The sequence below is a fragment of the Adiantum capillus-veneris genome, chromosome 2, assembly GCF_014529385.1.
Source record: "Adiantum capillus-veneris isolate H3 chromosome 2, ASM1452938v2, whole genome shotgun sequence".
Lineage (NCBI taxonomy): Eukaryota > Viridiplantae > Streptophyta > Polypodiopsida > Polypodiales > Pteridaceae > Adiantum > Adiantum capillus-veneris.
In genome coordinates, this window is record NC_140932.1 from 126,453,019 (window position 1) to 126,597,197 (window position 144,179).

A 144,179-nucleotide genomic window follows, 5' to 3' on the forward strand; every position below is an offset into this window, starting at 1 on the left:
GGAGCAGTTGGATGACCCATCCAATGTTAGTGTGGTTAGATTTTTGCGCCACAAGTTTTTCTCTAAATGGAATGACATTGTGTTGCCTCAAGAAAATAGACCCTATTGTTCCAAAAGCTCCCTTTTCACGAATACTGTGAAATCATGGATGAGTATAACAACTCAGTGACAAGAACCCAAATCACTACACTAATGGCCTTGCAGGATGCAACAAAGGATATCTTGGTCATGGAGTCTTGTATGGCCCACACTAAGGGGGTCACGGTAAAAGGCCACTGGTATAAGAATAGCCATGAGTTTGTGGAATTATAGTTGTCTCCATAAGCTTTAGGTTTTGTGAAACTCTTTCGAGAGCCTTGTCATTTCTTCACATATAATTAATCAATCTTTGTGTCTACATGTCTCAATTGTACTTCTTAATTGGTTTAATTTGTAATTTTAAATGATAAAGTGTTGATTAATATACCATTTGATGGTATGTGAACACATTGGGTTTTTGAAATACTGCTAGCCGTTATGGCCGAATCTGAGCGTTGAGAGCAACCGGTGGGTAAGTTTTTATCAAAAGTGATCCGCAAGAGGGCCATGCAATGGGGACAAGGCGCTAGGGAGGCAGCACAATGCGATGACTGACGAGGTCTGACAGGCCGGAAAAAGACCGTGTGCACCACAAAACTAGGAGCCATTTTGGTTGTGGCACACAAAGCCTTTTTTCAGCTCACTAGGCGCCGCGTAATCTCCCCAGTCCCCCTCCTTGCTACAAGGCCTCCATGTGGGTCACTTTCGATGAAAAATTACTTAAGTGTCCCTGACACTCGAATTTGGCCATATTGAGCGAGAGCCGTCTAACACGCCGCATCTCACCCGCTAAAAGCTTGTGAGTATCTATACATACCACTCTATTGAGTTGATAAACTTATCATGCAATTTAATGAAAAATTCAGACACAATGGAACACATTAGAATTTATTATTTCTTGTCTACGTAATACATCAGGGATTGTGTCTCACTCGATGAATTACATCTGTTAACAGCAGAGAAATTGCAAGGCTCTTGCCAAGGGTTTTGAAAATTTATGTAGGGTTGTTCACCCCTTGACTTAAGCTTGGGGCATAGTGGGATGAGGGTGGGATAGGACGGAACTAGGGTGCTTGCCTGCAAATGCATAAAGGGTGGCTTCACAATCCATGAAAGTGAGCCAATCTTTGGTAAGCACGTCACTCAATCCCTTGCACTTCAGGAACTTGGCATAACCATGCTCTAAGCATTCTTTGTGAACTATTTTGAGAATTGAGGAACCTAGGTGAGTCAAAAAGTGCCATAGAGAGCTCTCCCAACCAATATACACACTATGAGAGCCTGCACTTTGCATAGCAAATTTGTGAATGTGAAGCACACTCTACAAAATATCTTAAAGAGCATATACTTTTATTCTTATGAAAAGCAAGTGAAAAGCTAAAACAATATTTTAGGTCAAGACAACTTTTACATCGGTTTCCGCATCTACTTGTTTGAGAACTTTCTTTGTTAGGTTGATGTTTGAACACCAGGGTGCTTGCCATCATTTGCATCAAAGTACGCTCATCTCCCTTGGGAAAATAAGAGTTTTTTTAGGGAGAGATTGATCTTCAAAATCAATTTCAAATTGTGGGGGGGGGGGCTTCATTTTCACTTGGATAATTCATGCTCACATAGATAGCGAGCATCGAGAGTGGCTCGTCCTCTCTGAGTCCGAGCATCTTTGCAATGTTGTTTAGGAAAAGAAATTGATGACCCCACCCACCATTGCATGCAAAGTGAGTAATTGGAAGTTCAAGACTTCATCACATCATCTCCCTCTACCATCTAATCTTCCTCCTTGATGGAGCCAATTTATTTTATGAGAACAAGTGCCATGGATGCCTCCTTCTAGTGGCTTAGCTTTTCAACCTCTTCATTTGCCTCCTCCACAAGGGTTGCAAGGACCTTGTTGCTTGCCTTTTCTTCTTTTTTTTTCCCTCCCTTCTCCATACCCTCAAGCACTAGCAACGCTAGAATCATGTCCTAATTGAGGAATTGGATGCCTATACATTATATGCCCAAGTCTATGAGGTCATCCTCTGTCCTGTACTCCCTCTCGATGAGCCCTTTTAAAAACCTCAAAAGATGAAAGCTAAAGTTCTTGTAGGCTCAATACAAGTATTTTAGAAAATATATCAACTTGTTGGATCCCTAAAAAACAATTGCATATTTTGACATGTGCTCCTCCATGTACTCTAATTTTTTTTTGAATGCGGCATGAAAGTTTATTGTTGCGTCCATTTTGATAGAGTCCTCAAACACAAGCACTAACACATATGCTCAATCTGCAATTTCCACCTTACCTAGTTGCACAAAGAGAGCATCACACAATGTCTCCATAGGTGTGTGTGTGAGAAAGTAACAGAAAAGCTTAGAGTTAGAGTTTGGTGAGAGTGAGAAATGAATTTTAAAAACTATGAAATGAATTTACCCACAGTCACTTTAGAAACTTTGTAAAAAAACCCTTTAAAAAAGCTAAAACTTCAAATTAAAATAATTTTTTGCGATAAAACAGTGCAAGATACCATCTCAATCAATTGAAAATCACAATTGCGCAACTTGGACACTTTCACATCATTACAAGGCTCCATCATGATATTTCTTTCTTTGTCATGATCACAATTGTGAGTGGAGAAATAATCGTCCATCATGATAGTCCTAAACTAGCTACTCTTAAAAGTTAAGTAACACGTTCACAACCAAAATACCTGAAAACCTTCACTTAAAAGTCTATTAAAACTTCAATACTCCACAAAAACTTCCAAACAAACAAATATACATAGAGATGAGATACAAAACACCATCTTCATTAAGTAAGCATAGAATTCACATCACTTACAAACTTTTACATCGCATTTCCACCCAAAAAAACCCTTTTCTTTTATATACCAATCAGCTTTGTCATCGGCAAATAAAGAGATATTGTTTTGGCAATACATATCTAACGTTGTGATCCTTGCGAAGGTGGCAAGGGTGCCAATCATCATTGACAAAGATGTCGTGCACCGCATCATTGCAGAAGCATATTTGATGGTCTACAGTCTCTTGATCTACAACATGAGATTCAAGTGCCTCCCATACCCCCATCATTCGCTTTCAACTTCTGTAGGGAAACACCATTGATAAGCTTCTCTTTGCAATATGTTATTTGAATACCAATTTATTGCCAATCACACAACATTTTAGGGTATCTCCTTCGTGATTGGCTACATTGGTTTCCCATCCAGCTGCAAGGAGTGTCATTGATTGCATCATCGCCTTTACAAATCCACATTGTTGATGTCCTATGGACACTCTACAATTGAGAGATATATACAAACGCATGCAAAAACATAAATCAGGTTATCGTTGCTTTGAGTGACCCATAAGGACACTTCATGGCTGCATGCATATCCACCTCCATTCTCCTTTTGGTTGCTGCTATCATTGTGTTGTCTTGTGTAGAGTATTTCCGATTGGTGAGTAAATGGGAGATAGATTGCCATACCCATTTTACCTAAGTGACATAAGTATGGATAAAAAAAGGATGTCCCAAAAGGCAAGCTCTAAGGATACACAACTAGCATATAGCAACTTGCAAAGGTCCACATGGATGGCTTTGAAGGTGTCTTTGAAAGATTATAATGGCTCCCACTCCATAAAATCGGATGAAAAACTATCTACAAGAATTAACAAACACAATATTTCATGCGCACTTTCAAAGCATCCAGTGAGGTCAAAGCATAAATGTGACAATCCTAAGTATGTAAATAGACGGGCACCCACAACTTGCTAGCCACTTACCCCTCACTAGAGCCGATACATTTTGTATGTAGGTTGAGTGAGGGAGACAGTGGCCATAGGTCAAGAGATTCTCTCGCCTATATCTTGTATATACTAGTAGGTGGCTATATAATACTAGGACCCACTTATTTGCACATTTACCTTTAAGTGAGAGTATGTTGGGTCGGATGTGCCTTTCCCAAGGGCTGAATGCATGGGATCTAGCCGCCCATTGATGACTCATTGACCTTATTCTTTCTACGTAAAAGAATAAGGGGTATTACTCATTTAGTAGTGTAGACTCCACCCGCATAGTGTCTCCTTCTCTACACACACCCTCATTGCACGTGCACCCACACATGCATGCTTTTGCACATGCATCCCTTGAGTTCCAATGGAATACTTAGTCCCCAATTTGTGGATTTTGGCACAATGTTAAATTTCATTAAAGGAATTGGTGGAGCATCAACGAAATCAATTTGTGCAGTTGGAGGAGGACATAATTCTTATTGCATACATTGCAAAAGTGATGTAAAATTGTACTCAAGTTCTTGGCAAATCAAGTACTAATTTTAAAGAAGGGGATTGGGTGTTGCTTTACCATTCAAAGCAACATCATCATCTGGGAAAGCTCAAGCTCAGATACAATGGCCCATATAAGATAGTTGAAGATTTGAGCAAGGCACATTCCAGTTGCACGATTTGTTTGGGATGGATGTCTCACCTAGCCTATAAATGGATTCCAACTTAAGTCTTGTGTGGTAAGTGTTATGTTGATAGCCAATAGATCTTCATAAAAATGGGGTGCAAAATTTAACCCACACCCATGGCGATAGAAATTCATAAAAAATGGGTTGATTCCTTGAAGTGGGTGGAGTCAAATCACACAGAGTATGCAGGAGCACAATATTTGCACAATATGTCCCTTTTAGTGCTAGTACATGACGATGGATTTGAACTACTTGATGGGCCACACATGAAAAACCTCAACTCTTGGATTTAGGAGTTAGCATGCAGTCGACTGCTAGCTTAGAGCACAAAATTGATGGTGACTAACGCTTGCTTTCTATGGTAAATACGCATGTGCCTAGAGCACAATCTTCATAAGACAATGTGTAGAGGAAGAGTAGGAAAACTTCCATGACAAAGATAAAGGATACATTGATGCATTCAAGGGAGAATCTCCAACATAGACCCACGTAGGATGCAGAAGATGATGCCACTAGCGAGTCTTCAGAGCAAGCATTGGAGTTATCTAATCCAAACTCAAGATCTTGGCTTCTAAAAATTACTTTGTGGGATTTTTCTAATCTTCCTTAGCAAAGCTGGAAGGATAACACAAAGGCAACAATGCAATATGACCAATTGTGCAAATCAAATAATTTTGTGGCCTCGAGATAAGGGTCACACCAAAGTAAGTAAGGAAGCATTTAAAGAATGACATTTTTGGGTGAGCAATTTCTAAGGAGCACTTTTTGGCTGGTAGGCAAGCTTTTCAAAAAATATTTATTGAGAGCAAGATGTTAGAGATAGAGAGAAACGTTAGAGAGAGTGAGTCATGCAATAAAGACAATTTATTTTTAGTTAACAAAACAATATTACAATCCAAGAATTCTTTCATGTTCTACATGTTCTCTACCTCTACATCTACATGAGTCTCTACTTCTATATATCTACTCCTTTGTGTCATAGATGTCTTTCAAATTGGTTGCCTCCTCTAAGAGGCTTCAAGAGTAACCACAAATAATGTCGTCTCAATTGGTGACAAAAAATTCTTCCATTGTTGAGCCCAATCGTCAAAATTTCTTCCCAAAGATGCCATGCGGTGGGGCTCTATATACCCCATTCTCTCCTACAGACTAAATATTGAGGTCATGAGCACCACCACATTGTCTATGTTTGAAGCTTTACCCAATCAAGTCCATGCCATCTTGCCCTCCAATGTGCAATTCTTCTTTTCATGCCTAAAAAGATCTACATTATGCATGTTCCTAGCTTGGTAGGGATAAACCAAGCACCTTATTAAGTTTATTTTTTGTATTTCCTTTTTGGTTAAAACATTAATTGGAATGTGGTAAGTCATGGGATTTCAAGGGAAATGTCTATTTTAAATTCACTCTAGGGAACTATTTAGTTGCCAACTCTTTATTTAAGGTGATGGGATTGTACTTAGTCAATACAAATAATGACAATTCACTGTTTGTTGTTGTCTCTATTCTCAATGCAAAATTATTTCTTACCCTTCTAATGTCCTCCATTCCTCTCTAAATAATTATACATCCAATAAGAATTGTGATTTAGGGTAACTAGTGAAGGTGTAAATAGGAACCCCATGATACCTAGTCATTAGTAGAACCTCACAAGAATGGGCATAGCCACAAAGAATCCCTTGCTCACTAGATCTAAATAAGAGACCTAGGAGATGAATTCCAAAACTTCAATAATTTATAGCTTTTTTTTTGTTTTTTGGCTCCTATCTTATAGCTCTACATAGTTAGATCATTGTGTTTCTCACTAAGATTTAGTGAGTTCAGAGGCATACATGATGGTAATGATCAAGTTGGTGTTGATCACAGACCACTACACCACCAAACTAAGATATGAGTCATTGTTGCCTACAGCCAAAATGTTGATAGAGATATGGTAGTCTTTACGAGAGAATTTTAAAAACCAGCATGTTAATCCACATCATGTTTGAGAAGGTGAAAAGTATTAGAATCAAGACTCTCAAATCACATAATGGAGGGGATTTCTTGCAAAAGAAACGCCTCCTTTGACAAGGCATAAGGAAGCAACTTCTTTGCAACTATACTCCTCAACAAAATGGAATGGCAAGATGGTTGTTAATACTTGTGGTTAAGATGTCTTCAAGTGTTTCTTGAATGATATTTTTGGGGATAAAGAAAAGTGACATGACATCCACCAATGTATATTTATTTACAATCCAAAACTTGTAAAAATAATTAAATCTAGTCCATCAAAATCTTTTTTTTTCAGACAATTCAATGAAATTGCTTTTGTGTACATCATCTACATTCCACATGAATGTTCTGGGTATGTGGTATCAAAGTTATTTATTGTTCTGTATTTCTTGTTTCCCTTTTAGTTTCTTGTTAGCAAAGAATATGTGATGACATGAGTAGTGCACAATATTAGCATGATGAAAATCATGAGAGATGTGTCTTGATGCCATGAAGCCGCATGTGTTTGTGATGCATATGCGAGTAGAGCTCAGAGCTCTCTTTTGTTTACATTTGTAGCTAGAAAGCTCGAGAATTCCTTTCATGATGTATGAAAAAAAATGTTGTTGATCCACTTGGTGTGAGTAGGAGTTTCATTGTGTATGATTTATATGGTTTTGAGTTCCTCCTTCAAAGGCAAAAACAAAAACCTAAATATTAGAGCTAAAGTTCTCTTTCTTTTTCATCCTCTCTCAATTTAGCTACGCAATGCAAAAAAATAGATCCAACAAAACGCGATATTGTGGACACAAAGTTTTAGATTAAGCATTTCTTTTTGAAGTAAATAAATATTAAATGTCATCATGCACCTACATAGATAGGAATGTGTTTTTTTGGGAAGTATTTCATGCTGAACACTTTTTGGGAATTCGACAAGCAGATTCCAAAAATATCCTCTATATCTACTTAATGCAAGGAAGAGAGAGAGAGAGAGAGAGAGAGAGAGAGAGAGAGAGAGAGAGAGAGAGAGAGAGAGAGAGAGAGAGAGAGAGAGAGATTTCATTATCATACTCAAAGGTCAAAAATGACCTATGGGACCAAAAGAAACTTGTCACCAAATTTAATTTTGGTATACTTAAACGATGTTCTCTCTCTAGAATTGGCCATTTCAAAAAGAGAAAATAAATAGAGTGGAACAACCAAGATTGTGAAGATGGATGTAATGTGCCTTTCAGGCCTTAGGGTGCCAAAAGGGTGAAGCAACCTTCAAAAGTATCAATGCAATTAGTCTAAGGTGCATCTCAAGTCCTTAGGGTGCCAAAAGGAGGATGCAACTTTTAAAAGTGCGAATGGACTTTTTTTGAAATAAGATGTTCTTTTAATGGACCAAAATCAATTAAAAATGGGTCTTAAATGCTCATAATAGTGTGCAAGAATGCTAACTAAAAGAGAGATGTGGGCTAGCTTCAACATGGCAAGAGGACTCCTGATTATCCATGCACACACACCTCTTAAGGAGGACTGGTGGATACTTCTAAAGTAGTAGGTAAAGAACTAAGGGAAAGGTCTGGAAGTGGCTAAACTATCAAAAGGAGACCTAGTGAGACTATTTTCAAAAATCTCACGATAGAGAGCTTATCTTCAAGACTAGCCCTTGCGATAGACTAGAAATGGTAAGATCTACAACTTTTGTGTTGAACACTTTTTGAATGAAGGAGTGGAAGAGAGTGCAAAACATAAATTATAGCTGCATAGGAGGCTAATTGCAGGCAACAAAGCAAGGCTTCTTCCTCTCAAAAAGGATCACTCTTCTCTCTCCCCCCACAAGATTTCCATATTGATTGTGCTTTGATATGGCTCTCTTTGAGCTCTACTCATCTATGGTATCAGTTTCATGTTTTAATAATGTCTATTAGTTTTTACAACATCATCTTTGTAACATTCAATGGCCTAATAACTTATGTGTAGTGGAAATTAGCATGAACATAGTGGGCATTTCATTAGAGTAGATTCCTAATGAGAATTACAAGAGTGCTTGGGTGGAGAGAGCAACAAAAAGCATAACACCTAGTTAGATAGCATCGACAATACTTTCAAAAGAGAGAGCAATTAAGCTATTGACAACAGTTGAGGACCGGATTTTCATGGAGCCGGTCCCCCCTCCAAAAGGCTTTGTATTATGGTTTCTCCCATCAAGAGAGACATTGTACAATACAATTCTTTGTGTTCCTTCAAGACTAGCTAGTGCAATGAAGATGGAAACTTCATGCACTAAGCAAAACACTTAACAAACACAACTTGAATTATCCCCGTTCTCAGACCCAAGACCTCACACACCTTCGAAGATGGTGAGAGCTAGCAGGGTATGAGAGTAGATTGAGAGGAAGAAGGAGTATCTTACGAGAAAGATGTACATCTCCTCACATAATCACTCATATTAGCATAGCTTAGCTTAGTAATTAGCTTGGTAGAGAAGATGAGCATGCATTGAAGCTTGGCTCTTGGTTGGATTTGCATCCACATGCCAAGAGAGTGTTGATGTAGGCTTCTATCTCACAAGCTTGGAGTAGGTGATGAGCTCTCCATTAAAGCTTGGGAGGAGATAGAGTATTCTTTCTTTACACATGGTCAAGTGTGAGTGTGTGTGTGTCAATGCCAAGCAAAAATCAGCCCCCTCTCTCTCTTGGGCGAGCCCTTCCTGCTAAATTGGTCTGGCTTTTGCCTCATTGGACCTCCCCAAGTCAAGCCAATGGGTGTTAAGCAGCATAAGTGATAGCCTTCTGACATGTGTCCCCCTTTCCCCTTTTGTGAGAGCTTTAGGTAATTAAATAATTAAACTAAACTCTCATTGAACCCCTTTGCCTCCTGGCCAATAGGAATCAGGCAAGCCATTGGGCTCCTGAATGCTCATTGGACCCCTTGGGAGACTGCCCAATAGTCTTCTAGGAGACTTAATTCTCATTGGTTTCTTTTATTAAATGTTTTTAAATTAATTACACTAGATTTACTCTAGCTTAATTCTCATTGGTCCACTTCAAGGGTCATCCAATAGAAATTGGGCACACCTTGTGGGCATCTGGCCTAGGGAGCTGACATGTGTCCTTCATTCCCTTTATGTAAAGGGAGCCTGTGTGTGTGTGTGTGGCTTTCTCTCTCATCCCCTACCTTTAGGGCTCGCCCCCTCCCAAGTAGGGATGTGCAAAGACTTTTAGGGCACACACAAAGCATCCAATTTTCCCTAGGGTTGACCTTTGGACACAACCTTTGAATTTTGGAACCTTAGCATTTTGGAAGTCTTAATGGGCTGAACCTTAGGGTCTTTTTAGCCCATTGTTGCACATGGCTCTTTTGCAGATGGCCCCCCCTTTGGATCCCTATTTTCCCTCCTTTGGATCCCTACTGTGGCCGGTCTGCTAGCTTAACCAATATTCTAGCTTTTTCTCCCCTGGCCTTCCCCACATTAAATGATCAGTTTAATATGAGAAAATCATTTAGGAGAATTAGATATTGATTATTATGACAATCTTTGCTCGCCAATCTTGGAGAATACAATGGAGAAGTTATTTGTCATGGATGAACCATTCATGGAACTTTGTTAGTAAAACTCTTCAAAGAAAAGCATACACATGTTTTTGAAGGGTTTTGTGCGTTTTTGTGATGCTTTTGCAAGAGGAAGAAGAGATGTCAAAAAGGAAGACGTTGATGCTTCTTCAAAGAGAGGACTCTATGAGTCTATTGTTTTTGGCAAAATTAAACCTTTTTTTTATCAAGCCATTAATTTTGCAAGAAACAACAAACTCATAGAGTCCTCTCTTTGAAGAAGCATCAACTTCTTCCTTTTTGACATCTCTTTGAAGGTTATTTGGGGTGCTCTACCGACGGGGGTGAAGATTAAGGAGAGAGGGATTGGGTCAGATCGATGCTTGGGGTGCAGGTTAGCTAGTGAAGATTTGGCCCACCTATTCATGGATTGCCCAACTATTAAAGGCCTAGCAGGGAAAGTATGCAATATTAGTTTTGTCAAGACTGACCTATGCCTTGGAAGTAAAAATTCAGGTAGTCCTGCACTCCTCGTCAGCACTCAGATCGTCAAATACTTCTTCTTTCATAATGTATGGCAGACAAGGAACCGCCGTGTTTTTGAAGGAGGATTTGAGGTGGCAAGCTTCGCATAAATTATACAAGAAAGCAAAGTGCTAATATGGGCACTCGGGCGCAAGCATCACTCGGAGGATTGGTCTAGGACTAATTGTGCCTTGTTGTTAGCAGATGGAATGCCTAGGATGGCGGCAAATCTTGGCCATCGGTAAATAAAAGATCTCAGAATGACAAGATCATGGGCTTTGTGTATCAAGGATGTGGAAGCAGGGTGGTAGGGGTGGCTGCCTTGATAGCCGTTGTAATTTTGATCCCTGGATGTTGTCATGGCTTAACATGAGCATGACATAACCTTGTAGTTTTTTGGGCTGCTCAATATAATCCACTCACAATTGTGAGTTTTGCTATATTAAAAAAAAAGGCCATTAGGTTGAAAAGATGGCCATTATGCTCACAAGATGAAAATGCCACCTTATGGGTAAGTTGATGTATCATGATTGTATTTAGCTTTGTTGAAAACTTCTACAACACAACAAGCCCTATTGGGGGGGGGGGGGGGGGGGTAGGCCATTGTGACTCTTAATATTGTGTTGTCTCTCTTCTCTTTAAGTTTCTAATTTATGGTATGTAATTATGTTATGAATATCTTATTTTGCTTATTTTCACATGATGGTGGCAATTGACTACTCAAATTTCATTACAAAACATATCATTGGGTGAGCGGAGCTAATGACTGATTCTTGATAACAATTGTGGAAATAAGCCTACAACCTGCTCTCTCTCTCTCTCTCTCTCTGTGATTGGCACTCTCTCACATACACAAACACACACTCTCTCTTTTGGCATTAGGCATCCCCCCTCCCTCTCTCTTGCACCTCTCTCTCTCTCTCTCTCTCTCACACACACACACACACACACACACACACACACACACACACACACAATCTTTCCCTCTCTCCCCCTCTCTTTGTCTCTCACACACAAACACAAAACTCTCTCTCCTAACTTTACAATAAATGCAAGAGCAATGTCATCGGCCCAAGTAGCCTCAAAGAAGAAGTCCATGCTCAAGAAAAATTGATAGACTTATCGCCCTATCAACTCGATAAGCAATCACTAAAGGAAGTCAATATCACATGGATGCGCAATGAGATATTAGAGGACCAACAAGTGAATGTTTACCATGACATCTTCAAGGGAGCATATGAATTCTCTATCTCTCTACAACTAATGTTGCCACATATAATCTCCTCGGGAATGATCATTTGACGGGATAACACAACTTGGCCATTGCTTTAGTTTAGTTGTGTGCTCACACAACTCTCTTATCGTCCCTTCTTTGCAAACTTGGCCATCAATGTAGAGCACCTATGGTTGGTGCAACTTACATGGAAGCAATGCCTCATCTTCAATCTTCAACACCGACAAGCCCAACACTTCCTTGGCCACTGCTTTAGGTGCCCTAATTGTTATGAGGTACCTCTCTGGGTATATGCATCTTGTTCTTAGTGCTTCCTTCCGACTTAATTATCGTCGTTGTTGCTTTCAATAGCCTGATTACTGTCAAACATAATAGTTATCAAAGTATCAATGGCTCTTTGCATATATTTTCATATAGCTTATAATGTAGATTCCTTGTTGCTACCATGGATGGTGGCCTCACTTTTGTACCCTCGCATTGTCTCTACTTGTTGTGCATGTCCTAAAGAGTTACAAAGCAGATGCACAATTCCTTAGATAGTGGAATAGAGCGAAGGAGATGCAACTTTCTCATCGTTATCATCTACTTCATAGAAAATAGGGAGCAGCTCGTGGCAAGGAGCCCATTATAAGAGACATTTCTGAGCATATCAATAACCACAATGAGCTCCAAGCATAACCCATGCTTTGAACAAGCAACAACCCACATCCCAAAGGAGATCAAAGTTTTTGCAGAATTAGTCGCAACACTTATGTTGTCCTATCCTACAATTTAAGTGTAGCAACCCATGTGTATTAAGGACAAGAAGAGAACGCCTCTACGACTACACCGTGGCCGCACCAACCATTCATTTTACCTATAAGATAGACAACAAAGGAGAAGAACAAGAAGAGAACATTAGTTTTAACGAACAAGAAGGAAGGAGAGTGTGTGTGTGAAAGAGAGAACGTCTTTTGAGAGGTGAAGGGAGAGGAAGACTATATGTATTGTACAACTACTTGTGGAGCTCATATCGACGTAACAAATTACAATGAGGAACCATCATTTTTCTTACACACTTCCACATGATGAGGGTATGCCCAGATATCTCTATCAAATCCAAACATTTCATCAAGGTAACAAATTACATTGGGGGACCATCATTTTTCTTACACACTTCCACATGATGTATCTCTATCAAATTTAAACATTTCATCAACGTGAAATAAATATTAGCAATTCAAACAACTCACTCATCTATATCTATCTATACTATTATAAAAGGGGGAGGGCTTCCGTCCCCACCCCCCCAACACGTGTTGCGAGCTCCTTGAACCGGCCACCTCCCGCAGCGTCACCTGCAGTTGAGTGCGCTCAAAGAGAGAGAGAGCCGGAGGCTGCTGGAGATATAGTGCTCTTTTTAAACCACTAAAAAAAATGGGTCAAAATTTCCTTTCTTGCTTTTAACCAACCAGGAAAAAAAGAGAAGTGGACTCTATCGCCTTTGCCTTTGGGTAAGCCAAAAAAAGAATAAAATATGTTGTGTACGCCTACTGCACTTCTAAGGTGTTCGCAAAACCTGGAAGCCTAAATGGCAAATGACTAGAGTTCAGCTCATGAATCCAAATTTATATTCAACAGTATCTACGCAGGCGGCTTGCTAGCTCCCCGACTTGCGTCTCGCCTTTCGCGTCAGGTTCGAGAGAGCAGCAGCGATGGCTTTTCCTTACCTTGAGGCTGTTGTTGGTGCGTACTTCCATTTTGTTCTCTTTCGATGGTTCGTTTCACGTGCGCGCGCGAGCGCGCGCGCGCACACACATATCACCCTTAAGCGAGCCTATACGATGGTAGTCATCACCTATGGTAAGTCTTGGGATGACACAAGAGAGGCTGCACCTAATGATCAGAGTCGTGTAAACTTGCCATAGGATGCGTATGTGACCATTCAAAATTGATATAGCATTCATGTAATTTCTTGTACAGTCTAGCACGGTACCTGGCATATTCTCATGATTAATCCAAAGGCCTGTTAACGGACTGCAAACATTTGTTCGTGTTTTTGGCAAAATCATACAAGTATTGGCTCGAGGAAGCCCTCAGCCCTTCGCTTACATGCGTCTGCGTGCATGCGCGTGCACACCCACACACCAAGGTTGATGCTAGCGCTTATGTTGATTTTTTAAAGCAAATTAAATATGAAGGAGTAGCTGATCTTCGTATGCACTGAAGTAAACAAGTGCTACTTTAATTTATAAGATGAAAGTCTTGATGTAACACCAGAGAGGATTGATGCGCTAAGTGCTCCATCTAGCTGCAGCCTGCTAAGCCTCATCTTGTGGTGCGTCGTGATATAACCATGTAATGTTTTCTTATGCGTATTTTGTTATGCGATATAGAGCCATTTACACTTCTGATGGGTGCCATAGATTAAAAATTTACCTCAATTTACCTCATGAATTTTGCATAGTTGGTGCTAAGTTTATTTGTTAATTCATCATACGTGAAAGAGCTATCTAAAAGTGCTTTGCAACTGCTTAAGGCTTTATTGTTGACTGCTTGCTGCAGACACCTAGATTCTTTAGTCTAATGAGACTCGGCCATGTCAATGATGTGAGGAGGGATGGGGAAATGGGTTCATTTACTGACTTAAAAGAGAGTGAGTTGGCATTGAGCTTAAGAGAGATCTTTTTAATCTGTTGTAGTAATTATGATGACCGTTATCATTTTCCCGTGTTGTAGCCTGAGCCATTTGTCAGTTTAGTGGCATGGGTGTGGAAATGAGTTTCGGCTCGGTAGCTCCAATACACCATCTTACAAGCCTCAAGGAATGATGGTTAGATCTTGATATGGACCATGGTTCTTGTATCTAATACCTGAGAAGGTTTTAAACATTTATGGAGTTCTGTCACAAGGCATAAGCATGTTTTTGGTTGTCAGGAAATCTGAAATTAAGTTTAGAGCAGCAACAAACATTTTCGACACGAGTCTTCCATTCATAGTCACATGGAAGTGGGAGTTGGTGATGGAACATGCAAGAATTGTCATCCTTTTGACAACGTACTTTCTACTTTGACATGGAGGAGGGATCGGAATGGTATATGTGTCAAAGTTGATGATGTGGAAGCGCTGAACCAAGGAGAGAGAGAGAGAGAGAGAGAGAGAGAGAGAGAGAGAGAGAGAGAGAGAGAGAGAGAGAGAGAGAGAGAGAGAGAGAGAGAGAGAGAGAGAGAGAGAGGATTTTGCGGTGACGTGGTATCTGTACGGACGCTCTACGTTTCACGATGACAGTCGTACGGAATTCCTTGATTTACGTTGGCAGCCATTAGCGCTAGCTTTTGGATCTTGAAGCTTTTGAGTTTAAAGCTTTTCATGTACTGCCTTTTGAGAAGCCCCTAGGGGCCTTCAAATTGAAACCCAAGGCCACTCTCTGGCTCACTCTGCTGACGAGCAGCAAAGCAGAGAGGACCCTAGGGCCTTGTAACTTTGCTCAAGTTTTAGTATAAGATAAATACCGAAAGGGGTGCAGCTTTGGGGCCAACCTCTCTGGACACGGAACTACGCCGGGCTGTGTCGACTCAAGTAATCTGTGATTAAAGTTTTGAAGTGTTTTTAAGTGATTCTCTTGTGCGTCGTTCCAAATTCTCGACTTGGGGTGTCCAAGTGTGTTACAGATTCCTGGCAACGTGTTTAGCAATCACATCTAGATCCACATCGGACCTCACTTATATCGGATTAACTAATTCTTATTATGATCATGTCCATAGAATTTCAAGACCGAAATGTTGCAGTCATTTCATCCTTCAAACCTGCACTCAAACACAGTCACATAAGTGAGCACAAAAATCATATTCATTTTGGGAATTCTAGTTTCAAAGTTCTTCATTCGGTATGAACATGCAATTCACAAATCACACACTTAGTTCATATTGAACACAGTGTTCCAATCATTCAGTCTAGTCATCTCATCCGTCCAAAAGTCTTGATGCATGTGGATCCGTGTGTAGCCATCTCATCCTCGATTTCACCTGTAATCTGTCTTCCAAAAAACATTAATTTCACACATAAATCGGAGTCATCTTGGTGAATTCCCATTTCAAAGTTCTTCATTCATAAAGTCATAAAGCAGAATATTGTCAGTAAATCAGTATTCCTTCTAGTTTCCCTTCAAGTATTTGTTCTTGTAAGGTGCAGCGGAAGTGAATGTTGAACTTTGCTCAAGGTTCCCTTTACTTACGGAAGGGAGAGCCTTCCGTTCCTTTAGTGAGAGAGTGCAAATGATCACAAACAAAGTGGCAAACAATGTGAATGAAGGTGTTGAGACTGAGAGATAGAGAGAGAAGAATACGACACCAGAATGTTATCAAACCCTCCTTCGAAGGCCCCACTCTCTATGGCGAGAGCGGTCCACTATTGATTGCACAAATCTGTTCGATGCTTTGGACTTGCCGACGATGTCGACGACGATGCGGATGACGACGAGATGGGCTGCAATCTAAAAACGCTAATGGCTGAAATCTGCAAATCTTTATTTGCTGAATTCTGACTCTATATCGGTGACGACGGCGATGACGACGAGGTGACGTCGACACGCCGAAAATGCAGATGCTGAAATCTGCGTTTTCCGGGCTGAATGTGCAAATTGTGGCCGATCTGACCGTGCGGTGAGGATCTGTTGCTGGAAGGTGAGATCTGTGAGGTTTGAGACTTTTACAGCGATGTCTATGTGCTGAAAACTGAAGACGATGATGCTTCTGAGGTCCTGTCGCGACGAATCTGCAAAACGCCGAGGGGTTAGGCTGATCCAAAAACGCTAGGGGCTGATCTGGGTCCTTGTTGCAAAAACATTATGCATTCTGCTGTTCTGCTACTGTCGGATTGATGCAAGTGCAAAATGCTGGGCTGGTTTTGCTCTTGAAGAAAACGCTAGGTAGGTTCTGCTCTTGAAGAAAACGCTAGGCTTGTGCTTGGGGGGGGGGGGTTTCTTGCTTGAGAAGGTGCATTGTCGATGTCAGGTCCCTGCTGCCGCTCCTGCCAGAAAGTGCTAGCGCTAGGTTTCTTATGTACTTGGCTTGCTAAATTGCCCTACCAAGTTTCCCAACAAAGTCACTTATTAATAATAAGTGAAAAATGGCTAAAATAGGGAAAATAGGTCTGTGCACTGTAAAAATGCTCCTGATGGGTCCTAATGGTAATTTGATGATCATGCTGTGTGCAACCAAAGGATATGCATCTAATCTAAGTGTCTGGACATGCACAGTCTGCGAACAGACTCACAAAAGTGCCAGAACACTTCCTAAGCTAGGCTAACTGAACCCCTGTCATGAAGTAGCTGTCATGAAGTAGCTTGTCCACGTACACATAGGGTTAGATGCACGTGACACCCCTCCTTTTCAAAGTGAGGTACTGGTACCGAACTATATGGCGTCGAGGGAGATCGCCAACAGGGTCCGGAATCTTGGAAAGGACTCTTCGCCGGCCCACTGTGATGTAGCCATAAAGGTCATGCGATACTTGAACTTCATAAAGGTCTGCAATGCTTGCTTCTTTGGGTCGCGTCGGAAGCGACACAAAGTTATGTGTGGCTCCTTCAATGCTTCAACTTCGGCTATAGTCGTGGATCTTTCTTATTCAAGAATCTCTGAGGATGAAAATTCTTGAAACCACCTCCAACACAAAAAACATGAACATACCCATTCCATGTAAAGTGACTGGAAAAATTGTAGTCTTCTCTAAAGACTGTGCATGCAATGTAGATGAACAAATAGACTGAGTTCCACACCGTTCATCAAACACATGCAAACAATGGATTCGAAACTTGTCTTTCTGATCTAAATCTATCAACTGTGGCAAATCACAATGGAAATGCCGATGCTTGATGTTCAATCCTTCTTGTGCTCTTTCGGATACTGTGTCGTGCCAAGGAAGAGACATGGAATGTGAATTCCTTGGGTGCAAACATTTCATCTTTTCATGAGTAATCCGTATACATCCGTGCTCATTCATGAGTGAATCGTGTTCATCGTGCAATATGGCATGCCTATGAAAAGGGATCACATAAGGACGATGACTAAAATACAGGAAAGCATCACGAATGAAACATTTGAACAATGCGTGCTGACTAATCATTCGAACACAGAATACTTCCCGTGGGGGTTCTTGGGAACTCGACTCGAGAGCTAAGATCGGTTCTTTGTGATCTATCGAATCTGCAATGAGGTTAGCTTCACTAGACAAAGTATCCACTAAACCATCATCCTTGTGAACAATCACATCTTTATCTTGCAAATCATCATGCTCGTGAATAATCACATCTTGTTCATGCAAATCATCATGCTTATAATCTCGCTTATCATTATCATGCAAATCATGTGTGTTATGCTTTGGAAAAGAAGAGACTGAGAGAGGCTCCTTTTCCGGATTCTTTTCAATCTTCGCCTGCACATTAGAAATGAGAGATGAAGAATGAACAACTTGCTCTCCACGAATGACAATGGGAGAGTCACTTTTGGCATTGAAAGTGAACGTATTGTCCGCCCAATCAAGAGAGGGTTATGCTCACGAAACCATCGAATGCCCAAAAGTATATCACATCTTGAAAGAGGAGAGACTACAAATTTTCTGCGAAAGGACGCTTGTTGAACAGTGAACAAAACATCAAGGCACTAGTGCGTGATGAGAGAGTCCATACTGGGAGAGAAGCTTGACACCTCGAAAGGAGATGCCTTGTGAACCTCCAAGCGGGCTTTCGACAAGAGAGTCACTAATCAAATCATGCATACTGCCTGGGCAACAATATGACAAAACGCTGATCTTTCACATGACCATAACACTTAATGAGAGACTCATCAATGGGAGGATCATGAGAGACTTGGGTCACACTCGTGTTCTCATTTATTGCATTGACAGAGGAAGTGGGTTCTGCGGGTTCTTAGAGTCATTAGATTCAAGTTTAGGACATGTTCTTTTTATGTGACCCTTGATGTGACAATGAAAACAATGACCTTCCTTAGAATAAGTGCTTTGTTCTTCCAACGTGATGTATCCTCCTAAATTGCCTTGTTCTGCCTTTTCATCTAGAGTGAGCTTAGGTTTAGCAATTGTGATAGCTTTACCCTTAGGTTCATTTGGAGAGTTCTTTCTTGAGAGACTATTGGAAAGATTGTTAGAAGAGTTACTGTTCTTACCATTCTTACCGTTCTGAGAAGTCTGAGAGGTACTTGGGGAAGTCTTTTTTCCTTAGGCTTTCCCTTGTTGTGCTTCATCTCCTGTGCGAGAGCAATCGCTACCGCCTTGTTGAGATTGAGTGGGTCGAGGACTTCGACATCAAACTTGATATAGTCGTCCAACCCAAAAATGAAAGCCTCCTTGCGCTCGTCATCTGATTTGCGTAATTGGGTGCCGAGCTGCAAAACACGATTAGAGAAAAACATAACTGGCATACCATTTTGCTTGAGATTGTGCCAATCGTCTTTCAACCGTGCTAGGTACTGCGGTGGCATAAACCGCGCCTTGAGCTTGTCTTGGAAGTGGACCCAATTGAAGGAAAGGGGCGTGCCTTCCTTGGCCTCCTCTAGGTGGTTAAGTGTGCTTCTTGCCATGCGTGGTACCAATTAATGGCATCACCGGCAAGGTACATAGCTGCCGTCAACCTTGCTATTTCCTGTCTTCTTAGTTGTCGGAAAATAAGCATTAAATTGATGCAACCAAGAATGAATAATCGTAGCATCCATCTTACCATCATACTTACTGAACGTGATCTTCTCTGTGACGGGGTTGTTGGAGTCCAAATTTCCGCTTGCGCCACGTGATGAACTACCAACATCTTTGGCCGGCTCGGGTTTCGAAGTGAGAGCCTGTCGGACCAACTCTTGCATGCGTAGGTCTCTATGTACCTCACGCTCTGCCTCCAAGGCCGCTCGTCTGTCTTCGACCGCCAAGCGCGCTTGCTCACGCTCACGCTCCAAGGAAACCTTTCTTTCTTTGCGCGCTTCGCGCTCGCGTTCCAAGGCAACGCGATTCGCTTCTTGTTGTGCCATCATCATGTCCATCATCGACTTGACCAACGCCTCCATAGGATTTGATGCAAACCGTGGCGTAGATGGGGAAGGGGGAGGGTCGGAAAAACCTCCTGGTGGGAAAAATTCTTCTCCACCTTCTTCGTGCTCGTCACCTTCATGCAAAGTATCCATTCTGCTTCGGGTGATGACCATACACTGAGATCTTTGGTTCTTAAGTTCACGAGGAACTTGAGTTCTTGGGTTCTTGAGGTTCTTGAGTTCTTGAGGTTCTTGAGGTTCTTCTTTAGCTTGCAATCTGTGTTAGAAAAGGATCTTCTCTTTACTCGAGCTCTTCTCTTTCCCGCGGGCGCACCCCTTGGCGGCCTTGCGCTCACACCAAGGTTGCTTTTTCCCACCTCACGTCGATTGGCCGGCCGTGAAGTGCACGGTCCGCTCTCAATGAGTGAAAAGAGAAACAAGGGGAGGTTGGACAAGCCCTTCTTTCTTGGGTTTCTTGTTACTCTTCAAAAACACGATTAGGAATCGACACGCCCAAGAGGACTTGGGTTACGTGCGCCACAACAAGCAAAAAAAATTCTGTGGTTCTTGTGGTTTTTTCCTTGAGTGATACAGAACACTACCAAAGCTTTGATACCAATGTAAGGTGCAGCGGAAGTGAATGTTGAACTTTGCTCAAGATGAGTGCTCCGAACTGTGCTCAAGGGTTCCTTTTACTTACGGAAGGGAGAGCCTTCCGTTCCTTTAGTGAGAGAGTGCAAATGATCACAAACAAAGTGGCAAACAGTGTGAATGAAGGTGCTAAGACTGAGAGAGAGAGAGAGAAGAATACGACACCAGAATGTTGTCAAACCCTCCTCCAAAGGCCCCACTCTCTATAACGAAAGCGGTCTACTATTGATTGCACAAATCTCTACAATGCTTTGGACTTGCCGATGATGTCGACGACGATGAGACAGGCTGAAATCTGAAAACGCTAATGGCTGAATCTGCAAATTTTTATTTGCTGAATTCTGACTCTATGTCATTGAAGACGGCGATGACGACGGCACACTAAAAACGCAGATGCTGAAATCTGCGTTTTCCAGGCTGAATTTGCAAAACTATGGTCGATCTGACCTTACGGCGAGGATCTGTTGCGGGAAGGTGAGATCTACGAGGTTTGGGACTTTTACAGCGATGTCTATGTGCTGAAAACTGAAAATGTTGATGCTTCTGAGGCCCTGTCGCGACAAATCTGCAAAACACTGAGGGGTTAGGCTGATCCAAAAACTCTAGGGGCTGATCTGGGTCCTCGTTGCACAAACGTTAGGCATTCTGCTGTTCTGCTATTGCCGGGTTGTTGCAAGTGCAAAACACTGGGCTGGTTCTGCTCTTGAAGAAAACGCTAGGCTTCTGCGGGGGGGGGGGGGGGGGTTTCTTGCTTGACAAGGTGCACTGTGGATGTTAGGTCTTTGCTGCCTCTTCTGCCAGAAAGTGCTAGCGCTAGGTTTCTTATGTACTTGGCTTGCTAATTGCCCTACCCAGTTTCCCAACAGTCACTTATTAATAATAAGTGAAAAATGGCTAAAATAGGGAAAATAGGTTTGTGCACTGTAAAAATGCTCTTGATGGGTCCTAATGGTAATCTGATGATCATGTTGTGTGCAACCAGAGGATATGCATCTAATCTAAGTGTCTGAACATGCACGGTCTACGAACAGACTCACAAAAGTGCCAAAACACTTCCTAAGCTAGGCTAACTGAACCCTTGTCATGAAGTAGCTTGTCCACGTACACATGGGGTTAGATGTGCACGTGACTGTTCTGGAGCGAGTATCTCGTTCCCCTATTCTATTTCAGTCTGTCCGTCGTTCTCATTCTTGTGCCTTTTTGGGGCACCACGCAGATATATGTTCTTGTTCCCCACAGTCGAAGCACTTCCCCGTTTTGAGATATTCGGCTTTCTGTTCCTTTGTCAGTTGGGGACGTGTATCTTTCTTTCCTCTTCTTCTGTCATCATTTATCGAATCTTGTTCAGTCTTGCTAGTGCTCTCTCTCCGCTGTGTACACACCGTCTACGGTGTGACATTGCCTACAGGTTGTTCTTGTGCCCGTACGGTGGACGGTTCGCGCTAGGAGCTTGAGCACGAGGAGATCTATCGCGATAGGATCTAAGATCCATTGGCTGCTCGGTCCTGAGAGGAGGTTTGCTCATGGTTGCAGACAAGTTTATCACGCGATTCACCCTTTTTCGTTGCATCTTTGAGAGACGTGTGTGAAACGATTGATGAAGTACCTGAAATATGTGAATCACCTGAAGAATTACCCGATTCATGAGATTCACTCGAGATGGCGAGAGGCCGTCGACTCTCCTCTCAAGACGGTAAGGAAGTCAAAAGAAAAGCCAAGGACAGAACAATGGAAACTGTACTGGTAGATTGAGTTGGACAAAGCTCTTGAAAAGAAGATGAACTAGTTAAGGAAAGGCTTAAAGCACTCTTCGAAGAAGAGGAAATTAGCAGATTTCTCCGATTATTTGGGCTAGAGACTGACTTTCGAGGTGGTACGTTGTAATCACTTCTGACGAGGGATTGGACGGAAACATAGAGATAACTGCAATCCACACACTTGGTAACAAATTTAGCACTTCAAAACACTTGACTAAAAGAGAGTAGATGACACGACACGGTGGAGTTCCGAGCCAAGACGCACTGGCCCCAAAGACTGGCGCCCCTTTTTGTATTTCTTGGGCTCTTATAAAGAGTACAAGGCAAAGTTACACGGAACAGGAACAGGAACGGGAACGGGGAACGTGAACGTTTCCGGAACGGGCCCCCCAAGAAAAGCGGAACGGGAACGGGGGCCAAAACAGTAAGCTTAAAATATACTTAAATTAGGTTGGATTTAACCTATATGTTAGTAGAGAGCCATACACACCCATTAGACCAAGTAGAATCCTATTTAGGCATGCTTTGCAATGATTCTTCAGTCTTAAGGCTTACACACTATTGCGCATTACACACATCCTTACAAAAGCATCTTGATTCTTCATAGAAAGAACATTAACTCAAAGTTGAATAGAGTCTATACTCCACACAAAAGCTTGGAGCAAAAAGATGATAGATTATAAAGATGGCTTACAAGGCCAGCCAAGGCGCTACAAAAAGACATGTAGAGGCTAGGGTGCTAAATAACACCTGTAAGAGTCACTAGGTGACATGTCAAGACTCAATCACTCATGTGGTAGTGCAATACAAAAAGGGGGCAAAGCCGACGGCCACAAAGGAAACAAATATCAAAAACCAATGAGCAATGAGTCACGACTCATGCTTGATCCTTCTGCGTAGGCTCATCCTCATGCGTAGATCCTCTTGCCTCTCCAAGCACCTCTGCCTCTGCCTCCATCTCCCACTGTAGAAAAGGATCTGTCACTTTGGATGCTGACTTGCAAAGCATTCTTAAGTTTGCACTGAACAAAAACTAGGTCATTTGCTTTCTCCACTCCAAGTCGGTTTCTCCTTCTAGATGCAATGTGGCTATATACACTCCACAATTGCTCTAAACAAGAGAAGCTAACCACTTGGCTGAGAATGCAGACGACAAGTTGCTGAAGATCGGGACCATCTGAACCATTTTCTTGCCACCACAAGACGAAGGAAATCTTGGTGCAATTAATTTTGGGCATCGGTTGTCCCAAATGATCCTCGCAAATCCGTGCAAAATGCAAGTTGATCCTTGATTTTGCGCTGCATGTCATGATCATGGTGAAGCTTCTTTAAGATGGTGTTCCAATGTGTGTTCACCTCCGAATCATGCTCTTGTCCTGCACCTTGGAACTTTGGGTCCAACACAAAAGCTGCACCATGAAGAGGTGAACTATAGGCATTCCACTTGCTATTGCAAAGGTCTTTGATTTCTTCGAGTCTATTTGGGTCCTTCTCAAGATCTTCAAGCGCCTCGACCATGCGGTCCATTGCTTCATAGACCTTGCCAATGCAAGGTTGCATACCATCCATCACTCTTAAGCAAGTGGATCATTGGTTTCACCATTTTGTCAATAGTCTTTAAAGACTCCTAGAACTCAAGATCCTCTAACTTCTCTGTACAAATGATCCCTGCGACTGTACTTGCATGGGAAGTCTCAAGAAACTCTGTACTGAAGAAGAGCTGCCGCACTGCACTTTGATACTCTGCAAAGCGGCTTACCATAAGATAGTTGTAGGCGGGGACAACAGAATCAGCCCCCAGCAGATAGTGTTTCCAACTAGTGAGAGCGTGACTTCAAAACAACTGAACTAATAGAGAAATAAGGCTTGACCCTGCTTGCTGCTCTCTAGCTCGCTACTATTGCCCACCTGCGCACGCCTAGCTTCACCCCCCCCCCCCCCTTCCTCAGCCCGCTGCCTCTCCCCCCCCCCCCCCCCCCTCCACTGCCCCGCTGCCTCTCATCCTACGCCGCCCCCTGCCTGCCCGCGCTGCCTCCAGCCTGCCTGCTGCCGCCCGTTGCCTGCCGCCCCCCCCCCCCCCCCCCCCCCCCCCCCCCCCCCCCCCCCCCCCCCCCGTCACCCCCTCCTGCTGCTGCTGCCAGCCTTCCCCTAAACCCCCCCCCCCCCCCCCCGGGCCTCAGTTTCTCCTCGTCATCTGTTGCAGTTCGGCCTCCTCGGCATTGCTTCGTTTTTGGGGCAGTGTCTCCTGCACTTGATTGCAGCGTCCGCCCGTCGACCTCTTCTTACGACACAGTAGTAGACACAGATGGAGGCTCCAGCTTCACCACAGAGGGACTCGCCAGAAGCCCCCCTCGCCCGACCCCGCTGAGCCCACCATTCGACTTGCTCTATCGCCGACAGAGCAAGCGAGCCTAGCCGCTGAGGTAGAGCGTTTGCAGGCGACTTCGGTCATCTGCAAAATTCTCAGCACCCGTCCTAGCAGAAGAGAGCTGCGAGACCTTCTCCAGGCCCGCCTTCTCGCAGAGGTGGGCAAGATCTTGGATGTCCAGATTCTCGGACGAGGGTACTACCAGATCGAGTTCGAGACCTCTGAGATGGCTTCCAAGGTCATTGCTATGAGTCCACTGGCCATCCGAGCATCACGCGCCCACTTTCGACAGTGGCGACATGGTTTTGACCCGACTTCGGATGTGCTAGTAGAGGAGGCAGACATCCCCATCTCAGTCTGCTTTCCGGGTTTATGGAGGGAGTACCTACCTCTTCTTTCCAGGATTGGCTCCGCCATCGGGACTGTCCTGGAGACACCTCGTACGGCAGCATCAGTAGCTGCCAAGGCGGCTGGCATCCCCTCATTTCGAGTTTTGGTCAGAGATACCCACACGCTCCCGAAGGTGATCCTTCTGTCTCGGGTGAGTGGGGGTTGGTTTAGACAGAGTGTGGAGTACTCGGGCCTCCCGAACCAGTGCTTCATTCGCAGACAGATGGGCCACCTAGCGAAGGCCTGTCCACGGAGGAGGCCACGACCTGCACCTCAGCCTCAGCCCCAGCCTGCCAAGGCTGGGCCGCAGCCACAGCCAGCGGCACAGCGCACAGATTCAGAGCCACCCTCCGAGCCTGGGGCTCCAGTGGAGGAGGGGTGGCAGCAGGCCCGTGGCCGTCGACGCCAGGGGCCCCAGCGACAGCCTGGCACTCAGAGTGGCCCTTAGGTGCCTACTCAGCAGCAGTGGGTTCCCATGGGGAACCGCTTTGGTCCTCTTGAGCAGGAGGAGCCCCCTACGCCAGCCTCCACCTCCGCTTCACCCTCGCCAGCCGCCCCCCCTTCAGAGTTCCCCTCCTCCTCCTCATCCTCCCTCGTCCACTCCCCACCTCGCCCCTCTACCTCTGTCGCCCCACCCCGCTCCTCTTCCCCTCCGCCCCCCCGAGCTCCTTCTCCCCCCCCTCCTACTCCAGTTCCACAGTTGACTCAGGAGACTGGTCCCTCACCGGCGGCTAGGAGATCTCTTGGCAGCGCCTTTGCCACGAGTCGCCTAGCGAGAGAGGATTAGGCCTTCTTGCGGCCCCCTCTGCAGATTCAGACATCTTCCCTTGCAGCTATCCCTCGTGGTCTAACGAGCATTGACCTCCGACGCCGCTGGGATTTCTTCGACTACGAGTTCACTCGCTTTCTCGGCGATTCCGCAGCAGACCACGAGGCAGCCTGCTTCAGGGTCCATGCTTTGTTCCTCGCCGCTAGGGGGACAGAGGCCTTGGTCTCAGCAGTTGGTTTCTCCTTCCCCCTCTGTGGTAGGGCCGAGACAGAGTGGTCCCTCGACTCAGTGGTGGGATGGTTGCATACACAGGTTCTCGAGTTCTCTCACCACATGGGAGAACTTGGAGTTACTGATTTGCTGCAGACTTTGTGGCCACTGGCCAAGTTTGCGGTGACACCCCCTGACTCAGCAGGATGTAGGCACATTGTGGTGTACTTTTTTGCTGATACCTAGTGTTTGCCTTGCTATGTATACATTCATGAGGACTCCTGGACAGAGGAGGTTGCTTTACGCACTGCTTGGGCTTGGGCTAGGCACTCACTGCAGTCTCGCCTATCTAGAGGACGCTCGGATGCGGATTACTCTCCATCCAAGCCAGCCTCGAAGATAGCCCGTCTTGCTGCTGCGGCAGCATCTGTTCTCTCTTGCTCCCCATGAGGATCGTCTCGTGGAACTTGCAGGGACTAGGTGGGCCCCAGTTTCAGCGACAGCGGGACCGATTGCGTCAGGAGCTTCAGCGTTGCCTTGCGGGAGGAGAGATTGATCTCCTTATGCTTCAGGAGCACCATCTGTCTGAGAGCCGCATTCGGCGATGTGGTCAGATTTTACGTGGACGATATGATACCTTTTGGTCAGCTGCTTTTGGACCTGGAGGCATCCAAGGTGGGGTATGTATGACTATTGCGGACTCATTGCAGCAGGCCATTGTGGGCAAAGGGATTATTGTGCCAGGCAGGGCTCAGTGGATTACTATGCAGGTTCAGGGTGGCCTTGTGGGCTTTCTGAACATCTATGCGCCCAATGTGGCGAGTGCTCGTGCAGAGTTTTGGTCACAGATTGTTGAGTCTTTGCCACAGGCTGACCATTGGTGTGTAGGAGGGGACTTCAACATGTTGGAGGATCCTTCTGACAGGATTGGAGGCAGCCATGCTACTGTGCATGGAGTCGAGTTAGCAGCTTGGGAGAGGTTGTGTATGACTTTGAGGGTCTCGGATACATGGCAGCACTCTGGCTTTGTGAGGCCTCCAGCGAGTCTTGCCTTCTCTAGATCGGACCACAGAGTGGGAGGAGTGAATCTATCGTGGATAGATCGCTTCTACACTGACTTGGGGGGATCAGTGGGCATCTTGGCAAGGACATCCTTCTCGGACCATGCACCAGTGATCCTCATAGTGGCAGATAGGCAGAGGAGTGGGAGCACGATGCTTCGCATCCCAGAGCGGGTCTTGTTGGACTCAGCACTCAGAGAGAGGATAGAGGCTCTCTGGACAGAGGGCATGGACAGCCAGGCTCTACCTGCAGACAGAGTGGCCTTAGGCCTAGCTCAGCTTAGCCACTTTTTTCTCCAGGAGTCTCTGGCTCGACGGGCTGCAGCGAGAGAGGAGGAGCAGCGTCTTGGACGAGGCATTGCTTCACTACAGAGGATGCAGGAGCAACATCCAGACAGTCCATGGTTGGAGGAGCAGTTACAGTAGGCTCGACAGGAGCTTGCTTGCACAGAGGAGAGGTGTCATGAGTTTGCCTTTCACCGACAGGCATCTCAGTGGACTCAGGTGGGTGACAGAGTGACAGGTGCTTTTTTTGAGACAGTGGGACCTCGGCACTCGCATACCAAGGTCAATCAGTTGAGGAGACTTGATGGGTCGTTTGTTTGTGAGCGCGAGGATATGCATGCAGTTGCTACTGACTTTTACCGTGAGTTACTGTCGGTTGAGCCCAAGTCAGAGTGGCAGGATGCATGTAGGGAGGAGGTTTGGGCACAGATGCCTTGTCTTGTGACTGAGGAGATGCGCCAGAGGCTAGAGATACCTCTTCAGCTTGAGGAGCTGCACACGGCTCTTAGGGCCCTCCCTCGTGGTAGCTGTCGAGGTGAGGATGGGCTGACTCCTAGCTTCTTCTTGGAGTACTGGGACCTGCTTAGCCCAGATCTTTGTAGTGCCTTTCAGTACATTCTGCACACAGGAGTGATGCCGGATAGCATGAGTGAGGGCTTGATTTACCTCATTCCAAAGGAGGGTGGCTCCTTGGATGAGATTCAACAGTGGCGCCCATCACCATCCTCAACTCAGCCTACAAAATTCTTGCCAAGGCTCTGAGTTTGAGGATTCAGCCACTTTTGGAGAGCCTTATACATGGGACTCAAACAGGTTTTGTCAAGGAACGCAGTATCCTTGACAACATCTTCACTTTCTGGGAGGCTTTTGCCTTGGCACGGCTCCGTGGGGAGGACCTCGTGATTCTTCTTCTCGATTTTGAGAAGGCATACGACAGAGTTGACTGGGACTTTCTAGAGGGCACTCTACGTAGGATGGGCTTCTCAGATGCTTGGATCAGAGGGGTGTCAGCTTTGTACAGACAGGCTCACAGTCAGGTGCTTTTGGCAGGAGGTAGAGGTGAGCGCTTCATGCTCACACGATCGGTCAGACAGGTTGTCCTCTTGCCTCCTTTCTCTTTCTGTTCTATGCGGAGGCGATGAGCAGATTTTTGGTGTCATAGCAGGTTGGTCTGAGGGGCTTAGCACTCCCTATTCGGGGAGATGAGCTTCTGGACGCTGAGTTTGCCGATGACTCAGCCTTGTACTTGGAGGGCCAGGAGGCCAATCTACACAGATTTGAGCAGGCTTTGGAGACCTTCTGTTGTGCATCGGATGCACTGATCAACTCGAGAAAGACAGTGGCTTTCTCGGTTGGCAGTGCTCCTATGCCAGATTGGATGCCAGGAGAGGGTTTTAGGTGGATTCCCCCAGGGACTGCAGTTCGGTACTTGGGTTGTCAGGTTGGTTTGGACTTGTCCCCCGAGCAGCAGATTGCTCCTTTTCTCCTGTCCATCAGGAGAAAGCTGTTACATTGGAGCTCAGCACAACTTTCGTTGGCTGGTAGAGTAGTAGTTGCCAACTAGGTGTTGTTGGCGACTATGTGGTACATCACTTCTTGCTGGATCTTCTCGAGTTCTTGTATCAGCCAGGTAGAGAGGCTGATCAGGAACTTCCTTTGGTCAGGTCTTGACACTCAGATTGCCCGAGCCAAGGTGGCTTGGTCAGTCATCACACTTCCTTGTTCTCAGGGAGGGCTTGGGATCATTGATCCAGCACAGTAGAGCAGAGCCCTTCTTGGGAAGTTCATCGTCAGAGGACTTCTTCCAGGCGAGGAGCCTTGGAAGGAGTTCTTGCTGCAGAGGCTTCGTGCCCTCACTCAGGAGGCCCTCGGCAACCTTCGACCAGATGGATCTTTACAGAGTTGCGCCGAGTTGGTTTGAGCAAGAGACTGGAGGACCGCTTCGCTGTGAGTTTGCTTCGATCTTGGGAGCTCTTACGGCGTGGCCTCGAGCAGAGACAGCCGACGTGCACGGAGGAGCGCCTACGGCAGTCCCTCGTCTGGAACCCCATGGTTAGCACTCAGAGAGGCCACTTGGTTGTGAGTCGGCCTCATGTTTCTTGGGGTCCCATGGCAGCAGGTCCAACGCGCTCTCTAGGTGACTGGCTAGAGTTCACAGGTTTGTCAAAGGAGGTGCAGGGTTTCCAGCTACAGGGGATGAGAGGGGTGCAGAGCATGTGTCAGGACATCTCAGAGTCAGTTCCAGCTGAGTGGCTCACGCCTCTCGAGCCAGTAGCACCCCGGTGGATGGGAGCCTTCACACGATTGGAGGTTCTCATTTCAGTCAGGGCCTGCTCAGAGATTGTCCCAGCCCTGTTCTTCGAGCTTCAGGGTGGGGGACGATTACAGCGAGTTGCAGTAGAGGCCCCGCAGGTAGCAGAGTGCTGTTTCCAGAGGATCCGAATTGTGGGCGTCTGTGGGAGGGCTTGCGTCATAGACCCTGACCCAGCAGCTCTTGAGAGTGGACACTGGAGGCTATGGGCTTGGGAGTGTTGTCCACTGGCATGAGTACAGTGGGATCCTGGTGAGTGGCTATGGAGGGACCCCTTCTCTTCTGCAGACCGTCCAGGAGTCCCCTTCTTTCAGTACACTGTTCGGCTTGGACGTCATATACTTGCAGCACAGAGAGAGGCCCGCCCCGCTGCAGCACGTCATTGGAAGGAGGAGGGCCTCACAATCGAGTTCTTGGTAGCCTTTTGGCAGAGGCTGTGGGACTCCAGACAGCCGAGGCGCGTCACTTTGCTTCAGTGGCTGGTTGCACACAGAGCCACAGCAGTAGGGAGTTGGCTTGTGCATTGTGGTCTCTCGGCCGCATGTGCAGCCTGTGACTAGCTGGTGGAGAGTCAACGTCATTGTCTTTGGGACTGTCCCTCGGCCCAGCAGGTGTGGCTACGAGTTCTTCGGCTGATGCTTGCTCTCTCCACGGCTCGACAGTACACTTGGGGGGCAGCGGCCTGGTCCACACTCACGGGCCCGGCACTTCAGTTTGAGCTATCTTCCACCAGCAGGATGATAGTGATGCAGGGGGGGCGACCTACACTCCAACCTGCTACAAAGCTTACTCCACAGGAGTGGTGCAGTGAGAGAGAGGAGTGTTGGGAGCTCATCAGTGGCCTGACACTTTGGTTCATCTGGCGGGCCCGCTGTTTCCGCATCTATGAGGCTCGCCCTGTGCCACCAGCAGAGACTGTTCGTGACTTTTGGCTAGAGCTGATCCATACTCTCAGAGGACAGCTTGAGGGACTACAGGGTAGCTCCGACCGCATGCGGGAGCGCCGCGAGGCTTTCCTTCCACTCTGGCGCCCTGGGCCTTTCTTCACCATAGTCCAGGGGGTGCTCAGATGGCACTACTGTCCAGCTGTGTGGCTCTTCCCTCCTCTTATCTTGATTTAGCATCATTGTATATATGCTGTTTTTTCATTGGGAGAGTCTCCCCATCATGCTTGTTGTAGCCCTCTCTTGCAGAGGTGGATGTAGCCCTATGGGCATTTTTCATTAACTAATAGAAGGATCTTTTTCTCGGAAAAAAAAAGATAGCTGTAGGCGAAGCGGGTCTCACAATACTTTAGAGGTACTTTGTCCCCCAAATGCTTCAAGAACTCGGCTCGAAGTATGTTGTGGTTGTTGCGCTTAGGCCTTGCCGCATCTTTCTCTTCTTTGTTGGCTTTGATGGCGGCATCCTTGGCTTCAAATACCTTCAACAATTGCTCGTTGACCGCCTTGCATATTGCTACTTGTTGTCCCTCTAGCTTGCGGAGGTGAGCATGGACTTTGGTTATGTTGGATTACCACATAATTTGCACTTCCATGCACATGCACCACGGGACTTTCCCAACACTTGGGAATGACTTCGTTCCTCCATAAAGCTTCATCCTTCTTCTTCTTCGCACCCAAGGGCACACGTTCACTTGATGCGGAAGCTTGGGTCATTAGTGATGAGACTCGAGAGAGGGAGGGAGCTTGGAGAGAGAGAGAGAGAGAGGTGGTCAAACCGTCAATGGAGCCTTGAGCGAAAGAGGGGGAGAGGGAGAGAAAGGGAGAAATGAAGCTTGAGCCTTGAGGCTTAAAGCCTTGAGCACTTATTCCTAAAAGCAATTGCTCTCAAGAGCTAGCGCCAAAACTTGCCAAAATTTGCCAATGCAAAAAGCGGAATTTTGTATAGTAGTGCCACGTCATCAACCAACAATGGAAAACGCGGAAATCTCTACAACAGTGCCACATGGCATGTCAACACGATTTACGAAAATCAGCTCTAGAGTCTAAGCTTTTGACTTTTGGGTTTTAGGCCCCTCGGCTAGTACTCCATAAGTTGGTAGGGGTTAGGATTATTAATCCTAATGACGTGGCACTGGTTTATGGAATTATGATTTTTGTGATTTTAGATTTTGGCAAGTTTTGGTGCTAGCTTTGAGAGCAATTTCTTTTCGGATGAAGTGCTTTTTGACGTGATGCTTTTGGGGGTCTGCTTTTGGCATCCCTTGTACTCCCACGTGCGCGCTTCACTTGTGCCACGTGGACAAGCTTCTTCTACATTCTAGCGTTAGTCATAGTTAGCATAGGACCTAGCCTAGCAATTTGTGAGCCTCTAGCAGGACGTGCATGCCCAGGCAGGTCATAGTTGCATACCCTCTCTTGCACAACACAATAATCGTATAGGCATATAGGCATTTTACTGCATGTGAACCGCCTCTTAAGCCATTTATTATATGACCCTTCAACTTTTATTTTGTCAAGGTCGTGGGGCTGATTTGGCCACTGCTCGACCCAGCATGAAATGCCTATATAGGCAGCCCTAGAGGAGCGCTTGAAGAGCAGAAGAGGCAGGAGGAGGCGAAGTGTCTGCAACACCTCTTCTCAGTAGTACCCAGCAGCCATCAACGTTTTCAGCAAGCCTTGGCGTTTCCCTCAACCTCTTCCACCAGCATTTTTCAGCCCTAAAAGCACCCTGAATTCAGTATCAGCCATTGCAGATCAGCAACATTTTCAGATCAGCCAGCAGCACCAGCGTTTTCAGTTTTTTAGCCATCGCCGTCCTCGGTGGTAGCAGATCAGCCCACAGTTGCCGTCGTCGTCGTCTCAGTACCAAGCATCTCTGGCAGTAGCCATTAGCACCTCAGCAGCACCGTAGCACAAGTACCCCTCATCCTCGTCGTCGCCATCGTCATCGTCGTCGCAATACCCCAACATCTAGCACCCCTTGCATTTTGGCTTTGCTCTTGCCTAGCTCAATGTAGGGATCATTAGGACCTCCGTGTCCTTAGCACACAAGTACCTTCAGGACCCAAAGTACCCTGTAGTACCAAGTACTAGAGTACCCCACGTTACCAAGCGCCAAGTACCCGCAGTACCCAGCACTTAGCCTCTCGAGTCTCAAGTACCAAGCACCCACGGCAGTACCCCGCAACATCTACCGCAGTACCCTTCAATACCTCAGGAGTGCCAAGCATTTACATCAAGTACCCATTAGCATTTCAGTATTTAGCATCATTGTATCAGCATTGTGCAAGAAATAAAGCAAGTACTTGCTCTGGCAACTTGAGGGTGGTTGGGACTTGACATGCCGTGTCGTCTCTCTTTTCTCTCTCTTTGCCTCACTGTCTCCTTCATCGTCTTTAATTTAAATTCTTCTTTCAAGTGAAGTTACGTAACCTTGTGCTTGTGCGAAGTACTAGATGTGTTTGTGTGAAGTACTAGATCCGAGCTAAATCCTTAAACACTTCTTGTACCTGACAATAAGAGCCCAAGGAGAGTCTTGGAGAGAGTTGGACCCTCGGGAGTTGTACTTTTGTGACATAATAATAAAGAAATATCGCAAAGGGCATTGGTCTTTGGGGCCAGTGAGTCTTGGCTTGGAACTCCGCCGTGTCGTGTCGTTTACTCTCTTTTATTCAAGTGTTTTGAAGTGCTAAAGTGTTACCAAGTGTGTAGATTGTAGTTATCTCTGTGTTTCTGTCTGATCCCTCGCCGGAAAGTTTTACAGTGGTATCAGAGCACAGCTTGCTCCCTTGCCCTCTGCAAACCGGAGCATGATCTTATTGACATGGACAGAGCACTAGGAGATCACACTGCCGAGGGAGAAAATCCATCGAGCCTGTCCACTCATGACGACACATGCCCAGTACGTGGTATGACAATTGGTATATCTAGCTAAAAATCAAAAGCAGAGATCGATGGATGACAGGATTGACTTGGAAACTTTGCACAGCTATTTGAGCACAACCTTCTTAGAATTACTCTTCTCTTCCGCATGACCCTTCTCGAATTAACCCAATTATCTCTTCACGACACAACTTTGGAGATGTCTCTCAGTTTCTGGGAGGCATTTTCAAGAATATGGCTTTAGGAGAACGACGGGTATGTGGCTTCTGGAGCACCACTACCACTACCATTGCCACCAACACCTCCACCCTATGTCCCACCACCGCCAACTACAACCTCCTATCAAAGGGGCACCATCACTACTATTATTACTTAGCACCTCCAATGGCAGATTGGGGCCCAAAACCCTTCAAGGATGGTGGTGTTGTAGTTAAATTTTTCACCTTCTTAGGCATCCAAGATTCTCACAGTGCTCTCAAGTTCTTACAACAATTTGACGTCCGTTGCAGTACTGGAAATTGTATAGAAGAATTCAAGTTGCTACGAGTCACCTCTTTTCTCAAAGATAGTGCTTTGACATGGTGGGCTCCGTTAACCAAGAAACCTGACAGTCCGAAGACGTAGCATGATTTCAAACTTGCTTTAGCTCCTTGATAAGACCTTTGAGGTAAATATATTTGCAGCATGGTTTGGCCTCAGAATGTATCCCTCGGACACGCCTCCAACTTACAACCCAAGATTTTGGGAGGCCTCTTTATCAATTTCCACCTTTTGAGACCTCGGGAGGTCGGTTCTCAGAACGCTCCAAGGTGCGAAGGGCGGCATCTTATTTGAGAGGAAATGCACAGACATGGTGGTCTACTTTGTTGTTACGTGGGTAAAATTCAAGAGAATTTTCATTCTACTTGGATAACGGAAGAATATGAAGAAGATGTTACATGGCTTGGCATCATTTGAGAATGACTAAGAAAGACATGTTGGATGATTACTGCCAGAGGTTTTGGAATACCTATGTTAGGTGCAACGGAATGAATGTTTGCGCTTTGCTCAAGATGAGTGCTCCGAACTGTGCTCAAGGTTCCTTTTGTTCTTATGGAGGGTAGAGCCTTCCGTTCTTAATGAGAGAATGCTATGATCACAAACAAAGTGAATGGACATTGTGCGTGCGAGTGTATGAGACTGAGAGATAGAGAGAGAAGAGAGATACGACATCAGAGACGTTGTAAAACTCTCCTCCGAAGGCCCCACTCTCGTCGGCGAGAGTGGTCTACTTATGATTGCACAATCTGGTACAAACTGAATGCATGTGAATGATGCAAGTCTAGGCTATGTCGGCGATGACGACGATGATGATTAGACCGACCTAAGGGCTGAAATCTGCAATCTTTCTACTGCTGTCCAAAAATGCTATGGGCTGAAATCTGCAAATCTTGTATCTGCTGAATTCCGACTCTATGCCGATGACGATGTCGATGACGACGATGCGACGACAACGCGCTGAAAACGCAGATGCTGAAATCTGCGTTTTCCGGGCTGAAATTGTAAACCTGGCGGAAACTGACCGTGCGGCGAGGAACTGCTGCGGGAAGGTGAGATCTGCGAGGTTCGGGACTTGATCTGCGGGTACTAACTGCTGAAAACTGAAAACACTGATGTTCCTTGACTTTCCGTCGTGGTGAATCTGCAAAATGCTAGGGTGTGTAGCAGATGCAAAAACGCTAGGGGCTGAAATTGGTCTTTCTGTCGCCGTGGTTCTGCAAATGCAAAAACGCTAGGCTGATCTGCTGTGTAGCGATGGCGTCGGGGCTGATCTGCTGTGCACCAACACGCCAGGGCTGATCTGATCCCAAAACACTAGCTTTAGGCTTCTGCTCCAGAAACCCTAGGTCTCTTGGGGGGTTCTGTTGAGAAGTTGCTTGTTGAGCGTGGAGCTCCTGTTGCCTCTTTTGCCAATTAGTGCTAGTCTAGGTTTGCTTATATACAAACTTACTCAATTTGCCCTACCTACTTTCCAACAAAAGTCACTTAAAAATAATAAGTGAAAAATGTCAAAAATAGAGAAAATAGGCTAAATGCACTGGAAAATTCCTCTGAAGGATTCTGATCGTAATGCTTATGATCATGCTGTGTGCAACGAGAGGATATGCATCTACACTAAGTGACTGGGCATGCACGGTCTATGAATAGATTCACAAAAGTGCCAGATCACTTCTAAATCTAGATTGACAGGACTGACTGAACCCTTGTCGTGTTGTAGCTTGTCCACGGACACATAGGGTTGGATGTGTCATGTGACAACCTATTTGCCAGTGTCCTCTTTTCGGAGGGTCACTTTGAGCAACCAGATTGAGTGGTTTTATTGTGGATTGCCAAAAGAGATTTGACGGTATTGTCTACAGTTGACATCTGAGTCTATTCAGAGGCTAATGCCAAGCAAGGTTTACAAGTGCATTGACGTGTCCTACCGACAAGCCAGTGTCCACCTCAACATCTAGTGAAGTGAAAGAAATAAGGGAACCGGATGAAAGTTCATCAGAGGGTTCCGGAGAAGTAAGGGAATCATATGATAGTGCATCGGAGGATTCGGACGAGAAAGAGAATCAGTTGATGCTTCATCAGAGAAATCTCACGATTCAGATTGAGGTGCCAATGGACAAGGGAGGCAAACAAGGTCACCAACTGGTATGAGGGCACAAGAAAGGAATAGAAAGGTAAGCTAGGTCCTCCGGATAATTTTGGTCAAGGATACTTTTTGGCCCTCGATGCAAAGTGGATGGAGGGAGAGAACATCGCAAATTCTTCTTAGAGAGCTGTACCTTGAATGAATATTAGCAATGTCTATGCGAAAAGTTACCGATCTGTAGGCTGAATTTGGTGCGGTGGGGATTACACGAGGGGAGCCACTTCACTCCTTGTGACAGATTGCCTAGATTGAATAAAGTCATTAATTTCTCTTTGAGATTTTAGGGATATTTATAGTCATTTTATGAACAATTGTACATTGAATTGGAAATTTTCTTGATTGAATTGAACACACTATTTTGATGTTTTGATCTCTGGTGCTTCTAATATTTTTGCTCTAGCTTGACAAATGCTAACCTTTATCATTGCTGAGTATGCCCATGATCTCCGGAGGGTGATAGAAACTCAGCTCGTTGGTTTTATAGAGTACGTTCAAAGCATAAATGATCTCTATACAAACCTGCACCTACTCTTGGGCACTGACGACATGAGCAGGCATGTCATAGTTGTTGTCCAAGCTATGCATGATAAAGGTGATAAAATCTTACTCTTCCTGCTTGGACAAGCAACGAAGTTGAGGTCACATATTGTCAAGTTTGGATCTTTGTTACTTCTTTGGTTATTTTCAACCTCTTCTTCGTAGGTTTGTAGTAGTATTCATTTCTAGTATTTAGCTTACTTTAGGACTGTAAGAATTTGTTGTGTTTGTGAGCCTGTACACAGGACCAACATGTCTAGGCCCTTTAGATTAGTTGCATACCCTCTAATTGCACATTAGCATAGCCAATGTCTGCTAGGCGTAGGCACTAGGGAGTGTTCCTATATAGTTGCATTAGTACCCAAGAGTCTAATTTCTAGAATTAAGTCTTTAAGATGTCTTATCCTTTTTTAGTTTAAAGTTGAGTACTTGTTTCAAGTTTTAGCCAAGTTGCTTTAACTTATTTTGGGTATGCCTTTTCTAAAAACATTTTTAAGCGAATAATGGTTTGTTTTATCTAGTCTTGTTTAGTGGCAAATAAAGTGATTTAGTTTTTTTTCCCCTTGTTTTCTTGTCTCCCTTGCTTTTGTAGTTTTGTGAGTGTTTTATCTTCTCTTATAAGTTGTAATTTCAGACTATTCTCAACTTATGAAGGTTTATCTTTTATGTGGTGTTGTTAGAGACATGTAGAGAAAGATAAAGTGTCTGTAGTATTTGGTCCGATGAATGATTTGAACCCAGTGCATCTAGATATCTGTTAGAGATCGGCGAGATCTGGATGTGATGGCTAAGTGAATGAGATTCTAGTGCATCAGGATGTCTGTTTGGATGAGATCACTGGATATTGGTGTGAGTGTATCAAGAGTTCGGGAAGGATGCGATGGCTGCAGAGTGATCTAGGGGCATCAAGAGTTTGGGACGGAATGAGATGGCTAGATTGAAAGATTGAAACAAGGTGTTCAATGTGAACTAAGTATGTGATTTGTGAACTGCATGCTATGTGGCTGTCTTGTGGGGATACAAGCACGGTTTCCTTGATTGAAATGTAAAAAGAAAGGATACGAATAGTAACTAGATTTACTAGATCAAGACATCCGTAAAAAGATCAGCGCGGTCTGGTGTGATTGCTAAAAGGTTACAATGATCATGCTTTGTATCTGAGACCCTCGACAGAAATGTGATTGATCAGTGACCGATGTCTTTGTAGATGTGTTGGATTGGTGGAGTCTGGTGCACGGGTACATAGAGTCAATGGTGTGCTCAACCGAATGAAAAATGGCCGAGTGTTACAACTCAATAAAGAAAGATCTTGTGTCCTTTTTCTAATATTGCTCATTTTTTAACACTTGAAAATTGTTTTCCTCTTTGAAGGATAATGACAATAGTGCATTTGAGTAGGCCTTTGATGAGTGGTCACCAGTTATGGTGGACCCACATAGTGGGTTAGATAATGCACACTCCCACCTAGTTAGCCAAAATGGGGTACCTATTGCTTGCAACTCTTGCATATTAGGGTCATCCTCGCACATAGAAAGGATTAATGCCTTGGGAGTGTCGGCTAGATCCATCGGAACGACAATTACAATCAACAACATGGCATGATCATGAAAGATTGCTCATTGTGCATATGTGGGCTGTAGAATCTTCATTCACAGTATCATTCTCTCTTCTCTCTCTAGTCTTTGCACATCTTCATGAAGTAAAAGGAACCCTGAGTACGCATTGGCTAGATCCATCGGAACGACAATTACAATCAACAACATGGCATGATCATGAAAGGTTGCTCATTGTGCATATGTGGGCTATAGAATCTTCATTCATAGTATCATTCTCTCTTCTCTCTCTAGTCTTTGCACATCTTCATGAAGTAAAAGGAACCCCCTGAGTACGCATTGAGCACTCACTCTTGAGAATTCACCATCAATCACTTCCATTGCACACTACATCAAAGATCTACAACATACGTGAGAAAACTGCAAACAATTGAATAAACTTGAATAGAGGGAGAGAGAGAGAGAAGAGGAGAGTTGACACGGCATGAAGGAGTTCCGAGCCAATATGGATTGGCCCTAAAGATCGGCACCCCTTCCGGTATTTCTTTATTATTACTTTGCAAGAGTACAATGTCCAAGGATCCTCTCTCGCTGTGCTCCCAAGCTAATTTGCTCAAAAGACGGGCCCTGCCACATTTAAAATGTCACAAAGTGATGACGTGACGTGCACAATTGGAAGGAAAGTGGATGAGCGGACAAGGAGAAACTGACCCCGAAAGAACTTGGAGAAGTTTTGGGTGTAGGGCCTAAAAAGAGGGTTAGGATTAAAAATCCTAACATGGACAACTTACAGAACTTAGGAAGCACTAACCGAGGGGCGTAACCCTAAAAACTCGAAAGCTTGAACTCTTAGGTAGAATTTCGTAAAATGCGCTGACATGCTGACGTGGTAGATAGTATAGATTGCTGATGTGGCAAGATTGTACGGAATTACGTGTTTTATATTGATGTGTTGATGTGGTAGGACTACATGGATTCTTGAAATTTGCGTTGACAGATTTTTGTAGTTTTACGTTGGGCTTTTTGGGTGCAGATGCCTATGGGGATTATGTGCTTTTAGAACTGAAGCTTTTTGGGCCTCTTCAACCCTTGTTTTGTTTATAAGAGCCCCTAGGGCCTCACTCTGCAGAGCATTTGGATGTAGAGTCTGAGAGCAGAGGACCCTCGGGAGTTTACTGTTGCGGCGAGCAATAATAAAGAAATACCAAAAGGGGCGCTAGTCTTTGGGTCCAGTGCATCTGGGCGCGGAACTCTGTTGTTCCGTGTCGACTTTCTCTCTCTCTCTCTCGTTCATTGATTTTGCAGTTTTTGTTCTTGTGTTGCTATTGATTTCTCGCTTGGAGTGTCCAAGCCTTTAATAGGCTCTGACAGTTGCTCGGTACAACTGTCACGTCATCATCTTTTATGCATAAGATTGTGTGTGTGTGTGTGTGGGTCTTGCTTGATTATTTTAATGCCCTTAGGCCCTTGAGCCCCATTGGACGGGGTCTTATAAGTTGGTGGGAACTCGTCTTTAAAATTAGGCCACTCGGCAAGACTTCTCAAGTTGGTAGAACTTCTTTTGTTGCTTCTGTTGTTCCTTCTCTCAGGGTTTTGGGCCCCTCCGTGTAACAGTCTTGGACACTCCAAGTCAAGAATCAACCGCGACAGCACCAAATAACCACTTCAAAACAATTCACAGATCACAATAGATTTGCACTGGCCCGGCGGAGTTCCGTGCCTAAAGATATTGGCTCCAAAGACTGGCGCTCCTTTCGGTATTTCTTTTTGTATTAATCAATCATCAAAGTACAAGAGAGCGGTTAGGGTTTCACTCTCAGACTCTGCGTCCAGATGCTCTCAGAAGTGAGACCCTCACCACTTATTTAAAGGTTACAAGGGATGCCCAAAAGCAGAGCTCCAAAAGCTTTTAAAATCAAAAGCAGGAGTCCTCTCTCTCTCTTTAGAGAGTCTTTTCTTTTTTTTATATAAAAAAAAGCAAAATTCGCGTCGCTCATCATATCAAATTTTTTAAATTTTTTTTTCTAGCCTCCGCGATTTTCGGAAATTAGGGTTTCTGGCAGAAATTAGGGTTTCTGTTGTCCGCCACGTCATCACTTTGTGACATACCCCCCTCTTGAAAGCATTGTAATCGACCGCGATTACGCCTGCAAAACCGACAAAAGCCATAAACCGTCTTAGCTGACACTGACTGTTAGTACCTACGTACTAGGAACACACATCTAGCACATGTACAAAATCGACAGTCACATCACACGACATCACAGGACATCACGAGACATCACAGGACATCACATGACATTCAACATTCATTCGGATCTTAGACCATGATTTATCGGCAATGTAGCTAGCAATCACATCTAGGTCCAATCGGGACCTCATCGATGTCCGATTGACTAACCCCTATTGCAACCATGTCTATTCGAGATCAATCAGACCAAAATGCTGCAGTCATTTCGGCTATCTGTTCCTGCACTCACAAGAAGTCAAGAACAAATCAGTATCATTATCAGGAATTCCATTTCATAAAGTCATCCAGCAGAATACTGTCAGCTCTCAGTATCCCTGAAGCTCAAAGAGACATCAGTGACTTTAGTATCAAAATCAAGGCATCTCTTGACAAGGGAGCGGAGTAACTCCCCTCTTGTGCATCCCACTGCACCAGATCTTCGGCCAAGCTGAGTTTTTGGGTTCCGTTTGGAGTAGACTATGCTAAACCAAAACATCGAGGTAAAGTGTCACAATTCGAGGAGTATCTGCTAGGTCCTCCTCCTCCATCCACTTTGCATCAAATGCAAGAAAGTTCTTGAACTAAGAACCGCCTTCGGACTTTACTTTTCTTCGTATCATTATGTGCCAAAATCTGTTCAGGAACAAGGATCTCCTCGTTTTCTTCCACTGCGGGTTGCTCATCAGGCTCCCCATCATTAGGCACATCACCCTTAACAGGGTTCAAGAGACTCACATGCAATGCATTATGAATCCTCCAAGTATCTGGCAGTTCCAATCGGAAGGAGACATCATTTATCTTGTCAGTGATCTGGAAAGGTCCGTAGTATCACATACTAAGCTTTGGAAAAAGCCTCTCCTTTCCCTTTTTCTTTCGTAGGCGTGCCTTCTCAAAAGTAAGAGCACCCAATCATCCTCCTTCAATTTCAAGTCGCGATGATGGCAATCCGCTGCCTTTTCCTGTCGTTCTTGAGACTCCTGCAAAGTCTCGCGAACCTTGGCAAAAGCCGTATCCAAATCTCGCGAATATTCATCCGCTTCAAATATCTAATCTGTCGTGCTCAGGAAGGATGGAACCTTCGCAGCACTTTCAACAATCTCACATGGCGTCTTCCCCGTCGAAGAGTGTATCGTGTTATTGTAGGCAAATTCCACCAAAGGTAAGTTCTTTTCCCATTGAGTCTTCTGATCCGAGATACAAGACTTCAATAAATCTAAAATCACTGAATTGGCAATCTCAAATTGCCCGTCAGTCTGCAAGCGGAACGATGACGGGAACTGCAACTACGTGCCAATGTTCTCCCAAATTGCCTTCCAAAACCAACTCATAAATCTGGGGTCTCTGTCGGAGAGAATCGTCTTAGACGTGCCATGTAATCGGAATATCATCGTGATCGTTCTGTGTTCTCGGGAGATTAAAAAAAAATGAAATCCATTTCAATATTTTCCCAGGGGTGGGTGGGTATGGGTAAAGGCTGTAACAATCCCTGTGCCTTATGCCTGTCAAACTTGACCTTCTGGCATACCAAGCAACTGCGCACAAACTCTTCCACATCCTTCTTGAGTCACGGCCAAAAGAAGTATCTCTCTACCCTTTCATGGTGGTAGCAATGCCGCGGTGACCCGTAAAAGGTGGACAGTGGCATTCAATCATAACCTTATCCCTCAACGGCTGTGTAACACACAACATAGTCTTTCTCATCAAGTAGCCTTCCCGAAGGGAGTATCCCGCTACTGTCTCCTCATCCCGTATTTGTGTGAAAATATTTGCAAAATCTATATCTGTGGCATACTGATCGACCATATCCTCGAAGCTCCTATGATGTATCGCGGAAATAGCCAGAACCAACGGTTTCTGAGACAAAGCATCTGCCACCACATTCTTTTGTCCCTGCACATGGACAATCTGGAAGTGGAACTATGACAAGATGTTCGCCCACCGCATCTGCTTTTCCGAAAGCTGCTTCTGTGACAAGAAGTAGCGCAAACTCTGATGGTCTGTAAAGACAGTAAAATCCGCTCCGAGTAGGTAATGCCGCCACTGAGTAAGAGCATGGATAACCGCCAAAAGCTCTTTCTCATAGATCTGTGCTGTCATCTCCGCCCTAGAGAACAAACGGCTCTAGTAAGCTATGACATGGCCTTCTTGCATCAAGACCGCACCCAGACTACGACCACAAGCATCACAAAATACTTCAAATGACTTCTACAAGTCCGGCAAAGTCAAATCTGGTCCTGTAGTCAATTTCTCTTTCAATGTCCGAAAGGAAGTCACCTCTGTGGGTCCCCACGAAAAAGGTACTCCTTTCTGTGTCAAGGTATGCAAAGGGGAAGCAACCTCTGCAAACTTTCATATGAACCGCCTGTAGTACGAACACAGTCCCAAGAAGCTTCTAACTTCATGGACATTCCTCAAATCGGGCCAATCACGGATAGTCTCTATCTTGGCCGAGTCCATTTGCACTCCTGCTGTTGCTGACACAATGTGTCCCAAAAAATGCATCTCTAGTAGGAAAAATTCACGTTTCTTTGCATTAATCACTAACGTGTGATCTCGTAATGCCTGAAAGATTTGAAGCAGATGATCTCTGTGTTCTGCCTCATTCTTGGAGAAAACAATGATGTCGTCAAAGAAAGTGCCAACAAATAGCGTGTACTCTCGAAAAATCCTGTCCATCATCCGGTTAAATGTCGCACGAGCATTGGTTAAGCCAAAAGGCTTACCAAAAACTCAAATAACCCAAAAGTTGTCCGAAAAGCTGTCTTGTAGACGTCTCCCGGCACTATCCTGATCTGATGATATCCACTCTTCAAGTCAATCCTGCTAAAGCACGAGGATCCCTGTAACCTGTCGAGTATATCATCGACCCTAGGAATCGGAAATTTGTTCTTGATGGTGATTTCGTTGAGAGTGCTATAATCGATGCACATTCTCCAAGATCCGTCTTTCTTCAAAACCAACAACACTGGAGAGCAATACGGTGAAGTACTAGGTTGGACAAGACCCTTTTCCAAGAGGTGTTTCACTGGGTTCATAATCTCTTCATTCTGTACTCGGCTCACACGGTAAGGTGGCCGATTCGGTGGCGTGCTTCTAGGTATCAGATCAATGGTTTGATCTTCAGGCCCTCTGAAAAGCAATCGGCATGGATGTGGAGAAAAATCTTGGCGTTCTTTTGATCAGGTCAAAACATATTCAACCTTTATCCAGCGTTCAGTTCTCTACCAAAGAATGAGTAAGAAATTGAAGTTCATCAAGTACAATCTCTAAGCCCTTCATTTATCAAAGTCGCTTTCTCGGCCCGGTAGTCAACCATGGCGTAGTTCTTGTGGTACCAAGGGATCTTGAGTAGAATGTCACTCGCGTGCCCTGAACACCCCTGTCATTGCAAACAAAGTTTGCCAATGCTCGGTGTAATGGCAACATCCCATCCGGGTGCCAGTCGAACTACCTCTGCCTGTGGCGTCAGTCTGTCGGGCGTAATTCCAAATCGAGCTGCCAATTCCAAGTGAAAAGAAGTTGGCCTTTGCTCCTTCAAAAGAGCTTCTTGATCCTTCACTTTGCCCCAAAAGCAGCAAAGTTTGTACTTTCATTCATTAGATTCGGTACAGGTCCCACGCCATGTGGTACCAGTTCTGCTTTTCTATCTGCCTTTTCTGCCACATTCCTCAGCTGCTCTTGAACTCTCAGGCCTGTCGTCGTCCCTGTTCCCTGCATCCAAAGCACTTCCCCTCTCTGATGAAGCGAGCTCTCTCCTCAGGAGTAAGCTTTGGTCGTGCATCATTTTTCTCTTGGTTGCTCTTTTTTCTTTCTACTTTCATTCCCAGAAGTCTGTTCGGCTCGTTGTGTCATAGCCTCATCTGTGGGGTAGGTCAGACTGCCAGAGTGAATAGCAAAGCTCTGCGTCGCATGACTCATCAACTCCTGAATAGAAGCTGACTCCTATTCCAAGCAGTGATCTCGGATCTCTGTAGGTAGACCCAAGGTAAACCGCTCAATCTGTTCTCTGAACGAGATCTTCTTGAATGAAGAGGCGGGTAGAAAAGAGCTCCAGAATCTTTTCACAATAAGCATTGATTGTATCTTTCTTGGTCATCCGAAGATGGTTCCAAGCAGCTCGTATATCTCGCTCAAACTCTTGAGTCAACCAAGAAGAAATAAAAAGCTGTTAGGAAATAAGACGTAGCTAAATAGATTTTTTAGTAGATTACTTAATGGAGAGAGATAGATTTCACACACAAGAGATTATAGTGTAGAGAGAGAGAGAGAGTACACACAATATACGTGGTTCACCCAATGTGGGCTACGTCCACGGGAAAGCAGCCACTCAATGGCTTTAGCACTTCAAAAGAAGAAGTAGTTTACAAAGGGATTAAACCCTTGATAGAGCTCCCGCCTTGCTTCACTCTCACCACCTCACACTCACCTTGTTGCATCAACTTCACACTATGAAATGTGTGTAGAAATGGCCTCCTTTTATAGGCCAAAAGGGCTACCCTCTCTTATGAGAGACAGCCATGTGTAGCCGCCCTTGTGCGAATAAGTCCAAATCGGACCCTCCAATCCGCCCATGTGTGGCCGCCCTTGAGAAGACAAGTCCGCTTTTGAATTCGGCCACTGGCCACCGGCCATTGACTTCCGGCCACTGGCCACCGGCCATTGACTTCCGACCACCGGCCACTGGCCATTGACTTCCGACCACCGGCCATCGGCCATTGACTACCGGCCACCGGCCAACCGACTGGTTGTTTTCCGACCACTTTCCGGCCGCCGTCCGGCCATAATATTCCGGCGAAAAAAAAAGTCTCGAGGACCTCCGCCCCTGAGGCCTTTAAAGTTGCCCCTGATTCTTGTCCGTGAAAATTTTGGTTTCCGGTGAGTGATTTTCCTTCACGCACGATGGCTTCTCTTCATAATGGGGGCCTTACAAATGTGCGCTTTTACCACAGAAAATTACGAGGGTAAATCAGGCTCCATACTTAACAATCTCCCACTTGGAGACTGATCTCCAAACCAAACCTGTGACTGCTTTCCATTCTGGCTTCTTATCCTTGAATGCCGATTGAAGATGAGCAAAAGCTCAACTTCTCCTTGTTGACCACCTTTGTAAACATATCTGCAGGATTTTCACTTGTATGCACCTTTCCTAGCTTTAGTTGTCCCTCTTCCAAAAGAGTGCGTATGAAGTGATATCTCACCTCAATGTGCTTTGTCCTTGAATGAAAGGCTGAGTTCTTCGCAAGATGGATAGCGCTTTGGCTATCACTGTACAAGACACAATTGTCTTGTTTGAATCCAAGCTCTTCTAAGAATCTGTGAAGCCACAGAATTTCTTTGCTTGCCTCCGTCATTGCTACATACTCTGCTTCCGTGGTAGAAAGTGAAACCACTTTTTGCAGCTTTGAAGCTCAGCTTACTGCTGTGCCTCCAACCGTGAACACATAGCCAGTAGTGCTCCTTCGAGTATCTTTGTCACCTGCCATATCTGCATCAGCATACCCTTCTAGAAAAATATCAGTTCCTCCAAAATACAAAGCATTTGTTGTTGTCCCTTTTAGATACCTAAGTATCCACTTCACAGCTTGCCAATGCTCTTTACCTGGGTTGTCCATGAACCTACTCACAACTCCCACTGCATGTGCAATGTCTGGCCTTGTCCAGACCATAGCATACATTAGAGAACCTACCGCTGCAGCATATGGAACTTTAGACATATAGGCTATCTCCTCTTGTGTCTTTGGACACATATCCTTCGTTAGTTTAAAATGACCAGCCAAAGGTGTAGAAATTGGTTTTGCATTTTGCATTGCAAACCTTTCTAGTACCTTCTTGATGTAATCTTCTTGAGATAGCTTTATTGTTTTCTTCGTCCTGTCCCTTGATATTTTTATACCAAGTATCCTCTTTGCAGCACCTAAATCTTTCATTGAAAAAGCTTTGGACAGCTCCTCTTTTAGGTCTTTGATGTCCTGCATGTTAGCACTTGCAATCAACATGTCATCAACATACAACATTAGGATGATGAATTTCCCATCTCCCAAATTCTCCGTGTAGACGCAGTGATCCGAGTTGCATCTTGTGAATCCATGATCCAACATCCATCGATCAAACTTCAAGTACCATTGTCTTGATGCTTGCTTTAAACCATACAAGCTCTTCTTTAATCTGCAAACCATTTTCTCCTTACCTTTTACTTCATACCCCTTTGGTTGAAGCATGTAGATTTCCTCCTCTAAGTCACCGTGAGGGAATGCCGTATTTACATCCATTTGCTCGAGATTTAGATCATGAGCAGCCACAAGGCTTAAGATAAGCCTAATTGAGTTCATTTTTACAACAGGAGAAAATATTTCATTGAAGTCTTTCTTTTGAGAAAACCCTTTTACCACAAGCTTAGACTTGTACCTTTTCTTCCCATCTTCTTCTTCCTTCAGCTTGTACACCCATTTGTTTTGAAGTGCCCGCTTACCTTTAGGCAACTCAACCAACTCCCATGTTTGGTTGCGATGTAGTGAGTCCATCTCCACTTGCATGCTCTTCGTCCATTCTTCTTTGGATTCATGTTGCATAGCTTCTTTGTATGATTCCGGCTCTCCAGAATCTGAGATCAAGAGATGGTTGAAGGAAGGAACAAACCTTTCCGGAGGTCTACTTGCTCTTGTAGATCTTCGGGGAATAGGTTGAGGCTCCTCATTTGGTTGACATTGTTGCACATTGTCACCGTTTGCAGTCCTTGAGTCTTCACCGTCCTCAAGCTCCATGTACTCATCACCTGTTTCTTTTGTTTGTTTTCTTTCCAAGTAATCTTTGTACATACTTTGTTCGTTAAAAATTACATCCCTACTCCTTCAGATTTTACCATCTTCAGGATTCCATAGGCGATACCCAAAGTCTCCTTCTCCATAGCCAATGAAGAAACACTTTTTGGACTTTGCATCTAGCTTTGATCTTAGGCTTCTATCTATGTGCATGAAAGCCTCACACCCAAACACTTTGAGAAATGCATAATTCACCGGTTTACCTGTCCATGCCTCTTCTGGAACTCCCCCATCCAATGCCGTTGAGGGTGACCGATTGATTAAGTGCACAGACGTACTTACAGCTTCCGCCCAAAGCTCAAGCGGTAGGCCTGCATGTAGCCGCATGCTTCGTGCTCGTTCCATGATTGTCCTGTTCATCCTTTCCGAAATCCCATTTTGTTGAGGTGTCCTTGGGTTGTCCTTTGCCTCCGAATGCCATTGCTAGCACAAAAGCTTTCAAAAGCTTGGCTGCAATATTCGCCTCCATTGTCGGATCTGAGGCATTTAATATTGGTACCTGTTTCATTCTCCACAAAGGCTTTCCACCTTTGAAATATGGAAAATACATCGGATTTATTCTTCATGACATAAACCCATGTTTTTCTAGTCGCATCGTCTATGAATGTTACATAGTACAATGAGCCACCAAGTGATGGTGTACTTGCAAGACCCCAAACATCAGAATGAACCAACTCAAGTTTTTTATTTTTTCTTTCATTTCCTGATTTTTGAAATTTTACCCTCTTTTGTTTACCATAAACACAATCTTCACAGAACTCTAAGTCCACTTCTTTCAAACCTGGTAGAAGCTTCTTTGTTTGAAGGATTTGCATTCCTTTGGCACTCATATTCCCAAGTCGGTAGTGCCACACCGCACTGCCAACTTCTGTAGTTGCTGCACAAGCTGAAGGTTGCGTGCTAACAGTACACAAGTAAAGTGTACCGACCTTTTCTCCTTTGGCAACCACCAAAGATCCCTTTGAGATCTTCCACCGTTTGTTTCCGAATGCAATGTTGTGACCTTCATCGTCCAATTGTCCTGTAGAGATTAAATTTTTGCGAAGAGAAGGAACATGCCTAACATCTTTAAGCTTCTATTCATTTCCGTTGGCAGTTTTGACAGAAACTGTACCTTTGCCGACAATCTCACAAGCTTTATCATCTCCCAAGTATACATACCCAAAATTACCTTTGGTGTAGTCTTGGAAATGTTGCTTGTGTGGTGTCGCATGGAATGAAGCCCCGGAATCTACTATCCAGGAATCAGACACATTGTCTAATGAGAGAATTAGAGCATCTTGCTCTAATTTACCTGCCACATTGGCCTCCGATGTTGGCTTGTTGTCATGAGACTCTGTCTCCTTCTTCTTCTTGGACCAGCAATCCTTCTTGACGTGGCCCTTCTTGCCGTAGTTCCAACATTCAAGAACTGACTTTGTGCGTGACTTGCTCCGCCTTGAGCGATCACGACCCTTTTGGTTTTTGAACCTCTCCTTAAGCCTTCCTCTTGTTTCCATTGATAGGGCAGCACTTGATGATTCTCCTGTGCTTCTCCTTCGCATTTCCTCGCTTAGGAGAACACCCACAACATCATCAAACTTAAGAGTATTTGTGCCAGAGATAGAATTACTTACAGCCATCACAAGGCTGTCTCAACTATCCGGTAGAGATGATAGTATAAGGAGAGCTCGCACTTCGTCATCGAAATTGATTTTCACTGATCGAAGTTGACTTATGTTTGTGTTAAAGTCATTTAGGTGTTCTGCAACTGAACCATTCTCTGTCATCTTTAGATTGAACAAGCGCTTCATAAGAAATACCTTATTGGATGCCGATGGTTTCTCGTAGAAGTCGTCAAGTGACTTCATCAAGTCCTCCATGGTCTTCATCTCCGAAACATTGAAGGCCACCGTTGACGCCAAGCTTAACCGGATTGTTCCCAGTGCCTTTCGATCAAGGACAATCCATGCTTCATCTGCCATTGTTGCGGGCTTCTTCGTAAGACCTCCTAGTGGCAAATAGAGGTCCTTCTGGTAGAGATAGTCTTCAATCTGCATCTTCCAATGTTGGTAGTTTTTGCCGTTGAACTTCTCAATATTGAGCTTCCCTTCCTCCGCCATAACTCCCACTCAATTCAAGGAATCCTTTCCTTGAGATAATTTAGCTACGAGCAAACCTTGCTCTGGTATCAGTTGTTAGGAAATAAGACGTAGCTAAATAGATTTTTGAGTAGATTACTTAATGGAGAGAGATAGATTTCACACACAAGAGATTATAGTGTAGAGAGAGAGAGAGAGTACACACAATATACGTGGTTCATCCAATGTGGGCTACGTCCACGGGAAAGCAGCCACTCAATGGCTTTAGCACTTCAAAAGAAGAAGTAGTTTACGAAGGGATTAAACCCTTGATAGAGCTCCTGCCTTGCTTCACTCTCACCACCTCACACTCACCTTGTTGCATCAACTTCACACTATGAAATGTGTGTAGAAATGGCCTCCTTTTATAGGCCAAAAGGGCTGCCCTCTCTTATGAGAGACAGCCATGTGTAGCCGCCCTTGTGCGAATAAGTCCAAATCGGACCCTCCAATCCGCCCATGTGTGGCCGCCCTTGAGAAGACAAGTCCGCTTTTGAATTCGGCCACCGGCCACCAGCCATTGACTTCCGACCACCGGCCACTGGCCATTGACTTCCGACCACCGGCCATCGGCCATTGACCACCGGCCAACCGACCGGTTGTTTTCCGACCACTTTCCGGCCGCCGTCCGGCCATAATATTCCGGCGAAAAAAAAAGTCTCGGGGACCTCCGCCCCTGAGGTCTTTAAAGTTGCCCCTGATTCTTGTTCGTGAAAATTTTGGTTTCCGGTGAGTGATTTTCCTTCACGCACGATGGCTTCTCCTCATAATGGAGGCCTTACAAATGTGCGCTTTTACCATAGAAAATTACAAGGGTAAATCAGGCTCCATACTTAACAAAAGCCTCTTAAATTTCAGTCATTTAACTGGCGCAGTCTTGTTTAAAAGAAGCGTGGACCACCAAGTACGAGCATTCCCCTTAAAGTAAGAGGCAGCTCTCCGAATCTTGGAGTGTTCTGAATAGCGTCCTCTCGCGAAAGCGATGTCAAACTGCTGTATAAAAGACAAAGCCTTCGAATTATCTGAGTATCCTGAAAAAGTATCAAACTTGATCGAGTGGCCACCTTCCTTAAACTCTCGGACTTTCTTGCTTTTATCTTCGAGAAAGTCATACTGGTTGACTTAGTAAAAATTCTTCTTGTTCGCATAAAACTTTCCGTCATCGGAATCTGAGCTGTCTGTAGACGAGTCCTCGGTAGAACTGTCAGTCTCTGGGCGAGATGTAGCCTTCTTTGCCTTTTTCTTGCCCTTTCCGAAGCTTTGTGTCTTGCTTCGCTTTTTGCTTTTTCTGTCTTCTTCGCTCTAATCCGAGGAGCTAGAAGAACTGTCAGAAGAAGAAGAAGAAGAACTGGGTACTCCTTCAAATCGAACACGCTTCTTCCGTTTCTTTGCCTTGTCAAATGTCAACCGACGACCCAAATATCCCGAGAAGTCAGTGCCTTTCTTCTACTTTTTGCCGTGCTTTTTGCCTTTCTTTTGTACGTCGAAAAGCTGAGCAATCCGTGCATCAACCACGGTCTCTAGTTCTTTCTCCGTATATTTCTTGGAGGCAGAAGGTTTCTTGAGAGCGGGTTTCGGGAGTGGTTGTGGTTCTCTGCCACTCCATTTGTACCTTCCAAGGAGGCATATATTTTACCATCTTTGAGTCCTTGGCAAAATTGAGCATCATCTTTGTTGCATCGCCAATCAATTGACGACGCTCCATCTCTCTTTGCTCCGCCTGAGTAGGCCGAGGCGGGCCATACTCTCTGTCTGAATCTTCGTTGTGATCCCAGCCCGCATCTCCAGATGCAGAGGGAGTCGACTGATCATTGCCTGAAGCCATAGGTGCCGCGGAAAAAAAATTCGGGGATCGGATTTCCCGTAGAAGAGAAATCGGCCGTGCTCTGATACTACTGTAACAGACTTGGACACTCCAAGTCAAGAATCAACCGCGACAGCACCAAATAACCACTTCAAAACAATTCACAGATCACAATAGATTTGCACTGGCCCGACGGAGTTCCGTGCCTAGAGATATTGGCCCCAAAGACTGGCGCCCCTTTCGGTATTTCTTTTTGTATTAATCAATCATCAAAGTACAAGAGAGCAGTTAGGGTTTCACTCTCAGACTCTTCGTCCAGATGCTCTCAGAAGTGAGACTCTCACCACTTATTTAAAGGTTACAAGGGATGCCCAAAAGCAGAGCCCCAAAAGCTTTTAAAATCAAAAGCAGTAGTCCTCTCTCTCTCTTTAGAGAGTCTTTTCTTTTTTTTATATGAAAAAAAGCAAAATTCGCGTCGCTCATCATTTCAAAAAAAAATAAAAAAAATTTTTCGATTTTTTTCTAGCCTCCGCGATTTCGGGATATTAGGGTTTCTGGTAGAAATTAGGGTTTGCAGGAATTTTAGGGTTTCTGCTGTCCGCCACGTCATCACTTTGTGACACTCCGTCGGAATCTCCGGGTCGGCTAGGGTTAGCCCTAACTTGTCGGGTTTTTAGTGGCTTAACATGTCAGTAGTTTGTGATAGCTTGCAAATATCGAATGGCCTTCAGAGAATGTAGTTGTGGAGCGAAAGAATAGGATAGTGGTAGAAATGGCACAGACCATGCTTGAGCATAGAGACTTGCCAAAGTCTTTATGGATGGAGGCAGTTGCGGCGACAATAATAAAGAAGCTTTTTGGGGCTCTGCAACCCTTGTTTTGTTTATAAGAGCCCCTGGGGCCTCACTCTGCAGAGCATTTGGATGTAGAGTCTGAGAGCAGAGGACCCTCCAGAGTTTACTGTTGCGGCGAGCAATAATAAAGAAATACCAAAAGGGGCGCTAGTCTTTGGGGCCAGTGCATCTGGGCGCGGAACTCCGTCGTCTCGTGTCGACTCTCTCTCTCTCTCTCTCTCTCTCTCTTTCATTCATTGATTTTGCAGATTTTGTTCGTGTGTTGCTATTGATTTCTTGCTTGGAGTGTCCAAGTCCTTTAACAGGCTCTGACAGTTGCTACGTACAACTGTCATGTCATCATCTTTTATGCATAAGATTGTGTGTGTGTGTGGGCCTTGCTTGATTATTTTAATGCCCTTAGTCCCTTGAGCCCCATTGGACGGGGTCTTATAAGTTGGTGGGAACTCGTCTTTAAAATTAAGCCACTCGGCAAGACTTTGCAAGTTGGTAGAACTTCTTTTGTTGCTTCTACTGTTCCTTCTCTTAGGGTTTTGGGCCCCTCGGCCGGAATCTGCAGGTCGGCTAGGGTTAGGCTCGGAGAGCCCTAACTTGTTGGGTCTTTAGTGGCTTAACATGTCAGTAGTTTGTGATAGCTTGCAAATACCGAATGGCCTTCACAGAATGTAGTTGTGGAGCGAAAGAATAGGATAGTGGTAGAAATGGCCCAGACCATGCTTGAGCATAGAGACTTGCCAAAGTCTTTATGGATGGAGGCAGTTGCGGCGACAATTCATACCATAAACCGATCTCCAACCTCTTCAGTTCCAGGCAGACCCCGTTCGAAGCTTATTTTGGTAAGAAGCCCTACGTCTCTCATTTTTGGATCTTTGGGAGCGATGCACATGTCCATGTGCCGAAGGAGCAGAGGGGGAAGTTTGACCCTAAGTCCAGGAGAATGTTTTTTGTCAGCTACAACTCTGTTTTCGAGGGATATCGGCTTTATGATCGAGAGAAAAAAGGATGTTGTACTCAGTCGTGATTGCAGCCCAAAGTACCTTATAGTTTCAGTGAATTTGGAAGCATTTAAGATAGTTCAAACTCTGGACGCTGTGCTTTTTTTTTTCTTTTCATAATCTACCAATCTATGTTACCTGTGATTTTGTGAGTGAAGAACAAGGTATCTTGTATGGAAAGATTTTGTTTACATATGGACTAACTTCTGTGATAATACTCTAGGATTTCTTATACATCAAAGTGATGCAGTACGATCATTTAGAATGGTGCAGTGCAGTCTGTGATTTTAGAATGGATAGATTTTTTTTACATATGGACTAACTTCTTAGAATGCTCTAGGATTTCCTATACATCCAAAATGATTGTACAATCATTTAATGCAACCAATTTTGTGATTCTAGCCTTGGAATTATCTAATCCATCTATAATTTGTTGATCGGAAAGTCTGAAAAATCAAATGAGTGAGAAGTTAGTAGTTGTGAACAGCAATAGGGCGATTCACAACTTGTCTACCTTTGGATTTTTGGTCCTTTTGATCTTTAGTTTCATGGTATGAGATCAGCTTGGGTGCTTTATGATGGTCTCACGGATTGCAAATGTTGTCAGGATTCATGATATTCATGTACTTGTTTGAGACATTTTTGGACGTGCGACAACATTCTGCGCTCAAACTTCCAAGACTTCCTCAGCCATTGGTTGGAGTTGTGAGCCAAGAAAAATTTGAAAAAGCCCGTGCGTATAGTCTGGATAAAAGGTAGGAGCGCTTTAGTTTCTGCAAACTTTAGAGGATGATTATGAAGCATAATGACACTTCTTTATGTGGCAGCCATTTCCATTTTCTCCATGCGCTAGTGACTATAATTGAAGATACAACTATTATATTGGTTGGAGCATTGCCATGGCTTTGGGAGGTACTTCAAGTTTCATTCTGCTGGTTTGAGTGATATCCTCTGTTTTTTGCAAACACAATTGGATGGGTGAGACAGGCACATAACTGTATGCATTTCAATTTTCAGAAAACAGGTGGAGTAGTTGAGAAACTGGGACTGGATCCAAATAATGAAATCTATCGAACACTTGCCTTTTTAGCTCTTACAACCATCTGGTCACAGGTGGAAATTGTTCAAGTTTCTGGTTAAACAAATATCTGTGGGCTTTGACTGAGGTGAACAGCTCCTTCCATGTTCTGTTGACAGGTTACAGAGCTTCCGTTTTCTCTATATTCGACTTTTGTCATTGAGGCACGCCATGGGTTCAATAAGGTAGGTTGATCCACCAGGCCAAGTATTGAAAGTTTTGCCCATCATTTACAACTATTTGCCTTTGTGACAAATCACTTTTCTAACATGTTTTGTTGCAAAATTTCACAGCAAACTTTATGGCTATTTATCAAAGACTTTTTTGTCAGTATGGGTCTTATGGTAGTGCTTGGACCCCCTGTTGTTGCAGCTTTGATAATCATTGTCCAGGTGAAGAACTGGATCCTCTCAATTGTGCCTATGCTCAAGTTCGATTTTCTTTCCAAGTTCAGTTTGATATGAAAATAAGATGTCTACGTCTTATTTGAATCTGTTCCTTACAATGATGGACTATGTTCAGAGAGCGGGACCTTATCTGGCAATCTATCTCTGGGGTTTTATATTGATGCTTTCATTGCTGCTTATGGCAATCTATCCAGTCCTAATAGCGCCACTGTTCAACAAGTTCACACCTGTAAGATTTGATGATTAATTTTTTTTCAAAGAATATTCTGTGGGTATAAACCTAAAGCTGTGCTTACCGTTCGGCTGTGGCACAGTTACCCAGTGGTCCATTGCGCGAGAAGATTGAAAAGTTAGCTGCCTCGCTCAAGTTCCCATTGAAGAAGCTTTTTGTCATTGATGGATCAACAAGGTCTAGCCACAGCAATGTGAGTATTATAAGAGTTATGCGTTCTTATGAGTTTTTGCTTCTTTCGCAGCATTCATATTAAGTTCTAGTATTTAAATTGGTTTTTATCTCCCTTTACATAGCAACTTTGGACTTGAAATTGTATATATGCTAACTTTGTTATACAAGTCAAAAAGTGGGCTTTTAATTTGAATTCACAGAGCTTTTTACCCAAAGCTGTTGGGTGAGCAAGTTGTTTTGATTCTCAACTGATCAGGAGTCTTAATGCTCACAGAGCTTTTTACCCAAAGCTGTAGGGTGAGCAAGTTGTTTTGATTCTCAATTGATCAGGAGTCGTAATGCACTTCAAGTTGCCACGAATCTCTTCCTGATTTGAATTCACAGAGCGTTTTACCCAAAGCTGTAGGGTGAGCAAGTTGTTTTGATTCTCAATTGATTAGGAGTATTAATGCTCACAACTATTGCACTTCAAGTTGCCACGAATCTCTTCATGATTAAAAGGAGAGATTGGGTCACTACCTTTGATACCAGTCTCAATGTTCACTCTTCTTGCACTTCAAATTGCCATGAAGCTCTTCATGACGAAAAGGAGAGAAAATGGTCACGAAACGAGCTTGTTTGTTGAAGTAATTTACTATGATTCTATCACTTATCGTATTATTTGCTGAGTCAAAGTGACTGGCATTATTTGTCCTAAGGTTTTTTGTTGGTTAGAATGCTGTAGTGCTTTCTGACATTTCACTTTGCTTTTTAACAAGAAACATAGTATCTTACGATTTTCTTCATGCTATTGAATAATAATAAGTAATTAAGGAGGTGTTCCCACGTTTTAACATGGTTTCTGTCTTAGAAATGTAAGTTGCGAGGTAATTTTGATGCTGGAAAAGCTTACTGGAACAAATTGAAATTCCTAGTGGGTTGTGAATTATGGAGTGCTTCTAGCATTTTCCAAAGCTTGTGATGAATACATTGCTCATTTAGTAGCTCTATAACCGGCAAGTCACTGACAAGGCGGTGAAATAGACAAACAAACACACCACGAATTGAATTGAAACAGCAAGTACAGGAACTGAAAGGGGATTGAAAAACTGGAGACGAGACATAGAGGGAGGGAGTTCTCCACTCAAATGGAGCGGCCACTAATGCAGGCGCCCCTTGCGGTACTCTATTAATTGATCTTGAACAGATACATTTGCCAGAGAGAGCCAACTATGCAACCAATGAGTTGTCTTGGAGTGGAATTCCGCCACTACGTGTGTCTCGTGTGGATTCTCTCTCTCTCTCTCTCTCTCTCTCTCTCTCTCTCTCTCTCTCTCTCAGTTTAATTGTTTTGAAGTGGTAAATGTCTGTTCCAATCTGTTCTTGTCAGTTGGCACGTGGGGCACTACGTGCCAATGGAAAAGAACAGATTGAACGGACTCTAGACGCTTCAAAACGACTGAATGGAAAGAGAAACACGGCACACGAGACATGGAGTGACGGAGTTCTATGTCAAGAGAGCACTGGCCCCAAACCTTGGTGCCCCTTTCGGTGTTTCTTTATATTGCTTCAACATGTTACAACTCTGGCTGCACTCCTCTGCACCTTCCACACTGTAGGATGCTAGAGAGTGAGCCTTCATCTCATATTTAAGGGTCCTTGGCCCTCAAAAGTAGTTTACATAAAAAGCTAATAGTCTAAAAGCATCTGGTCTTCCAAAAGCTGGCATTAATGGGATGTCCATACAATGTGCTACGTCATCACGTGTGAGAGCAATTTGCGGAAGTCCGTACAGCCTGCCAACCATGTCAGCAATGTAAAATGCGGGCATCCGTACAACTGCCACATCATCAGTTTTTTTACGCAAGTCTTGAGTATGTGTGGGTGTTGGCTTTACTTTATTAACTTGGGCCCCATCAGACGCGGTCCCATAGGTTGGTGGGGATCAGTATTTTAATCCTAACCCCTTCTTTAATACTTAGCCACTCGGCGAGGAACTATAAGTTGGTGAGAATGTCACAAATTGGTGACGTGGCCTGCCCACTAGACACACACACACACACGTTGGAATTGCTGACGTGGCTGCAGCCTGCGGAAAAAAACTGACGTGGCTCTGCTGTGTACGGATAGCCCGCAAAATGCGGCGCAAAACGCGGGATTCCGTACGGCTGGTGGCAGTGCTTTTGCGTGGAGCTTTTACGGCAGCCTTACCTGCTTTTTTGGCTACGCAAGAGATAGAGAGAGACCTTTGCTTTATTTTACGTAAGCTGGAGAGAGAGAAAGAGCTTTAAATTTTAAAGATGCTTTGAAAATTGTAAGCCTATTTTTGGGGCAGCTTTTTATGGGAAGCTTTTGGGGCTCTGCTTTTGGCATCCCTTGTACTCTTTAAATAAGCAGGTAGGGCCTCATAACTCAGAGCATCTGGACGCACAATCTGAGTGTGAGCGCCTGCCCGCACTCTTGTACTTTGAGCACAGATTAATACAAAAAGAAATACCGAAAGTTGCGCCAGTCTTTGGGCCCAATATCTCTAGGCACGAAACTCCACCGGGCCAGTGTCGAATCAATTGTAAACTGTGAACTGTTTTGAAGTGGTTATTTTGTGCCGTCGCGGTAGATTCTCGACGTGGAGTGTCCAAGTCTGTTACAGTGGTATCAGAGCACGACCGATTTCTCTTCTACGAAAAATCCGATCCCTAATTTTTTTTCCGCGGCACCTATGGCTTCAGGCAAAGATCAGTCGACTCCCTTTGCACCCGGAGATACAACAAGGGATCACAAGGAAGATTTAGGCAAGGAGTATGGCCCATCTCAGCCTACTCAGGCAGAGCGTCGAGAAATGGAGCGTCAACGATTGATCGGCGATGCAACAAAGATGATGCTCAATTTTGCGAAGGATCCAAAATTTGCAAAAATATGAACGAAACTTCTTTTGAGGAGGTGCACACACAGTGGTGGCAGAAGACCACAAAACCACCCCGAAAACCCGCTCTCAAGAAACCTCCTACCCCCAAGAAGTATACAGAGAAGGAATTAGAAGAGGTGGTTGATGCACGAATTGTTCAGCTTTTTGACGCACAGAGAGCTGTCTCTTATTTTAAGGGGAATGCTCGAACTTGGTGGTCCACGCTTCTATTAAACAAGACTGCGCCAGTTAAATCGCTGAAATTCAAGAGGCTTTTTATTTCTTCTTGGCTGACTTGAGAGTATAAACGTGATATACGAACTGCTTGGAACCATCTTTGAATGACCAAGAAGGATACAGTGGACGCTTATTGCGAGAGATTCTGGAGCTCTTTTCTACCCGCCTCTTCATTTAAGAAGATCTCGTTTTCAAGGAATAGATTGAGCGGTTTACCTTGGGTCTATCTACAGAGATCCGAGATCACTGCTTGGAACAAAAGTCAGCTTCCGTTAAGGAGTTGATGAGTCATGCGAAACGGGGTTTTGCCATTCACTTTGGCAGTTTGACCTACCCCACCGATGAGATCATGGCACAAAGAGCCGAACAGTCTTCGACAAATGAAAGTAGAAAGAGGAAGAGCAACCCACAAAAGAAAGATGCACGACCCAAACTCACTCCACGGGAGAGCTCTCGCTACATCAGGAAGGGAAATGCTTTGGATGCGGGGAAACTGGACATATCTCCGCGAAGTGCCCTAAAAAGGCACAGAAGAACAGAACGACAAGGACGACGAGAGGCCTGAGAGTTCGAGAGCAGCTGAGGTACGTGGAAGAAAAGGCAAGATGAAAACAGGACTGGTTCGAGATTGCGTGGATACCGATCCCAGCACGTTGGACGAGAGTACAGAACTTTGCCGAGCTTGGGGCAGAGTGAAAGACCAAGAAGCCCTGATCTTCTTTGATGGAGGAGCCAAGGCCAACTTCATTTCACCAGAATTGGGGGCGCGGCTTGAGATCACTTGAAACCGGCCCGTTGGGCGGTAGGTGTTGGCTTTCACCCGAAATTCTTTACTTTAGACACACACACAGAGCACTTTGCAAAGAGAACCTGCGACGGGAATTAACACTTGAATACACACACGGCTCGGAGCTAGAATGCCCCGAGCAGACACCGACAACCTGTAGGCCCCAAAATTGGCGCCCCTTTCGGTATTTCTTTATTCTTTAGGAGGGTAAATTACAAGGTAAGGTCCTGGGAATCCTTCACGTGTATCCACCTAGATACCATTTGATTTGGCCAAATTTCGGCAGCATAACAGCCCCAAAACTTGCGCGAAACCAATTCCCCTGCTGGAACTCGCTTGCACTGTCGTATACCCTCTGATTCTTGTCCAAAAACAGTAAATTCAGCACGCTGTATTTACTGGTTTTTGCCTTGTTTTCAGCCCCAAACAGTCCCCTAACTGTCCTTTGCCAGTGGGGCACGATTCCCAATGATATTGGCGTCCGTATGGCTGAAAAACAGTAAATATACAGCGCATACACAGCGCTGATTTTGCACCTGTATGGTGAGGTTATGACCCTCACCAGTGCCTGCTTTGGAGCAGCAGCTAGCTACCCCTGTTCCTGCTCAAGGAGGCTCTTGCCTCAACACAAAAGCATGAACCCACACAACTGTACATCAGTCAAATGAGTAGCCCTCTTGTGGGGCATCACATAACTGCACGTAGGGGAGAGAGAGAGCAGTGTGTAGTGTGCAGGGCATCACTCCTAGCACCACACTGTACATGAGAGGGAAAGGAAGCACTCCATAGCTCTTAACCTGTGACCTGTAATGCATCTATGAACAAATAGATGCAAAAAGGGGAAGATTTCCATGGCTGCCAAAACCTGCGTATCGCTGAAAACGCAGCGAAACAGCCCTGTAAACACGCATCTGATGCCTTCCAATGCTGAAAATGAGCTCCTTGGACCTAGGCAAAGTCATGGGAAGCTCAAAAATGGAGAGAAATGGCTGAAAATCAGCGTTAACAGCCTCCAAAACTGCTCCTGAAAGTCAGTTACGAGTTCTCTTCTCCCAAACTTGGTAAATTGACCAAAAAGTGCCACTTGGCACTCATGCATGCAATTTTCCCACATTGGGTTTCCTGCTTAAAAATCTCTCAACTGGTGCATCAGTTGACTTTGCAACAGAGTACTAAAATGTTCCCTTGGTCATACCGAAGGTAATGACGCGAACACATTTCACGGCCCAAAATAGCAGTTCCCTAATTTTTAGGAGATGCTTCCGTCGGGCTCCCGCTGGTCTTCTGACCATCTATCCTCATTGGGACCGCATCCAAAAGTGCAATGTTGCCCAACTGTCGGATACTTTCTGTTGGTTATCCCACCTTGACTTTATGCCTTTATTGAGTTCACTTCCTAGTATCCACCAACTTGCTAAGTGCGACGGGGGGGACCTGTATGATCTTGCTCTGAGCCTAGACATCCTCTTACTGTACGAATTCCAGTGCCTACCAACTTCCCGTCTGCGGGTGAAACTACTGTTCACATTGGCCATACAATGTCCGACCATTTGCAACTTCAAAAAGAGGGTCTCAAAAATAAAACAAAAATCATTGGAAAGAAACCAACAACTAAGGTTAGCAATTGCCACGTCCTCGTGACATCACTCCCGATCGGCTGGGACCACTTGCGGAGGCAATTCTAGCGGCACCCGGCAGGGACACAGCCATTACACCTATCATTGGCAAACTTCGGTTGCATTGTCAGGGGTATTTGGGGCATGAGGACTTTTACATAATGGCTTTGGAAGGTTGTGATGTCCTCTTGGGAATTCCTTGGTACCACAACAACAACGTCGTGGTCAACTATCGGGCGAGGAAAGCAACATTGACCACAGAGAAGGGCAAAACCATTGTACTCGATATAAAACTGAAGGGCGAGTATGTCCCTATTGTATCGGCTTCAGCCATTTCTAAATTAATGAAATCCAATCTATTTGTTTACTCAATCTTTTTGAAAGAGTTGAGTGATGAGGATAGGACAAATATGTCTGAACTTGATAAAGAACGCCAAGATTTTCTCCACTCTCTTGCCGATTGCTTCTCAGAGGGCCTGCCAGGCGAGTTACCACCCGCTCGTCCTGAAGATCATACCATTTGATCTGATACATGGAAGCACACCACCGAACCGGCCACCTCACCGTGTGAGCCGAGCCCAGAACGAAGAGATTATGAACCAAGTGAAAGACGTCTTGGAAAAGGGTCTTGTCTAGCCTAGGACTTCACCGTATTGCTCTCCAGTGTTGTTGGTTTTGAAGAAAGACGGATCTTGGAGAATGTGCATCGATTATAGAGCTCTCAACAAAATCACCATCAAGAACAAATTTCCGATTCCTAGGATCGATGATATACTCGACAGATTACAGGGATCCTCGTGTATTAGCAGGATTGATTTGAAGAGTGGATATAATCAAATTCGAATCACGCTGGGAGACGTCTACAAGACAGCCTTTCGGACAACTTTTGGGTTATTTGAGTTTTTGGTGATGCCTTTTGGCTTAACCAATGCTCCTGCGACATTTAACCGGATGATGGACAGGATTTTTCGAGAGTATAGGCTATTTGTTGGCACTTTCTTTGATGATATCATTGTTTTCTCCAAGAATGAGGCAGAACATAGAGATCATCTGCTTCAGGTCTTTGAAGCATTACGAGATCACAAGTTAGTGATTAATGGGACGAAAAGTGAATTTTTCCTACTAGAGATACACTTTTTGGGACACATTGTGTCAGCAGCAGGAGTGCAAATGGATCCGGCCAAGATAGAGACTATCCGTGATTGGCCCGATTTGAAGAATGTCCATGAAGTTAGAAGCTTCTTGGGATTGTGTTCGTATTATAGGCGGTTCATTCGAAAGTTTGTAGAGGTTGCTTCCTCTTTGCATATCTTGACACAGAAAGGAGTCCCTTTCTCATGGGGAACCACAGAGGTGACTGCCTTTCAGACTTTGAAAGAGAAACTGACTACGGGACCAGTTTTGACTTTGCCGGACTTGCAGAAGTCATTTGAAGTATATTGTGATACTTGTGGTCGTAGTCTGGGTGCGGTCTTAATGCAAGAAGGCCATGTCATTGCTTACGAGAGCCGATTGTTCTCAAGGCCGGAATTGACAGCATAGATTTATGAGAGAGCTTTTGGCAGTTATCCATGCTCTTACTCAGTGGCGACACTACCTACTCGGAGCGGATTTTACTGTCTTTACAGACCATCAGAGTTTACGCTACTTCTTGTCACAGAAGCAGCTATCGGAAAAGCAGATGCGATGGGCGAACATCTTGTCACAATGTCACTTCTGGATTGTCCATGTGCAGGACAAAAGAATTTGGTGGTAGATGCTTTGTCTCGGAAGCCGTTGGTTCTGGCTATTTCTGTGATACATCATAGGAGCTTTCAGGATATGGTTGACCAGTATGCCACATATCTGGATTTTGCAGACGTTTTCACACGGATACGGGATGGGGAGACAGTAGTGGGATATTCCATTCGGGATGGCTACTTGATGAGGAAAACCATGTTGTGCGTTACACAACCGTTGAGGGAAAAGGTTATGACTGAATGCCACTTTTCGCCTTTTACGGGTCACCGCGGCATTGCTACCACCATGAAAGCGGTATAGAGATACTTGTTTTGGCCGAGACTCAAGAAGGGTGTGGACGAGTTTGTGCGTAGGTGCTTGGTATGCTAGAAGGTCAAGTTTGACAGGCATAAAGCACAGGGATTGTTATAGCCTTTGCCGATCCCCACCCGTCCCTGGGAAAGTATTGCAATGGATTTCAGTTTTGATCTCCCGAGAACACAGAGTGGTCACGATGGTATTTGGATTATTATTGACAGATTTAGCAAGCAGGCTCATTTCATTCCAATGAAGAAAACAATCAAGCTGGATCATTTAGCGAGACTGTTTGTGGCCTAGAATTTCAGATTACAATGCCTGAGACGATTGTCTCTGACAGGGACCCCAGATTTACGAGTTTGTTTTGGAAGGCAATTTGGGAGAACATTGGCACGCGGTTGCAGTTCTCGTCCTCTTTCCACCCGCAGGTTGACGGGCAATCTGAGATTGTCAATTTAGTGGTTTTAGATTTATTGAAGTCTTATATCTCCGATCAGAAGACTCCATGGGAAAAGTATCTACCTTTGGTGGAATTTTCCTACAACAACACGATACACTCTTCGACGGGGAAGGCGCCATTTGAGATTATTGAAGGTGCTGTGAAGGTTCCACCCTTCTTCAGCACGAAAGATAAGATTTTTGAAGCTGAGGAGTATACGCGCGACTTAGACACGGCTTTTGCCAAGGTCCGCGAGGCTTTGCAGAAATCTCAAGAAAGACAGAAAAAGGCTGATGAGCAACCCGAAGTGGAGGAAAACGAGGAGATCCTTGTTCTTGAACAGATTTTGGCACATAAGAACACAAAGAATAAGGGCAAAGTAAGAAGGCGGTTCTGGGTTAAATTCAAGAACTATCCTGCATTGGATGCGAAGTGGATGGAGGAGGACCTAGCAAATACTCCTCAGATCGTGAACCTTTACCTTGAAGCTTTTGGTTTAGCATAGTCTATTCCAAATGGAACCCAGAATTTAGCTTGGCCACAGATCTGGTGCAGTGGGTTGCACAAGAGGGGAGTTACTCCGCTCCTTTGTCAACAAATGCCTCGAATTTTTAGAATACTAGAGTCACTGATGTCTCTTTGAGCTTCAGGGATACTGAGAGCGGATAGTATTCTGCTGTATGACTTTATGAAATGGAATTCCTGAATATGAAATTAATTTGTTCTTGACTTGTTTTTAAGTGCAGGAACTGATAGACGAAATGAGTGCAACATTTTGGTATGAATGATCTCGAATAGACATGGTTGCAATAGGGGTTAGTCAATCGGGCATATATGAGGTCCTGAGTGGATCTAGATGCGATTTCTAACTGCATTGCCGATAAATCACGGTCTAAGATCCGAATGAATGTTGAATGTGATTGGTCATGTGATGTCCTGTGTTGTCGAGTGATGTCCTGTGATGTGACTGTCGATTGGTACATGTGCTAGATGCGTGTTCCTAGTGCGATGGTACTAATAGTCAATGTCTGCTAAGGCAGTTTATGGCTTCTTTTTGTTTTGCAGGCGTAATCGAGGGCGATTACAATGCTTTCAAGACGGGGGTATGTCACAAATTGGTGACGTGGCCTGCCCACTAGACACACACACACTCTTGAATTGCTGACGTGGCTACAGCCTATGGAAAAAAACTGACGTGGCCCTGCTATGTACGGATTGCCCACAAAATGCGGCACATAACGTGGGATTCCGTACGGCTGGTGGCAGTGCTTTTGCGTGGAGCTTTTACGGCAGCCTTACTTGCTTTTTGGCTACGCAAGAGATAGAGAGAGACCTTTGCTTTATTTTACGTAAGCTGGAGAGAGAGAGAGAGAACTTTAAATTAAAGATGCTTTAAAATTGTAAGCCTATTTTTGGGGCAGCTTTTTATGAAAGCTTTTGGGGCTCTGCTTTTGGCATCCCTTGTACTCTTTAAATAAGCAGGCAAGGCCTCATAACTCAGAGCATCTGGACGTAGAGTCTGAGTGTGAGCGCCTGCCGGCACTCTTGTACTTTGAACACAGATTAATACAAAAAGAAATACCGAAAGGGGCGCCAGTCTTTGGGGCCAATATCTCTAGGCACGGAACTCCGTTGGGCCAGTGTCGAATCAATTGTGAAATGTGAACGTTTTTGAAGTGGTTATTTTGTGTTGTCGTGGTAGATTCTCGACTTGGAGTGTCCAAGTCTGTTACAGTGGCAAAGTTCCACCCCAATAGAGCACTGGCCCCAAATGTTGGCACCCCTTTCGGTATTTGTTTATTATTGCTGATTCGCAAAATACAACAGCCGGGGAGCACCTCCTCTGCAATCTGCGCGTTGAAGAGTGCCAGAGAGGGGCCCCAAGGCTCATATTTAAAGGTTCAAAGCCTAAAAGCATCAAATATGAAAAGCTAACCCCAAAAAAACACTTTCCTAAAATTTCGGGATTTTCTTAAAAATCCGCCGCGAACTGCGGAACGTCTGTACATGTGCCATGCCATCATATTTTACTTTGCAAAGTCTTCTCAGTGTGTTTTGCTTTATTTTTTATACCTTTATGTCACTTGGGCACCATCGGACGGGGTCCTGTAAGTTGGTGGGAACTCTTCCTTAAAAATAGGCCTCTCGTCAAGACTTCGTAAGTCTGTAAAACTTCTTCTTCTTCTTCTTCTGCTACTTCTTCTTAGGGTTTTGGCTCCTTGGCCGAGATATGAAGGTTGGCTCTGTTCTTCAGTGGCTTGACACGTCAGCAGTTTGTGACACTCGTCAAGATTTTTTATGAGAATCATGATCATCATAACGTATTTAGCAATCACATGCAGATCTCACCAATCTCCAAGGAATGTCGGTATTGACTAAATCTTGTTACTATCATATCCACAACACCTTTCAGGTGAACAAGACAAAAATGTTGCACTCATTTCGTCTTTCAAACATGCAGTCAAACATCACACACATGAGAGCACATATATCAAATTGATTTGAGGAATTCCCATTGCAAAGTACTTCTTTTCTTAAAGTCATACGATAGAATACTGCCAGCCCATCAATACCATGAAATATAAAAAAAAATAGTAACTCGAATCCATCTCGACAATCTGTGACAAAGGAGGAGAGTAGCTCCCCTCTTGTGCAGTCCGCATTGCACCAGATTCAACCCGCTCATCATCGGTAACTCTTGGAATAGTCGAAGCTAGACCAAAAGCCTCAAGGTAAAGCTGTAAAATGCGAGGAGCATCTGCTAGGTCCTCCTTCTCCATCCATTTCGCATCCAATGTTGGATAGTTCTTGAACTTGACTAAATACCGGCGTATTAGCTTACCTATCACTTTCCTTTCCTTGTGAGCTAGTGTCTGTTTTGGAACGAGAATCTCCTCTGTCTCTTCCACTTTAGGTTGCTCCTTAGGTTCCTTGTCCACTGACACCTCACCTTTGAAAGGTTTCAATAGACTCACATAAAATGCATTGTGAATCTTCCAAGTATCTAGTAACTTTAGTGTGAAGGATACATCATTTATCTTTTCCTGAATCTAGAAAGGGCCATAGTAGCTTATGCTCAACTTTGGAAAAGGTCGCTCCTTACCCTTTCGTTTCCATAGGCGTGCCTTCTCAAATAGTAGGACCCAATCATCTTCCTTCTACTGCAAGTGACGTTGATGCTTGTCTGCTACCTTCTTATGCCTTGCTTGAGACTTCTCAAGAGCCTCGTGCACCTTTGCAAAAGCAGTCTCCAGATCCTGAACATACCGATCTGCTTCAAAATCTTATCCTTGTTGCTTAGAATAGGTGGAACTTCTTAGCACCCTCGATGATCTCAAATGGCGCCTTCCCCGTAGACGTATGCACCATGTTGTTGTAGGCAAACTCCACCAAGGCCAGATACTTCTCCCACTATGTAATAAACTTGGACACCCCAAGTCTAGATTCTGTCGCGACACAACAGAGATTCACTTCAAAACAATTCATAGCTTTAAAATCAGAGTTCAATTCGAGTCGACACGGCCCGACGTAGTTCCGTGCCAAGAGAGATTGGCCCCAAAGACTAGTGCCCCTCTCGGTATTTCTTTTATATTAATCTTTGAGCAAAGTACAACTTCTCGCGGGTGCTCGCTCTCAGACTCTGCGTCCAGATGCTCTGAGAAGTGAGCCCCCTTGGGTCACTTATAAACATTACAAGGGATGCCAAAAGCAGAGCCCCAAAAGCATGAAACTCAAAAGCAATTGAGTCCCAAAAGCAATTGAGTCCCAAAAGCAGCTGTTTCCAAAATCTGCTACGTCAGCCTGTTCGTATAGTTCTGTCCACATCACCAAAGGCTGCCACGTCATTAGTTTGTGACACACTGAGCTTTCCAATTAGAGATCTACACTCCAACAAGTCTAGAACCACTGAATTCGCAATCTCCGATTGCCCATGTGTCTGCGGGTGGAAAGAGGACAAGAATTGTAACTGAGTACCAATATTCTTCCAAATTTCCCTCCGAAACAAACTAGTAAAAAGGGGATCTCTATCTGAAAGTATAGACTGAGGCATGCCATGTAGTTAAAATATTTGTGGGACAAACAATTTAGGTAAATAATCTGACTTAACCATCTTCTTGACCGGAATAAAATGAGCTTGCTTGATTGTGCCCACTTGGAGTCTTGGGAAGATGAAAAATAAAATCCATTGATATACTTTCCTAAGGTTTGCTATGTATAGGTAAAGGTTTCAAAAGACCTGGTGCCGAAAATGAATCTGATTTTTATGTGATTGTGTTTGAGTGCAGGTTTGAAAGACAAAATGATTGCAGCATTTCGGGCTTGAGAATCTATAGACATGATCGCAATAAGAATTAGCTAATCTGACATTAGTGAGGTCCGGGATGGATCTAGATGCGATTGCTAAATACATTGCCAAGAATCACGGTCTTAGATATGGCGTCAATTTCTATGTGATTGATATGATGTGAATGTGCACTGACTGAGTTGTCTTTGTGAAAGTGCTAGATTTGTGTTTGTCTAGTGCGTCGGTACTTAGAGTCAGTGTCTACTGAATTGGTTTATGGCCTCTGTCTGTTTTGCAGGCGTAATCAAGGGCGTTTACAACTCTTTCAAGAGGGGGGTATGTCACAAAATGATAATGTGGCAGTACTGCCCGGGACAGAGGAAAGCTGGTGTGGCAGTAGGCTGTACGGACAGGCTCTGGATTTGCGTTGATTGGCTGACGTGGCAAACAGTACGGATTTCCGTGTTATGCGCTGACAGCTGATGACGTGGCAGGCTGTACATGATTTTGTAATTTGCGCTGGCTGCTTTTTATGGCAGATTTTGGGACCAGATGCTTTTGGGACAATTTACTTTTGAGTTTACTGCTTTTGGGGCATCCCTTGTAAGTTCATAAAAGCCCTTGGGGCCTCACTCTGCAAGGCATCTGGACGCAGAGTCTGAGAGCAGAGGTCCCCTCGGGAGTTTTACTTTGCAATGATTAATGATAAAGAAATACTTAAAGGGGTGCCAGACTTTAGGGCCAATACCTCTGGGCACGGAACTCCGTCGGGCCGTCTCTCTCTCTCTCTCTCTCTCTCTCTCTCTCTTAAAATTTAGCGATTTTGAAGTTTCCGTTCGTGTGTTGCCATTGATTTCACACTTGGGAGTGCCCAAGCCTGTTACACTCTCTTTCAGTTCAATTGTTTCGAAGTGCTAAAAGTCCGTTCAAATCTGTTCTTTTCAGTTGGCACATGCTGCCCTCCCGTTACACCTTCTCTTCAAGTTTGGTCTAGGGTCATGCCACATCATCGAGTTGTGACCTCCCCGCCCCTCCCCTCGTTCCTCGAAAAAGAAAAAAGAAAAGAGGAAAATAATAAAAGGAAGAATAATTGCCTTTGCTTACACATGCAAAAAAGCAGCAATTCTGGGTTCAGTTGACACTCACTCCATAGAGACATACATTGGACCGTCGGTCACAAGACATCACAAAGTCAGATATACACTCGCACAAAAAACACATAACAAAGCACAATCACATTCACGTGGTAGTCCCCTTTTAGATCTCAGATACAAGCTGTGATTCCAATGAATTATTATTCAACCATTACATCCAGGCCTCACCAACCTCTAATAGATGTCGAGATGCACTAGATTCCTTCAATCATTAGTATCAACACTACAGGTGATAAAGACAAAATGCGGTAGCCGTTTGCCATGTCATCACTTTGTGAAAGAACAAAAGGTGCAATTAGAGCAAAGGATGCAGTGTAGAGAAAAAGTTACATGAAAGAATCATATAACATGTATAAAAAATGTGTAGGCCTTAAGCAGATCTTTTCGACAAATCTTCGGTTGCGTGATTTTGACAATTGCAGTTCAAATTATGATCATTTTTACCAAAGACTATCTATTACTCGAGGCTGCCTCGTGCAAAGAGAGTGGTTTGGATATAGCACATTCTTTCTTGTCTTCGCTTTTTGGCATTTAGCTTCTCCTATGATCTTGCCATCATCCATTAAGCTTAGTTGCTTTCATCTACTAGATCCACTCAGGACCTCATAGATGCCCGATTAACTAACCCCTATTGCAACCATGTCTATTCGAGATCATTCAGAACGAAATGCGACAGTCATTTCATCTATCAGTTCCTGCACTTAAAAACAAGTCGAGAACAAATCAGTTTCATATTTTTCCGGAATTCCATTTCATGAAGTCATACAGCAGAATACTGTCAGCTCTCAGTATCCCTGAAGCTCAAAGAGATATCAATGACTCTAGTATTCTAAAATCAAGGCATCTGTTGACAAAGGAGCGGAGAACTCCCCTCTTGTGCAAACCCACTGCACCAGATCTCCGGCCAAGCTGAATTATGGGTTCCATTTGGAGTAACTATGCTAAACGAAAAGCTTCAAAGTAAAGTTTCACAATCTGAGGAGTATCTGCTAGGTTCTCCTCCTCCATCCACTTCGCATCCAATGTAGGATAGTTCTTGAATTTAACCAAGAACCGCCTTCGTACTTTACCCTTAATCTTTCTGTCCTTATGTGCCAAAATCTGTTTAGGAACAAGGATCTCCTCGTTTTCTTCCACTTCGGGTTGCTCATGAGGCTCCCCATCTTCGGGTACATCACCTTTAAAAGATTTCAAGAGACTCACATGAAATGCATTGTGAATATTCCAAGTGTGAGGCAGTTTCAGTCGGAAGGAGACATCATTGATCTTTTCGAAGATCTGGAAAGGTCTGTAGTATCGCATACTAAGCTTTGGAAAAAGTCTCTCCTTTCCCTTATTCTTTCTCAGGCGTGCCTTCTCAAAACGTAAGAGCACCCAATGATCCTCCTTCAATTTCAAATCGGCGATCCGCTACCTTTTTTTGTCTTTCCTGAGATTTCTACAAAGCCTCGCGGACCTTGACAAAAGTTGCACGTGTACTCATCAGCTTCAAAAATCTTATCTTTCGTGCTTCGGAAGGGTGGAACCTTCACAGCACCTTCAATAATCTCAAATGGTGCCTTCCCCGTCGAAGAGTGTATTGTGTTGTTGTAGGCAAATTCCACCAAAGGTAGATACTTTTCCCATTGAGTCTTCTGATCCGAGATATAAGACTTCAATAAATCTAAAACCACTGAATTGGCAATCTCAGATTGCTCGTTAGTCTACGGGTGGAAATCTGACGAGAACTGCAACCGCGTGCCAATGTTCTCCCAAATTGCCTTCCAAAACAAACTTGTAAATTTGGGGTCCTTGTCGGAGACAATTGTCTTGGGCATGCCATGTAATCTGAAAATCTGGGCAAACAGTCTCGCTAAGTGATTCGGCTTGACCGTTTTCTTCATTGGAGTGAAATGAGCCTGCTTGCTAAATCTGTCAATAACAGTCCAGATACCATCGTGACCACTCTGTGTTCTCGGGATATCAAAAAATGAAATCCATTGCAATACTTTCCCAGGGGCGGGTGGGTATGGGCAAAGGCTGTAACAATCCCTGTGCTTTATGCCTGTTAAGCTTGCGCACAAACTCGTCCACATCCTTCTTGAGTCTCGGCCAAAAGAAGTATCTCTCTACCCCTTTCAAGGTGGTAGCAATGCCGCGGTGACCCGTAAAAGGCGGACAATTGTATTCGGTTAGAACCTTTTTCCCTCAACGGCTGTGTAACGCACAACATGGTTTTCTTCATCAAGTAGCCATCCCGAATGGAATAGTCCGCTACTATCTCCCCTTTCTGTATTCAACTGAATACATCTGCAAAATCTGTAGCTGTGGCGTACTGACCGACCATATCCTCGAAGTTTCTATGATGTGTCGCGGAAATAGCCAGAACCAACGGCTTTCGGGACAAAGTATTTGCCACCAATTTCTTCTGTCCTTGCATATGGACAATCCGGAAGTAAACTGTGACAAGATGTTTGCCCATCGCAGCTGCTTTTCCGATAGCTGCTTCTGTGACAAGTAGCGTAAACTCCCATCATCTGTGAAAACCGTAAAATCGGCTCCGAGTAGGTAATGTCGCCACTGAATAAGAGCATGGATAGCCGCCAAAAGCTCTTTCTCACATATGTGTACTGTCAATTCCGGCCTTGAAAACAATCGGCTCTCATAGGCAATGACATTGGCCTTCTTGCATCAAGGCCGCATCCAGACTACGACCACAAGTATCACAATATACTTCAAACGACTTCTGCAAGTCCGGCAAAGTCAAAACTGGTCCCGTAGTCAATTTCTCTTTCAAAGTTTGAAAGGCAGTCACCTCTGTGGGTCCCCACGAGAAAGGGACTCCTTTTTGTCTCAAAATATGCAAAGGGGAAGCAACCTCTGCAAACTTTTGAATGAACCGCCTGTAGTACGAACACAATCCCAAGAAGCTTCTAACTTCATGGACATTCTTCAAATCGGGCCAATAAGGGATAGTCTCTATCTTGGCCGGATCCATCTGCACTCCTGCTGCTGACACAATGTGTCCCAAAAAGTGTCTCTGGGCTCGGCTCACACGGTAAGGTGGCCGGTTCGGTGATGCCATTCCAAGTATCAGATCAATGGTATGATCTTCAGGACGAGCGGGTGGTAACTCGCCTGGCAGGCCCTCTGAAAAGCAATTGTGGAGAAAAATCATGGCGTTCTTTGTTCAGGTCAAAACATATTCGACCTTCATTCATCGTCCAGTTCTCTCGCCAAAAAGTGAAGAAATTGAAGTTCATCAAGTACAATCTCTGAGCCCTTCTTTTATCAGTGTCGTTTTTCTCGGCCCGGTAGTCAACCACGGCGTTGTTCTTGTGGTACCAAGGAATTTCGAGTAGGACGTCACAATCTCCCTACAAATCCTCGTGCCCTAAACACCACTGTCATTGCAAACGAAGTTTGCCAATGATCGGTGTAATGGCAACATCCCGTCTGGGTGCCACTGAAACTACCTCCGCCTGTAGCCTCAGCCTGTCGAGCGTAATTCCAAATCGAGCCGCCAATTCCAAGTGAAAAGAAGTTGGCCTTGGCTTGTTCATCAAAGAAGAAGAGGGCTTCCCGATCCTTCACTTTGCCCTAAAAGCGGCAAAGTTTGTATTTTCATTCATTTCATTCGGTTCAGGGGTACCAATTTTGATTTTTATTTGCCTTTTCTGCCACGTCCCTCAGCTGCTTTGGAACTTTCTGGCCTTTCTTCATCCTTGTCGTTCTATTCTCTCTGTGCATTTGTAGGGCACTTCGCGGAGATATGTCCAGTTTCCCCGCATCCAAAGTACTTCCCCTCCTTGATGTAGTGAGCCCGCTCTTGAAGAGTAAGCGTAGGTCATGCATCCTTTTCTTTCTGTTTTGGGTTGCTCTTTCTCTTTCTATTTTCATTTTTCGAAGTCTGTTAGGCTCTTTGCGTCATGATCTCATCTGTGGGGTAGGTGAGATTGCCAGAGTGAATGGCAAAACCCCATTTCGGCTGACTCATCAACTCCTGAATGGAAGCTGACTTTTGTTCCAAGCAGTGAACTTGGATCTCTGTAGGTAGACCCAAGGTAAACCGCTCAATCTATTCCTTGAACGAGATCTTCTTAAATGAAGAGGCGGGTAGAAAAGAGCTCCAGAATCTCTCGCAATAAGCGTCCACTGTATCCTTCTTGGTCATTTCGTATATCGCGTTCATACTCTCGAGTGAGTCAAGAAGAAATAAAAAGCCTCTTGAATTTCAGCCATTTAACTGGCGCAGTCTTGTTTAATAGAAGCGTGGACCACCAAATTCGAGCATTCCCCTTAAAGTAAGAGGCAGCTCTTCGAATCTTAGAGTGGTCTAAGTAAGGCCCTCCAGAGAAAGCGATGTCAAACTGCTGTATAAAAGACAAAGCCTTTGAAGCATCTCTATAACCAGAAAAAATGTCAAATTTTATTGATTGTCCACCTTCCTTAAACTCTCGGACTTTCTTGCTTTTGTCTTCTAGAAAGTCATACTGGTTGGCTTTATAAGAATTCTTCTTCTTTGCATAAAAGCTGCTGTCATCAGAGTCGGAACTATTTGAAGACGAGTACTCTGTATTGTCAACCACGGGGCGAGATTTAGGCTTCTTTGCCTTTTTCTTGCCCTTTCCGAAGCTTTGCTTCTTGCTTCGCTTTTTACCTTTTCTGTCTTCTTTGCTCGAGTCAGATGAGCTAGAAGAACTGTCAGAAGAAGAAGAAGAAGAACTGGGTACTCCTTCAAATCGAACACGCTTCTTCTACTTTCTTGCCTTTTCAAATGTTGACTAACGACCCAAATAACACGGGGAGTCAGTGTCTTTCTTCTGCTTTTTGTCGTGCTTTTTATCTTTGTTTTGCGTGTCAAAAAGCTGAGCAATTTGTGCATCAACCACCTCTTCTAATTCTTGCTCTGTGTACATCCTGGGCGTAGGAGGTTTCTTGAGAGCCGGTTTGAGGGGTGGCTATGTGGTCTTCGTCCACTGCGTATGCACCTCATCGAAAGAGGTCTCGCTCATATATTTTGCAAATTTTGGGTCCTTCGCAAAATTGGGCATCATCTTTGTTGTGTCGCCGATTAATCGTTGATGTTTCATCTCTTTGAGCTCCGCCTGAGTAGGCCAAGGCGGGCCATACTCCTCGCGTGAATCTTTGTTGTGATCTCTTCCTACATCGCCGGATGCAAAGGAAGTCGACTTATCTTTGCCTGAAGCCATAGGTGCCGTGAAAAAGGGATCGGATTTCCCGTAGAAGAGAAATTGGTTGTGCTCTGATACCACTGTAACAAACTTGGACACTCCAAGTCGAGAATCTACCACGACACCACAAATAATCACTTCAACAGTTCACAGTTCACAATTGATTCGACACTGGCCCGACGGAGTTCCGTGCCTAGAGATGTTGGCCTTAAAGACTGGCGCCCCTTTCGGTATTTCTTTTTGTATTAATCTGCAACTCAAAGTACAAGTAAGTCGCCGGGACTCACTCTCAGACTCTGCGTCCAGATGCTCTGAGAAGTGAGAGCCCAAAGACTCTTTTAAAGATTTACAAGGGATGCCAAAAGCAGAGCCCCAAAAGCTGTCCCAAAAGCTTCAAGTTAAAAGCACTTGCAAAATAAAGCAAAAGAGGCTTCTCTCTCTCTGAACCTCTTGCATAAAATAAAGCAAAAGAGGCTTCTCTCTCTCTGAACCTCTTGCATAAAATAAAGCAAAAAGGTTCTCTCTCTCTCTCTCTCTCTCTCTCTCTCTCTCTCTCTCTCTCTCTCTCTCTCTCAGGAAAAGCAGCCATAAAGCAATCCCAAAAAGCTCCTGCAAATTGCGTAGCCAAAATCAGCCAGCAAAAAGCAAACTGCCGCTGCTGCTGCCACGTCAGCATCTCCGCAAATTCTGGGCGTTCATTCGGCTGCCACGTGTTTGTCCCACCGGAATTTCCACAGCCACGTCAGCTTTTTAGATCATTTCCATTTCCCCAGGGTGTGTATATACACATGGGCAGCCAGTCACGTCACCAGTTTGTGACAAAGAAAACACCACACAGCAATGGAACAACTCAATGCACAACAGACTCGGATCTCATTGGAACTCGACAAACTCATAGAACCATACAGACTCTGGCTAGCAACACACTCAGCTCCAAGCCCAGGACACACAGGTACAATGTGAGTGTAGAGGCTCCATTGTGCAGGGAAGGTGCAAATGTGCAGTGCTGGACTCAAGACTCAAGACGCTAGATTATATGAAAGGCGAGAGTCCGTCTAGTGTGAACTCTAGACCAAACTGCCTGCCGTGTGCCGGTGACACAATAGCCTTGCTACAGGTTGCCCACCACGAGACCACTCACCGTCTCTGTGAGAGTAAACACTGAAAACTACTAAAAGTTGCCAACATCTCGAGTCCATAGCCACTCCTATGTACACCAAGACAACTAAAAGGAACTTCCTGTTTATAACTCAATGCTGAGCCTAGTGGGCAGTGATTTGGGGTATGTATGTGGGGAGAAAGCCATGATGTATTATGTCTTTCTTCAATTCCGCTGCCATCGTGTGCATTGTGCATCTACAAAGCTCACCACCTGAGAACGCAGACTCTCCTTCCTTGGACATGTCATCTGACGAAACTCCTCATATGGTAGAGATTAGGCAGACCTCTCAGTGTCTCCAGGATATACCAACAACATCGAGTAGAGTGGGTGGGGTCTACGAGATACCAACATCATCAATCATCAAAGCAAGGAGGGTAGGGCGAGGTCAGAGGATAGAAGTTAGGTAACGGGGAGGAGGGGTGGTCGGGGCGAGATGGAGAGAGAGAGGTAGGTAGGGGTGAAGGGGTGGGTAGGGACAAGAGGAGAGAGGGTAGAGGGTGGATAGGGATGAGGGGGAGATGATAGGGGGTGGGTAGGGGTGAGAGATGGAGAGGGGTGGGTAGGTGCGAAGGGGAGAGAATAGGGTGTAACGGGACGGTCACCACGTGGTAATGGAAAAGAACAGATTGAACAACTTCTAGCAGTTCAAATAGCAGTGAACTGAAAGAGATGCACGACACACGAGACGGGGAGTGGCGGAGTTCCACCTAAAGAGAGCATTGGCCCCAAACGTTGGTGCCCCTTTCGGTATTTCTTTATATTGCTTCAACTCAGTACAACTCCCATGGCTATGCTCTGCATCTCCCGTGGGTAGACTGCTAGAGTGAGAGCCCATGGGTCATATTTAAAGGCCCTTGGCCTCTAAAAGTAGTTTACATGAAAAGCTTCAAGTTATATAAGCATATGGTTCCAAAAGTTGACGCCAACGCGTTTCATGGAAATCCATACAATTGCTACGTCGTCAACGTAAAATGCGGGCGTCTGTACAATGCCACGTCATCAACAATTTACGAAAGGAAAATTGTGTGTGAGAGTTCGTGCTTTATTTTAATGTCTTTAGGTCGCTTGGGCCCCATCGAACAGGGTCCCATAAGTCGATGGGAACTCCTCTTTATAAATAAGCCATTCGACAAGTCTTTATAAGTTGGTTAAACTTTTTCTATTGCTTCTGCTTCTTCTCTTAGGGTTTAGGTCCCTCGGCCGGGATATGCAGGTTGGCTCCATTGGCTCACCAAGCCTAAAGGCTTGTACTAAAGTAGCATCTAAGTTTTCCGTCTCGATGACCACGATGCTTGTTTCCTGGCGAGGCGGCACACTACGGCCAACGATTGTAAGGATATTGGAAGATGGGTTATACTCAGACAAAGATTGAATAGAGACCCCATAACAAGGCGTAGACTTGGTGGCTTCTAACCACTCAACAGGTCTTCGTCTGGCCCATCAGGCGGAGTAGCTTGTACTAGCTCAGGGCTGGACTCCATTGACAAATAATAATGTGGCACCATTGGATTTATCCCTCCTTCAAGGAGAATGGGTTTCATTGGGGAGCTAGGAGTATGTATCCACATGGCGTCATTGCCCAAGTCATGTAGCGCTTTAGTATGCCGCAACCATGGGCTACCAATGAGCGAAGGAAATCCTTCCTCAATGTGGGGAAGACGAACTACAACAAAATGCAAGTTAAAGGTGAACTCTTGCACATGTAGAGGCACCTTGTCCACTATGCCCAATGGGTTGAGTGTCCTCTGGTCGGCCAATGTAGCTGTGAAGGGGCGGGTCGGGTAGGCTGCAGACCTAATGCCAACATTGTGAACTCACGCATCATGTTGATGCCAGATCCACCGTCCGCTATCACACCTGAGAATTGCCGCCCCAAGACATATACAGTGAGACGAAGGCTTCTATAATCAGTGAGGGGAGCAGCGGGGTAGGATATCATATAGGACTCTGATGGTTGCACTGGGAGGTGCCCGCCACTAGGACCTGCTCCGGCATAAAGTGTGTAAGGTGCAGCGGAAGTGAATGTTGAACTTTGCTCAAGATGAGTGCTCCGAACTGTGCTCAAGGGTTCCTTTTACTTACGGAAGGGAGAGCCTTCTGTTCCTTTAGTGAGAGAGTGCAATGGACACAAACAAAGTGGTGAACACTGTGAATGAAGGTGCATGAGACTGAGAGAGAAGAATACGACACCAGAATATTGTCAAACCCTCCTCCGAAGGCCCCACTCTCTATGGCGAGAGCGGTCTACTTATGATTGCACAAGTCTCTACAATGCTTGGACTTGTCGACGGGGACGACGACGATGAGGACGACGACGAGACGGCTGAAATCTGCAAATCTTTATTTGCTGAATTCTGACTCTATGTCGGTGACGATGTCTATGTCGATGACGACGGCACGACGACGCGCTGAAAACGCAGATGCTGAAATTTGCGTTTTCCGGGCTGAATCTGTGAACTGTGCAGGATCTGACCATGCGGCGAGGATCTGTTGTGGGAAGGTGAGATCTGCGAGGTTCAGGACTTGTACTGCAGGTGCTAACTGCTGAAAACTGAAAACGCTGGTCTTCTTGTGGCCTTGTCGCGACGGAACTGCAAAAAAGCTGAGGTCCAAGCTGATCCAAAAACGCTAGGGGCTGAATTGGTGCTTGGGGGAATCCACTAACACTAGGGCTGATCTGCTGTCGTGAAGGGGTTCTGCTGTGTATGCTAATGCCGAAGTTGCTCTGCAATGCAAAAACGCCAAGGCTTTGTGCTGCTGTTCTTCTATATCCAAAAACGTTAGGTCTTGCAATCTGCAAAAGGCTAGGCCTTCTGATGGGGTTCTACTGAGAAGTTGCCTGTTGAGCAACGTGCTCCTGCTGCCTCTTCTGCCAGAAAGTGCTAGCACTAGGTTTCTACTTATACAAACTTAGTAAATTTGCCCTACCTACTTTCCAACAAAAGTCACTTAATAAATAAGTGAAAAATGTCAAAAATAGGGAAAATAGGTTTTAATGCATTGGAAAATTCCCCTGGTGGATTCTGATGAATTCTGATGGGAATGCTGATGATTACGCAGTGTGCAACTAGAGGATATGCATCTAATCTAAGTGACTGGTCATGCACGATCTGCGAACAGACTCACAAAAGTGCCAGATCACTTCCTATTCTAGACTGACTTGATTGAACTGAACCTTGGTCATGCTGTAGCTTGTCCACGGATAGATAGGGTTGGATGTGTCACGTGACAAAGTGACTGAATAATGGTAAAGGCATCACTTCGAAAACCCGCATCTAGCCGAAGCATGTCATAGAGCGACACTTGCTGAAAAGTATTCTTCAGGAAAGTTTCCGCTGTAGTTTTTTGTCTTTTGGTCAGTGTCTTCTCTGTTTCTTTGATTTGTTGTAGGTCAACAATTGCTTTTAAGAAAGCCCCATCAATATCGGAGAGCAAAGATGAAGATCCTCTCTTGGCACTAGGGGATGGCTTGTCAACCTATGGACGAGGGGTATTCAGTGGTGAGAGAATGTGGGGAATTTGAACTTACTAGAATGCTAAGACCAAGGGTTGCCCTCTGGGCTCGAGTGAGGACACCGGCAGGCTTCTCTACCAACTGCAGCTTGTCTCTAGGGGCAATGCTAAATTGGCTTTATGTGTCAGAAAAATAATTTTAAATGAATTATTGGATTTATAAGTGAGGGTTTTTCCGCTTGGAACACCAAGACAAAAATAATTCTAAATGAATTATTGGAATTTAAAGTAAGAGGGTTTTTCTCACTGGAGACATCCGAGTACAGAGTATTTCTAGTGTGTCATTTAGAGTAATGACGAGAGCACTGTGAAAGGGATATCTGTAAGGCCACCAGGAACGGGTACTTCTAATGTGTCACATCGGATGGGTGACAGGGAGCATCGAGAAGAAGTATCCGACCATCCGGGAAGGAACATCTCTAATGCGTCACAGGATGGGTGACAGAGCATCTTGAAGGAGATTGTACCGTAAGTTCGGTAGGAAAGGACTAGGTGATGGGTATTCTTGATGCATCACAAGGGGTGGGTGACGGGTGCATCGGAAAGGGGATATCCATAGTCAAGAGGAAATTTTGAACTGTCTTAGAACTGTGCACAAGGAAGAACAAGCACTTGAATGAAGATGGGTTCAGAGGAAACTTTGAGGAAAAACAAATGCTTTTCGGGAAAGCAGATGCTTTCCTGCGAGGAAGTTTATGTCTTGCATCCAGGGTAGTCTCGTACGGTCACGTACGTTTTGTCCACGTACGAAGACGTACGGTACTCATCGAACTAGAAAATTTTATGTCGTACGACATGGTTACGTACATTCAAAAATAAAAACACGCAATTCTTAACCCTAGATTTTACACTTAGGACAAATAGACAATTGATTATCACATTGGACAAGAATGCAACTTGCAAGTGCCAAGTGCCGACACTCAAGAGTTGAGAATTAAGACAATAAGACACAATGGGCATGAACTGCGATTCGCATTACATATGTCATAAATCAAAAAGCTAAGTTGAGATTTGATAATCGAGATGATACAAAAAAGTAGGCCTTTTAAGCCTCAATCGTGCAAAAAGTGGAAGTAGGGTCAAAAAAGATATGAGAGACACTAAAGTCTAAGAGCTTCCTCCGCTCTCATCATCATCATCATCTTCCTCTTGTGAGCTATGCTCATCGATGTCATCTTCATCCTCACATGAATCGGATTGTGGTGTGTCATAATCTCCCTCACTAAGTAGATTTCCCTCCTCGTCATACTCCGGCTCTCTAGGGTCCATAGTGTTGGATCTACGAATAGGCACATCCTCCAAAACAGAGGCCGCCGCAATGGAGCCGCTTCCCGAGCCTCGCCGCACATAGGTTGTAGGAGTAGTAGCCTCCATCTCACGCCCAAGGCCACGAGCATGGGAAGCTCTTGCACCTCTACCTTTGGTAGCCGAAGGGACTCCACGCACAATGACCCTCTTGCGTGATTGTGTGCGAGAAACCCATCGGTCAATCTCCTCTAGCTCCAAGTAGAGCTCGCGGAAAATTTGCTCCTCCGTCATATCACGCTCTTTGTTGACACTTTTGAGAGTATCAATTGAGAGCTTGCAATCATCAACATTGACCTATTTGACAAGTTATACAAAAGTTCAAAAGAGTCAAGACTCAAGATAAAGTTAGCACATGTGAATTGGAATGCAAAGCCATAGCCCATATGAGTCAAGAAGCAAGTGTGTAGAAAGAGGGTTTACTTGTCTAGCCATAGGCATCTCATGCATGGAGTGCAACATTCGGAGATTGGAGCGACAATAGATGAGCCGCTCCAATTGCTTTGTTGACAGTTTGTTGCGAATTTTGGTGTGGATAAGCGAGTATGCGGACCAATTTCGCTCGCATGCCTTCAAACTGGATGAGCAATCCTATATTATATTCAAAAGATAGTGAGTATCATGTATGTAATATAATTCATGTGAGAGAGAGAGAGAGAGAGAGAGAGAGAGAGAGAGAGAGAGAGAGAGAGAGAGAGAGCCTAGGCCCGAGGCTTAAGAGGGTTTACTTGTCCAAGAATCCTTAATGCAACTCTTTGAAGGTGAGGTAATTGGTACCCGAAGCTCTCCCACCAAAAAAGAGGCTTCACCAAGGACTCCCTCTTCCAATATATGGTGGAAGTAAAAGCCGTGCCTCTTTGGTCTCCATAGTTGATTAGCGCCGTGATGATCTTCCGAGAGGGCCTTCGGAAGGAAGTTGCGGCTCTCTTCTTGTAGCATTTGGTTTGTGAAAAGATCCGGCTTCTTGTAGGCCGGATGCAAGAGAGCCGCAAAGTGATGAATGGACCTCTTCATAAAATCCCATCTCTTTTGGAAAAGAAAGAGGATATCATCTTTCTTGGGGGAATCTTCAAAGACATCACTACAAAAAGAGAGAGAGAGAGAGAGAGGTGAGGCATAGTGCAAATTAGCAAAAAACATATTGTCGACTTGAGAATGGAGAGCAAAGGAGATACATCATACCGTGTCCCATCGGGTGGACCATCAAGAATGGTTGATGCCTCTATTTCCTTGTATGCCTCATCCATGAAGTGGTGAAGAAGGCCTATGGTAGATCCCTCCATGTCGGTCATTCGGAGCACTTTCTAGATGGGCAAGATGGCTACCACAAGACCCTTCACCTCTTCCCAAAATTCTTCTTTGAGGGAAAGCCGTTGGATGGCCTTTGCCTCTTGTGAGGTTGCCGAGTTCTCTCCTTCACACCATTGCTTGAACTCATCGGACACCATGGTTTTTTGCACTTTGTTTTGGACATCGTAGAGGCGCTCAAGAAGAAGCCACATAGAGGCAAATCGTGTTGCCGAGGGTTTCTTCAACTCCTTGTCGGAGTACATGCGAAAAATTGCAAGTACTCTCACCTTAGCATTGATGAAGTTGACGATAGTGAGGGCTTGGGTGAGAATGGCCTTCACCCATTCTAGTTCTCTTATGTCTTCCATGAGAAGATCGAGGCAATGGGAGGCACAAGGGGTCCATATAATTTTCTTGTATTCGGCCTCAAGTAGTCGGCTCATGCTAGTGCAATTGGATGCATTATCGGTGATCACTTGCACCACATTTTCGGGCCCGACCTACATTAAAGAGAGAAAAATTTAGAACACTTATCAAGAGGGCAAAAAGTAGTAAGTACATACTACACATTGCACATTGCACAATGCACAAGAAGAGGGGACAACTTAAACTCTCACCTCTTCTATTGCCGCCTTGATGTGCTTGTAGATGAATTTTCCCGTGACCTTCTTGCCTCTTGCTCCCGCATCAACCGCTCTCAAGAAGTAGGTGCCAAGAGGGCATGATACGAGTATGTTAATGATGCCCCTCTTCTTACGATCACTCCACCCATCGGAGAGAATGGAGCACCCATATTTCGTCCATCCGGCTTGCACGAGCTCAAGGGATTTGTCGATTCTCGTCCGCTCTTCGTCAAGCTTCTTGGTGCGCATGTCCGCATAGGATGGACCCGTCCACCCCTCACATGGACCGACGGCCGCAATAGCTTTCACCATCCTCTTCCACCGCTCTAGTCGAAGGATGTTGAAAGCAAGATTACACTCAATGATGGTGCGTGCAATCTCAATGTCCGCAAGCCTTTGTCTCTCTTTGAGGAAAGACAATGGACTGGAGCTCAAACCCACCGATTGCGAGAGAGGCTTGCATTGCTTGCTTTGGAGGACGGCCACTAGCACTTGCCAATGCCTTCTTCTTATTGGTAGCCATTGAGCTTGCCGTCGCGTCACCGCTTGCAATGGAGGTAGAGGGAGAAGGGCCGCTTGTAGTTGTATCCTCCTCCGAGTCGGTGACATCAATGTCGGGTGCCACTATCTCCTCTTGGGCTCTCTTCATCCCCACCTTGCGCGTTTTCAAAGGGAGATACTTCTTCTTGCACTCTTCCAAAATGTCGTCGGGTATATTGGGACATGGACCGGCTTCACCTCCCATCTTCGTCAAGTGGATGATGAGTCGAGTGGAGGAGGAGGTCATGATATTGGGACAATACTTGCATGTCCACCTACAAACGTTTCGTTTGTCCCTCACTCTTTCATAGGAACGGCAATGCTTTTCAAAAGCTTCATGAAGAGGGGGAGGCATGTTAGAACACTTGAAAGTTGAGAGATTTAGAGCTTGAAAGTTGAAACTTGAGAGGGTTACGCAATGGAGAGGTTGAGATTTTTTGATAATGGAGAGAGGAGGTGTGAGAGAGGAAGACTCAAGAGGAAAGCTTCATGGAGGAATGGAGAGCTATGAGGGAGGAATGGAGAGCTTGAGAGCTATGGAGGAATGCTTCATGGAGGAATGGAGAGCTTGAGAGCTTGAGAATGACTCATGAGCTTGAGCCTTGAGTTGGAACATAATGGAGAAGAAGAGAAAGAGGGCATCCTTATATAGATTTAGAGTGTAGACACTTGCCCTTGAACATAAGAGAGTTAGATAAGAGAGAGAGAGAGAGAGAGAGAGAGAGAGAGAGAGAGAGAGAGAGAGAGAGAGAGAGAGAGGAGCCTAGGCCCTAATGGAATCCAAGGTAAAGGACCAAAGCAATGAGAGAGAGGGAGAGGGAGAGAGAGGAGCTAATGGAATCCAAAGCAATGTGAGAGGGAGAGAGAGAGAGAGGAGGCTCAAGGCATGTGGGAGGTGAGGGAGGGGGGATCCTAGGAGGGATCCTATGCCAAAAAGTCACGAAAAATCCTCACAAACAAAAGCGCATTCAACGGTTTTAAAACCGGTCAAACGGACTAAAAAGGGGCCGAACGGAACGGACGCCACTGTCGGACGGGACGAAACCGGACGTGACCGGACGGGACGTTACGTTCGACGGACGAGAACAATCGTGCTTACATCCAGGGATGCCTAGGAAGTGCTGTGAAAGCATTGTTTTTAACTATAAGGTTTTATTGAGTTTTTGGCAGGTTCAGACCATTTTTAAAAGGTGACCGGCCGTCCACTTAATAAGTGGGCAGCCTATGATTAAATAAAGCAGCAAAAACCATCCAGCGATCTCTCTCTCTCTCTGGCAAAAGACCCAAAAAAAAAAAAAAGCCTGGCTGCGATCTCTACGCGGGCCAACGCTTAGCTATCTTTTCCGTGGGCAAGGCGCTATAAAAGCATCACACGCCCTCTCCCAGAGGGGAGACCAGTTTTTGCAAGGAGAAGATGCTGTTGCAGATTGAAGCCGCAAAGAAGACGTTACCGGTAAGGCCCATGGCTGCCCCAAGTGTACTAGATGTCGCCAGGACCTAGTGCGCGAGTTCCCTCGCGAAGAAGTGCCTACGGAACGTGTTTCCATCGCAACAAGTTGCTGTTTTTCTCTGTTTTCAGCCCATAAATGTCGTAGACGGGGTGATTTATGAGAAGGAAGCCGAGAACACACCTCTTGTGAGTAGGATTGGAAGAGAGGATTTTCTATGTAGAGATCTCTTCTGGGGAATTTCTTTTCGAGAACCGAGTTGCGTTTTCGAGCGTCGAGACTTTCAAGGTAGCGATTTTCATGTTTTGAACTCAAAAGTATTTGTTTGTAGGTGTACTTCCTCTTAGTGAGGGAGTTGGAGCAAAGGAAGGCATGAACCTCTGCAGGAGAAAAGCGCTGTGAGGAATTAGAGCCGGATCAGCTCAAGGGTTTTGTACGCGAGTTTGGGAAGTAGATCCACGGATCAGAGAGAGGTAGTCTCTCGAGTTGTGATCCAGAAGTGGGGATTCCCAAGTAAGGACTCTGTGTCAGGAAAAGCAGAGTTGTTTTGCAAGAAGAGGACTCTGGAAAGAGAGTCGGAAAAGAGTTGCAAGGATGCCATGCCCCGAGTCTGGAAGGTGAGATCCAGAGGCGAGAACCTTGGTTCTCGAGGATTTGGAATAAGGAACGGAAGTTCCTAGGAATAGGGCTTTGCCCTGAGGATGGAAGCTGAGGCTTCCAGGAACTACCGAGTCTTATTCTAGAACGAACGTGGTAATATCATTCAAGTGCTTGTATAGACTTCTCCTCAATAATAAAGATACTATTACGGGGGGAGGACCAACCCATCTTCGTGTCCCCAGTACTGTGTCGATTTTCTCACTCTCTATCTCTCTATCTATTTCTCTCTATATCCTCTGGCTTCAGTATTAAGTGATGAATTCTATTTATTCGAGTATATTTTATATTGCTATGCACTCCCGTTTGTGACACACAAGGTGGCGGCTGAGGGATGATGCTAATTGCTATCAAATTGATCTTGGGAAAGGCGAATTTAGGTGGGCCATGACTTGGGCTCGAAGACGTGGATGCGCTTTGTTTGAGGCAATCCAAACTGTAGTGATCCTTAGCCTCAGGGCAATGACGACAAGGAGGAGACCCTCCTAGCAAGGGGCATTTGCTTTGGTAGTGCCCATATTCCCCGCATAGAATGGGCCGATTGGATGGGCGAGTCGAAGGGCAAGGTGGTCCTTGCTCCTGCTGCACGGAGGTGGAGGTTGAGGTGTAGAAGCTCTCATGAGCTGAGGGAGCATTAGCATGATAAAAGCTTTGAGATGGAAAAGTGCTCTGCATACCTTGCATAGGAGGGGGTGTTAGCAAAGGTGGCATGTGGTTTGAATGGCCATAGGGGGAAACCATATTGGATGCAGGTGCCGATCCTGGTTGAATAGCTGCCAAACCTTGTTGAAGCGTAGGGGCGAGGCTCTGTTGTAATTGCCGCAATCCCTTCAGATAGTAGCAATCTTTGTCGTCATGTCTGGGCGTCTCACAGAAGTGGCAATAAGCTCTAAGCGGGCATTCCTGCGGAGGATGCTTTGGAGAGCGACATGAGCTACACCAGACCACAACCTTAGACTCTTGCTAAGCCCTGAGCTCTTCTAGCTCTCGCTTGATGTGGTCCAAAGCGCTTGATGTGGAGGCTTCTCCTATCGAAGAGAGAAGAATCTCTCCTCTTGAAGAGCTCATTGCAACTTTAGTGCTTCTAGTTCCTTGCGTAGAGAAGTCAAGGGGTCAGATGGACTTTCCAAGAGTACTGAGGTAGTCTCTACCTGAGGAGAGTCGTTGAATAATTCCCTTGTCCCTTTTATCCTAGTAGCAACAGCAACAAACTCCTTCAGAGTGGCTTCAAGTCGGAGACTCTCTCGGAGTTTTTTCTGAGAAGTCTTGAGAAGAGCCTTTTCCACCCACTTCTTGACCATGAATGCTCCTTGTTGCTAGGAAAGCTTGGCGACCAATGTCAGGGGATATGTGTTCGTGAGGTGAGTCGGGAAGGCGCGGGGCTCTGGCTGTGAGAGATGGAAGAGAGAGAAAACAACACATATATAGATGAATGCCAATAGGAACCCCAAATCAGTACTATATCATTAAGCTGGAATAAATTGTACAAGATGTGGTCGATTAACAATCATCATGATGGTAATAAAGACTCTGAGTAAAGCTTAATCAATAGCTCTAGCTGTGATTGACCGTCACTTGGCTCCCAATTGATCATGATATCGGAGTCTTCTTGATGCGTGTCCAAGCCCTCATAGCCGCATGCACTCGAACCCCTCAATGAACATAGACTGGCCTTGCTCTAGACTTCGGTAATTGCCCATGTAACAAACTTTGACACCCCAAGTCAAGATTCTACCGCGACACAGCAGAGACTCACTGCAAAACAGTTCACAATTCACAATTAAGTCGACACGACCCGGCGTAGTTCCGTGCCTAGAGATATTGGCCCCAAAGATTGGCGCTCCTTTCGATATTTCTTTTTGTATTAATCTGTGCTCAAAGTACAAGAGAGTGGGTAGGTGCTCACTCCTAGACTCTGCGTACAGATGCTCTGAGAAGTGAGGCCCTGCCTACTATTTTATAGATACAAGGGATGCCCAAAAGCAGAGCCCCAAAAGCAGTAAGTGAAAAGCTTTTAATATTCAAAAGCAAATGGGCCCAAAAGCTGCCATAAAAACAGCCATCGTAATTTCAGGGGATCCGTACGCTGCCACGTCATCAACACAAAGCGGATTTCCGTACAATTTGCCACGTCAGCCTGCTAGCGTGTTCTGCGCCGCATTTTCCAGGCTGCCACGTGTCTGCTGTCAACGCATTTTCCGGCAGATCTCAGCAGTGTGTCTGGGGTTAGCCACGTCACCCATTTGTGACATACCCCCCTCTTGAAAGTATTGTAATCGCCCTCGATTACGCCTGCAAAACAGACAGAGGCCATAAACTGTCTAAGCAGACACTGACTGTTAGTATCGACGCACTAGGCACAACACATCTAGCACATGTACCAATCGACAGTCACATCACAGGACATCACATGACAAATCACATTCCAAATCTCAAACCATGATTAATCGGCAATGTATTTAGCAATCGCATCTAGATCCAATCGGGACCTCACAGATGCCCGATCAACTAATCCATATTGCAATCATGTCTATAGAGATTTATGAGACCGAAATGCTGCAGTCATTTCGTCTATCAGTTTCTGCACTCAAACAAGTCAAGTACAAATCAATCAATATCATTTTCATTTTCGGGAATTCCAGTTCATAAAGTCAAACAGCATAATACTGTCAGCCTAGTAGTATCCCTGAAACCGAAAGAGACATCAGTGACTATATCAAAAATCGGGTAATCCGTTGACAAAGGAGCGGAGTGACTCCCTTCTTGTGTATGCCCACTGCACTAGATTCACCCATGCTGAAATTGGGGTTCTATCGGAGTTGACTATACTAAATTGAATGCTTCAAGGTAAAGGTTCACAATCTGAGGAGTATCTGCTAGGTCCTCCTCCTCCATCCCCTACGCATCCAATGCAAGATAGTTCTTGAATTTAACCAAGAACCGCGTAATCACTTTACCTTTAATCTTTTTATCTTTATGTGCCAGTATCTGTTCTGGAACGAGTATCTCCTCGCTTTCCTCCACTTCGGGTTGCTCATTTGGCTCCCCATCATCGGGCACATCACCTTTAAAAGGCTTCAAGAGACTCACATGAAAAGCATTGTGAATTCTCCAAAGCATTGTGAATTCTCCAAGTATCGGGTAGCTTCAGTCTAAAGGAGACATCATTTATCTTTTCTTTTATCTGGAAAGGTCCATAGTATCTCATGCTAAGCTTTGGCAAAAGCCACTCCTTTCTCTTTTTCTTTCTCAGGCGTGCCTTCTCAAATAGTAAGAGCACCCAATCGTCTTCCTTTAATTTCAAATCGCGACGGTGTCCACCTGTTGCCTTCTTGTGTCTTTCCTGAGATTTTGCTAAAGCCTTCCGGACCTTGGCAAAAGCAGTGCCCAAGTCCCTTGTTCACTGGTCGGCTTCAAAAATCTTATCTTTCATGCTTAGGAAGGGTGGAACCTTCGTAGCACCTTCAATAATCTCAAATGGTGCCTTCCCCATCGAAGAGTGGATCGTGTTGTTGTAGGCAAATTCACCGAGAGCAAAAACTTTTCCCATTGAGTCTTCTGATAAGAAATGTAAGACTTCAATAAATCCAATAGGACTGAATTTGCAATCTCAGATTGCCCATCTGTCTACGGGTGGAAAGATGACGAGAACTGCAACCGTGTGCCAATGTTCTCCCAAATAGCCTTCCAAAACAAACTCGTGAATCGGTGATCTCTGTCAGAGACTATGGTCTCAGGCATGCCATGTAATTTGAATATGTGGGCAATGAAGAATCTCGCCAAATGATCCGGCTTGACTATTTTCTTCATTGGAATGAAATGAGCCTGCTTGCTAAATCTGTCAATAACAATCCAGATACCATCGTGCCCACTCTGTGTCTGCAGGAGATCAAAAATGAAATCTATAGCAATACTTTCCTAGGGGCGGGTGGGAATGGGTAAAGGCTGTAACAATCCCTATGCTTTATGCCTGTCAAACTTGACCTTCTAGCATACCAAGAAACTGCGCACAAAATTGTTCACATCCTTCTCGAGTCCCGGCCATAAGAAGTATCGCTCCACACCTTTCAAGGTGGTGTCAATGCCGCGGTGACCCGTAAATGGTGGACAGTGGCATTTGGTTAGAACCTTTTCCCTCAGCGGCTGTGTAACGCACAACATCGTTTTCTTCATCAAGTAGCCATCCCGAATGGAATATCCTGCTACTACCTCCCCATTCTGTATTTGATTGAATACATCTGAAAAATGTGGATCTTTGTTGTACTGATCAACCATGTCCTCGAAGCTTCTATGATGAATCGCGGAAATAGCCAAGACTAACGGCTTTCGGGACAAAGCATCTGCCACCAAGTTCTTCTGTCCATGGACAATCTGGAAGTGAAATTGTGACAAGATGTTAGCCCACCGCATCTGCTTCTGCGAAAGCTGCTTCTGTGACAAGAAGTAACGTAAACTCTGATGATCAGTGAAGATCGTAAAATCGGCTCCGAGTAGGTAATGTCGCCACTGAGTAAGAGCATGGATAACCATCAAAAGCTCTTTCTCATAAATCTGTGGTGTCAATTCCGGCCTTGAAAACAATCGGCTCTCATAGGCAATGACATGGTCTTCTTGCATTAAGACCGCACCCAGACTACGATCACAAGCGTCACAATATACTTTGAATGACTTTTGCAAATCCGGCAAAGTCAAAACTGGTCCTGTAGTCAATTTCTCTTTCAAAGTCTGAAAGGCAGTCACCTCTGTGGGTCCCCACCAGAAAGGGACTCCTTTCTGTGTCAAGATATGCAAAGGGGAAGCAACCTTTGCAAACTTTCTAATGAACCGCCGGTAGTAAGAACATAAGCCCAAGAAGCTTCTAACTTCATGGACGTTCTTCAAATCGAGCCAATCACGTGTAGTCTCGATCTTGGCCGGCTCCATCTGCACTCCTGCTGCTGAGACGATGTGTCCCAAAAAGTGTATCTCTGGTAGGAAAAATTCACCCTTCTTTGCATTGATTACTAACTTGTGATTCCACAATGCTTGAAAGACCTGTAGTAGATGTCGTCTATGTTCTGTCTCATCCTTGGAGAAGACTATAATGTCATCAAAGAAAGTGCCAACTAAAGACCTGTACTCTCTGAAAATCCTGTCCATCATTCGGTTAAAAGTCGCTGGAGCATTGTTAAGGCCAAAAGGCATGACCAAAAATTTATACAAACCGCCTGGATAAGACCCTTTTCCAAGAGGTCTTTCACTTGGTTCATAATCTCCTCGGCTCACACGGTAAGGTGGCCGGTTCGATGGTGTGCTTCCAGGTATCAGATCAATAGTATGATCCTCAGGATGAGCTGGTGGTAACTCGTCTGGCAGGCCCTCAGAAAAGCAATCGGCATGAGTGTGGAGAAAATCTTGGCGTTCTTTATCAAGTTCAGACATATTCGTCCTGTGTTCATTATTTAACTCTTTCAAAAAGATTGAGTAAACAAACAGACTCTGGATTTTATTAATTTCGAAACGGCCGAAGCGGATACAATAGGGATAGACTCGCCCTTTAATTTCACATAAAGTTCATTGGCCCTTTTCATTTGTCAATGTCGCTTTCTTCGCCCGATAATCGACCACTTGTTCTTATGGTACCAAGGGACTCCAAGGAGGACATCACAACCTCCCAAGGGCATTATGTAAAAGGCCTCGTGCCCCAAATACCCCTGACAATGCAACCGAAGGTTGCCAATGACAGGTGTAATGTCTACGTCCTATCCGGGTGCCGCTAGAACTGCCTCTGCTTGTGGTCCCATCCGATCGGGTGTAATCTTGAGCCGCGCCGCCAATTCAGGTGAAATGAAGTTGGCCTTGGCTCCTCCATCAAAGAAAATCAGGGCTTCTTTATCTTTCACTTTGCCCCAAGCTCGGCAAAGTTCTGTACTTTCATCAATCGTGCTTGGGTCAGTACCCATGCAATCTGGAACTAGTCCTGCTTTCATCTTGCTTTTTCTGCCACGTTCCTCAGCTGCTCTCAAACTCTCTGGCCTATCTTCATTCTGTTCTTGTTGTGTCTTTTTAGGGCACTTCGCGGAGACGTACCCATGTTCCCCGCATCCGAAACACTTCCCCTCTTTGATGTAGTTGGCCCTCTCTCGAAGAGTGAGCCAGGGTTGTGAGTCCTTGTTTTTCTTTTCTTGGGAACTCTTTCTTTTTCTACTTTCATTATTAGAAGTCTGTTGGGTTCTCTGAGTCAAGATCTCATATGTGGGGTAAGTTAGGTTGCCTGAATGTATGGCAAAACCCCGTTTCGCATGACCCATCAATTCTTGAATAGAATTTGACTTTTGTTCCAAGTAGTAGTCTCGGACCTGTGTAGGAAGTCCGCAGCGCATCTCAAAATCCAGAAAAAGAGTCAAACTTAATTGAGTGTCACCTTCTTTGAATTCTCTTACTTACTTTCTTGTTTTATCTTCGAGGAAGTCGTATTGGTTGGCTTTATAAAAATGCTTCTTCTTTGCATAAAACATGTGATCGTCGGAGTCCGAACTGTCTGAGAATGAGTTTTCCGTAGAACTGTCAGAAACTTGGCAAAATTTAGGCTTCTTTGCCTTTTTCTTGCCCTTTTCGAAGCTTTGCTTTTTGCTTCGCTTTTTTCCTTTCCGGTCTTCCTCGCTCAAATCAAAAGAGCTAGAAGAACTGTCAGAAGAAGAAGAAGAAGAAGAAAAAGAACTGGGTAATCCTCCAAATCGTACATGCTTTCTTGTTGATGCAAAAGTGGATTGAGGACCCAAATAACCCGGGAAGTCAGTTCCTTTCTAAATTCTTATGCTTTTTGTCGTGCTTTTTGGCTTTATTGTTTGTGTCCAAAAGCCGGCTGATCTGTGTCTGAACCACCTCTTGTAATTCTTATTCTGCAAACATCCTCGGAGAAGGAGGTTTCTTGAGTGCCGGTTTGATGGGTGGCTTTGTGGCCTTCTGCCACTGGGTGTGCACTTCTGCGAGGGATTGCTGAGTCAAAAATTGTGCAAGTTTTGGATCCTTCGCAATTTTAATCATCATCTTTGTTGCTTCGTCAACCAATTGTCGACGTTCCATCTCTTCAACCTCATACCAAGTAGGCCGAGGTGGGCTGTACTCTTCTAACTGCTCATGAGAATCTTCTCCGCGATCTCCTCCCGCATTCGTAGTGCAGAAGAAGTCGACTAATTTCTGTTGGAATCCATAAGTGTCGCGAGAAAAGGATCAGATTTCTCGGCAGAAGAGAAATCGGCCGAGCTCTGATACCACTGTATAACAAACTTGGACACCCCAAGTTAAGATTCTACCCCGACATAGCAGAGATTCACTTCAAAACAGTTCACAATTCACAATTAAATCGACACGGCCCGGCGTAGTTCCGTGCCTAGAGATATTGGCCCCAAAGACTGGCGCCCCTTTCGGTATTTCTTTTTTGTATTAACGCTGCCATGTCATCAGCCATCAGTGCAAAAAGCGGATTTCGGTACAATTTGCCACGTCAGCCTGCCAGCGTGTTTTGCGCCTGATTTTTCGGGCTGCCACGTGTCTGCTGTCAGTGCATTTTCCGTGCAAATCTCAGCAGTGTGTGTGCGTCCGGGGTTAGCCACATCACCCATTTGTGACAACCCAAGCTCACCCTTACTTTCCAAAGCCTCACTTTCTTCTCTGTCTTTAGCACTCTTGCACCCTTGATCATAAAACCTGCCCGTCAATCCTTTTGTTTCTTGAACATGCAAACCTAGGTTCAATTCCCTGCAACCTTATATCCTTGTATCTCCCAAGTATGGTAAGATAGAGAGATCGAGAGTTCTAAATCTTGAATCCCTGCTGTTTACTCCTGTGCCTGCTTCTTCAAGTCAAGAGAGAGAACATGATCTCGAAGTCGAGCTCTCCTTGGTATCCCTTGTTTCTTCAAATCGAGAGGAAGAGAACACTCTTATCTCCCCCTTCATATCATGCTTCTTTCTTCGTATCCTTCGCCACACCCTATGCTATCTCCCTTGCTTCATGCCATCCGTTGAGAGAGAGAGAGAGAGAGAGAGAGAGAGAGAGAGAGAGAGAGAGATTCCCCCATGCATCTCTTCGTCCTGTTTTTTTTTCTTTTTTTCTTTGCCTCACGAAACCCCTATTCTATATATAGCAGCCCCCCCCCTCCCCCCCCCCCTTTACGAAGACTGCGTCGTCGTCATGGGAATGGCTGCTGTTGACGTGGCACTTGGGACGGTCGAGGTTCACCGCGACCTGCTCTACAGTTCTCGTTTTATGCTCGCCAGCGTTCGGGCATCATACAAGCTGCTACGAGCTCTTTCTCTTCTCCCCTGCGCCCTCCTCGTTGCCTGCGCCCCATCTTCCCCCCCAACCCCTCTTTTCACCACACCCTCCTTACACAATCAGGTGGCCCTTGACTTTGGGCTTGGGTGGCCTCCCTTTTCTTTGTAGTGGGTGGCCGGCACCATTTTGGACACCACATTGGACATACACATCGACCAAAGCATCGCCTGGCACAACATCCTAACCACCTTTCCACTGCCATGTTGGGCATTCCCCGCAATCAATGCTCTCCAAGAGTCGACCTTTTGAACGGAAAGCTCATCAAGAACTTTGTGTTTTCGTAAGGGCACCACAGTTAACATACATAATGACCAAGGCAATGCTTAGCACAACATTCGACTTCGACGACTTCTAGCATTAGTGTAAAACGGCTGGACTTTGGGACGCTGGCTCGCTGCTGCTGCTGCCGCTCCCCCCCTCGCACCTGCACTCCCTAGCGCTACCCCCCCACTTGCGCCCACCCTCAGCCCCTGCTCCCGCTGCCCACTGCGCTGCCCTGCCCCTCCCCCTGCCCGCCCGCCCTCAGCCCCCGCTGCTCACTGCGTTGCCCTTGCCCCTGCCCGCCCCGCCCTCAGCCCCCGCTGCCCACTGCGTTGCCCCTGCCCCTGCCCGCCAGCCCTCAGCCCCCGCTGCTCGCTGCCCCCTCCCCCCCCTTTTTTTCATTGCCCTCACCCTCGCCTCGCTACGCTCCCTGTCCTGCCCTCCCCCACCCCTCTTCATTCACTGAAACCCCCCCCCCCCCCCCCCCGGCGGCGCGTGGCTCATTTTGTACTGTTTTTTCTTCTCACGCCGTGGTTCTTTTGTTGATTGGCTTTGGCAGTGCTGGTTCTTCGACAGTGCTTGCTGGGGCCCCTTTGCAGAAAAACTGCTTTTCCCACTCTTTCTCCGCCACAGCAGTAGACACAGATGGAGGCTCCAGCTTTGCCATAGAGGGACTCGCCCGAAGCCCCTTCGCCCGACCCCGCTGAGCCCACCATTCGACTTGCTCTCTCGCCGACAGAGCAAGCGAGCCTTGTCGCAGAGGTAGAGTGATTGCAGGCGACTTCGGTCATCTGCAAGATTCTCGGCACCCGACCTAGCAGAGGAGAGTTGCGAGACCTTCTCCAGGCTCGCCTTCTCGCAGAGGTGGGCAAGATCTTGGATGTACAGATTCTCGGACGGGGCTACTATCAGATCGAGTTTGAGACCTCCGAGATGGCGTCCAAGGTCATAGCTATGTGTCCACTGGCCATCCGAGCATCACGTGCGCACTTTCGACAGTGGAGACATGGTTTCGACCCGGCTGCGGATGTTCTAGTAGAGGAGGCAGACATCCCCATCTCGGTCTGCTTTCCGGGTTTACAGAGGGAGTACTTACCACTTCTATCCAGGATTGCCACAGCCATTGGGACTGTCCTGGAGACACCTCGTACGGCAGCATCAGTAGCTGCCAAGGCGGATGGCATTTCCTCAGTTCAAGTTTTGGTCAGAGACACCCACACGCTTCTGAAGGTTATCCTTTTGCCTCGGGTGAGTGGGGGGTGGTTTAGACAGAGTGTGGAGTACTCTGGCCTCCCGAACCAGTGCTTCATTTGTCGGATAGATAGGCCATCTAGCGAAGGCCTGTCCACGGAGGAGATCGCGACCTGCACCACAACCTCAGCCCTAGCCTGCCAGGGCTGGCCCGTAGCCCGCGGCCACAATCAGCGACACAGCGTCCACATGCAGAGCCACCCTCCGAGCTTGGGGCTCCAGCGGAGGAGGGGTGGCAGCAGGCCCGTGGTAGACGACGACAAGGGCCACAGTGTCAGCCTGGCACTTAGAGTGGCCCTTAGGCGCCTACTCAACAACAGTGGGTTCCCACGGGGAACCGCTTTGGTCCTCTTGAGCAGGAGGAGATCCCTGCTCCAGCCCCCACCTCTGCTCCACCCTCGACAGCCTCTCCCCCCCCCCGAGTTCCCCCCCTCTTACTCATCCTCCCCCCCGCCTTCTGCTCCCGTTGCCTCTCCACCTCGCCCCTCTACCTCTGTTGCCCCATCCCGCCCCTCTTCTCCCCCGCTCCCCCCAGCTCCTTCTCCCCCCCCCTCCTACTCCAGTTCCACAGTCGACCCAGGGGGCAGGGCCTTCTCCGGCGGCTAGGAGATCTCTTGGCAATGCCTTTGCCACGAGTCGCCTAGCGAGAGAGGGTCAGCCTTTCTTATGGCCCCCTCTGCAGATACAATCTTCCCTTGCAGCTATCCCTCGTGGTCTGACGAGCATTGACATCCGACGCTCTTTGATTACGGCTTTACTCGTTTTCTCGGCGATCCCTCAGCAGACCATGAGGCGGCCTGCTTTGGGGTCCATGCTTTTTTCCTAGCCGCTAGGGGGACAGAGGCCTTGGATTCAGCAGTTGGTTTCCCTCTCCCCCTCTGTGGCAGGGCCGAGACAGAGTGGACCCTCGACTCAGTGTTGGAATGGTTGCATACACAGGTCGTAGAGTTCTCTCACCACATGGGAGAACTTGGAGTTACAGACATGCTGCAGACTTTGTGGCTATTGGCCAAGTTTGCGGTGACGTCCCCATACTCAGCAGGATGTAGGCACATTGTGGTGTACTTCTTTGCAGATACGCAGTGTTTGCCATGCTATGTATACATTCATGAGGACTCTTGGATAGAGGAGGTTGCTTTACGCACGGCTCGCTCTACTTGGGCTTGGGCTAGGCACTCACTGCAGTCACGCCTATCTAGAGGACGCTCGGATGCGTATTAATCTCCATCCAAGCCTGCCTCGAAGATAGCCCGTCTAGCTGTTGCGGCAGCATCTGTTCTCTCTCGCTCCCCATGAGGATCGTCTCATGGAACGTGCAGGGACTAGGTGGGCCCCAGTTTCAGCGTCTGCGGGGCCGATTGCGTCAGGAGCTTCAACGTTGCCTTGTGGGAGGAGAGATTGATCTCCTTATGCTTCAGGAGCACCATTTGTGTGAGAGCCGCATTCGGCGATGTGGTCAGATTTTGCGTGGACGGTATGATACCTTTTGGTCAGTTGCTTTTGGACCTGGAGGCATCCAGGGTGGGGTATGTATGACTATTGCGGACTCATTGCAGCAGGCCATTGTGGGTAGAGGGATTATTGTCGCGGGCAGGGCTCAGTGGATTACTATGCAGGTTCAGGGTGGCCTTGTGGGTTTCCTGAACATCTATGCGCCCAATGTGGCGAGTGCTCGTGCAGAGTTTTGGTCACAGATTGTTGAGTCTTTGTCGCAGGCAAATCATTGGTGCATAGGAGGGGACTTCAACATGTTGGAGGACCCTTGTGACAGGATTGGTGGCAGCCATGTTACTGTGCATGGAGTCGAGTTGGCAGCTTGGGAGAGGTTGTGTATGACTTTGAGGGTCTCGGATACAGGCAGCAGTCTGGTTTCGTGAGGCCCCCAGACAGTCTTGCCTTCTCTAGATCGGACCGCAGAGTGGGAGGAGTGAATCTATCGCGGATAGATCGCTTCTACACTAGTGACCACCTCAGTGACTTGGGAGGATCAGTGGGCATCCTGGCAGGGACCTCCTTCTCGCACCATGCACCAGTGATGCTCACAGTGGTAGACAGGCAGAGGAGTGGGAGCACGATGCTCCACATCCCAGAGAGGGTCTTGTTGGACTCGGCACTTAGAGAGAGGGTAGAGGCTCTCTGGACAGAGGGCATGGACAGACAGGATTCTCCTGCAGAGAGAGTGGCCTCAGGCTTAGCTCAAATTAGCCATTTTTTTCTTCAGGAGTCTCTGGCTCGCCGGGCTGCAGCAAGAGAGGCGGAGCAGCGTCTCAAACAAGGCATTGCTTCACTACAGAGGATGTAGGAGCAGCATCCAGATAGTCCATGGTTGGAGGAGCAGTTACAGCAGGCTCGATAGAAGCATGCTAGCACAGAGGAGAGGCGTCATGAGTTTGCCTTCCACCGACAGGCATCTCAGTGGACTCAGGTGGGTGACAGAGTGACTGGTGTTTTTTTTGAGACAGTGGGACCTCGGCACTCGCATGCCAAGGTCAGTCAGTTGAGGATGCCCGATGGGTCAGTTGCTTGTGAGCCCGAGGATATGCGTGTAGTTGCTACTGACTTCTACCGTGAGTTACTATTTGCTGAGCCCCAGTCAGAGCGGCAGGATTCATGTAGGGAGCTGTAGACGGCTGGATAATCACCATGTGGGAACGTGTTCTTAGAAGATGGGCAGCGAATCACTTAGTAATTACTAGAGTAATTACTACAGTAAACCCGAAGTGTATAAATAGGGCCCATTACATCATTATCGGGGGGGGGGGGGGGGGGGGGGGGGGCAATTGTTATCACTTGTATTAGCGCTTTGGGCTATAATTGTAATTGAGCATCAGTGGCAGTGTTGTCGGCTATACTTTCTCTCTGTAATCATATTCGCTGTAATCTTGATCTGTAATCTCAATCATGGTATATATTTCAGTGATACTTACTTCTCGACCAGTCTTCTGAATCTGAATCTGAATCTGAATCTTATTCCAGTCTATAAATCTGATTCTTGTTTTAGTATCCACATTTCAATCTAGTCTCTGATTTCTGTCTAGTCTGTTGTTTGAAATCTTCCCACACTAGTAGCTGAAATCCTTCAACACTGGAATTAGCTGTCTCAAGAGATCAGCTCCAATTCCAGGAGCAGGTTTGGGCACAGATGCCATGTCTTGTGACCAAGGAGATGCGTCAGAGGTTAGAGATGCCACTTCAGCTTGCGGAGCTGCACACGGCTCTTAGGGCCCTCCCCCGTGGTAGCTGTCCAGGTGAGGATGGGTTGACTCCCAGCTTTTTCTTGGAGTATTGGGACCTACTTGGCCCAGATCTCTGTAGTGCTTTTTAGTACATTTTGCACACAGGAGTGATGCCTAAGAGCATGAGTGAGGGCCTGATCTACCTCATTCCCAAGGAGGGTGGCTCCTTGGATGAGATTCGACAGTGGCGCCCCATCACCATCCTCAACTCAGTCTACAAAGTTCTTGCCAAGGCTCTGATTTTGAGGATTCAGCCACTTTTGGAGAGCCTTATACATGGGACTCAGACAAGTTTTGTCAAGGAACGCAGTATCCTTGACAACATCTTTACTTTCTGGGAGGCTTCTGCCCTGGCACGGCTCCGTGGTGAGGACCTCGTGATTCTTCTTCTTGATTTTGAGAAGGCATACGACAGAGTTGACTGGGACTTTCTAGAGGGCACTTTATGCAAGATGGGCTTCTCAGATGCTTGGATCAGAGGGGTGTCAGCCTTGTACAGACAGGCTCATAGTCAGGTGCTTTTCGCAAGAGGTAGAGGTGGTCGCTTCATGCTTACACGCTCGGTCAGGCAGGGTTGTCCTCTTGTCCCCTTTCTCTTTCTGTTCTATGCGGAGGCGACGAGCAGATTTTTGGTGTCACAGCAGGTTGGTCTACGGGGCTTAGCACTCCCTATTCGGGGAGATGAGCTACTGGGCGTTGAGTTTGCTGATGACTCAGCCTTGTACTTAGATGGCTAGGAGGCCAATCTTCACCGATGTGAGCAGGCTTTGGAGACCTTTTGTTGTTCATCGGGCGCACTGATCAACTAGAGAAAGACAGCGGCTTTCTCGGTTGGTAGTGCTCCTGTGCCAGATTGGATGCCAGGAGAGGGTTTCAAGTGGATTCCCCCAGGGACTGCAGTTCGGTACTTGGGTTGTCAGGTTGGTTTGGACTTGTCTCCCGAGCAGCAGATTGCTCCCCTTCTCCTGTCTCTCCGGAGAAAGTTGGTACATTGGAGCTCAGCACGACTTTCTCTGGCTGGCAGAGTAGTAGTTGCCAACCAGGTGTTGTTGGCGACTATGTGGTACATCACTTCCTCTCGAGTTCTTGTATCAGCTAGGTAGAGAGGCTGATCAGGAACTTCCTTTGGTCAGGACGTGACACTCAAATAGCTCGAGCCAAGGTGGCTTGACAGGTCATCACGCTCCCTTGTTCTCAGGGAGGGCTTGGGATCATTGATCCAGACAGCAGAGCAGAGCCCTTCTTGGGAAGTTCATAGTCAGAGGACTTCTTCCAGGTGAGGAGCCTTGGAAGGAGTTCTTGCTGCAGAGGCTTCGTGCCAGGGTGCCGCCCTTGGCAACCTTCGACCAAATGGATCTTTACAGAGATGCGCAGAGTTGGTTTGAGCAGGAGACTGGAGGACCGCTTCGCTATGAGTTTGCTTCGATCTTGGGAGCTCTTACGGCGTGGCCTGGAGCAGAGACAGCCGACGTGCACGGTGGAGCGCCTACGGCAGCCCCTCGTCTGGAACCCCATGGTTAGCACTCAGAGAGGCCACTTGGTTGGTAGTCGGCCTCATGTTTCTTGGGGTCCCATGGCAGCAGGTCCAGTGCGCTCTCTAGGTGACTGGCTAGAGTTCACAGGTTTGTCAGAGGAGGTGCAGGGTTTCCAGCTACAGGGCATGAGAGGGGTGCAGAGCATATGTCAGGACATCTCAGAGTCAGTTCCAGTTGAGTGGCTCACGCCTCTCGAGCCAGTAGCACCCCGGTGGATGGGAGCCTTCATAAGACTGCAGGTTCTCATCTTAGTCAGGGCCTGCTCAGAGACTATCCCAGTCCTGTTCTTCGAGCTTCAGGGTGGGGGACGACTACGGCGAGTTGCAGTAGAGGCCCCGCAGGTAGCAGAGTGCTGTTTCCAGAGGATCCGAGTAGTGGGCATCTGTGGGAGGACTTGCGTCATAGACCCTGACCCAGCAGCTCTTGAGACTGGACACTGGAGGCTATGAGCTTGGGAGTGTTCTCCACTGGCACGAGTACAGTGGGACCCTGGTGAGTGGCTATGGAGGGATCCTTTCTCTTCTGCAGACCACCTAGGAGTCCCTATCTTTCAGTACACTGTTCGGCTTGGACGTCATATACTTTCAGCACAGAGAGAGGCCCACCCCGCTTCAACACGTCATTGGCAGGAGGAGGGTCTCACAGTCGAGTTCTTGGCAGCCTTTTGGGAGAGGTTGTGGGACTCCAGACAGCCGAGGCGCGTCACCTTGTTTCAGTGGCTGGTCGCACATAGAGCTACAGCAGTAGGGAGCTGGCTAGTGCATAGTGGTCTCTCGGCCGCATGTGCAGCGTGTGACCATTTGGTGGAGAGTCAGCGTCACTGTCTTTGGGATTGTCCCTCGGCCCAGCAGGTGTGGCTACGAGTTCTTCGGTTGATGCCTACTCTCTCCACGGCTCAACAGTACACTTGGGGGCAGCGGCTTGGTCCACTCTCACGGGCCCGGCACTTCAGTTTGAGCTATCTTCCAGCAGCAGGATGATAGTGATACAGGGGGGGCGACCTACACTCCAACCTGCTACAGAGCTTACTCCACAGGAGTGGTGCAGTGAGAGAGAGGAGTGTTAGGAGCTCATCAGTGGCCTGACACTTTGGTTCATCTGGCGGGCCCGCTGTTTTTGCATCTTTGAGGCTCGCCTGGTGCCACCAGCAGAGACTGTTCGTGACTTTTGGCTAGAGCTGATCCATACTCTCAGAGGACAGCTTGAGGGACTACAGGGCAGCTCCAACCGCATGCGGGAGCGCCGCGAGGCTTTCCTTCGACTATGGCGCCCTGGGCCTTTCTACACCATTGTCCAGGGTCACAGTGTGCTCAGATGGCACTACCGTCCACCTGTGTGGCTCTTTCCTCCTCCCATCTCTTGATTTAGCCTCATTGTATATATGCTGTTTTTTCATTGGGAGAGTCTCCCCATCATGTTTGTTTTAGCCCTCTCTTGCAGAGGTGGTTGTAGCCCTATGGGCAGTTTTCATTAACTAATAGAAGGATCTTTTTCACGGAAAAAAAAAGCATTAGTGTAAAACAATCCGAATTTCCCTTGACATTGCCCTATTTGGCATAATCTCGCAATCAATAGCTCCTCAAGCACGTTTGTGCTTTCCGAAGCACACCGCATTTGACATACTTATCTATCAAACATTGCCAAATTCACAACACATTTGGCATATATCTTGGCCAAAGCTTTGATGATCATCACATTAGGCTTACATATCAACCACGGTAGTGTTGGGCACAACTCTAGCAGCATACCCCGCTGTCAATGCACTGAAAGAGATGACATTCCCGGACTAGATGCTCCTCAAGTACTTATTGCTCTTATAAGTGCACCATATCTGGCATACATATTAACTAGGGCATTGCCAAAACTCCTGAACCACTTTTGCCCTCCAAAGTTCATCACATTTGGCATATTTACCAACCAAGGAATTACCAAGCACTCCAATATTGTAGAGAACAATGTGTATCCCATTTAACTTGGTGCAAATCTTTCCTCTGAACACATGCTTTTAGTCCAGTCAAGAAAGAGAATCTTGCTGCCTTTGACTCCTCATGATGCTTTTCTTATCTACCCTTGACTTGAAGAAAAATCTCATCAGTCGTTGCTTTTTCCTCTTGTGGAAGCGGAGCGACACGACACCAGAGACTTTGTCCTTGTCATGAGTTCTACAAAAGTCTCATTTGGCTGCAGCACTAGGTTTGCCAACTCGTCCAAAACCTTATCTTGAAAGTCAGCTGGCCTGAAAGCTTCACAAAAGTGCCGTCGTAGTGCTGTCCAAGTGGTGAAGTGGTTCTCTGCAAACTGATTGCACCAGCCATCCAAGGTTGACGGGAAGAGCACAAGGTAGGCGTTTTCTCTATTGAGGCCATGACCCCTGCAGAGGGAGACAAATCTTCTAGCATGGTTGTCTACATCCTCTGTCGAGAGTCCTTAGAAAGTTGGAAACTTTATGTTCACCTTAGCCAGACCGCTTGTCAGCTCCTCCATGGCTGCCTGCTCGAGAGCCTGTTGCTCGAGAGCTTGCTGTAACACAGTTGGTGAGAAGGGTACGAGGGAAGGTGACCTGGGAGGGGAAGAGCTGGTTGAGGGAGTGGAGATAGATGCGTGGGAGGGTAGGGGTAGCGGGGCTGGTAGAATTTCTACTTTACAGAAAAGGTTGGCGCTTTCGATGGTAGTACTTCAGAGGGCTCAATAGTGGGCTTTGTTGATCTCTAGACTGCCTTGTATGTGTCAGCAGTAGCAACCCACCCACCCAAGCTTTGGCCGCGGAGACCCTTGAACTTGTTGGATGGTCTAGATCCACTGGTCTAGACCCGACTAAACCAGGCTAGACTCGGCTAGACCACTCCTGCTAGATAAGTGCGAGTGACTAGACCACTCAGCTAGACCAGGGCGAGTCAGTAGACCACTCGATTAGACTAAGACGAGAGACTAGACCACCTGGTCGAGGCAAAGCTGGACTGGACCACGCTGGACCAGACCAGTCTAGACCAGCAGACTGGCACAAGCGAGGGCTTAAACCAGCCAGCTCCTTGACGTGTATGCTCAATGGAGTGAGACTTCAGTTGAGGTCCCACAGGGCGTGCCAAAAATGAGAGCACCTGTCTAGACCAGCAGACTGGCACAAGCGAGGGCTTAAACCAGCCAGCTCCTTGACGTGTATGCTCAATGGAGTGAGATTTCAGTTGAGGTCCCACAGGCGTGCCAAAAATGAGAGCACCTGTAGCAGGAAAAGTGTGTCGTGCTCTCTATGGTGGGTGTTCCTCAGTGCAGTATGCATGAAACCTCACTCCAATAGACAGAAAACACCACACAACAATGGAACACAACAACAGACTCAGAACTTACTGGAACTCGACAAACTCGTAGAACCATACAGACTGTGGCTGGCAGCACACTCAGCTCCAAGCCGAGGACTCACAGATACAATGGGGGTGTCAAGGCTCCAATGTGCAGGGAAGGTGCAGATGTGCGGTGCTGGACTCGAGACTCAAGACTCAAAACTTTAGACCATAGGAAATGGATAAAGTGTACGATGACTAGAAGCAACTACTAATATATGCCATCATAAAGAGCCACCAATAGCTAGCAAAATATCTTAGTCCTGCTAAGTTTATCTCCAAAGTGTGGTGGTGGTGATCTGGCCACGGTGTCCATTAGACCACCACCAGTACCACTGCCACGTGTCACTGCCCAGGCGAGAGTCTGTCCAATGTGAACTCCAGACCATCTGTAACTAACAGCCTGTCCTGTGCAGGTGACACTGTAGGCCTGCTTGCAATCAAAAATCATAAAAAGAACTTGGAAAAAAGCACAAGTAGTACTAACTCTAGATGGGAGGCTGGTTGTTCAGACCCTCAGCACTCAGTCATGTCTCTTTTCCTCTAGTGAAGATTGCATCTCTCTTCTAGTTGGGGTGTGTGTTTATGTGTTTCACTATGTGTGAAAATGCTTGTGCCTTATAAGTTCTGTTGGAGAAAACTATGTGCTTTTTTGGGTTTGATTATTACGAGCAAGCTGGGAGGTTCATTTTCTCTGCAGCGCCTTTATTTTCTGTGTCCTGCAGGCATATATGTACGGGTTCTGGAACAGCAAGCGAATTGTGATCTTTGACACCCTTATTCAACAGGTATTTATAGAAACTTCCCAGATTTGTGCTGTTTTGAGGTCGGGAATAGCTCTATATTGTATTTGTGGCAATTGAATTGTGTGATATCCTACTTTAGAGAGGAAGTGTTCATGTGTCACTAACATTCTGTTTTTTGCAAGGCGTAATTGTTGGATGCGATCATGTGGTGACATATATGACACTCCTCTGAGTACCACATCCTTGTTGTGATTCTAACTGATTCTTATCATAACTGTTGATGAGCCAGCAGGAATACCAAGACAAGTTGCTTCTTGTTTAGTTGTTGTATACGATAAACGGATTATTTCATTCCTGTAACATCAAAGTGGATACAGTGAGGTGCCTCAGTATAGCTTATTTACATTGTTCGTGTTATATGTGGCCTTATCTGGGTCAGTTTGGCCATGCTTTTATAATTCCTCAAGAGGGAGACTTTGTTTGAAGGGTGTTTTTGGGCAATAACCATGCCATCTCAATGCACAGGAGACAGAAATCTTGAGAAGCAAATATTCCAATCTTCAGGATGTTTAATGACAATCGGGCTCTTTCTATTAAGAATCAAGTCATTTGGGTGTGCTTTATTTGTTGTCTCTGTGTGCATTGATTGTGACGTGAATATGCCTATTCATAGTCAGAGGTTGACGTAGGATTTGCCTTGTTACAAAAGCAATTCGTTGTGCAGACATGATGTGTAACAAATATGGTGGTGTCATTTGTTTCTTCCATATTGCTGGTGTCTGGTAACCTTCGGAAAGGCAGATAAATATTTTCTAAGAGCATTTGAAGATTGAAAGTACATAGGTGGCTGTTAACCCTGATAGATTTTTGTTTCAATTCAGTGCAAAAACGAGGATGAAGTTGTGGCAGTGATTGCTCATGAATTAGGTCATTGGAGACTGAGCCATACGATGTACTCCTTTGTTGCTATGCAGGTATGGTTATTCACTTTTCAAATCATATATTCTCTAAGGTACATATGTAATCATTTAGAGGAAAACATGTGTTTGGGTTCTGTAGATTCTTACGTTACTCCAGTTTGGGGGCTACACACTCGTGCGCAACTCAAAGGAATTATTTGAGAGCTTTGGCTTTCGTAGCCAGCCTGTTCTCATTGGTCTCATCCTGTTTCAGGTAGGATGATTCCCTATAACATGTCTTGTTTTAAACGTGAATTTGGTGGTCTATCTAGGCATATATGAAAGTGTGTGCACTTGGGCGGGCATGGCGTGTAATGCACCCTATTGGTGGGACTTGTTACTGTGGAGGGTTTCAAGAATAGCAGCAAGAGAGAGAGAGAGAGAGAGAGAGAGAGAGAGAGAGAGAGAGAGAGAGAGAGTTATATTATCGTCCTCGAAGGTCAAATATGACCTATGGGACCAAATGAACATGTCACGTGGTGTGAGTGGAGGTCACAAGTGACTCTCGATGCTCAAAAATGGTTGAAATGAGGGTCACAATAGAGAGTCCACATCGTGGTTGGGAGAAGAAGGTATGTAGGGAGAGCTCATGGCTGAATATATGGGGAAAGAGGACCTAATGTGGTCAAAAGCTGAGCACTCAAGTAGTGTGTGGTACTCACTCTCTCGCACTTGACGAGGGCATAAGGTGCAAAGTCGATGAGACTCCTCGCCAGTGCCCCAACGTCCTGCCTCGCAGCGTAGAGAATGGGAGCTAAGACGAATGGAGGCAATGGTGCAGATCACACTCAATGGGATGGGCTCAAGGATGTAGGAATGGGTTCGGTTACCGCGTTCGGAGAAGAAGAGAGATTTGTAGTTTGGGGCAATGTGTGTGGTGTAATGGCTGAAGCGAGAACCTCCGGATTTCTCCCAAGCCGTGATACATTGGCGTTGTAAGAAGGCCTCATTAACTTGGGAGTTGATCGACGCATCCTTGACCAAGTGACATGCATCCCATCTTTCAAACCATTTCTTGATGTCAATCATCCACCCCGAACATAGTATTTTGCTCTTGCATGTCTTTTGGACCTTTTGACTTGCTTCATATGCGATTCTAGGAAGTCGATACAAAGGGCTACGTTGTGTCTTAAGTATGTACTCCACAACCCTTTGCATGCCCAAGACCTCAATCGGAAGCAATCTGGACTCAAGAAGTAAGAGCATGTAGGGTGTTTGTGTCTTGACTTGGAGAAAGTTGGTGAGAAAACGCTTTTGGACATTCTCAAACTCTTTCCAAGTAGACTTCCCGATGCTACCACCCCACACCTCCACTCCATAAAGAAGCACCGGTGTCACCAATGTGTCAAAGAGGTACTTTTTGAGAGCCCAACACTTGATCTCTTCAGCATTGCACATGTTCTCAAATGCATAATAAGCCCTCTTTCCGGCTTCCAAGCGACGCACTGTGCAATCCTTCCATCTATGATTGGATGGAACCTCAAGGCCAAGGTACTTGAAGCTATCTACCACTTCAAGTGGCTCATTGTTGTATATAATGCATGGATTTTTATCATTGAGGGTCTTTACAAGCATAACCTTGGTTTTGGATCCATTCACGATCAGCCCGCTATGTAGGCAAAAGCATTCCAAGACATTCATAAGCTTTTGTGCATCTTCTAAGGTATGTGCCAAGAGCACTATATCATCGGCATAAAGCAAAAGCATGCTCAACGCATGTAACAGACTTGGATACTCCAAGTCAAGAATCAATCACGACACCAAATAACCACTTCAAAACAATTCACAGATCACAATAGATTTGCATTGGCCCGGCGGAGTTCTGTGCCTAGAAATATTGGCCCCAAAGATTGGCGCCCCTTTGGGTATTTCTTTATGTATTAATCAATGTCAAAGTACAAGAGAGCGGTTAGGGTTTCACTCTCAGACTCTGCGTCCAGATGCTCTGCAGAGTGAGCCCTTACCGCTTATTTAAAGTTTACAAGGGATGCCCAAAAGCAGAGCCCCAAAAGCTTCCAAATCAAAAGCTAAAAATTCTCTTGCTCTCTCTCTCTCTCTCTCTCTCTCTCTCTCTCAAGAGAGTTTTATTAAAATAAAGCAATTCATCTTCTCTCTCTCTCATGGGAAAACTGCATCGCCAAAAGCTGAGATTTCAGCGCCGTAAAATCCGGAAATCCTTACTGCTGCTACGTGGCATATCTGTCACCAGATTTAGGGTTTCAGTCAGCAGTTAGGGTTAGGGTTTCCAGAAATTAAAGTTTCTGCAGATTAGGGTTTCTTGCAGAAATTAGGGTTTCTACTCTCGGTAGCCACGTCATCACTTTGTGACATACCCCCCTCTTGAAAGCATTGTAATCGCCCTCGATTATGCCTGCAAAACAGACATGCCATAAACCGTCTTAGCAGACACTGACTGTTAGTACCTATGTACTAGGAACACACATCTAGCACATGTACCAATCGACAGTCACATCACAGGACATCACTAAACATTCAACATTCATTCGGATCTTAGACCATGATTTATCGGCAATGTAGCTAGCAATCGCATCTAGATCCAATCGGGACCTCATCGATGTCCGATTGACTAACCCCTATTGCAAGTTGCAACCATATCAATTCGAGATCAATTAGACCAAAATGCTGCAGTCATTTCATCTATGAGTTCCTGCACTTAAAAGAAGTCAAGAACAAATCAGTATCATAATCCATTTCATAAAGTCATATAGCAGAATACTGTCAACTTTCAATATCCCTGAAGCTCAAAGAGACATCGGTGACTCTAGTATCTAAATCAAGGCATCTGTTGACAAAGGAGCGGAGTGACTCCCCTCTTGTGCATCCCATTGCACTAGATCTCCAGCCAAGCTGAATTTTGGGTTCCATTTGGAGTAGACTATGCTAAACCAAAAGCATCGAGGTAAAGTTTCACAATCTGAGGAGTATCTGCTAGGTCCTCCTCCTCCATCCACTTCGCATCCAATGTAGGATAGTTCTTGAACTTAACCAAGAACCACCTTCGGACTGTACCTTTATTCTTCGTATCCTTATGTGCCAAAATCTGTTCAGGAACAAGGATCTCCTCGTTTTCTTCCACTTCGGGTTGCTCATCAGGCTTCCCATCATCAGGCACATCACCTTTAAAAGGTTTCAAGAGACTCACATAAAATGCATTGTGAATCCTCCAGGAAGGGGACATCATTTATCTTTTCAGTGATGTGGAAAGGTCCGTAGTATCGCATACTAAACTTTGGAAAAATCCTCTCCTTTCCCTTTCTCTTTGTTAGGCGTGCCTTCTCAAAACGTAAGAGCACCAAATCATCCTCCTTCAATTTCAAGTCGCGACGATGGCGATCCGTTGCCTTTTTCTGTCGTTCTTGAGACTTCTGCAAAGTCTCGCAAACCTTGGGCAAAAGCCGTATCTAAGTCTCGCGTATATTCATCCGCTTCAAAAATCTTGTCTTTCGTGCTTAGGAAGGGTGGAACCTTCGCAGCACCTTCAACAATCTCAAATGGCACCTTCCCCGTTGAAGAGTGTATCGTGTTATTGTAGGCAAATTCCACCAAAGGTAGGTACTTTTCCCATTGAGTCTTCTGATCTGAGATATAAGACTTCAATAAATCTAGAACCACTGAATTTGCAATCTCAGATTGCCCATTAGTCTGCGGGTGGAACAATGACAAGAACTGCAACCGCGTGCCAATGTTCTCCCAAATTGCATTCCAAAACAAACTCGTAAATCTGGGGCTCTATCGGAGACAATCTCAGGCATGCCATGTAATCTGAAGATCTGGGCCACAAACAGTCTTGCTAAGTGATCCGGCTTGATTGTTTTCTTCACTGGAATGAAATGAGCCTGTTTGCTAAATCTGTCAATAACAGTCCAGATACCATCGTGACCACTCTCTGTTCTCGGGAGATCAAAAATGAAATCCATTGCAATACTTTCCCAGGGGCGGGTGGGTATGGGTAAAGGCTGTAACAATCCGTGTGCTTTATGCCTGTCAAATTTGACCTTCTGGCATACTAAGCAACTGCGCACAAACTCTTCCACATCCTTTTTGAGTTTCGGCCAAAAGAAGTATCTCTCTACCCCTTTCATGGTGGTAGCCATGCCGCGGTGACCTGTAAAAGGTGGACAGTGGCATTCGGTCATAACCTTTTCCCTCAACGGCTGTGTAACGCACAACATGGTTTTTCTCATTAAGTAGCCTTCTTGAATGGATTATCCTGCTACTGTCTCCCCATCTCGTATCCGTGTGAAAACATCTGCAAAATCTGTATCTGTGGCATACTGGTCGACCATATCCTCGAAGCTCCTATGATGTATCGCGGAAATAGCCAGAACCAACGGTTTCTGAGACAAAGCATCTGCCACCACATTCTTTTGTCCCTGCATATGGAAAATCTGTAAGTGAAACTGTGACAAGATGTTCGCCAACCGCATCTGCTTTTCCGAAAGCTGCTTCTGTGACAAGTAGTAGTGGAAACTCTGATGGTATGTAAAGACAGTAAAATCCGCTCCCAGTAGGTAAGGCCGCCACTGAGTAAGAGCATGGATAACTGCCAAAAGCTCTTTCTCATAAATCTGTGTTGTCATCTCCGGCCTTGAGGACAATTGGCTCTCGTAAGCAATGACATGGCCTTCTTGTAGACTGCACCCAGACTACGACCACAAGCATCACAATATACTTCAAATGACTTCTGTAAGTCCGACAAAGTCAAAACTGGTCCTGTAGTCAATTTCTCTTTCAATGTCTGAAAGGTAGTCACCTCTGTGGATCCCCACGAGAAAGGGACTCCTTTCTGTGTCAAGATATGCAAAGGGGAAGCAACCTCTACAAACTTTCGAATGAACCGCCTGTAGTACGAACACAGTCCCAAGAAGCTTCTAACTTCATGGACATTCTTCAAATCGGGCCAATCACGGATAGTCTCTATCTTTGGCCGGATCCATTTGCACTCCTGTTGCTGAGACAATGGAGTGCAGCTGAGACAATGTGTCCCAAAAAGTGTATCTCTGGTAGGAAAAAATTACTTTTATTTGCATTAATCACTAACTTGTGATTTCGTAATGCCCGAAAGACCTGAAGTAGATGATCTCTGTGTTCTGCCTCATTCTTGGAGAAAACAATGATGTCGTCAAAGAAAGTGCCAACAAATAGCCTAAACTCTCGAAAAATCCTGTCCATCATCCGGTTAAATATGGCAGGAGCATTGGTTAAGCCAAAAGGCATCACCAAAAACTCAAATAACCCAAAAGTCGTCCGAAAAGCTGTCTTGTAGGTGTCTCCCGGTGCGATCCTGATCTGATGATATCCACTCTTCAGGTCAATCCTGCTAAAGCACGAGGATCCCTGTAACCTGTCGAGTATATCATCGATCCTAGGAATCGGAAATCTGTTCTTGATGGTGATTTTGTTGAGAGCTCTATAATCGATGCACATTCTCCAAGATCATTATCTTCAAAACCAACAACATTGGAGAGCAATACGGTGGAGTACTAGGCTGGACAAGACCCTTTTCCAAGAGGTCTTTCACTTGGTTCATAATCTCTTCATTCTGTGCTCGGCTCACACGGTAAGGTGGCCGGTTCGGTGGTGTGCTTCCAGATATCAGATCAATGGTATGATCTTCAGGACGAGCAGGTGGTAACTTGCCTGGTAGGCCTTCTGAGAAGCAATCGGCGTGAGAGTGGAGAAAATCTTGGCGTTCTTTATCAAGTTTAGACATAATTATCCTATCATTATCGCTCAATTCTTTCATAAAGATCGAGTAAACAAATAGACTGGATTTCATTAATTTAGAAATGGCCGAAGCCGATACAATAGGGACAGACTCGCCCTTCAGTTTAATATCAAGTACATTTGTTATGCCCTTCTCTGTAGTCAATGTCTCTTTCCTCGCCCGATAATCGACCACGGCGTTGTTCTTGTGGTACCAGGGAATCCCTAAGAGAACATCACAATCCTCCAAAGGCATTATGAAAAAGTCCTCATGCCCCAAATACCCCTAATAATGCAACCGAAGTTTGCCAATGACATGTGTAATGGCTACGTCCCTGCTGGGTGCCGCTAGAACTGCCTGTGCAAGTGGTCCCATCCGATCGGGAGTGATCTCGAGCCGCACCGCCAATTCAGGTGAAATGAAGTTGGCCTTGGCTCCTCCATCAAAGAAGATCATGGCCTCTTGATCTTTCACTTTGCCCCAAGCTCGGCAAAGTTCTGTACTCTCGTCCATGGTGTTGGGATTTGTACCCACACAATTTGGAACCAGTCCTGTTTTCATCTTGCCTTTTCGTCCACGTTCCTCAGGTGCTCTCGAACTCTCAAGCCTGTCGTCGTCCTTATCATTCTGTTCTTTCTGTGCCTTTTAGGCACTTCGCGGAGATATGTCCATGTTCCCCGCATCCAAAGCACTTCTCCTCCTTGATGAAGCGAGCTCGCTCTTGAGGAGTAAGCTTGGGTGGTGCATCCTTTTTCTTTGGGTTGCTCTTTCTCTTTCTACTTTCATTCCCAGAAGTCTGTTCGGCTCATTGTGTCATGGCCTCATCTGTGGGGTAGGTCAGACTGCCAGAGTGAATGGCAAAGCCCCGCTTCGCATGACTCATCAACTCCTGAATAGAAGCTGACTTCTATTCCAAGCAGTGATCTCGGACTCTGTAGGTAGACCCAAGGATAACCGCTCAATCTGTTCTTTGAAAGAGATCTTCTTGAATGAAGAGGCGGGTAGAAAAGAGCTCCGGAATCTCTCACAGTAAGCATTTATTGTATCTCTCTTGGTCATCCGAAGATGGTTCCGAGCAGCTCGTGTATCGCGTTCATACTCTTCCGTCAACCAAGAAGAAATAAAAAGCTTCTTAAATTTCAGCCATTTAACTGGCGCGGTCTTGTTTAAAAGAAGTGTGGACCATCAAGTGCGAGCATTCCCCTTAAAGTAAGAGGCAGCTCTCCGAATCTTGGAGTGCTCTGAGTAGCGTCCTCCCGCAAAAGCGATGTCAAACTGCTGTATAAAAGACAAAGCCTTCGAAGCATCTGAGTATCCTGAAAAAGTGTCAAATTTGATGGAGTATCCACCTTCCTGAAACTCTGTGACTTTCTTGCTTTTATCTTCCAGAAAGTCATACTAGTTGGCTTTATAAAAATTCTTCTTGTTCGCATAAAATTTTCCATCATCGGAGTCTGAACTCTCTGTGACGAGTCCTCTGTAGAACTGTCAGTCACTGGGCGAGATTTAGACTTCTTTGCCTTTTTCTTGCCCTTTCCGAAGCGTTGTTTCTTGCTTCGCTTTTTGCCTTTTCTATCTTCTTCACTCGAATCTGAAGAGCTAGAAGAACTGCCAGAAGAAGAAGAAGAAGAACTGGGTACTCCTTCAAAGTGAACACGCTTCTTTTGTTTCTTTGCTTTGTCAAATGTCGACTGACGACCCAAATAACCCGGGAAGTCACTACATTTCTTCTGCTTTTTGCCGTGCTTTTTGGCTTTCTTTTGCGCATCAAAAAGCTGAGCAATCTATGCATCAACCACCTCTTCTAGTTCCTTCTTTGAATATTGCTTGTGATGAGAAGGTTTCTTGAGAGCGGGTTTCGGGGGTGGTATGTCAAAGTACAAGAGAGCGGTTAGGGTTTCACTCTCAGACTCTACGTCCAGATGCTCTGCAAAGTGAGCCCTTACCGCTTATTTAAAGTTTACAAGGGATGCCCAAAAGCAGAGCCCCAAAAGCTTCCAAAATAAAAGATAAAATTCTCTCTCTCTCTCTCTCTCTCTCTCTCTCTCTCTCTCTCTCTCTCTCTCTCTCTCTCTCTCGGGTATACTGCGTCGCCAAAAGCTGAGATTTCAACGTCGTAAAATCCGAAAATCCGTACCGTTGCCATGTGGCATATCTGGTGCCAGATTTAGGGTCTCAGCCACATTTAGGGTTTTCAGCCAGCAGTTAGGGTTAGGGTCTCCAGAAATTAGGGTTTTTGCCGATTAGGGTTTCTGGCAGAAATTAGGGTTTACAAGTTTTAGGGTTTCTGCTCTTGGTAGCCACGTCATCACTTTGTGACACCGCTTTTCCAATCTTAACCTCTTCTATGCCTTCTTGTTGCATAAAATCAAGAACCATGCAATCCAATTCATCAATGAGTAGCCCAAAGAGGGTTGGGGAAATTGGACATCCTTGTTTGACACCAATGGTGCTTGCAAAAAATTCTGAAATTCCATCTCCCATACGTAGTCGACATATCACTTTTTGGTAGATGCGAAAAATTGCATGCATAAATTCTCTCGGCACTCATACGTCTCCAAAGATTTCCTTGCGGTACCATGTCAAAAGCTTTCTTGAAATCCACAAAGCAACAATACAACTTTTTTCCTTTCAATCGAGACGCTTCCATAAGAACTCGAAGAGTGACAAGGTGATTATTAGTGCAATGACGCTTTCGGAAACCTGCTTGGCCTGGCGCACATTTGCCGTTCTTTTCAGCCCATTCACTTATCTTCATCTCCATGATACATCCAAATAACTTTGCCATCAAAGAACCAACCATTATAGTACGATAGTTGTTCACATTGTTTACATCTCCTTCTTTGTGCAAAGGTTTGATCCAATTTTCACTCCAATCATGAGGCATGCCATGCTGAAGTGCAAGGTTAAACATATGGTGTATCCAATGTCGTGTTTTCTTGCTTGTCCATTTAATCATTTCAGCCTTGACACCTTGAAGGTCCCCTGCCTTGCAAGTAGCAAGTTTCTCAAGGGCGCAACATACATCTTCAATGGTAAAGAAGGGAGGCATAAACGAAAGGGAGCTACAACACTCCATCTTATCAACATTGGGTTGCTCATAGAGGTTTTTGCAATGCGTATACATATCCTCAAGAGTCAAGTCACCAAAGCTCTCAACACGCTTGCCTTAAATATGTTCCCCAAATAGTCCCAAATCTGCCCCCAAAAGCCCACTTTTTTCCCCCAAATGTCTACTTTTGCCCGTTCCGCCCCGCGTTTCGCCGTTCCGCCACATGTTCCACCTCGTTCCCCCCATTCCGGAACACCGTTCCAGTTACACCCCGTTCCGGAACGGCATTCCGTTTTCGACTCCGTTTCAGGAACGAGACTCGTCTGGAACGCCGGTTCGGAACGTTTGGGTTGTGTTCCCCCCGTTCCCTATTACACCCCACCGGAGAGAGGACACATTGATTGGGCTAGAGACATTAAAAGACTCAACAATGGATAAACTGGCAGAGGGGCACTAACCCTAAAAAAAGTGCTTACGTAGCAAAAGATACAGACTAGCCGCGGTTTGCGGAATCTGCTGATGTAGCAAGGTGTACAAAAAAAGGCTGCAATTGACGAGAGTAAGTGAGGTCTCGAGCTTTTGGGTTAAGAAGGGTTTGGAGCCCTAGCTTTGCATCCATGATGCTTTTGGGCCAAGGGTCTTTAAATACAAACCTTTGGGGCCTCACTCTGGCATTCTCGCTTGTGCGGAAACAGAGGCAGAGCTCCCTAGCAGTAGTACCTTTGTGAAATAGTATAAAGGAAATACCAAAAGGGGGGCCAAGGTTTTGGGGCAAGTGCTCTGGGATGGAACTCCGCCACTCTGTGCCTACCGTGTGGATTCTATGTGTGTGTGTGTGTGTATGCGTGTGTGTTCAATTGTTTTGAAGCGCTCAAAGTCTGTTCGAGTTTGTTCTTTTCAATCGGTACGTGGTGTCACAAAGTGATGATGTGTCATAAAATGATAATGTGGGAGTACGGACAAATGACGTGGCAATACAGACAGACCTGCAACTTGCGCTAAGATGTTGATGTGGACAGCTGTACGGAAATTTTGCATTTTGCGTTGGTTGTGCCACATGGTAGGCTGTATGGATTTCCGCGATTTACGTTGGCAGATTTTTGACCTGAAGCTTTTGAGTTTGCAGCTTTTCATGTACTTGGTTTTAAGTTTGAAGGCCATGGATCTACAAATATGAACCCGGGGCCACTCCGTTTGTTGACGAGCAACTGAGCAGAGAGGACCCTCGGTTTTTGTACTTTGCTCAAACATTAATAAAAAAATAAATACCAAATGGGACGCGAGTCTTTGAGGAAGTATGAACGAATGGAGATGCAACGTCAACAGCAGGTTGATGCTTTGTGCTATATGGCCATCGATTTACCATTAAAGTCTGCATTGAAGAAACCACCTGCCTCGCGGATGTACATTAAAGATGAACTTGATGATATGATCGAACGACGAGTCAACCAAATATTGAAGACCACGAAGCATTCAAAGAGACACAACAAGGGAACAGATTACCCTGGTTATTTGGGTCGATAGTCTAATTTTGCAAATGCATGAAAAGCCAAGAAGCATGTATGCTTTGAGGGTGTGTCCAGTTTGTCCTCATCCTCTTCTGATAGTTCCGACAGCTGTTCCTCTTTTGATTCCAATGATGAGGACAGAAAGGGAGCTCGGACTCTGATGACCAGATGTTTTATTCTAAGAGGAAGCACTTTTATAGAGCCAATCAATACGACTTTCTCGAGGATAAGAGCAAGAAGACCCAAGAATTCAAGGAGGGTTTGGACAAGCAATAGAATTTGATACCTTTTCAGGTTTTCGAGACGCGCACAAGGCCCTCGCTTTTATTCAACAGTTTGGCATAGCTTTTTCTGGAGGGCGCTATTCAAAGCACTCCAAGATTAGAAGGTCAAGATCCTACTTGAAGGGAAATGCACGGCATTGGGGTCCACTCTTCTCTTACGAAAAGAAGCACCGACCAAGTGGCTAAAGCTCAAGAGACTTTTTATTTCTTTGTGGCTCATTGAACAGTACGAACGTGACGTGATTATTGCCTGGAATCATCTTCGGATGGCCAAGGCAGATACTGTGGATACTTATTGCGAGAGATTGGGATGTTTTTCTATCCGCCTCATCTTTCAAAAAGATCAGTTTTAAGCGGCAAATCAAGCGATTTTGCAGTGGACTTCCCAAAGAGATATGAGATTACTACTTATTAACAAAATTTGAGTCCATATAGCAACTGATGGGACATGTTGAGCAAGGGTTTGCCATGCATTCAGGTAACTTGACTTACCCAATAGATCATGTAACAGACTTGTGCACCCCAAGTCTAGAATCTGTCACGATACACGAGAGAATCACTTAAAAATACTTCAGACTTAATTCACAGTTCAATTTAGTCGACACAGCCCAACGTAGTTCCGTGCCCAGAGAGATTGGCCTCAAAAATTGGCGCCCCTTTCGGTATTTATTTTTATATTAATGCTTGAGAAAAGTTACAATGCCTGCATGTCCTCTCTGCTTGTAGGCTCGTCAATACAACCGAGCCAGAGAAGAGAGTGGCCCTGGGGTTTAATTTAAAGGCCCTGGGGGCTCTCCAAAAGAAGCTACACGAAAAGCTTCAACTCAAAAGCACTAGACCCTCAAAAGCTAGAGGCTAGGGCTGCCAGTGCCAAAAGCAGAAATCAGTACAGTCTCGTAAATTGCGGAAATCCGTACGGTCTGCCATGTCAGCCAGTTAGCGTAAATTCCGACTCATTAGGTCATGTCACATCATAATTTTGTGACATATCCCCCTCTTGAAAGATTTGTAATCGCCCTGTTTTTGCAGGCGTAATCGCCCTCGATTACGCCTGCAAAAACAGACTTAAGCCATAAACCGGTTCAGTAGACACTGACTCTAAGTACAGACGCACGAGGGCGATTACGCCTGCAAAAACAGACTTAAGCCATAAACCGGTTCAGTAGACACTGACTCTAAGTACAGACGCACGAGACGACACAAATCCGGACTTGCACAAAGACGATTCAATCAGTGCACATTCAGATCATATCCAAATCAAATCATAGAAAAATTCCATCCAGATCTAAGACCATGATTCCAGGCAACGTATTTAAGATTTCGGTCTGGGGAGCGTTTGGTTGTATCTGGATGTCTTTATGTTATGTGTCTGCACTTGTGAATTTTGTGTCATCTGTAAAGCATAAGAATTTGGTGCACCAATAGTTCTAAATTGGATGAGATTGCGTGGGTATGTGATCTTAGTGCATCGACACCCCTTGATAGGACTACCGCGGTCTGGGTGTGATGGCTAGAATAATGGACAATTTGGTTAACAAATAATCCAGTGTGCTATGAATGTGTGAGGGTGGCTGCTAGCATATTTAGGCTCCTTAAGCCTGTGCCCTCTTCCCATTACTGGCAGAGTAATAACTTCAGAGAGCCATGACACGTGTGAGTTTGCCCTATCTAAATAGAAGAGATTATGGTGGTGGAAACCTCTAAAACAAACCAGCAGGCACTTGAGATTCATAACTATAGTTTTGAAAAGGCATACGGTCAGCAACCTTTGAAACATGCTGCGTGTGAAATTTTCAATCTAGAGCTGAAGAAGATTGAAAACTTGAGAGAGCAATCCATGAGGCACTTCTAAATTTGCCTTATCCAAACAGAAAAGACAATATGGTGGAGGAAACCTCTAAAACAAACAAGCAGGTACTCCTATGAGATGCATATGTTTTGGAAACACACATGGTCACAAGCTTCTGAATGCATGCTGTGAAATTTTCAATCTAGAGCCGAATAAGATGTAAGCTCTGTGCATCACAGTCACCAACTTTTGGAAACTTGTCGCCTGCTAAATCCTTGAGTTGAGAGCTATTTGATTGATAAAAGAAATGTGGGTTGTGTGGACATGAATGCTTGACCTTAAAGAACAGAGTCGTAGATTATGAACTTACCTGCTTTGGGTGTGAACAGGATGCAATCATGCCACTTCATCATCTAGTAAGCTTTGGACTAAATCTGGTCAGCCGTGCTTTTGAATTTCAGGTATTGTTAATACTTACGTCTGGTTGTGTATTTAAGAAAGTTGATGTGCTTGTTTTTGTTGAGTGTCTGCATTGATATTGCTCTGTTCTTTAACAGGCTGATGCATTTGCAAGCAAGTTGGGCTATGGCCCTCCACTGCGTGCTGGATTGATTAAGCTTCAGGTTGAGTTTGTATTCATTTGATGAGATTTTTGCCTTTTGACTTTGTAGTTAGTAATACAAATTAATGAGATGCTTTGCTTTTCATCTTCAGGAAGAGAATCTCTCAGCGATGAATACCGATCCCTGGTACTCTGCATATCATTACTCGCATCCTCCGCTGGTGGAACGGCTTGCGGCTCTGGGTGTCAGTGAAAAGAAGGAATCATGAGCAAGGTTTTTTGATGCTGCCACAAGTAGGCTCACACGTTTTGGGGTTAAAAAGCTTTCGATAAGTGGAGTTTCATGCATCAAGTTCATTCAGGGAAGATTTTTCAGGCTATTTTAGTGGCACAATGTTATGTCTCTTCATACAAAATGAATATCCATATCCACTCAACTCAGCCTGGTGGAGCGAGGGGAAGCATTTGACAGTGGGCCCAGCTGCCACTAAATTTTTTGATCTTGTTGGAGCTTGATACCGTGGGCCTTTGTCATTTAAACAATGACCCGAGTTTTTGTAGAGACAATTACACATCCGCGAGCCTCTCCCTCATGTCGTTTACGTCATTCATGGATATTCAATACCTTGAAGCATTGCGTAGTTCATGAAATTGACTTGTTTGGTAGATGAAAGATTTTGATTGCTAAGAAGCTTTGCCATTTGTCATGTGGAAGTTTACTGATTTTGGGATTCATGTGCCTGTTGTTTTGAATAGGAGGTGCCAGGTTATGCGTAGTGTATGCTCAAGTTAGAGTGCCTTAGAATGCTTCTTTTACCCCTGTATCCATTAGGTCGAATAATATGGCAGTAAAGAGTCAGTAACTCTCTCAATGCCAGGCCTATGGTGACTCTTATCGCCACTGTCCTGAGCACTGAGAGTCACTTATCAGCCCCACACTTAGTACATCACGTTCAAATTTGACCTCCAAGGAAAATTACATAGATGCCTGTTGATTTGTGGAGATAACCACAATACTACAATAAATTGTGGATATTGCCAAAATACCTCTCAAATTCAAAACCTCAAGTAATAATGAAGTTGTCCGTATGAGCCGATAAAATTAGGGATTCATTATCCAAGATACTAAGCTCATCATTTGTAAGCTCCTTGGTGAAAAATTGTCTAAAGCACTTGAGTAGAGATCTTGATCAGTAGACTGAATAAACCAGTGATAATTTAAGTACTCTATCTAAAGTACTGACAAGATAAAATAGTTTAAAGTTGGGTGCCTCCTAAAATGAACGAGTCTGTCAACACATTAGATCTTATTTATGAGGAAATGGAATTTTTCTTGAATTAATGGCAGTCGTCATTATTAAATTCTCACTGTTATAGTCATTGTTCCCAAATTTCATAATTCAAGCTCAAAATTTCCATCAAATTCCTCTACTCCTAACCTCGCCATCAAGGACTTTGATCATGCGAATTAGGTAGAGAGAGTGACTAGTTGTCAAAGGTAAGTTAAATATTTTTAGTCAACTGGGTATGCTTGGTTGGTTTTGCCAAACCAAGTTTTAATACGTCAATTTTATGTCCTCAATAGCGAGGATGTAATGGCTAGGGAAGACTTGAGCTCACTATCGGCTCTTCCATAAACAAATCATTTGGCTCAAAAGCCATGCCTTAGTCTCCGGCACTCAGTCAATGCATCATTGGGTGCAGGGCATTTTGGTGGTTTACTAAATATGAGGAATATTTGGAGATTTGTTGAAATTTGAGAGGTAACTTTGAGAATTTCCACAAGCTTCAGGTAATTTCTCCTAATGTTATCTAAAGAGATCCTCATTTTTGTGAAGTGTGAAGATGTACTTTTTGTTTGGATGGGGGGAGGGAACTGAGCGAGCTTCCACTCATTTTTTTTCTAAAGCCTCCCATGCATCACTTTTGCTACCCCTCCTCCCTCCCTCCCTCCCTCCTCCGCCTCCACCTCCTCCCCTCCCCTCACTCTACCGACGGATCTCTCCATCTCCTTCACTCCATCTCTTCCCTATGTTGTCCCCACCTCTCCCTTCTAGTCAACTCTTCTCTTTGTCTTGATCTTGCCTCCAAGGTTGCTTGTTGCCTACATATCTTTGCTATTCCTTCCAATTATTGAGTGAATTATTCCACCCCCCTCACTACATCCTACTCTTTTGAGACTTCTTTCTTCCACCTCACTATACCTCGCTCTTGCCATGTCTACATTTCTTTCCTGTCTCACCACCTGTTCTCTCTCTCTCTCTCTCTCTCTCTCTCAAGTCCCTACTCCCTTGCCACTACCTTAGCCTCCTCCCCTTCCCTCACTCTTATCGTCCGTGCATGTATATCTCTCCATCACTCTCCATCTCCCTCACTCCATTTCTCCCCCTACATTGTCCCCATCGCTCCCTTCCAATCGACTCCTCTCTTTTTCTTGATCCTCATTCTGAGTTTTCTTGGCATGTCTGTTGCCTACATATTTTTCCTCTCTCCCGGGGAACCGGTGTGTGTGTGTGTGTGTGTGTGTGTGTGTGTGTGTGTGTGTGTGTGTGGGGTGTGAGGGAGAGAGGAGAGAGAGGAGAGAGGAGAGGGGGGGGGGGTGTGTGTGTGTGTGTGTGTGTGTAAAGAAACTCTAGCCCTGGGGAACGGGTGTGTGTGTGTGTGTGTGTGAGTGTGATGTGTGAGTGTGTGTGTGTGTGTGTGTGTGTGTGAGGAGAGAGAGAGAGAGAGAGAGAGAGAGAGAAATGAGCTTGGGGCATCGATGTGTGTGTGTGTGTGTGTGTGTGTGTGTGTGTGTGAGAGAGAGAGAGAGAGATGAGCCATGGAGGCATCCATGCGTCATTTAAAGGGTGACTCTAAGGGTGACTCTATTTTTCATTTTAAAGCCATAAAGAAACTCTAGCCCTCAAATTTGATGGGTGACTCTACTTTGATATTTTATCTTTAAGAGCTTCAAGAAATTCGAGTGTCCCACGTTTTCACACATCACGTGTCCACGCACGCACGCATGCGCGTGTGTGTGTGTGTGTGTGTGTGAGTGAGAGAGAGAGAGGAGAGAGAGAGAGAGAGAGAGAGGGAGGGGAGAGAAAAGAAGAATTCTAACCTACGAGAAAAAAGAATTTAAATAGACTTCAAAGATCCACTTGACCAAGACTTAAAGCTATAATATATATATATATATTTTAATTATATCTATATATATATATAGAGAGAGAGAGAGAGAGAGAGAGAGAGAGAGAGAGAGAGAGAGAGAGAGGTGTTGGGGGTACCATCGGAGTTCTCTACAATGGGCTTCTCGGCCTATGGAAGAGCTAAGCCCGATGTCTGATAATTCCACATCCATTCTCTTCACCTAAATCAACTCGATCACACACACTAACGATTGCAAGAGGCACACATCACTAATCTATCATGCAACACACTAATCAAAGATACACAATAGATCTATTGAGCATCCAACTCTAATCAAATACATGCACACACAAATATAGAGGACAATCACAACATATAGAGCAAAATTAACCACTAATTAGTTACGATCTAGCTACTCAAAACATCATTAACAATCATACGAAGTATGAGAGACATAGTGAAAGAGAATTAAGCTTTGATTAGTGTTAATCAAGTCACATGAGCAAGGAAAAGACTCAAGATCCATAGTTACCAGACACCTTATGAGCTCTTACCACAGTGTGGTCTCCACCAATGAGGCTGAGAATCCTCATTTCTTTTACACACTGCTTTATATACCTAGAGTATAAATATGCAATGTCGGGTGAAGGTTTAGGGCTCCACAACTTACTGAATCTGCAACGTAGACACCTAACTAGCTATTCTTCACAAACTTGGAACTCTCATTGAGCCAGTAACCCATTACAAATATTACAATGGCTTGAAACAAATCAGGAATTTACAATACATGACCATTTTGAAAAATGTGTAACTCCAATTTTCATTGCTTCTTCATATTCGTCTTCGATGTGCTTCGTAAGGCTTGGACCTTTAGCATCTTTTATTAATTGACATCGAGAGACTTGTGTGATGATGTCATTACAAGTCATGTAGTGGAGTCAGAATTAGGCGAATAGGGGGCTTAGTGGTTGCCCAACGCCTCCCATTGCTTGGTTCTGACCTTTGCGTTAATGTTAATGTTTTTCAATGGGGTCACAACTAGGCGAATAGGGGGCTTGATGATTGCGCAACGCCTCCATCGCTCAGTTAACATTCCCCCCTTCCGATTTTAGTGTCCGTCTGCTGGCAGGCACTGTTGAGAAGTGTCTGTTGGAGGCTGTGGAAGGTTTTTGGTTGTCAATGGGTTGTGTTTTCATTTGTCGTTGAATTTCTTGATGAGGTTCAATTCCACTGTAGCATTTTCAATGGTCCAAACTTGTTTTTCTTAAATTTCACCATTTCTTTGCAATAGTTAGATTTTTTAAATTGGTACCTTAAAATTTCTGAATAAATTGCTTGAAACAGATGTAAGCAAAAAATGTATTATTGTGAAGACCTACCTAAAAGCTGAGTTTCACACTAGATCTCTAGATTGTTAATAAAAGCAAGTTTGTAGCATGATACACGCTTTAAAAGCAAACTAAAACTATGACAAAGATTTGTAGAATATTTAAAAATCCAATAGTGCACGAACTACTTGAGTGCTATGTGGAAAGTTGGCACAATGAATCTCCAAAATTTATAAGAAGCAAAAGTTGTGCCGTGACTACAAGTGCCATGCCTTTGTAGTCAAGTGAGAAGCTCTTCCATAGGCCGAGAAGCCATTGGAGCTAGCTACAATGGCTTCTCGGCCTATGGAAGAGCTAAGCCACGATGTCTGATAATCTCCACATCCACTTCTCTTCACCTCAAATCAACTCGATCACACACACTAACGATTGCAAGAGGCACACATCACTAATCCTATCATGCAACACACTAATCACAAGCATACACACATAGATCTATTGAGCATCCACACTCTAATCAAACCTACATGCACACACAAATATTAGAGGACAATCACACAATATTAGAGCAAAATTAACCACTAATTAGTTACGATCTAGCTACTCAAAACATCATTAAAAATCATACGAAGTATGAGAGACATAGTGAAAGAGAATTAAGCTTTGATTAGTGTTAATCAAGTTACATGGGCAAGGAAAAGCTCAAGGACTCCATAGCCAGACACCTCATGAGCTCTTACCAAAGTGTGGTCTCCACCAATGAGGCTGAGAATCCTCATTTCTTTTACACACTGCTTTATATACCTAGAGTATAAATATGCAATGTCCGGGTGTCCAAGGCCTTTAGGGCTCCACAACTTACTGAATCTGCAACGTAGACACCTAACTAGCCTATTCTTCACAACTTGGAACTCTCATTGAGCCAGTAACCCATTACAAATATTACAATGGCTTGAAACAAATCGGGAATTTACAATACATGACCATTTTGAAAAATGTGTAACTCCAATTTTCATTGCTTCTTCATATTCGTCTTCGATGTGCTTCGTAAGGCTTGGACCTTTAGCATCTTTTATTAATTGACATCGAGAGACTTGTGTGATGATGCCATTACAAGTCATGTAGTGGAGTCAGAATTAGGCGAATAGGGGGCTTAGTGGTTGCCCAACGCCTCCCATTGCTTGGTTTTGACCTTTGCGTTAATGTTAATGTTTTTCAATGGAGTCACAACTAGGCGAATAGGGGGCTTGATGATTGCGCAACGCCTCCATCGCTCAGTTAACATTCCCCCCTTCCGATTTTAGTGTCCATCTGCTGGCAGGCACTGTTGAGAAGTGTCTGTTGGAGGCTGTGGAAGGTTTTTGGTTGTCAATGGATTGTGTTTTCATTTGTCGTTGAATTTCTTGATGAGGTTCAATTCCACTGTAGCATTTTCAATGGTCCAAACTTGTTTTTCTTAAATTTCATCATTTCTTTGCAATAGTTAGATTTTTTAAATTGGTACCTTAAAATTTCTGAATAAATTGCTTGAAACAGATGTAAGCAAAAAATGTATTATTGTGAAGAGCTACCTAAAAGCTGAGTTTCACACTAGATCTCTAGATTGTTAATAAAAGCAAGTTTGTAGCATGATACATGCTTTAAAAGCAAACTAAAACTATGACAAAGATTTGTAGAATATTTAAAAATCCAATAGTGCACGAACTACTTGAGTGCTATGTGGAAAGTTGGCACAATGACTCTCCAAAATTTATAAGAAGCAAAAGATGTGCCGTGACTACAAGTGCCGTGCCTTTGTAGTCAAGTGAGAAGCTCTTCCTAGGTCAAATACATCGAGATTGGGAACGAGGAAACAAACCTAAGTTCAAGTGACAATCTTCATTCCATTTGTGTGTAAATTTGAAAGGGAAATCTTTAAAGGAGCCAAATCAAATGAGACAACACTTTGACCATCTAATTACTTTCTCAATCAGCCACTTCTCTCTCTCTCTCTCTCTCTCCTCTCTCTCTCTCTCTCTCTCTCTCTCTCTCTCTCTCTCTCTCTCTCTCTGCTCTCTCTCTAGTCTGGATTGGAGGTCCCATCCAAGTTGCGAAAGTGCACGATGATGCATGGGGTAGGGAGATTTTGGCGGGGGGGGGGGGGGGGGGGGGGGGGGGGGGGGGGGGGAGGGGTCGCGATGTGTCAAAGGGCACAACCTAGAGATGTAGAATCCACCAAGCATCGTTCACAAGTGATGAGGGTTGGGGACGAGGGTTGGGGACGACGTTAGAGTGAACCAGACAAGATATGGTGTAGTTGGATGGGACGACAGAGTCGATGGGGGGGCCTTGAATTTAGAACTTTGATTATCCGCATCTTCGTGAGATTTGGCGTAATGTATACGAACTACAGCTAGAAGCTCCAACTCCAAGTGTGCATTCGCTTTTTAGGGTTACAATCGTAAGCAACTTCCAATGGACGCATATAGACAAACACATTTAATGTAAAATCATTCAAGATGTCAAGACGAGTAAGAGCCGATTCCCACAAAATAGTAGTGCGATTAATAGTGTTTATTAAATTTTGCAATCTAGTGATCCCATTTTTTTACTTTGATATTAGCAACATTTAGGAGATAGTGCCCGTTCTTTTAGGCGGTGCTCACGTGAGGCTTAGTTATCAGTTATTTGAACTGATAATTCTAAGGTAACATCAAGAGGTTTGAGTATTTCAAGTTACCGTTACTTTTTAGCATCTTTGAGTTTATTTTGCAAAGAGTTCTAACCGGGATTCACAAATGGTTCATTTCTTTTGAAAGTTCACACGAGGGTAGTATGGCCACCCAACCTGCTCAAGGAGCATATTCTCACAACGAGGAATTGTGACATGTGATCCGATCATCCTCTTTCGGATGATCACCATGCTAATTTTGAAAACCCTCCACCTCAGAGGTTGGATGCAATTATGTCGGGTGTGTGAGTGAATGGGAATGACAAGCTACAAAATTGTTGGAATTAGGGTTACAATAATGCACATATATCTTGGAGATGGAGAAGAAGCTCAATGCACACAATAGAGAGTGTATTTCTTGGTGTGCAAATTACAAGGTAAGATAGCCCTAGAGTGTTACAAAGCATGGGCGCGGGGGGGGGGGGGGGGGGGGGGGGGGGGGGGCTTAGTGAGGGAAAAAAGTGCCCTAATGGTCCTAAGTCTGTTCACACACATCACTACCATATACATGACAACAACCCCCTAGGAGTGATGCGGTGAATGTGAGCTGGCACAGAGTATAGGGAAGTTCCATGCCCTATGGACATGATCAGTCCACAACGAGAAGCAACCCCAAAGCTTTGCAAAAAGCTTTGAGCTTCTCAATAGGCAATGTCTTTGTGAATATATCCACAATGTTGTCCTCTGTTGGCACATAAGCCAAGCTAATCGTAAGAGTCTCTTCCCTGACATAGTGATAATGCACCTCAATGTGCTTTGTGGAGCGGACAACTTTGATAAATCCCTATATATGATTGATAGTTTGACTTTCAAATTATGTGCCCGATTAGTCTGTACTCTGGCTACTCGTCCAATTCTAACCCATCCAAAGTTGGTGTAAATCAGCCCTTGACCTGCTCCAAATCAGCGCTTATCTCGATGATCGGCTTGATGCAAAATTTGATGTGTGACCTGATAAAAAACTTCCCCTAAATTCATCCAAGTTCTAGTGCACATTGGTGGCCAATCGTTACAAGTAATCAACCCGAGTCAGGTCTCCCCCCCCCCCCCTAAATATGATACCCCCTCCCTTATTTTTAAGCTTGGGTGATAAATTATTGGGGACCTACCCCTAACTTATACGCTTATGTAACTTGTAAAAGAAAACCGCTCCCCTGCACTTATGTGGTGCGGTAAGTTTTCCATGGTGAATCCTCCGGGGCCATGTGTAGTCAAATGATTATCCATTTACTCATAACAAGCACAAGAAGATTTCTTTAAAGCATACACTTTCTTTTTCTATCCTTTCTTCACAAAACCATGATGTTGCATTACATACACTTTTTAATATGTGTCACCATTCAAGAAAGAGGGGTTTATTGTCTGACTAATATACATCCCTTTCAAAATAAGCTACCGATGTACGAATGAAATAGATAGTAGTCATACGAAAAGTGACAGCATAAGTTTCTTCATAATCAATGCCCCTTTGTTGAGCATAACATTTTGCAATGAGCCTTGCTTTGTAGGAATTCATTCTACCATTTGGTTTACGTTTTAGCTTATAAACTCACTGTGTACCACTGGCATTCTTTCCAAGAGGCAATCAAAGACCAAGTATTGTTCTTCACAAGTGCATCATATTCATCTTGCATAACAATCATCACGTTTTCTAACTTTTGTGCTTCATCAAACGTAAGAGGTTCATCCTTGTCATAGTCACAACATAACAACCTAATGCACAAGAAGCATGACGAGAACCCGAACGAGTACAACTAGAAAAAGGTGCATCCAATTTACAGTCATGCAAAGTATGCACCAGCCATTCTAGCATACCTCAAGCTTCCTCATTTTTAGCCTTGTCTTGATCAAGTGTATCATTTACATGTGCATCAAAAATAGGTTGATCTATGACATTACTTGAACAGGCTGAATATTTGCATCATTTGGAGTTACATTTGTATTCCCACCATTGGAAAGAGTCAACAAGGTGTAAATAATGTCATGTGATCTTACACTTGTCTCTTTAGTATATGGAAACGAGGGTTGAACTGCATCTTCCACAAAAACAACATCTTGAGAAGTCAAGATACGTTTTGGCTACATTTGATATCACTTGTAACCCTTGATCTTAGCATTGTAACCAACAAAGATTCATATGATAGGCTTATAATCCAATTTTTTGTGTTGTTGTTGTATCTTTAGAAGATAAGCCATGCAACCAAAAACACGCAAGTCACCAATAGATGGCTTCTTATCATGCCATGCCTCATATGGAGTCATAGACTACAAAGCTTTGATAGGAAACCTGTTAAGTATGTAGGTGGAACATGTGATAGCCCCTAGCTAGAAAGAATGCCACAAACCTTGGCTTTTGACCATACAATGTGCCATCTCCATAAGTGACTTGTGCAACACCATTTTGTTCATATCCCCCCCCCCCAAACGGAGGGTACCCACAATACAACCAAATACATTTTTAGGCAATAGAAAAGAAACACTTCAAACTTAGCCTTAGGTGGATATAACCATGTATATCATGAGTAATCAATGAAAGTCATGAAGTACAAATTGTTACTAAAAGAAGGGTCGTGCATCGCCCGTAAACATCATAGTGAACAAGCTACCTAGAACATTCCATTTCCCCCCATTACATCCTTCCCAAACATTCTTAGATGGTGCCTCCAAAGGGGGTGATGGGGGCTTTTCACAAGCCAAGCTCCCATACCCCTCTTCTCTCTTCCCCACCCCATGAAAACCCCCTCTTAAGGAGGGAGTGATAAAAGGCATTGGAAAACGTAAGAAAAAAATAAAGTATGATTATGTAAATATATAAGAAAGGTAAAATAGGCCACCTCATGCCTGCGGGGCAGCCCATCCCCACTTTGCCTCCTTTTTCTTCATTGTTGCCCCGCCGTGTGTCCCTTTTCCTCTCCTCCACTCAAAAGGTCAACCCCCTCTCTCTTCCCCTTGTCCTTTCTCCTTTCTCTCTCCCCTCAAGCTACCCCACCTATCACCAATAATGCATTCTAACTCACCAATAATGCACCCTAACTCACATGCAACTTATCCTATCTTCCAAAATAGTATACCCCACACCCCCTTTCTCTCTCCTATCATATCCCATGACCCAAATACCCCCCCCCTCTCTCTAAAGGGCGCCATGTCTCTTGTCTTGTAGCTAAATAACCTCCCCCACACTCACACACACTCAGTTTCACTGAAAAAGGTGCCCACAGACCCATCCCCACCCGGTGGTTACCTGATTTTTCTTGTGTTCACACACATCTGCACATAGATTCACCTCTGAACACACTCCCTCTCTCCCTCTTGTAATTACTTTATTCTCCATGTCACCTCTCACATTTTTTTCATCAACCCATCTCTCTCTCTCTCTCTTAGTCTCTCTCTCATGAGACTGTTGTTCTGGCATATATACACACAGCCAGACAAGTGGGGCCCACTATCACATGGCCTATGTAGATAATGATTTCTTCATTTCTAAATTCTAGAATTTCTCCCCCCTCCTCCCCTATATAAAGAGGGGTTCACCATCACACAAAAAACACACACAACATCACCAAAGAACACACTATGCACTGTGTGTGCTAGTGCACACACACACACCCACACCATCACCATCACCGCAATCACCATGCTTGTCTTGAGCATGACCTCTACACCTTAGCTATGGAAGATGAAGGGCAACTCAATGAAGGATGATGGCCATAATCCTCGTGCGAGTCTTCGCCATCAACTCCCACCTATCCGCCATGTGCTCTACCACTCTCTCCCTTCTCATTCCCCTACCCTATGCTCCCCATTTCATCGCCTAATTCTCTAAATAAAGCTTGAGGTTTTGTGAGTATGTTTTCTTGCAATGTTTTGCCATGTGAGGTGTGCGGAATCGCCACCTAGTCTTGTGTTTTGGAGTGAGTTGTGTATGTGTGAAGGGTGTGCGGATTCGCCATCCTTTTGTGATGCCTAAGTACTAAGCCCGCTATACCCCCTCCCTCACTCTCTCTCTCTCTCTCTCTCTCTCTCTCTCTCTCTCTCTCTCTCTCTCTCTCTCTCTCTCTCTCTCGATCTCATTCCCTTTCCTTTTCATCATTACTCCCAAGCATCCATCTCTCTTGGATAAAAACTTTGTTATGGTGGTGTGTTGTTTGCCTCCTAGCCGCTGAAGCTAGGTGGTGCCCCCTGTTTGCTTTACCATGACAGGCTCAAGGCGCGCCATTCGGTCCCCGGTGTTTTAGAGGCCATCGGGGGTTCGGGGTTCGCTTTGCTCCCGTCATTTGGTGCCCCCACTGAGGATCGAACTCAAGACCTTCAGTTTACAAGACTGAAACCCCTAAACTATTGTGAATGGATGAATGGCTAGCAGGATTTGCTAATTGGACGACAGAAGAAGAACAGCTCCAAGCACAACTAGACGAACTCCGCATCTCCATCGAAGCTCGAGTGCCAGGCGTAACGGTAATCGATTTGCAGTGGGAGAGTCAACCAACACGCCAAACCCAGTGGATATACCTAGGCCAAGTGCCAAGAAGAAGAAGGAGAAGGTCGAAACCACGTCCGCAACCTACAACCAACCCACAACAACAAAATGGAAGGAGCTCTACACAATAGAGAATCAACACTATTCTACTTTGAGAATCGGGTAACTCAAGTCACCGAGGTAATTATCACAGTCAGTTTTCAAGTCGCACCTGATGCTGCAGCATAGATAACGGAATCATTGGCTCACACTCTCACTAGAGAAACTAGGGATCTACTGAGTTTGTTTCAGGAAAGAACACCACCCTCTCCCACAAGCTTGGACAGTGACTAAGCACCTCTAAGCTTCACATGAATCAGTACAACCTACCTCAAGACAGATCACACATACCAACACGTGTACGCTCAATCAAGGTAATACTGGATTTGAAGGCTCACTACCAGCACGTCATTGACACCATGCTGGGTGGGGAGCGATTTTTTGAGGTTCTGGCATCAGATCAACCATTTGTCTTACCTTTGGTACAAGGCAATGTACCGTTTGAAGTTTTAATCTATGTCCTAGTATAAGAGGGTATACACGCCTCCTTGTAAAGAAGAAAAAAACTTTTGCAAGTTAAGCAGTGTGTCTTTCTAGCTCTCTCTCAGTAATCATGGCAAGTGTAGCATTTCCAACATTTAAAGGAAAGAAGGGGGAGGATTTGGTAACAAACTTCCTAGATGACTTTGAAGTAGCATGTGTAGTGAGCAACAAAGATACGGATGAATCCCGGGTTAGAATCTTTAAGCATCTCATGAAGCTAGAAGCTAGATCATGGTACAATGCACTTCCACAAGCAACCAAGGATGACTGGGAACCCTTAAAAACCGTTTTTAAAAGGCGCTTTGGGGGAGGTACCACTTCAGAAAAGTTGTGGGACAAGTTGAGAGACTTGAAGCAGGAGGGTCTTTTAGAATATGCCACCTATGAGTCCAAATTTGTGGATTTGTGGGAACGGTGGGTTGAGTCACTGGCAAGGAGGGAAGCCGCACCCGATTTCCTAAAAAAAGATCGGTTCACGCATGGCTTATGGCCGCTTCTCAAGGAGAAGGTGAAAGGTAGATTCCCGGCTACGTACGAGTTAGCCGTTGAGATTGCTCGCCTTAAAGACAAGAAGCTGCGAATGAAAGCCAAAGAAACCGAGTCAACAAAAGCAAGAACATCGCGTCGACCAGCAACTACGACAACCACCATACCACCACCACCGGATCTTGGGGTAAGAGATGACCAACAAGATATGTTGGCCCATATTACTGACCAACTGCAGAATTTGTTTGTCCACTTAATACAGCAAGGGAGGAGTCAAGAAAGAGATCAAGACCCTGAAAGAGCACGACGAAAAAACAGGGAGTATCATTGCTACAACTGCGGAGAAGACGGTCACGGTATGTACTATTGTCCCAAACCACGACAAAACTATAATAGAGGAGGTAGGAGGAACCAATTGTCACCCCCTAGAGAAAGAACACCCACACCCGAGCACCAGCCCCACAACACAAATTCTACGTCCGCCACAATCACCACTTACAATCATCCTACGCCCACCATCAATTGGTACCCGCACACCAAGTATCATTGGTCTTGCAGAAGAGGTCAAGATGAAGGTAACCGAAGAAGGATCAAGCGAGAAGTTTATTCAAAGAACTGAAGCAGTGGAACAAGAGGTTAAAGAATCAAAAGATGCTACCCAGGTGGGGGAGGTAAGTCAAGAAAATTGTGTTAACAAATGTGAGTACATCTTTAACCTTGAATGAAATAGGCACCAAAGCGATCAATCGACAACATTGGGCAGTAAGGGTAAGAAGGTGTAAAGTCTTGATTAGGCCTCGTCAGAGTAAGAGGAATGCAAAGGGCATGAAAGATAGAAGAGAAGAGGAAGACCAGCCTGCTAGCAAGGCTTTGCAGAAGGTGGACATCATATCAAGCAAAGGGGAGGGCTTTGAAAACGGAAGCCTGTGCACCACCATGGACCCAGGACAGTGTAGCAAGCTAAAGGAATCTTGCATCAAGGCAGTTTCACTTAAGGACCATAACGAAGAGGTAAGTATGACTGAAGGTTTGGAGTTGGCTATTGCTCCAGAGGCTTGGCAGCCGAGCAAGACTTTATTGTGTAGTGTTATAGACTTAGAGATGGGTAATGCCTCTAGTCTACTGAAGGGTGTTATAAACTTGGAGATGGGTAATGCCTCCAGTTTATGTGAGGATGTTCATAGTAAGTTTGATGATCAATATGTTGCCAACCTTTTAAGGATGTTTCAAACTCCTCACAACACAGCATTGTGTTTGTATGGGATGCATCAGACCTATGGCTATGGCTAGCCGCTATAACATATAGAGAGAAGATCAGCATGGAGATAAGAGCAAAGGAGCCATGGATAGACAAAAGGCTGATAGAATGCAAGAATGAAGACCTCATTCTCAATTTGGTACAATTTTTTACAAAGAGTGCATCCTCTCTTTGGAGAAAGCTAAATGGTTTACCCTTGTATTTAAGCCGCAAGGTAGGTGGCTTGCTATTAGCATCAGTAAAGGAAGCTGACATATTTAAGCACACCCAAAAGAAGCATGATATGCTTGCAGTTTTTTCTAGTCATGGCAGTAAGCAGGATTCTGAAGACAACTTGAGCTCACCACACCAACAAGGCGGCCATACATGGTGGATTCTTGGCACACTCTTTGGAATCTTAATTTTCAGTTCTGTCTTTGCAGGAGCCAAGATGCTCATTTTCCCTCTCGCTACTGATGGTTACAAATTTGGTCCAATTTGGCATGCAAATTTTATTGTCAGGACACTGCATACAATGATCCTATTTTTCACTTGGGATCCAGGAGGACACTGGCACAAAGTTCTGGAAGCCATGGGCTTCCCATTTAATCAACCGACACTATTCCAAGGAACAGGCTATCACCCGGACCTGTTGCAATTTCATGAATATCCCAGAAATCTCACCAATGGCCAAATGGAATGGCTAGTTCAGAAGGCAACTCGATATCAGATCCTATAGCTAAGCGGAAGAAGAAAAAGATCTAGATACATGAATGCCTCTAGCCAAAAGGGGAGGGCTAATGATCGGGGCTTTTCACAAGCCAAGCTCCCATACCCCTCTTCTCTCGTCCCCACCCCATGAAAACCCCCTCTTAAGGAGGGAGTGATAAAAGGCATTGGAAAAAGTAAGAAAAAAATAAAGTATGATTATGTAAATATATAAGAAAGGTAAAATAGGCCACCTCATGCCTGCGGGGCAGCCCATCCCCACCTTGCCTCCTTTTTCTTCATTGTTGCCCCGCCGTGTGTCCCTTTTTCTCTCCTCCATTCAAAAGGTCAACCCCTCTCTCTTCCCCTTGTCCTTTCTCCTTTCTCTCTCACCTCAAGCTACCCCACCTATCACCAATAATGCATTCTAACTCACCAATAATGCACCCTAACTCACATGCAACTTATCCTATCTTCCAAAATAGTATACCCCACACCCCCTTTCTCTCTCCTATCATATCCCATGACCCAAATACCCCCCCCTCTCTCTAAAGGGCGCCATGTCTCTTGTCTTGTAGCTAAATAACCTCCCCCACACTCATACACACTCAGTTTCACTGAAATAGGTGCCCACAGACCCATCCCCACCCGGTGGTTACCTGATTTTTCTTGTGTTCACACACATCTGCACATAGATTCACCTCTGAACACACTCCCCTCTCTCCCCTCTTGTAATTACTTTATTCTCCATGTCACCTCCCACATTTTTTCATCAACCCACCTCTCTCTCTCTTAGTCTCTCTCTCATGAGACTGTTGTTCTGGCATATATACACACAGCCAGACAAGTGGGGCCCACTATCACATGGCCTATGTAGATAATGATTTCTTCATTTCTAAATTCTAGAATTTCTCCCCCCTCCTCCCCTATATAAAGAGGGGTCACCATCACACAAAAAACACACACAACATCACCAAAGAACACACTATGCACTGTGTGTGCCTAGTGCACACACACACACCCACACCATCACCATCACCGCAATCACCATGCTTGTCTTGAGCATGACCTCTACACCCTTAGCTATGGAAGATGAAGGGCAACTCAATGAAGGATGATGGCCATAATCCTCGTGCGAGTCTTCGCCATCAACTCCCACCTATCCGCCATGTGCTCTACCACTCTCTCCCTTCTCATTCCCCTACCCTATGCTCCCCATTTCATCGCCTAATTCTCTAAATAAAGCTTGAGGTTTTGTGAGTATGTTTTCTTGCAATGTTTTGCCCATGTGAGGTGTGCGGAATCGCCACCTAGTCTTGTGTTTTGGAGTGAGCTTGTGTATGTGTGAAGGGTGTGCGGATTCGCCATCCTTTTGTGATGCCTAAGTACTAAGCCGCTATACCCCTCCCTCACTCTCTCTCTCTCTCTCTCTCTCTCTCTCTCTCTCTCTCTCTCTCTCTCTCTCTCTCTCTCTCTCGATCTCATTCCCTTTCCTTTTCATCATTACTCCCAAGCATCCATCTCTCTTGGATAAAAACTTTGTTATGGTGGTGTGTTGTTTGCCTCCTAGCCGCTGAAGCTAGGTGGTGCCCCTGTTTGCTTTACCATGACAGGCTCAAGGCGCGCCATTCGGTCCCCGGTGTTTTAGAGGCCATCGGGGTTCGGGGTTCGCTTTGCTCCCGTCATTTGGTGCCCCCACTGAGGATCGAACTCAAGACCTTCAGTTTACAAGACTGAAACCCCTAAACTATTGTGAATGGATGAATGGCTAGCAGGATTTGCTAATTGGACGACAGAAGAAGAACAGCTCCAAGCACAACTAGACGAACTCCGCATCTCCATCGAAGCTCGAGTGCCAGGCGTAACGGTAATCGATTTGCAGTGGGAGAGTCAACCAACACGCCAAACCCAGTGGATATACCTAGGCCAAGTGCCAAGAAGAAGAAGGAGAAGGTCGAAACCACGTCCGCAACCTACAACCAACCCACAACAACAAAATGGAAGGAGCTCTACACAATAGAGAATCAACACTATTCTACTTTGAGAATCGGGTAACTCAAGTCACCGAGGTAATTATCACAGTCAGTTTTCAAGTCGCACCTGATGCTGCAGCATAGATAACGGAATCATTGGCTCACACTCTCACTAGAGAAACTAGGGATCTACTGAGTTTGTTTCAGGAAAGAACACCACCCTCTCCCACAAGCTTGGACAGTGACTAAGCACCTCTAAGCTTCACATGAATCAGTACAACCTACCTCAAGACAGATCACACATACCAACACGTGTACGCTCAATCAAGGTAATACTGGATTTGAAGGCTCACTACCAGCACGTCATTGACACCATGCTGGGTGGGGAGCGATTTTTTGAGGTTCTGGCATCAGATCAACCATTTGTCTTACCTTTGGTACAAGGCAATGTACCGTTTGAAGTTTTAATCTATGTCCTAGTATAAGAGGGTATACACGCCTCCTTGTAAAGAAGAAAAAAACTTTTGCAAGTTAAGCAGTGTGTCTTTCTAGCTCTCTCTCAGTAATCATGGCAAGTGTAGCATTTCCAACATTTAAAGGAAAGAAGGGGGAGGATTTGGTAACAAACTTCCTAGATGACTTTGAAGTAGCATGTGTAGTGAGCAACAAAGATACGGATGAATCCCGGGTTAGAATCTTTAAGCATCTCATGAAGCTAGAAGCTAGATCATGGTACAATGCACTTCCACAAGCAACCAAGGATGACTGGGAACCCTTAAAAACCGTTTTTAAAAGGCGCTTTGGGGGAGGTACCACTTCAGAAAAGTTGTGGGACAAGTTGAGAGACTTGAAGCAGGAGGGTCTTTTAGAATATGCCACCTATGAGTCCAAATTTGTGGATTTGTGGGAACGGTGGGTTGAGTCACTGGCAAGGAGGGAAGCCGCACCCGATTTCCTAAAAAAAGATCGGTTCACGCATGGCTTATGGCCGCTTCTCAAGGAGAAGGTGAAAGGTAGATTCCCGGCTACGTACGAGTTAGCCGTTGAGATTGCTCGCCTTAAAGACAAGAAGCTGCGAATGAAAGCCAAAGAAACCGAGTCAACAAAAGCAAGAACATCGCGTCGACCAGCAACTACGACAACCACCATACCACCACCACCGGATCTTGGGGTAAGAGATGACCAACAAGATATGTTGGCCCATATTACTGACCAACTGCAGAATTTGTTTGTCCACTTAATACAGCAAGGGAGGAGTCAAGAAAGAGATCAAGACCCTGAAAGAGCACGACGAAAAAACAGGGAGTATCATTGCTACAACTGCGGAGAAGACGGTCACGGTATGTACTATTGTCCCAAACCACGACAAAACTATAATAGAGGAGGTAGGAGGAACCAATTGTCACCCCCTAGAGAAAGAACACCCACACCCCGAGCACCAGCCCCACCAACACAAATTCTACGTCCGCCACAATCACCACTTACAATCATCCTACGCCCACCATCAATTGGTACCCGCACACCAAGTATCATTGGTCTTGCAGAAGAGGTCAAGATGAAGGTAACCGAAGAAGGATCAAGCGAGAAGTTTATTCAAAGAACTGAAGCAGTGGAACAAGAGGTTAAAGAATCAAAAGATGCTACCCAGGTGGGGGAGGTAAGTCAAGAAAATTGTGTTAACAAATGTGAGTACATCTTTAACCTTGAATGAAATAGGCACCAAAGCGATCAATCGACAACATTGGGCAGTAAGGGTAAGAAGGTGTAAAGTCTTGATTAGGCCTCGTCAGAGTAAGAGGAATGCAAAGGGCATGAAAGATAGAAGAGAAGAGGAAGACCAGCCTGCTAGCAAGGCTTTGCAGAAGGTGGACATCATATCAAGCAAAGGGGAGGGCTTTGAAAACGGAAGCCTGTGCACCACCATGGACCCAGGACAGTGTAGCAAGCTAAAGGAATCTTGCATCAAGGCAGTTTCACTTAAGGACCATAACGAAGAGGTAAGTATGACTGAAGGTTTGGAGTTGGCTATTGCTCCAGAGGCTTGGCAGCCGAGCAAGACTTTATTGTGTAGTGTTATAGACTTAGAGATGGGTAATGCCTCTAGTCTACTGAAGGGTGTTATAAACTTGGAGATGGGTAATGCCTCCAGTTTATGTGAGGATGTTCATAGTAAGTTTGATGATCAATATGTTGCCAACCTTTTAAGGATGTTTCAAACTCCTCCACAACACAGCATTGTGTTTGTATGGGATGCATCAGACCTATGGCTATGGCTAGCCGCTATAACATATAGAGAGAAGATCAGCATGGAGATAAGAGCAAAGGAGCCATGGATAGACAAAAGGCTGATAGAATGCAAGAATGAAGACCTCATTCTCAATTTGGTACAATTTTTTACAAAGAGTGCATCCTCTCTTTGGAGAAAGCTAAATGGTTTACCCTTGTATTTAAGCCGCAAGGTAGGTGGCTTGCTATTAGCATCAGTAAAGGAAGCTGACATATTTAAGCACACCCAAAAGAAGCATGATATGCTTGCAGTTTTTTCTAGTCATGGCAGTAAGCAGGATTCTGAAGACAACTTGAGCTCACCACACCAACAAGGCGGCCATACATGGTGGATTCTTGGCACACTCTTTGGAATCTTAATTTTCAGTTCTGTCTTTGCAGGAGCCAAGATGCTCATTTTCCCTCTCGCTACTGATGGTTACAAATTTGGTCCAATTTGGCATGCAAATTTTATTGTCAGGACACTGCATACAATGATCCTATTTTTCACTTGGGATCCAGGAGGACACTGGCACAAAGTTCTGGAAGCCATGGGCTTCCCATTTAATCAACCGACACTATTCCAAGGAACAGGCTATCACCCGGACCTGTTGCAATTTCATGAATATCCCAGAAATCTCACCAATGGCCAAATGGAATGGCTAGTTCAGAAGGCAACTCGATATCAGATCCTATAGCTAAGCGGAAGAAGAAAAAGATCTAGATACATGAATGCCTCTAGCCAAAAGGGGAGGGCTAATGATCGGGGCTTTTCACAAGCCAAGCTCCCATACCCCTCTTCTCTCGTCCCCACCCCATGAAAACCCCCTCTTAAGGAGGGAGTGATAAAAGGCATTGGAAAAAGTAAGAAAAAAATAAAGTATGATTATGTAAATATATAAGAAAGGTAAAATAGGCCACCTCATGCCTGCGGGGCAGCCCATCCCCACCTTGCCTCCTTTTTCTTCATTGTTGCCCCGTCGTGTGTCCCTTTTTCTCTCCTCCATTCAAAAGGTCAACCCCCTCTCTCTTCCCCTTGTCCTTTCTCCTTTCTCTCTCACCTCAAGCTACCCCACCTATCACCAATAATGCATTCTAACTCACCAATAATGCACCCTAACTCACATGCAACTTATCCTATCTTCCAAAATAGTATACCCCACACCCCCTTTCTCTCTCCTATCATATCCCATGACCCAAATACCCCCCCCTCTCTCTAAAGGGCGCCATGTCTCTTGTCTTGTAGCTAAATAACCTCCCCCACACTCATACACACTCAGTTTCACTGAAATAGGTGCCCACAGACCCATCCCCACCCGGTGGTTACCTGATTTTTCTTGTGTTCACACACATCTGCACATAGATTCACCTCTGAACACACTCCCCTCTCTCCCCTCTTGTAATTACTTTATTCTCCATGTCACCTCCCACATTTTTTCATCAACCCACCTCTCTCTCTCTTAGTCTCTCTCTCATGAGACTGTTGTTCTGGCATATATACACACAGCCAGACAAGTGGGGCCCACTATCACATGGCCTATGTAGATAATGATTTCTTCATTTCTAAATTCTAGAATTTCTCCCCCCTCCTCCCCTATATAAAGAGGGGTCACCATCACACAAAAAACACACACAACATCACCAAAGAACACACTATGCACTGTGTGTGCCTAGTGCACACACACACACCCACACCATCACCATCACCGCAATCACCATGCTTGTCTTGAGCATGACCTCTACACCCTTAGCTATGGAAGATGAAGGGCAACTCAATGAAGGATGATGGCCATAATCCTCGTGCGAGTCTTCGCCATCAACTCCCACCTATCCGCCATGTGCTCTACCACTCTCTCCCTTCTCATTCCCCTACCCTATGCTCCCCATTTCATCGCCTAATTCTCTAAATAAAGCTTGAGGTTTTGTGAGTATGTTTTCTTGCAATGTTTTGCCCATGTGAGGTGTGCGGAATCGCCACCTAGTCTTGTGTTTTGGAGTGAGCTTGTGTATGTGTGAAGGGTGTGCGGATTCGCCATCCTTTTGTGATGCCTAAGTACTAAGCCGCTATACCCCCTCCCTCACTCTCTCTCTCTCTCTCTCTCTCTCTCTCTCTCACTTGATCTCATTCCCTTTCCTTTTCATCATTACTCCCAAGCATCCATCTCTCTTGGATAAAAACTTTGTTATGGTGGTGTGTTGTTTGGCTCCTAACCGCTGAAGCTAGGTGGTGCCCCCTGTTTGCTTTACCATGACAGGCTCGAGGCGCGCCATTCGGTCCCCGGTGTTTTAGAGGCCATCGGGGGTTCGGGGTTCGCTTTGCTCCCGTCATTTGGTGCCCCCACTGAGGATCGAACTCAAGACCTTCAGTTTACAAGACTGAAACCCCTAAACTATTGTGAATGGATGAATGGCTAGCAGGATTTTCTAATTGGACGACAGAAGAAGAACAGCTCCAAGCACAACTAGACGAACTCCGCATCTCCATCGAAGCTCGAGTGCCAGGCGTAACGGTAATCGATTTGCAGTGGGAGAGTCAACCAACACGCCAAACCCAGTGGATATACCTAGGCCAAGTGCCAAGAAGAAGAAGGAGAAGGTCGAAACCACGTCCGCAACCTACAACCAACCCACAACAACAAAATGGAAGGAGCTCTACACAATAGAGAATCAACACTATTCTACTTTGAGAATCGGGTAACTCAAGTCACCGAGGTAATTATCACAGTCAGTTTTCAAGTCGCACCTGATGCTGCAGCACAGATAACGGAATCATTGGCTCACACTCTCACTAGAGAAACTAGGGATCTACAGAGTTTGTTTCAGGAAAGAACACCACCCTCTCCCACAAGCTTGGACAGTGACTAAGCACCTCTAAGCTTCACATGAATCAGTACAACCTACCTCAAGACAGATCACACATACCAACACGTGTACGCTCAATTAAGGTAATACTGGATTTGAAGGCTCACTACCAGCACGTCATTGACACCATGCTGGGTGGGGAGCGATTTTTTGAGGTTCTGGCATCAGATCAACCATTTGTCTTACCTTTGGTACAAGGCAATGTACCGTTTGAAGTTTTAATCTATGTCCTAGTATAAGAGGGTATACACGCCTCCTTGTAAAGAAGAAAAAAAAATTTGCAAGTTAAGCAGTGTGTCTTTCTAGCTCTCTCTCAGTAATCATGGCAAGTGTAGCATTTCCAACATTTAAAGGAAAGAAGGGGGAGGATTTGGTAACAAACTTCCTAGATGACTTTGAAGTAGCATGTGTAGTGAGCAACAAAGATACGGATGAATCCCGGGTTAGAATCTTTAAGCATCTCATGAAGCTAGAAGCTAGATCATGGTACAATGCACTTCCACAAGCAACCAAGGATGACTGGGAACCCTTAAAAACCGCTTTTAAGAGGCGCTTTGGGGGAGGTACCACTTCAGAAAAGTTGTGGGACAAGTTGAGAGACTTGAAGCAGGAGGGTCTTTTAGAATATGCCACCTATGAGTCCAAATTTGTGGATTTGTGGGAACGGTGGGTTGAGTCACTGGCAAGGAGGGAAGCCACACCCGATTTCCTAAAAAAAGATCGGTTCACGCATGGCTTATGGCCGCTTCTCAAGGAGAAGGTGAAAGGTAGATTCCCGGCTACGTACGAGTTAGCCGTTGAGATTGCTGGCCTTAAGGACAAGAAGCTGCGAATGAAAGCCAAAGAAACCGAGTCAACAGAAGCAGGAACATCGCGTCGACCAGCAACTACGACGCAACTACGACAACCACCATACCACCACCACCGGATCTTGGGGTAAGAGATGACCAACAAGATATGTTGGCCCATATTACTGACCAACTGCAGAATTTGTTTGTCCACTTAATACAGTAAGGGAGGAGTCAAGAAAGAGATCAAGACCCTGAAAGAGCATGACGACAAAACAGGGAGTATCATTGCTACAACTGCGGAGAAGACGGTCACGGTATGTACTATTGTCCCAAACCACGACAAAACTATAATAGAGGAGGTAGGAGGAACCAATTGTCACCCCCTAGAGAAAGAACACCCACACCCCGAGCACCAGCCCCACCAACACAAATTCTACGTCCGCCACAATCACCACTTACAATCATCCTACGCCCACCATCAATTGGTACCTGCACACCAAGTATCATTGGTCTTGCAGAAGAGGTCAAGATGAAGGTAACCGAAGAAGGATCAAGCGAGAAGTTTATTCAAAGAACTGAAGCAGTGGAACAAGAGGTTAAAGAATCAAAAGATGCTACCCAGGTGGGGGAGGTAAGTCAAGAAAATTGTGTTACAAATGTGAGTACATCTTTAACCTTGAATGAAATAGGCACCAAAGCGATCAATCGACAACATTGGGCAGTAAGGGTAAGAAGGTGTAAAGTCTTGATTAGGCCTCGTCAGAGTAAGAGGAATGCAAAGGGCATGAGAGATAGAAGAGAAGAGGAAGACCAGCCTGCTAGCAAGGCTTTGCAGAAGGTGGACAACATATCAAGCAAAGGGGAGGGCTTTGAAAACGGAAGCCTGTGCACCACCATGGACCCAGGACAGTGTAGCAAGCTAAAGGAATCTTGCATCAAGACAGTTTCACTTAAGGACCATAACGAAGAGGTAAGTATGACTGAAGGTTTGGAGTTGGCTATTGCTCCAGAGGCTTGGCAGCCGAGCAAGACTTTATTGTGTAGTGTTATAGACTTAGAGATGGGTAATGCCTCTAGTCTACTGAAGGGTGTTATAAACTTGGAGATGGGTAATGCCTCCAGTTTATGTGAGGATGTTCATAGTAAGTTTGATGATCAATATGTTGCCAACCTTTTAAGGATGTTTCAAACTCCTCCACAACACAGCATTGTGTTTGTATGGGATGCATCAGACCTATGGCTATGGCTAGCCGCTATAACATATAGAGAGAAGATCAGCATGGAGATAAGAGCAAAGGAGCCATGGATAGACAAAAGGCTGATAGAATGCAAGAATGAAGACCCCATTCTCAATTTGGTACAATTTTTTACAAAGAGTGCATCCTCTCTTTGGAGAAAGGTAAGTGGTTTACCCTTGTATTTAAGCCGCAAGGTAGGTGGCTTGCTATTAGCATCAGTAAAGGAAGCTGACATGTTTAAGCACACCCAAAAGAAGCATGATATGCTGGTAGTTTTTTCTAGTTATGGCAGTAAGCAGGATTCTGAAGACAACTTGAGCTCACCACACCAACAAGGCGGCCATACATGGTGGATTCTTGGCACACTCTTTGGAATCTTAATTTTCAGTTCTGTCTTTGCAGGAGCCAAGATGCTCATTTTCCCTCTCGCTACTGATGGTTACAAATTTGGTCCAATTTGGCATGCAAATTTTATTGTCAGGACACTGCATACAATGATCCTATTTTTCATTTGGGATCCAGGAGGACACTGGCACAAAGTTCTGGAAGCCATGGGCTTCCCATTTAATCAACCGACACTATTCCAAGGAACAGGCTATCACCCGGACCTGTTGCAATTTCATGAATATCCCAGAAATCTCACCAATGGACAAATGGAATGGCTAGTTCAGAAGGCAACTCGATATCGGATCCTATAGCTAAGCGGAAGAAGAAAAAGAGCTAGATACATGAATGCATCTAGCCAAAAGGGGAGGGCTAATGATGGGGGCTTTTCACAAGCCAAGCTCCCATACCCCTCTTCTCTCGTCCCCACCCCATGAAAACCCCCTCTTAAGGAGGGAGTGATAAAAGGCATTGGAAAAAGTAAGAAAAAAATAAAGTATGATTATGTAAATATATAAGAAAGGTAAAATAGGCCACCTCATGCCTGCGGGGCAGCCCATCCCCACCTTGCCTCCTGTTTCTTCATTGTTGCCCCGCCGTGTGTCCCTTTTCCTCTCCTCCACTCAAAAGGTCAACCCCCTCTCTCTTCCCCTTGTCCTTTCTCCTTTCTCTCTCACCTCAAGCTACCCCACCTATCACCAATAATGCATTCTAACTCACCAATAATGCACCCTAACTCACATGCAACTTATCCTATCTTCCAAAATAGTATACCCCACACCCCCTTTCTCTCTCCTATCATATCCCATGACCCAAATACCCCCCTCTCTCTCTAAAGGGCGCCATGTCTCTTGTCTTGTAGCTAAATAACCTCCCCCACACTCACACACACTCAGTTTCACTGAAAAAGGTGCCCACAGACCCATCCCCACCCGGTGGTTACCTGATTTTTCTTGTGTTCACACACATCTGCACATAGATTCACCTCTGAACACACTCCCCTCTCTCCCCTCTTGTAATTACTTTATTCTCCATGTCACCTCTCACATTTTTTTCATCAACCCATCTCTCTCTCTCTTAGTCTCTCTCTCATGAGACTGTTGTTCTGGCATATATACACACAGCCAGACAAGTGGGGCCCACTATCACATGGCCTATGTAGATAATGATTTCTTCATTTCTAAATTCTAGAATTTCTCCCCCCTCCTCCCCTATATAAAGAGGGGTCACTATCACACAAAAAACACACACAACATCACCAAAGAACACACTATGCACTGTGTGTGCCTAGTGCACACACACACACCCACACCATCACCATCACCGCAATCACCATGTTTGTCTTGAGCATGACCTCTACACCCTTGGCTATGGAAGATGAAGGGCAAATAAATGAAGGATGATGGCCATAATCCTCGTGCGAGTCTTCGCCATCAACTCCCACCTATCCGCCATGTGCTCTACCACTCTCTCCCTTCTCATTCCCCTACCCTATGCTCCCCATTTCATCGCCTAATTCTCTAAATAAAGCTTGAGGTTTTGTGAGTATGTTTTCTTGCAATGTTTTGCCCATGTGAGGTGTGCGGAATCGCCACCTAGTCTTGTGTTTTGGAGTGAGCTTGTGTATGTGTGAAGGGTGTGCGGATTCGCCATCCTTTTGTGATGCCTAAGTACTAAGCCGCTATACCCCCTCCCTCACTCTCTCTCTCTCTCTCTCTCTCTCTCTCTCTCTCTCTCTCTCTCTCTCTCTCTCTCTCTCTCACTTGATCTCATTCCCTTTCCTTTTCATCATTACTCCCAAGCATCCATCTCTCTTGGATGAAAACTTTGTTATGGTGGTGTGTTGTTTGCGTCCTAGCCGCTGAAGCTAGGTGGTGCCCCCTGTTTGCTTTACCATGACAGGCTCGAGACGCGCCATTCGGTCCCCGGTGTTTTAGAGGCCATCGGGGTTCGGGGTTCGCTTTGCCCCCGTCAGGGGCAATGAGGAGACCATATTAGATTTGCAAACACATCAAACTGGCAAACTCAGATATAACTGGCACAGCAAAAGTGCATGCCATAGTTTCACTTCTGAAATAAATTTAGAATTTGTGACTACATTTGCAAAATTTTCCTCACACTTTTATAAGAGTTAAGCTTGTATATAGCCTAGGATACAAGGTACTTGATGCCATAATAATATCACCTGAAGTAAGATCATGAACAATGCATTTCTTATCCACAAACTTCACAACAAGGCCAAGTCTTGCTAATGTGTAAACAGACAAAAGATTCTTCTTGATCCTAGGCACAAAAAATACATGAGAAAGTGTGAAGTAACTCCCATTAACTGTAGTGGGTACAATATTTCCAACTCCCTCAACTGGATAAGAGACATTGTTGGCACAAGTGATAGTATTCCCATTAGGGACAATCTCAAGAGAAATGAACAAGCTATGATGAGATGTGATGTGCTTTGTACCGCCACTTTCAAAATACCACACATGTGAATTTGCTACCTCAATCATGCATGCATCATTGACAAAAGGATCATACTTACACTACACGCTAAAATCCATTATGCATCAACAATAGAATCCACAATGTCTGCATTTGAAGAAACTTTACTTTCTTTCTTACGTGCCTTGTTAGCATTTAGCTTAGGACATTGCTCTATCATATGATCAACAATTTTGCAATAATTGCAATAAAACTTTTTCTTTCCTCTCTCAATAGATTTACCAGATGTATTGATGTCATAGATGGTTTGCTGCCTGAAGAAGGAACATTGTTATTGCTACCTCTTCTTTATGAAACAACAAAAGCCTGATTGGGCCTAGTTTTTCTTGACATGGCCTCTTGTAACAGTAGCAAAGTGACCAACCCATCAAACTTAATAGCATTATCATTGCCCTTTGTAACAAGCCTCAAAGTACAAGCAAAATTACGATAATGCATCCAAAAAAGTCCTTGCACAATTGAATGGTTAGGAATGACTTTATCTGCAATAATAAGTTGCTCTATATATCTTTGATTTCAGCAAGGAAAGGATCCATTACATCTTTCCTATTCATGATCATTGATTCTAGCTATTTGTGTAGATATGCTATTTTTGCCTCATTGTGACCGTCCCAAGCCTGTTTTTCTATTTTGGCTAAATAAATGTGAGGAGTAATGATGTGTTGATAGATAGCACAATTGAATGCATGCCCTTGCACATCTCTACTATCCCAAGGAGCTTGTTCATTTTTAGGTAAAATAGTACTAGTAGTAGGAGCATAACTTTAGAACCTGCAACAAAACCTAGATCTAAAGAACCTAGGTGTACATCAAAATATTTAACAAATGTTCCATACAAGTACATGCTCCATCATGTA

General features: G+C 45.1%; 1 protein-coding gene across 1 annotated transcript; it reads left to right on the forward strand.

Moving 5' to 3' along the window:
* Nucleotides 1-13,342: 13,342 nt before the first annotated feature.
* Nucleotides 13,343-117,357, forward strand: ATSTE24 (Peptidase family M48 family protein). Its single transcript, XM_086489634.1, has 14 exons — nucleotides 13,343-13,527; nucleotides 53,648-53,795; nucleotides 53,868-53,952; nucleotides 54,058-54,153; nucleotides 54,238-54,303; nucleotides 54,412-54,510; nucleotides 54,641-54,754; nucleotides 54,840-54,950; nucleotides 102,748-102,810; nucleotides 103,650-103,742; nucleotides 103,828-103,941; nucleotides 116,478-116,549; nucleotides 116,646-116,711; nucleotides 116,803-117,357. The coding sequence occupies exons 1-14, from the start codon at nucleotides 13,497-13,499 to the stop codon at nucleotides 116,917-116,919; spliced, it is 1,275 nt and encodes a 424-aa protein (XP_086345760.1). The 5' UTR covers nucleotides 13,343-13,496; the 3' UTR covers nucleotides 116,920-117,357.
* Nucleotides 117,358-144,179: the final 26,822 nt, after the last annotated feature.

Excerpts from the sequence above, each read along its gene's own strand:
- ATSTE24 (XM_086489634.1), top strand. The coding sequence starts at position 13,497 with ATGGCTTTTCCTTACCTTGAGGCTGTTGTTG. Across the intron at positions 54,511-54,640 it reads CTTTGATAATCATTGTCCAG|AGAGCGGGACCTTATCTGGC; the intron begins GTGAAGAACTGG and ends GACTATGTTCAG. Across the intron at positions 116,712-116,802 it reads CTGGATTGATTAAGCTTCAG|GAAGAGAATCTCTCAGCGAT; the intron begins GTTGAGTTTGTA and ends TTTCATCTTCAG.